The sequence below is a fragment of the Sebastes umbrosus genome, chromosome 13 (genome assembly GCF_015220745.1).
Source record: "Sebastes umbrosus isolate fSebUmb1 chromosome 13, fSebUmb1.pri, whole genome shotgun sequence".
Taxonomy (NCBI): Eukaryota; Metazoa; Chordata; class Actinopteri; order Perciformes; family Sebastidae; genus Sebastes; species Sebastes umbrosus.
Window position 1 is genome coordinate 26,863,649 of NC_051281.1, and position 144,179 is coordinate 27,007,827.

The 144,179-nt window shown below is 41.1% G+C and overlaps 7 protein-coding genes and 1 pseudogene across 13 annotated transcripts; 4 read left to right on the top strand and 4 right to left on the bottom strand.

The window, feature by feature from the left end:
* Window positions 1–29,514: 29,514 nt before the first annotated feature.
* On the bottom strand, window positions 29,515–33,192 carry c1ql2 (complement component 1, q subcomponent-like 2). The gene is made up of 2 exons (XM_037789062.1): window positions 32,276–33,192; window positions 29,515–30,418 (listed from the first exon to the last, which is right to left on the bottom strand). The coding sequence occupies exons 1-2, from the start codon at window positions 32,870–32,872 to the stop codon at window positions 30,239–30,241; spliced, it is 777 nt and encodes a 258-aa protein (XP_037644990.1). The 5' UTR covers window positions 32,873–33,192; the 3' UTR covers window positions 29,515–30,238.
* An 11,135-nt stretch (window positions 33,193–44,327) lies between these two features.
* On the top strand, window positions 44,328–55,420 carry steap3 (STEAP family member 3, metalloreductase). 2 transcript variants are annotated; one of them, XM_037788820.1, is made up of 7 exons: window positions 44,328–44,338; window positions 48,791–48,849; window positions 50,818–51,363; window positions 51,766–52,093; window positions 52,795–52,994; window positions 53,205–53,369; window positions 54,597–55,420. In XM_037788820.1, the coding sequence occupies exons 3-7, from the start codon at window positions 50,827–50,829 to the stop codon at window positions 54,888–54,890; spliced, it is 1,524 nt and encodes a 507-aa protein (XP_037644748.1). In that variant the 5' UTR covers window positions 44,328–44,338; window positions 48,791–48,849; window positions 50,818–50,826; the 3' UTR covers window positions 54,891–55,420. The 2 variants fall into 2 exon arrangements, with proteins under 2 accessions (XP_037644748.1, XP_037644747.1); XM_037788819.1 differs by lacking the exon at window positions 44,328–44,338 and having other exon boundaries at window positions 48,656–48,849.
* A 1,464-nt stretch (window positions 55,421–56,884) lies between these two features.
* On the top strand, window positions 56,885–62,223 carry mmadhcb (metabolism of cobalamin associated Db). 2 transcript variants are annotated; one of them, XM_037790651.1, is made up of 8 exons: window positions 56,885–56,980; window positions 57,564–57,610; window positions 58,573–58,717; window positions 58,997–59,220; window positions 59,325–59,433; window positions 59,697–59,827; window positions 60,777–60,863; window positions 61,784–62,223. In XM_037790651.1, the coding sequence occupies exons 2-8, from the start codon at window positions 57,602–57,604 to the stop codon at window positions 61,976–61,978; spliced, it is 900 nt and encodes a 299-aa protein (XP_037646579.1). In that variant the 5' UTR covers window positions 56,885–56,980; window positions 57,564–57,601; the 3' UTR covers window positions 61,979–62,223. The 2 variants fall into 2 exon arrangements, with proteins under 2 accessions (XP_037646579.1, XP_037646578.1); XM_037790650.1 differs by lacking the exon at window positions 56,885–56,980 and adding an exon at window positions 56,981–57,166.
* A 1,087-nt stretch (window positions 62,224–63,310) lies between these two features.
* nmi (N-myc (and STAT) interactor) lies at window positions 63,311–70,946 on the bottom strand. Of its 2 annotated transcripts, none has more exons than XM_037789630.1 (10): window positions 70,768–70,946; window positions 70,670–70,711; window positions 70,486–70,557; window positions 68,874–69,032; window positions 68,651–68,767; window positions 67,163–67,325; window positions 66,760–66,866; window positions 65,957–66,143; window positions 65,137–65,240; window positions 63,311–64,119 (listed from the first exon to the last, which is right to left on the bottom strand). In XM_037789630.1, exons 2-10 carry the CDS (start codon window positions 70,706–70,708, stop codon window positions 63,919–63,921), a joined length of 1,149 nt encoding a protein of 382 aa, XP_037645558.1. In that variant the 5' UTR covers window positions 70,709–70,711; window positions 70,768–70,946; the 3' UTR covers window positions 63,311–63,918. The 2 variants fall into 2 exon arrangements, with proteins under 2 accessions (XP_037645558.1, XP_037645559.1); XM_037789631.1 differs by having other exon boundaries at window positions 70,787–70,939.
* Window positions 70,947–74,340: 3,394 nt separating this feature from the next.
* Window positions 74,341–91,488, top strand: ubxn4 (UBX domain protein 4). 2 transcript variants are annotated; one of them, XM_037789629.1, is made up of 13 exons: window positions 74,341–74,590; window positions 76,184–76,286; window positions 77,470–77,498; window positions 78,461–78,579; window positions 79,925–80,078; window positions 81,311–81,425; window positions 82,263–82,317; window positions 83,482–83,646; window positions 85,147–85,274; window positions 85,648–85,750; window positions 87,734–87,865; window positions 88,924–89,135; window positions 90,890–91,488. In XM_037789629.1, exons 1-13 carry the CDS (start codon window positions 74,509–74,511, stop codon window positions 91,026–91,028), a joined length of 1,536 nt encoding a protein of 511 aa, XP_037645557.1. In that variant the 5' UTR covers window positions 74,341–74,508; the 3' UTR covers window positions 91,029–91,488. The 2 variants fall into 2 exon arrangements, with proteins under 2 accessions (XP_037645557.1, XP_037645556.1); XM_037789628.1 differs by having other exon boundaries at window positions 74,342–74,590; window positions 88,921–89,135.
* A 3,365-nt stretch (window positions 91,489–94,853) lies between these two features.
* itgb2 (integrin, beta 2) lies at window positions 94,854–117,109 on the bottom strand. Of its 2 annotated transcripts, XM_037790253.1 has the most exons (17): window positions 116,609–117,109; window positions 112,850–112,908; window positions 109,275–109,326; window positions 108,683–108,780; window positions 106,532–106,739; window positions 106,133–106,303; window positions 105,189–105,430; window positions 102,906–103,064; window positions 102,596–102,691; window positions 102,406–102,495; window positions 102,130–102,267; window positions 100,717–100,904; window positions 99,115–99,347; window positions 98,569–98,788; window positions 98,190–98,401; window positions 96,978–97,144; window positions 94,854–95,926 (listed from the first exon to the last, which is right to left on the bottom strand). In XM_037790253.1, the coding sequence occupies exons 3-17, from the start codon at window positions 109,321–109,323 to the stop codon at window positions 95,861–95,863; spliced, it is 2,337 nt and encodes a 778-aa protein (XP_037646181.1). In that variant the 5' UTR covers window positions 109,324–109,326; window positions 112,850–112,908; window positions 116,609–117,109; the 3' UTR covers window positions 94,854–95,860. The 2 variants fall into 2 exon arrangements, with proteins under 2 accessions (XP_037646181.1, XP_037646180.1); XM_037790252.1 differs by lacking the exon at window positions 116,609–117,109 and having other exon boundaries at window positions 112,850–112,927.
* A 5,271-nt stretch (window positions 117,110–122,380) lies between these two features.
* On the bottom strand, window positions 122,381–123,803 carry LOC119499804. 2 transcript variants are annotated; one of them, XM_037788994.1, is made up of 3 exons: window positions 123,660–123,803; window positions 123,238–123,528; window positions 122,381–122,743 (listed from the first exon to the last, which is right to left on the bottom strand). In XM_037788994.1, the coding sequence occupies exons 1-3, from the start codon at window positions 123,712–123,714 to the stop codon at window positions 122,385–122,387; spliced, it is 705 nt and encodes a 234-aa protein (XP_037644922.1). In that variant the 5' UTR covers window positions 123,715–123,803; the 3' UTR covers window positions 122,381–122,384. The 2 variants fall into 2 exon arrangements, with proteins under 2 accessions (XP_037644922.1, XP_037644921.1); XM_037788993.1 differs by having other exon boundaries at window positions 123,169–123,528.
* Window positions 123,804–141,289: 17,486 nt separating this feature from the next.
* Window positions 141,290–144,179, top strand: part of LOC119500445 — a 3,902-nt pseudogene continuing 1,012 nt past the window's right edge.

Below are 144,179 nucleotides of genomic sequence, written 5' to 3' on the forward strand. Positions count from 1 at the left end.
TTGCAGTTGAGAGCATTTTTGTACCTCTGAAATAAAACTCTGACCTGCATCATTTGTGAAATTGAACTGATTACTACAAGCAAGTAGTAATCAGCAATTGGATTAAAAACATTTGATATGCTCCACAAGAGGCTGATTATGGGAAGTGTTGTTGTGCATAATGGACATGCTGCATTGGTTTTCACCACATCTGGCCTTAAGTACCCTCAGTGGTACAGTAGTACAGTTTGATTTGTGGTAAAATTACACATGGGACAAACTTTCTTTTGCTAAGCAAGCTGGTTCATAAATTTCATATATTCATGGCAGACACTGAGGAGTTTCAAGTGAGTCATATTATATAACCTTTCTTCATCACACTTCACATTTTATGGGGTTGTTCACACACACTGGTTTACTGGTCTGCCTGAATCAGTGTCTGAAACAACTAAAGGAAAGCTATCACTGCTGTAGCTGTAAGTAACCTTCAGTGGCAGGCAGCTCTTTGAAGCATCCTCATCATCATTCAGTTCGGCACATTTTTAGTTCTCCTTGTTCTTCTCTTGTTTCCAGAATAGCTGTTTGTTTTATGCCGACTGGATTATGTGTTGTGCATAATTTATTTCACTAAGCAGTGTTCAGAAATCTATTTTTTTTTCACCTTTGAGTTCCTTCTAACCTCAGTAAATAAACTCTTTCCACTCTGATTGTCTCCAGGCTGAAGGCTAGCTTGGCTTTCATTTTCATCTCTCTTGAAAGGCATATCACTCAATGGCTTGACAGGATTCATATCTGTACATTCATTGCTGTTTGGAAAAGATGAGCCTTTTCCTCACTTTTCAGTACAATAGGCTGTCAAACAGCCCTGAGCTGAGGTTTCAGGTAACAGCTCAGCGGTGAGTTCGTGACAAAGCGGTGTCCATGGGAGTGAGGCCAGCTGGATGGTCCTGCCGCGTCGCAGCGTCGTCCCAATGACAAATCATCTATCATCCTCCATCTCCAGCTGAGGGTCCGCTCGTGGAAGACAGGGTCAGGCCCGCGCACAAAGACGGGCTTAGCCAAGACCCATCAAAAGCTGACAGAACCCACCATGCCGTGCATGTCAAAGGACTACCCTGTGTAGCATCAAGGGTAGCCATCCTTTGTTGGTTACCCTCTTCCTTTTTAAAGGGATAGTTTGGGTAAGTGGTGGATAAGTGGTCTTGTATGAGGTACTTATCCGTAGTCGGTGTATTACTTACAGTAGATGACGGTGGCACTCCTTTAACTTGGAGAAACCAACAGGAGTACCAGCATGGGAGAAAAGCAATGTACTGCTGCAACACGTTCTCATCCCAACTGGTCACATACTGCTGCTTTGTCACGGCCCTTGGCGTCACTGCCTTGGCATCACTTCATTTTTGGCATCAAAAACACTATAGTTACGCTTGGCATCACTTTAGTTAGCAGGAACAGTGGAGGGATGCTAACTGTTACTAACAAGAATAAGAGCATTTCGTCAGCTTCCCATGAATACAAACATATCAAATTGAAATAACTACTACTAATGCCCTTCTTTACAACACTCATAACTTACATGGCCAATCCTGCACACATACACAAAGGATTAATAGAATGGAAGAGAGGAATAGGATAGAATAGGAGAGGAGAGACTCCGTACTGCGGTCTCTGGATGATAATGAACCCCGCCGGGCGTGCAGCGCTGCAGCTATATTGCTGTTTTCACCGAAGGACATATTTTAATTTATAAAACAATAAATGATAAAAGCTTGTATACAAGCGGGTGTAGTGTTAGCGTTATTGTGTGTACCTTGCAATAGCGATTCTAATCTTCAGGAGTCGCTGTTAGACACACGATGCACACACAGCGTAGTATGCAAGACCAATATTTGTCAAGATCATAAAAAGGGTGGGGAGGGTTATAACAGACAAATAGAAATATGAATTAATAATACCAGTAATGCAGTAGGCATATATGTATTAATAATACATACACACACACACACACACACACACACACACAGTCCTATACGGGAAATAAAAAAAAATACTGTCAGTGTCAAGATTGCATAACAGCTAATTAACATCATTATGTTTTATCCCCAAATGAATGACTGTGGGCGACAGCAGCAGAGTTGGCATTGGTGACCATTTTATGTCACATACTTTAAATTAACCCCTCAGGGGAGAGAAAACAAGGTTTCATTGGAGCTTGATTTAAGACATTGGATGTTTTTTTCTCAAACCAATGTTCTCTTGTCACTTAGAAAGCCCAAAGAGCAGACACTTGACGGTCAAAATCAATTACTTTGATGAACCTCATGTTATTGTGATGGAATTTAAAAGAAATCAACAAAGATGCCAGACTGTATTTGTATTCATGGTGACAACTGTCACTGTGCGGCAGAGAATTATGTATATATATATATATATATATATATATATATATATAAAAGAATCATGAATCTTTTTAGCCACGTATAACGCATTTTTTTGGTTCAATGGAATTTTATTCCATTTATAATGTTTTGGTTCAGTTTCACCGTTCTCGTCACTCTTTCCAGCCATAAGAAGCCGCTATTTATTTTCAGGTATACTTATATATTGGGTTTCTATAGGGCATGTTTTCTCTACATGCTTTAATGTTCAAAAAATGCTTTACTGTCTCTTATAATTAATTAATTCATTGATTAATTAATTAAAATGAATTGTAAAAGTGTAGAAGGGTTTAGAACATTATCATCGAGGTATATGATGGCCATCCCCATGCTCTATTATGTCTCATAAGATGTTGCAGCAATTGTTGTGTTGATACCATTTGTTACACAGACTGGTGCTAAATTTAACCATTTTTTTTACCACTGAAGAATTTATAAAAATGATCAATAATCCCTCCAAAATACCACATTAAGACACCAAGACCTTGAGGAACACCATACAAAAAGCCATGCTGTGATTTGGGATAAAAAAAACCTTTGACATTTGGAGATTTCTGTAAGAATTTGCATTTTTCTGTGATTAAATGGCGAGCACTTCTGTTGTGTACACTGCTCAGAAACCCCCTTATTGTCAATCTAGCTAGGAAAGCCATCCATCCTCTAAATGCTCTAGGTCTCTAGTTTGTGGCTGTAAAGTTTCATGAGGTTGTGATTATATTAGAGGTCACTACAAGTCATTTTATACAGTGAGGTCAAGTCTCAAAAAATGGTCTCACTGCAATGAAATGGCTACCATGGGGACTAACATCATCACACATTAATACAGCTGGGCTCATTGGATCAACAAGACTCAGCTTTACAGTGATACACAATTTATTTACTGTTTAGGGACCCCAGTATGCAGAAATATAAAAACACAATATTTTTAGAATAGGCGAAAATAACACATTTATACTGCATTCAAAGAACTGCATGTGATTATCATAAAGTGGGCATGTCTGTAAAGGGGAGACTCGTGGGTACCCATAGAACCCATTTTCATCCACATATCTTGAGGTCAGAGGTCAAGGGACCCCTTTGAAAAAGGCTATGCCAGTTCTTCCTCGCCAGAATGTAGCCCAATTTTGGAGTAATATTTAGCCTTCTCATCTCGATCATGCTCATCATGCTAACATGACATGGTAATAGATTCTTTAGGTTTTCTAGTTTCATATGATAGCAGTATCTTCACTATAGCTCCAAAACTGCTCTCGCCTGCGATCCCGTGGTTTTCAGAGGAGCCACACCGTTGCATTGGGTGACATGTTCCTTCATTACCATGAACACACTATTTTGATACCACATACATGCTGAAAATAGTCCCCACAAATGCACAATTTCTTTCTCTTTAGTGACCTTTGCTAAAAAAAACCAAAAAAACTACTGTTGTGTATGTGAGTAAATGTTCACATGTCTACACTGATGTAAGTATTAGTATTAGTTTACTTACTGCAAATAGGTGCATTCAAAAAAAGGCAGCGTCAGCACTTAGCATTAACATGCTGGCCTGTAACTCTCACATTTTTTAGGCCAATTAGAAGAACTCCATGTGTCCAATTTTATCCCAAACTCACTACCTCTTCTAAAGTCAACTGACCTGTGACTCCTGTTGTACGTATCTGCACCCAGGGTAGCACAGACCAAGGGGTCTAATTCAGACAACTAATCAAATAGGTTTCTCTTGCTCATTAGAAGCCCTCATCTGCCATGCGGTGTGCAGCTGCTAACCTTTGAGACTGGCCCTGCGGGAGGGGCACTCTCATTTGTATACAATGCATGGAAATGATGGTGTTAAAGGGCAACCAAACAGCACTTGGGTGGTGGGGAGTGGAGGGGTTAGGAACAAGAAGTGTCATTATCCATAAGTGTTTTCCCTCCCCGGGCAACTCCAAATGTAAATGTCTCAGACGTTTAAGTTCTGTCAAGTGCAGGTTAAGTACTGCAACTTCCCGTTCGGTTCTCTATGGGCCACCAGATGGAAATGAAAAGATTTGAATGCTCTCCATTAATCACTTATATACCTAAAGTTTAGTTTAAAGATACACTGGGCAGACATGTACGTGTACAATATATAATGTCTTTAATCAGACAAATGTGATTGTGTGCAAGCATTTCTCCGTTCTCTCATCCGTGAAAAGGATGTTTCTGTAAATTACTAGATGTTTATATATAACTGTCATTATTGTCAGTGTTGTTTTTTACTTTAATTGTTTGGTCCCCTGTAAAGAAAATATTCATTATTGTAACCTGAAGTGGTAATAAAAATGGACTCACAACGCAAGGAAGTACTGTCATACTTATTGTATGAGTACATATATGTATATCATTGAAATAAATACAGCATGTACATCTGATGATCATCTTTTATTCATTACGTCTTGTACTTTGAATTCAAACTTCAATGGAACAAATAGATAGTATATATATAAATATATAAACAAACAAAATAGTAGTTGTGGTGCAAATGTAGAAATATTTACAAGAACAAGTATAAGCATAAATAAATAGCATTAGTTTTGATGCCTTGGTGATGAGGCAGGTGTGTGAGTAGTGGTACCATGCCAGAGGGCCTGGAAGGAAACTCAGAGGCTAAGTGTGAAAAACCAGTGTACTGTCCTTGAGAAAGAACTGTGTTGCCAATAGATACAATGTCTAAAATCTGCATAATGGTACTCCCGGTTGTCATCTCCAGGCTCCATAAAACCTTCTTCAAGGCAGTACTTGGAAAAGTGTGGTAGTATGCAAACAGTTGGCTCCTGGCCACAGCATTTCCTCTCCTGGTCCATAGGCATGTCCCAACAGTTACCACAAGTACACCATGGTACCCCTGGCACTCCAGCAACAGGTGGGGCACCATGCCTGCACTGATGCATCATCAGGGCATCAGAAAGCAGCCCTGGGTGGTGAGCTCCCTGTGCTCCTCCAGGCTCATCTCTTGAAGAAGTCCCTGAAGATAAAGAAAAACAGGAGAAACACAGATAAGGCTTTATAAGTTGCATGATATTATGTAGGCAATACGGTAACGGCACTGCAGATCAGGCTTTGTATCGTTAGGTTATCCAGCGTTTCCCTACCATGTCTAAAACATACTTACATACTTACTGATACTGAACCTATATACTATATAATCATTCAGTAGCGTTGCTGACATGTTCCGGGCAATGACTCACATTAAGTAAGGGATAATGTACAGAGAGCCGGCCATTGTTGTGAAAGAATCCCTGACAGGGCAATGCTGCCCCCCGATGCGGAGCAGAGGGCTCTCTCATCGCCTTTAAGGGGATTCTTTCACAACAATGACCCGCTAGCTGTACATTATCCCGCTTATGACACGGCTACTTACTGAAGAAATCAATACTTTGACACAAAAACGGTCCGGCAGAGTCCGACATCAGCGCTGCGCCCATAGCAACAGAAATTACAGACCGCAGAACGCCGTGATTGACCAATCAGAATTGAGTATTTAACACAGCCGTGTAATAAACTGCGATAACACATGATCAAACTACAGATTACAGTAACATTGATATATGTAAAGCACAGAGCGACTATGTACATAACACTTTGGACTTGGTAAATGAACTTGCATTTATCTAGTCTTCCGACAACTCAAAGCGCTTTACATTACATGTCAGCATTCACCCATTCACACACACATTCATACACTGATGGCAGAGGCTGCCACGCAAGGAGCCAACCTGCCCATCAGGATCTGATCTAAATGCTCATTCACACACCGATGACTCAGACACTTGGAGCAGGAGGGGTGAGGGTATTCAGTTGGTTGCAATCTGCAACCGCAACACTAGATGCTGCTAATTCCCTCACACTGCTCCTTTAAAGGGTTCAAGCTATCTTTTCTTAAACATTGCCTGTTTAAATCCTGCAGAGTGTCTGTGTTCCCCTACAGTTCATTATAGTTATACTACAGTATATAAGTAACCGTTAACAGAACCAATAGGATACACGTTGCACTCATATGCTCTCATTTGTGACACTTCTTGGTGCTATTACACCGTTTTCTTTCACTTCATATCACAAGCAGAAAACAATAGAGAAAGAAAAACATAAAAGCAAAATCTAAATAAATACATTTCCCAGCAGAAATTTAAAAATCAGCTTACATCCTGAAACTTAACTCTCATTCAGTCTCTAGGTAAGGGTCAAATTCCCCCTGGTTGCACCACACAAAAACCATTAGATCACACATCGCTAGATAAAATTGACAACCTCTTCAGTCCAGCTCCTGGTAAGACAGCAAATAAGCACTCCTCCAGGTTTCTTGGATTTGTAACTGTAATGTAATTACTGAATTCCAAATTGTAATCCCTTACACTACTTGTAACCCAACAAATAATCTCATTACTGTAACACTCAATAATGCATTATGCTACTCCCCAACAATTAGTAGTGATAATGATTAGTAGTGAATGGGCAAAAAAATGCTAAACAATAGTATGATCTTTGACTGAGAGGGCGACATGTCAGAATACATCAGCGCTGTCCTCCATCACCTCTTCTCTCCTGTCTGTCTAAATGTTGAGTGGATAGAGGTATGTCTGCGAGGCTGTGTGGTGACATTAAAGTTGCTCAGTGTCAGGGAGTGACAGCACCTTATAGGAGCCATTTAGCATAGTGATTAGCGTGTGGCAGCGGGCTCGCCGGAAACCACCCACTCCTGGAGAATAATGGTGAACTCCCGATATGAGCAGCGCCATGTCCGCGGTCCACTCCAATCTCTTCCCCTCGGGGCAGCCATACTCCGTGATAGATTCTCAGGTCTTGACTGCTGTCTCATTACGAATTGCTCTCATGAATAGAGATGTGACACATCTGAGAAACAGTGGCCGTGCATTATGGCTGATTCACAGGACTCGGGGTTTAAATCAACCCGAAGGAAGCGGGAAACAGGGACATAACTCAGCCGCAATGTCTCCCTCAGCCTACATATGTGACATCCATTGGGAGGTCAGCAAGGAAGTGAAGAGGATAAAAGAGAAGCTATTGTCTATGGAGCACAGGGAGGAATTGTCTCTTTTATACGCTGGCTAAATCAGAATTCCTTATTTACTCTGGCTACCATACAATTTGAGAGGATGTGTGGGTTGATCATCAACATGAGGGCTTTTGTCTTTTTTGGGGTCCAGGCAAAATTTGATTCAGCTCTTCTGGGCTACTGCAGCTGACATTGATAACCATAAGTGAGCCTTTTATGATCAGGAAACAACCAGCTGTAAAGAGAGAATGCCAACCACACAAATCACTGTCTAAAAATGTCAAATTATCCAATTGTTACAGCAAACAATTGTCTACCTACGTGCCTACATTGAACACACACAAAAGCCCAGTTTCCACTGTAAGAACTTATTGTGATGAAACATGTGGCCATCGTCACTGGTTCTGTTTGTTACCACTGTTCTCCACTCACTTTGTTGTGTTTAAACGCCACACCTCTTTTGTTCCTGTGATGCTGGCGTGCTGTCTAAAATCACACACTGGGACGACATTACACCGCCATTGTTTGGTTCAGTCCTTCATGAGGATGGTTTTCTGCTCGCGGATACTGTTCTGTGTGCTCGTATCACCTGCACACACCTGGTTTTTATGAGACTGATTAAAGCCATATTAAGTAACTGGAATAATTATGTACGAAACAATTATTTCAAATGCTAAGAATCACCCAGTGTATTCAATTCAGCATCATCTCTGTAAAGGTTCTCATTTGTCCAGGTCACTGGATATCTCGTAGTCTCACATCCAAGAAGCTTCATCAATATGGAACTGATTAATGAAAATGTCCTCTTGACCAAACAGACAAAGTCCAGTTGCTGTAAATGAAGGACTCCACTTGTGTCATGTAAAACTAGAGGGGTATTACACGAGGAGTGGCTACAAGCCTTCTATGGGGCCAGTAAACATTTTAAGATCAAACCGTTTCTTACTTGTTGTTGTTGTTTTTTTTGACAGCATTCAATGAAATTGTCTCCAGAAACCATGTAAGTAGCCCTAAGAATTGGATCAATGAGGCAGAAACGCTGTCTGAATAAAAATTGTCACCCTGATTGATGAAATCATCTTGATTGATTAGATTGATTTATGGGTATTATGTTCGTGATAGCATCCTATATGCATAGCAACATCATAAAAAAATAAATGATCAGACCGTATTTTACAAGAGCAGAAACTAATCACCCAAACCAAATATAGTGGTTTAGATAATGGAGCTTATCTGTTGGTTTGTTTACAACCTGTCTGATAGTCCGAACACTCGTTTCTTCCCCCGTTGGATGTCATTATAGCAACGTCACCATGTTTCCAGATCTCAGAAGTTCATTTGACAATGTGAAGCTTTAGGAACCATTGATGTGGCTGCAAAACTAAATTTCACTCGTATTTAAACTAATCACATATTTCACATCCTCAAAGCCAAGTCGTCTGTTTCTAATTACCTGGACAGGCCTGCACCGTTGGGGATTACTGCTTTGACATTTGTCTTAAAAGCAGGGACATCTGGGTCCCACTGAACAACGGCAGGGAGACAGGAGGCTGAATACTGATAACTTACATAGCAGTCCCCTTTTGAAGAGATGACTCGTCTCTTTTGTTGCAGGTCGCTGTTAGAAACTTGGGATGGCTCATCCAGCCCAAAAAAAAAAGAGCTAAAAGGTAGATAGAGAACACCCAAGTGGACTCGGCAACAATAGTTAATAAAACTTACATGAGCTGACTTTGAATAGAAATAAATGTCAGCACTACAAAAGAAAAGCTGGTGACGCCGTCTGTCTGCCCTGAGCACATGTCTCCTGTTGAGAGAGGTGGTTGCTGCAGAGAAGACGGAGATGTGTTAGCACTTGGTAAAAAAAGAAAATGCAGTGTGTTTATGTGCTATGTTTTGTGCTATTGTCTGTTTTTACCAGTTTTCACTGAAATTAACCTCATTTTGTTAAAGGAGATCATTTTAACCAGTTGTTCACCTACATTTTCTATGTTGCCACGTCTCCAAATGTTGTATTTCCTGCTGTAAGATGACACTTTCTTAAAGAGAAAAGTGGAGAAAAAAACACAAATGAGCGCAGAGACTTCAAATGAGAGTTAAACTCGAGTTTGTACTGCGAACGGAAAAATGTTATTTCACTCAATATGTATTCCGTTTCCTACCAAGATATGTGTGACAAGTTAAAAGATAATACACTTAAGACGTTGTAAAAGAGTGACAAGTTCATGGTCAGTAATTATGTTAAAATCTGTCGGTGTTGTCAGTATTGTGCGGCTGATGTGCAGTTGCCTGCAGATTGGATCATACATTAGAGGGTAGCAGGTCTCTGAAGTTCTCCTCAGTGATTTTTTTAATCTGTACCAGCATGGCCTTTATTATGCAATATTTATATTCTTTATAATTACCACTGGCCTATCATTGGTTGTAAAGGAAGTCAAGCTTCCACTAGAAATGGGAATATTTACATAGTTTGTTTTGCATTTCACTGCAACCACACAGTAAGAGACAAGAGAAACAGAGAGACAATGAGGAAGGGGCTCATTAGCATACATGAAAGAAAAAAAATGAAAGGTCAGTTGACCTTTGACCTCAGCGTGTGAGACCCTGGAGTCAAACAGAGAATGCAGAAGCAGCTCAGGCATGAGGGATGACAGAGGAGAAAGATTAGGAACAAGGATGGACTACAGCAGGAAAGACAGCAAAGGCTGAGACAAAAACACTGATATTTGTTCTTATCAACCAGATCTTATCATTTCAAACACATACAGCGAGTCATCTGATAAGTAGGTAATTCCATACTTTACTCATGGTAATGAGACAAACATGCTAAGAGGCTTAAGTCCTCTCTTTGTTTAGACAAAGAGGGGATGATGTCGAGGCTCTTATTCCATGTGAAATGACAGAGCCTGTTAGGAAATATTGACAGTGGGATTCTCTTAAGTAGCTGTATTTATTTTTAGATGATTGAGGCATTTTGTCATCCAGTAAATGATTTTATCCTGAGGAGCAGGAGCACAGGGCCAAGCTAAATATGTATTCAAGATGAGAAGGTCGAGTGGAAAAAGCTCTTTTTTCTCTCCTGTAGTCATCCACTACATTTATCAGAAGGACTTATTTCTTCAGCTGGAGCATCCATCATTAGGCCTACCGAAGCTTGTTTAACAGGACTGTCACTACACTAATAACTACAATATCTTTTCTTTCCTAAAGGCTTATATAACCTTTTGAGCATTGAGAAAGGTTCTCTGTCCCAGAGCTTGCACACAACACAAAATGTCATTTTGCGTATATATAATTGTGTTCATAGTTAAAGAAACCACTTTCAATTACTTGAATGTGAATGTAAGAAGCCACCTACATCAGACAAATGAATCAGGAATCACAAGAGGAGTGCAGCTGCAAAAAAATAATCTGTGAATGAACATGATTCAGTGAGTGCTCCCTGGAGTAGAAGTGATTCCATTATTTGCTGTAGTGGATCTAAAATAAGCTCTAGACTCTGCAAACAGCATTAAATAGAGTTGGCTAAAGACTATTGTTTATTTTATTTTGTGACTATTTTTTTTGGCTGTCATTGCAGTGGTGTTTCTGCACTACACTTCCCAGAGATCACCTGCCAATGTAACAGTGTGGGCAATGTTGTGGCATCATTCAGGTTTGTGTTGATGTTTTTTGAGTTTGAGTTATCTCTGCTCATGCTAACTTCCTACTGAAGAACTGTGTGTTCAGCTTGAGGGTTCATTCTGGACCTTGGAAATAATAGTTTGACAAAAAAAAATCTTAGGTCAACTTCCTACAGTAGATCTCTAGCAGAGTGTTCAGCCACATGAGTATATATGAGTTTATATGGTGAAATGACTTATATACTGTACATCACATCTATAAGCATATACGTGTGAGACATACAGGGACATAGGCTACGCTATAGACCATTTCACAACTTTAAAGGGGAACAACGGCCATTTTTATTTCTATTTTATTTTTTCAAAATACTGCAACTTGCTCATGTAGGCGCATATTGCAAGGGCCCGCGAGGAAACCGCAAGGTAGCAGCGTCATCCCTGTTACTGCCCGTCAGTGGTGATATGAACGGAGTATAGAACTTCAACATCTGCAATATAAATAAACAAGCCGGCACTTTCTGAATCCATTTTATGTTAACAATAAACACAAGACAGGGAAACTTTGCCTGCCGACTTTGTTCGTTTTCCAGTAGTTATAGTTTATGCAGGTGCTGTCCACTGGAACAGAGAGATCCATGACAGGGTTTTGGGCAGCAGCCAGCTTTTAGTTTCCACAGTGAGGAACACCACACCAGTAAGGCATCTCCGACTATTCCATCTTAGTGCATCTTTCTTCTGCCAGGGACGAAATGCGACAATACCACAGGCAGTGGCTCAGACAGGTGCAGAGATACGAAAAACAGGCAGTTAAACAACAGATGAATCTAACATTATGACTGATTTCTTCATAACCACAATTTAAGTTAATAAATTGTGGATGTTTCACTCACCAAGTGTTGTCCCTGCTCAGCTTGCTGTATAGTGCAACATTAGTCCATTGTGTATTCCACAATACTGGACAAAATAATCCCAACAGGTAGAAGAACTAAGATGTAAGAGGAGTAGAGTACCTGATTGTCTTCTGATCGTGATCATGCCTAAAAGAAACCAACATCAGCTCAACAAATAGCTGCCTTGTTGAGCCATCCATCCCAACCTCTTTGCTACAACATTTTGTGCCTCTATAACAAAGTCACATTGTTCCTGACAATCACAAGTCATAATTCACAAAACCACTGGGGGTCCTTGTCAGGTAAAGTTAAACATAGGTTGTATAAGGTATATGTATCAGCCTTGTGATAGTCTGGCGACCTTTCCAGGGTGTAACCCGTCTTCGCCCAATGTCAGCTGGGATCGGCTCCGGCCCCCCCGCGACCCCGAATGGGATAAGCGGTTATGGATAATGAATGAATGAATGTACAGTATAAGGTATTTGAACAAACAGTAAATGCAATTGTTTGTAGCCAAACTAGCGGCATTGCTTTATGAATGGTAAAGTCGGCCTGTCTGTCCACCACTTTGGTCCAGGCTGACATATTGGATGGATTGTCATGAAATACAGGCATCTATGTTCACCAGAAACCTACTGGCTTTGGTGATGCCCTAACTTAGCGCCACCATGAGGTTGACATTTTAGGTTTTGAGTAAAATATCTTAACAACTATTTGATGGATGGATTTGAGTGTTATTCAAGGTTCCTAGAAGATAAATTCCAATGACTTATGACAATGACAAAACTAATTACACTACCATCTGCCTCAGCTGTATTTTAATTTTAGTGCTAAATATTAGCATGGTAACATGCTAAACTAAGATGATAAACTTGGTAAACATTATATTTGCTAAATAACATCATTTTAGCATTGACATTGTGATTATGTTAGTATGTTAAATGATAAACGGACTTGCATTTATATAGCTCCTTTCTAGTCTTCCAACCACTCAAAGCGCTTTACACAACATGTCAGCATTCACTGACGGCAGAGGCTGTCATGCAAGGAGCCGACCTGCCCATCAGGGTCCAATCTAAATACTTATTCACACACCGATGGTACAGCAATTTGGGGTTCAGTATCTTGTTCAAGGACACTTCGGCATGTGGACTGGAGGAGCCGGAGATCGAACTTTCAATCTTCCGATTGGTGGACGACCCGCTCTACGTCTGGGCCACAGCCGCCCCATGTTAGCATTTCTGTAAACACACCTGTGCCTAAATAGCATAGGAGAGGAAGTTCCTCCCTCTGGAATTTGAGAGAAAGCTACGGAGAAAAAGTTGTTGTGACACAGAAGAGTGACTAACTTGAGTTTTACAACCTGCAGCAGACCTATGTGGACCTGTTGAACTCGGTGACATTGTCAATCTCAGGTTTGCCTCTGCACTCATCAAGGCTGCTAACTGATGCTCCTCTGCTTAAGAATGCAGGCCTGGCAGCGGGTGAGATTATCAGCATGCCGACCCCCACCTCAGGATGTGTTGGCATGCAGGACTGGCAGAAAAAAAATGAGTTTAATCGGTCAAATGTGACCAGCAAGCCAAGAGGGAGGGAGACGGCAGCTTACATAGGGACAGGGTGAACATGATTTCTGTTAACTTTAGAGACGACGGTATACATAGGGGAGTGTCAGGACAGTTAGTCTCTCTGTGTCCCGTTTCTGTAAACCACTGTCAGCGTGTTTGAGGGAGAGCTGATGAAAAGCATGGGAAAACAAGTAAGGTCACATACTATCATATCACACATAGCCTGTGAACGTTCATATAGATACTGACAGTAACCATATTACAGAGGTCTGTGTGTATGCAAGCAAAAAATAGCCATAATATTTGGAATTTATAGTCAAGTGAATGCCTAATTCTTAATGTAACCACCACTGAATACTTAATGTTGAAATTTAAATACCAGTATTGAAATATTTTACTTTGAAATCTGAATTGAAGTGGTTTAATTCCCCTTTCCAGTACTTCATTTAAAACTGACTGGTATTCCTAACATGACCCAAGTGTCTAATCTGTCTAAAATACAAGTACTTTGCCTTGGTGTTTGGCGCATGCAATAAACATATTAAGAGGAAATAAAAAATACAGGCAAAGCACTGCAAAAGTCAAGTACATAAAAGAAAATGAAAAATTACAATAAAAACAAAAATAAAAAACTAATATGTATAATATGACAGTTTAGTGCGGGATGTACAAAAGTTCACATTAAAGAGAATATGTGCAGTATACAGGGATGATAGTCCTAGATGTGCATTAATTAAAGAGACAGAAGTCTATGGGGGGGTAAGAGTCTGAGGCAGTGGGGGTCCCGGGCTTTGTCGATGAGGCCGTTGCAGATGGGAAGACACTGTTTTTGTAGCCTGATGGAAGGCCAGAGAGGAGGGAATCATAAAGTTTGTGTCCAGGGTGGGAGGGGTGTGCTACAATCTTTCCTTCTATATCTATATTTATTACACGGCTGTGTTGAATACTCCATTCTGATGGGTCAATCACGGCATCCTGCAGTCTGTAATTTCGGTATAACAGACCGTTGCTATGTATAGCAGACCGTTGCTATGTATAGCAGACCCTCGCAATGGGCGCAGTTCTGATGTCGGACTCTGGCGGACTGTTTTTGTGTTAAAATATTGATTTCTTAAGTAAGTAGCCGTGTCATAAGCGGGATAATGTTGTGAAAGAATAATGATGTGAAAGAATCCCCGTCAGGCCGATGAGAGACCGCTCCACGTCGTAAAGATCCGTCCTGGCGAAGTTCTTGAAGTGGTGACTCCATCCGTGGAGATGTCGCAGTTAGTGGGCAATCACCAATCACTGAAGAAGAAGGAATGTAGACAGCAATGGACGCCTCCTTATATACTGTTGAGACTGTATTCGGTAGGCACATCCTGATTGGCCGGCTACGTTTATGCAAATCTCAGTGTGTGTGTGTGTGTGTGTGATTGGAGGAGAGTCCAGTAGAGGAGCCTGTGTGAGTTAGAACATAATATAAAGATATAAGATGTAACAAATATTCTGTCGTCCTAAAGCAACCATTTATGACATAAAAAACAGAAAATAAGTAATTGCAATGTGATTTAGATTAGGGTAAGAGTGAGGGTGCCAGTGGTGTGGTGTCAGTTGGTATACACTATCAGCAACTGAGGGGTTTAAATATAAACTCACCCTGAAGCCTGCAGACGGCCGTTGTGGGCTCAGCTGCAGCGCTTTGGGGACAAAATGCCTTTATCTGCGTCAGGACACTCTAACAACAACAGACTGGCTGCTGTCACCATCTCTCGCATGAAACATCCACTTGCCAAATTGTCAGGACAGACACAGCAAAGGCCTGAGTCATGGCCTGGCGTTTGTCTTTTACATGCGGCAGGTAAGTGAAATCTGGCATCGTAACCTGAAGTAAAAAGAGATGGCATTTCATGGAGATCACGTTTAATATAGTAATCACTGCTCATGAATTTTAATGTTCCCAGAGATGAGCCTTGGGAAACTCAGACGATGACGCGGCACCGCAGACCTCTCCATGCGGATTCCTCAGATACAGTCAGAGAGGGTCTCTGGCGGTGACCCAGGCTGTGCTCGGTACCCCCCTGACTCCGCTACAGGGCTGGCACGCTGGGCCTCCCACAGACACGCCAATCACACGCAACACTATGCTAATTGAGGGAAGACAAGCTGTGTGTGTTTTACCATCAACCTAATGTGACACATATATGAAGCTGGTCTACTATATCGAACAGACAGAAATAATCTCATAAATCCCTTCTCCTTCTCTGCGTCACACACACACACACAAGTACGTACACACGCAGCTGCACTTTCAATCACTCAGACATTTTTACGTTTAAACTGGGTCTGTTAGATCTATACACCCACCTAAATTCCCCAAAGACCATTCTTACTCTTTCCATTATTTATCAGCTCTTTGACAGGAGTGATGGAGGTGATTTCTGTTCTGTTTTAAGATGACGCACAAATGGAACGGGACAGTTACTTCACAAGATCAGAAAAGGGAATACAAAACTTGACTAAAGGGACTGATGTGCTCTAACCTGCTGGTTCAAATAGGATTCTTCTGTTCATTTTGGGTGTTGAGCCATTAAGGACGTACTGTCGAGGTCTGCTTGAAGCTGCACTAATCAGTTGGAGTTCCTCTCAGTTCTGCTGAGCTTTTTTTAGCATATTTCAGCTCATTGTTTTGGTTTTACAGTCTATACCAAAACAGACTAGTGCTGACTATCTAGACTAGAGAATATGGTGGGACTGTGTGCTGACAATAATCTGGCGATACAATAAGTATCATGATACAGGGGTTGCGATTCTATATATTGCGATACTGTAAGCAAAGCGATATATTGCGATTTTTTAAAATCTAATTTTAGGAAAACTGTCTAAGTATGAAGAACACACCGCCATATGCATAAAATCTGAGTTTTAAAAGTTTACTTTTTTTATGCAATCTGAACAATGGGATCTGCATTCACATTTATCACAGTCGCTGTAACATCCAACATTATAGCACTGAGCCTCTGTCTGCCACAAATCTTTGCATGTAAACTATTAATTAAAAATCAATAGTGTTTTTGAGAATCTTACAAAGCTTAATATTGTGATACTCAAGTGTATCGATATTTTCTTACACCCTTAGAATAGTGGCAGTTAGCAGCTAAAGTGTGATAAACCTACAGACACCTGTATCTGCAGCAGGCTGTACAGAGTTTTAGAGCAAGTTTCAACTCATTGTTCAGCTGTCCGGCCCACAACTTTACTGTTCTGTTTCAATATACAGTATACAGATGTTTCCCTCAGGAGTTGGTAGAGACCAAAAACAAAGCTTTACCATCTTGTGATGGGATCTCACCAGCTGCGACGCCAAATCAGACCAGGGGCCTAAAGTGTGGAGGGTGGAGAGGGGGCAATGGCCCCTTCCCTCCTTCCTACCCCCCTACTTACAGCACCCTTGCTCATCCACACCCATCTTCGCACTCGCCCTTCATTTTGATCGCCTATACATCTGTAAGTTGTAGTTGCATTTCTGTGACTGCGTCTTGCAACGTTGCAACGGTGCGGTGACAAAATCTGTCCATAGACAAATAGAAACACCTGGCAACACACACATAGACTCACAAGGTGAAAACAATACCAGCGACACAGCAGCGACGTGGCTGATAAAGAGATTGATTATTGGACACAACTACAAATGAATGCTGCTCTGTAACTTGTGGATGTGTAAATAAGCAACTGTTTTCCTGCCAATTTCTGTCACGTCATTTCAGATCCTGCCCTGCAATCATCTAGTTTTCCTTGACCACGTCCTCACCTGTAGCTCATTTACTCATCAATCCCAGCTTCTGTGGTTGTCTACACTTTCTGAAACTCATTGCTAGTTTTCTATGTGTGAAACACCACCCTGAAGTGACTTCAAGGCTCGAGGTGAATTTCGATTCTGGTCTGGTCAAGAAAGTGTGTGTGACTTTGACAGAGAACAGCATGGTTGACATCACAGTCTCCTACCAACAACTCAGCTTTGTTTCTTTTAACAATGCAGCCCGTTTTCATTCCCAGGGCGTCAAATACCTGTACGCTTTGTCAAGGGATCCTTTAGCATCGGTATGAGATGCACTGGGTATTACATTAACTACAATGTAAACCCATCCGCGGCAACAGCAGACGCTCATGGAAAGTGCTACATTTATGTGAAATTTAAAGGATGGGGCTTCGACTGTTGAAAACTTTTAGGGGGCCCCGAGCATGAAACCCATATCAGATATCTATTGTGCCAACTTTCATAAGTTTCTGAGTAGCCCAAGCACTTCAAAAATGTGCTCAAGTTCTAAAAAATAAGAATCATAAATAATAATTATCATTACTGTTTCAATAGGTCCTCGCGGACCGACGTTGTCGGTGCTCGAGCCCTAATGAAAAATACAGTGCGACATATGATCAGTGCTCAAATTGGGCTGGTACTCATCGGTTCACAGTACCTGCACTTCTACATTTTACTCTTTGGCATGATTTTTTCTTGCACACAGGCTTGCGCACTTCTCACAAGCTGCCAGTACTCTTTTCTGTCCTCTCTGGGGGATTCATAATGGCGCAGCGCCAGCATTTCTATCACAGTGCCTGATTGCACAGGGGGAGGGGGTGAGAACCAGGCTGCTGTAATTACAATGTTCACGTCCTTTTAGTAAAATAATTAGTGACCTATTCATCATAACTTTGCTTATTTGTGAATGAATATAATGAAACACTCTCTCAATCTGCTCTTTTGATTTAAAGAATATGAATATTTTACAGGGCATGTTCAGATGAAGGCTGTGGTGTGTAAATAAGATAATTATTCAACTATAGCAATATTGCAATTTGTTGATGGGCCTCCATATACAATGATATGATACATCTGCGATAATATAATAATTGTTCCTTATCGAGGGTCTAAGGACAGAGGTTATGCTTTACAGACTGTAGAGCACCTACAGGCATATTTGTGATTTGTGATATTGGGCCATAAAAATAAAATTAAGCGGACTTGACTAGTGTATATGATGTATGAAATGCATGATGTTTGTATAAAATGTAGTTGTAGCTTGTTGGTCATGTTGTCCAATGTGGTATTACAGAAGTAAATCCTAACTAAGTTTAGGAATCCTATCTTATCTTACTTCATCCTACTCAATCTAACATCGCTTATCAACTTTTATGTCTGTTACCTAGCAACTGTTGCTACTTTCATCATCTCACCGAGCTTAACAACTTTCTAACCGTTATTTTTCTCATTGAAACATACTGAAACATACATTGAAATATACAAAAAAAAATGGAGCAAAATTAGCTTGCCAATTTTGTATTGATTAATACATGGACATTTGTGATTATATTCTTTTACTCTATTGGTGATCTATCATCTTGTATCCCCACCCTATATAATTATGCTTAAATACCAATAAAAAGTGTATCACCAAACAAAAATGGGGCAAAATTAACTGCGGGCACTTAACTTCAAGACAGATGAGTTAGAGGTAACTTCTCCATAGAAATTTTTAATTTATAGATAGAGATAAAAGAAAGAGAGTGGGCTGAGATACCAGACAGTCTTTCTTTGCTATAAAAAAGAAAATAAGTACACTGACAAGTGATACGAAGAAGAAAGCAGCTCTTATGTCCAAAGAACACAAGAAAAGTGGTGGAAAAGTGAAAGTTATGACAGCCTAGCGGAAGATTTGGGGATTTTTGGATGCTTGTGAAATACACTTTCCCTAAGTTAGAAAAGGATAACCGATTTAGGAACTGTTCATCTTTAATGGCTTTTTTTTCCTAAATCAGGTCCTAATTACCATGGTTACCAAACAGTTAAGATAGGATCTGCAAGTTAAGAAGTTTCTGTGATACGGCCCCTGGAAGCCGGACGAATAAATGAACTAAAGGGAGTGGTTTGAATGATGACAATAATTGTGTACAGCACTGAATAATGTCAGAGACAACTACATCAATGAAGCATTCATTGATTTTCTTTTTGCCACAACCTGCAAATATATGTGACATGTGATCACTTTATAAAGTTGTTATGGTGAACATGTTGGCAAACAGTTGCAGAAATGCATCCGAAATGTTGAAAATCACTAGTTGCCGTAGAAGTAGACAAGGTGGAGGTAGAAAGGTTAACTACAATGCTTCATCACAAATAAGTGCTCAAACACATTCAACTCAACAGACTGACAACATGTAACAATCTGAGGGAGGAGTTTTCTTAGAGGCCAGGTGACACCAGAACGTGGCAGAGCAAAGTTCATCCATGCTCCTCGCTAAACAGGCGGTGCTAGACACTTGGTGACACAGGGCATACTTGCAGGGCTGTAACATACCAGCACTAGTCAGTCACAACTGTTTAATTTACTACCCCAAGCTTGTGAGCTCGAATGCTAATGGGACAATAAGTTTACACAGCTAATTCACCTTATATTAAAACCTGTCTGCACGCCATCCACCAGGGATGGAAATAGTACTAGAACATCATACTCACGTGTAAGTTGTTACTTTAAGGGAATTTTTGGTGTAAAAATGTACTTAGATAAAAGTATGTGAGATTCACATTCACATCTGAATGTTCAACAAAGTGAAACTTGTCGTGGAAGATTTGTGTGAATGTATCTTGCTTCTGCGAGAGAATCCAGACAGCAGCAATTCTGAGGAAAGGAAATTTATTGATTTTGCCACAAAAGTTTTTCTTTTTATATTCCGGTGTGACCGAGCCTTAAAACAGCTGTTGAAATCCTGGACAATACCTCTTTTTTTCCCCCTTTCTCGTTCATAACATCCATTAATCTCCCTCCAGGCTTTGGTCCTGATGGTTTCACGTCACAGCAGCTCATCAGGCTGCAGAAACTTCTTGTCACAGGAAGTCCCCCACTTCACCCCACCCTTCCTGAAGCAGGCCAATAGGAAGTGACATATGCGTTGCTGCAAAGGGGCAGGAGGGTCATTCCTGGCCAGTAACTCATTGGTTAGTCATCTCAGTGACACTGAGCAAACTCGCTAGGTCTGTGTGCTACTGCCGATTAGCATGGTCCCCTTTTCCTGAAGAAATTCAGAGAGACAAAAATAAAAACAAACTCCACAACATTCCTGTAGTAATGCGCCATCCGAGTCTTTCCCCCTCCTCTCGGAGCATATTGGATTTCTTTGTAGTGAAATGTTTCCCCTAAGTGCTCTTTTCGCCTTATAGTCCCTCTGTTTGCTCTCGGAGAGACAAACCTATTTTAAACCGTTGCCTCTTGTCAGAAAAAGTTAGTATGCGATGCCCAACGCTCGCCAGCAGCGCCGTCCAGCTCCGCCGTTTGTTTCTGGAAGTGACAGAGAGCGTCTTGTTGTTTTATTAGTGCTGGTGCAGAGGGAATCTGTGTCAGACCCCTGGCTCAGGTGTCAATCAGACACATAAAGCATGCACCTGCCTGCCCAGGGCCTCTCTGAAAGCAAGCTAAATGAGAGAGGCAGGAAAGCGACAAATAGAGTATTTTATTCCAGCCACTGCAGAGTCCCACCGTTGGCACATTTTTTGTGTTGTGCCATAAAAAACCTGTTGCATTTAATTTAGCAGAAAGGCTTGTGGGACGGAGAAGGGGTGACAGTAAACGAGCACGTCTGATGAAGTCTGACAGCTGCCGACGGAGATGGAGATTTGTGCCTCAGCGGCTCACAGAGGGTTTACCTTTGATTCAGAGCTCTGATTTGTGTATTCTGCGAAATGTCACCCAGTTAAAAGGCACTTCAGTCACGGAGTGAAGTGCCTTTTAAAGGGGAAACATTTATCACATTAAATCTAGCCTTGTTTGTTTTTCCTAGTCTGGTTTTCTACATATTTACGTCTGTAGCCGGTGCAGTGTTTGCCCCTGTTGTAAAGTTTTTAGTAAGTCAATCAGCAAAGAGAAGGGTGGGCTGAATCTTTGATGATGCATTGTGTCAAAGCTGAAATTCTGACAAATTTGCATCATAAAGAAACAAACACTTTCTGTAGATGTGGAAAAACATGGCAAGGACTCTCCCTGACAAAAGTGAAGCTCTCTATTCACCAGTTAATATACGTCCCAACCCTCAGCTATGGTCACAAGCTCTGGGTAGTGACTGAAAGAATACGGGCAACCAACATGAGTTTACTTACCCATGGTGACCCGAAGGAAAGTGCATGAACACATCATATAAATTCAAAATATAAAGTACACAAGTTAAAAACTTTTTTAAACAATTTGCAAATAGTTTAAATTATAAATAAAAATCTAAAATCCTCAGATTTGATTAACAACCCACCAACTGTCATCAGCCCAACAGGCAACAACAGCTGTCAGTGTGTCAGTGTGCTGACTTGACTATGACTTGTCCCAAACTGCATTTGATTATCATAAAGTGGGCATGTCTGTAAAGGGGAGACTCGTGGGTACCCATAGAACCCATTTTCATTCACATATCTTGAGGTCAGAGGTCAAGCGACCCCTTTGAAAATGGCCGTGCCAGTTTTTTCTCGCCAAAATGTACCCAACTGATAATGAGAAGCTGGAGTTTGGCGCCTGTCAGCCACTCTCTTGTAGCACTCAGGTTCACCAGTGCCATGGCAGACGGCACGGAGACCTCTCCCTCAAGCTCTGGGAACAACGGCAGCTGATAGAAGTAGACACACTGGAAGGGAGACAGACCTGTGGCGGAGACTTGAAGAGAGTTATGGGCATACTCAATCCAAAATAACTGCTGACTCCATCAAGAAGGGCTCTGTGACACCAAACAACGGAGCCTCGTCTCCAGATCCTGATTGTACCGTTGTGTCTGCCCATTAGACTGGGGGTGATAACCAGCGGAGCGGCTGACCATGGTGCCAATTAACCTACAGAACTACTTCCAACGTGAAACAACATGATCTCCTTGGCTCAAGCACTCACTTGAACCTCACTCTCTGTGCCCTAGGTGATCGCACCAACAACGCCGGAGGGGGCAGAACTGTGTTAGGGGTCCTCGGGGTGATGTTCGGCTCAAACTGACGGCACAGAACATCCGGCTTGGTGTTGCTGGAGCCAGGGTGATAAGACAGAGTGAAGATAAAGGGATTAAAAAACAGTGCCCACCTGGATTGGCAAGAGTTTAGCCTCTTGGCGGTCCTGATGTATTCCAGGTTCTTGTGGTCAGTCAATGCCAAGAACGGCTGTTCGGCCCCCTCCAACCAGTGCCTCCACTCCTCCAGCGCCAAGTTAAGGGCCAGCAGCTCTCGGTTGCCTTATCATAATTTCCCTCCACTTGGGAAAGTCTCCTGGAAAAAAACGCACAAGGGTGAAAATTATTATCCTTGGGGGAGCATTGAGAGAGTACTGCCCCAACCCCCACGTCAGAAGCATAGACCTTGATGACAAACTGGAGCTAGTAGGTCCGACAGGGTGAGGACAGGTGCCGATGGCGTTTCAGGTCCCAAAAAGCCTTATCAGCCCAGGGGTTCTACTGGAATCTGGTACTGGGGGAGGTTTGAGCATGGAGAGGTGCAGTCACAGAGCTATAGCTCGCTGATAAACCGTTGATTAAAATTTGCTTTATCTGCTTGCAACTGCAGGGAACAGGGCAGACAAAGACTGCACTTACCTTGGCTGGACCCATCTGAAGGCTCTCGGAGGACACGGCAAAACCCAGGAAGGAGAATGTCTGTTGATGAAACTTGCATTTCTCCCCTCTGCTCATTTTGTCATCCTGATACACAAAAACAAAAAGGTTCAACATGTCTCTCAAAACATCGTTCACCAGGGCCTGATAAACAGCTGGGGCATCAGTAAGACCAAATGGCATCACCAAAAATGGTAACTCACTGCAGCAGTTCAAACGCAGAGGAAATGAGTGGGAGAGGGTAGCTGTTCTTAATGGTGATTAAGTCGTGTAGTCGATGCAGGGGCACAGTCTTATCCTTGTTTTCCACGAAAAAGAATCCATCACCAAGCGGGCGGATGATCCCAGTGGCCAGTACTTGTTCATAGCCTCCCTCTCCGGGGCGGTCAGTGATTAAAAGCGGCCCTGGGAGGAGTAGCCCCAGGGAGGAGGTCAATAACACAGTCATGGGGTCAGTGAGGGGTAGCGATGTAGCACAGCCCTTATTAAACACCTCCTTGAGGTCCAGGTCTAGGGCACTCTAGACAGGTCTGGGAAATCTGAAGGAGAATCAGGAGACTTGGGACAGATATGGAAAGAGGAAGGCAAGAGACAGGATGAGTGACAGAATTTAATCCACCTCATAACCCCCCCAGAGGTCCAGTAAACGTGGGAATTATGTCTCTTAAACTAGACGTAATGATGATGTAACACACAGCCCCACAGCCTCTTGCCTGTTCATGGTCAGCTCTGTACATGTTACACAAACCAACTGGATCCATGGCCAAAAGAAAAGCCCACATTTCTGGTCGGAAGGAGAAACATACCTACTTTTAAACATTCTGAAAGACTTGGATATCAGCGGGTTTTTGGATATGAAGGAATGAAAGAGGGAGGCTATGTTCACACGTCAAACAGGTCCTCCACCGGTTATGTTAATTGCAGCACGTCTGCATGTAAATGGGAATATTAGTGGAATATATTTTTTTATTAGCAATGTATACTAAGCTTAGTAGGACTATCGTCTTTTTTGGAAAAACAGCAAAAACGGAATATTTTGTGCATGTAAACGTAGTGAGTGACAAACTCAATGCTATTCAATCGAAGTATAATATAATGTATATAATATTCAAGGATTCCTGTCCAAAACAGATTAAATGATGTTTTCAATTTATCCATAGAGTACAATTAAATATTAATTACTTATAGGAAATAGTAACAAAGTAGTTATTGTTGAACATAGAAAAAAAGCTAAATAAACATGATTGAAATATTAAAAAGCAACATTTATGTAGCCTATATAGTATTTTGTTATGATAATAATGATATTAGCCCTATTAACTAGAAATATTCTTCTTACTCCTATACTGGATAGTTTTGAAATAGAAGGAATATTTTCTGGATTTGGAGCTCAGCCTATCATGCTGAATCGTATCACAAACATGAAGCAGCTGCTCTGTTGTTTCTACATGTGTGTATAGCTGTGACAAATATCTGCATCAATTTTAAAACTTGTTCTGATGAATTCATTTGAAGGAGACTACAAGCTTTTGCGTAATGGATCTTCTTTACAGCACTATTGCAGAATCTCTGTGTAACAGGGGCTTTAGAAATGCTCCTTCGTGATTATGGTTTTCTGCTCGTGGATATTGTTCTATGCGTTTGTACATGAGCCATATTATAGTAACTGGAATAATGATGTTTGGAACTATTATTTCACGCTAAGAATCACCCAGTATATTAAATTCAGCATCATCTCTGTAAATGTCCTCGAGACCAAATAGACCAGGGGTCTCCAAGTTACTGTTACCTGATCAAACTTTTGTCAGTCGAGAGTAACATAGATATGTAAAAGAGTGAAGCTCAGGAGAGTGAAGAGATTAAAACAGAAAATCAAGAAGGAAGAGAGTAGACAGCAGGTGTGGACCTGTGTCACAGGAAGCTGCTAAAGAGATGCTATAGGCAGTTCCACATTACATGCAAGTTTTCTCTTTGTTATTATTACCCAAGGTGTAAATGGATATGAAACTAAACTGATGAGTGTCACGGGTGTGTGTACATGAAAAGACTTACAGCCAGGCACAAGAAGGTCGTCCAAACAAGCAAACTAGTCCAGAGGGGGGATCGAGGCAGCAGGTCAGAAACACAAATAACAGGTACAGATGGCTGGAACACACACAGTGCACAACATGACAAACTGGCTGGTGAGCTGGTTCTACACACTGAAGAGCTGATGAGATAATGAGAGGCAGGTGTGTCAGCAGGTGGGGATGTGAACAGGTGAGCAGGTGGATGTGGGAGTCAGGAAAGTCTGAGGGTGGCTGGTGGACAGGTGGAGAATGCTTACATAGACCTGGGGGAAGTGAGACGTGGATGGAGGCAGCGACAGAGGGGGGTGACTGAGCAAAAACAACAACAACTGAGGCAGCCGTCATGACAAAGAAAGGGATCAGAGTCAAGAAATATCTACAACTAAATTTCTAATGAATAATTTCTTGGTTAAAACATCAAGACCTGATCAGATCCTCAACGATCCTACCCATCCTCCCCATCAGAAATTGAAAAGGAGTAGCAGATCAAATAGCGGATTCCTGTAGCAAAAAATTTGAACAACGAGGTATAGCAAATCTTTTGTGCGGACGGCAATTAGACTTCTAAACGAGAGGTAAACAGGTTGTAGCCCACCCTATATATTCTGGATAAGGTGTTTGAACTGTGTAGTTTCATGCAATTTGATTGTGTTTGGACGGTGTTTCTCTGTATATTAATACTGTTGGATTGCACTATGCATAGAGTATATATTTTATATATGAATTTCCCCTTGCGGGATAATAAAGTTGACCTTTGACCTTTGAAGATGTAGCAGGATTTCCCCAGTTTTCTCTTTCTTTTATACACCTTATAGACCTATATATACCCACAGTAGATTCTCTAATGTATCAATACAAATTGGACAGCCCATTTGTTTAAATTGTTATGAAATTAAGAATTCACATGTTTTAGGTGACAGAGTCTGTCTTCTGACCTCTGGCTTTCTGTGTAGGAAGGAAAGCATGAATGGATTGTTTCTCCTGTAGGCCAATGAATTAAGTTTATTGGATGAAATGATTTTGGTTCAAATTACAAACCTGAAATCTGTCCTCCCCCTCTGGATGGGAGAATGTGACCACACTCTGTTGACCACACTATGTTATGTAACTCCTGTATAACATCTCGGTGCCCCCTTTTGGCTGGAGGGAGAATGACAGGCTCTGTCCGTGGTGCTGAAGTGTTCACGTGGATGTGACTTCTGGGGCATTCACAGGGGTATATTCATCATCTTTGTCATCATCATCATCATCATCATCATCATCATAATATTAATATCTCAGTTCTTTACTTTTCTTTTTATGTTTAGTTGAATTTCAATTAAAAGAGTATTCCATGGGTCGTCCACCGTCTCGCGTTAGTATCAAAACCGATGCAACAGAACCAGAGATATCGTCTTTGTTATACCACACATTCTTCTTCCTTGTCAAAACCTGGAGCCTACATTACCCATAATGCAACTCGACCACCAACACTTCCCTTGGCGATTCGAGCGTGTTATGCTAGCAGTTGCTAATGTAGCCTGGAGCTTCTATCTTCAAGCAGAGATGAGCAGCGGGCTACAGAAGTCTGGTAAGATCACTTCAAACAGCGCCCCGCAACTGACTAGAGGACATTTATCAGACTTCACACAGCTCCCTCTGGAGACACTAAAGGCTTTATACTACTTCTTTTCACATATGTAGTAGAACTCCTAAAGACCTATAAATAAACTTTAATGTGTAAAATCGCCGGAGTTCCCCTTTAATTATAACAAAAGTAATGTGAATGAAATATAATCTGAAAAAAATGAAATACGGGGTGTGTTTTCTTTGATGCATAAGCACAATGACATTGAGAAGTCTGAGCTTCTGAGGAGCACTTGAAAGCAGCAGGAGTCTCCTCTATCCATGGTCCTGTAGCCTACCACACAGTTATTATTATATTACATTATTATACTATACACAAGTTCCCGATAGTTTCTACATTATTCTCCTCCTTTCATTTTTGATAAGCATTAAAACTTTTGATTCCAACCACAAACAAAATACGATTTTTTTTCCATAATGAGGCTTAATGTTTGTTGAAAACACTAGAATATTTTACTACCATAGTTCTCATTACACACCTGACTTCATCTTGTCACACAGTTTATATTCAAAACACCATCTTCTGAGAATGCCGAGAGGACAATTGGGGATATGAGGACACTATTGAGTGCATATATAAAAACATGTACATTAAATACTGAATAACAGACTCATTATAAACCCTCTTGTCTTGAACAAACCCTGGACAGGAGGAAAACAGCTCTGCATGACCTCTCAGCAGGACACTCTGAGGATCGGTCTTTGACGAGCGAAAAAGGAGGCTGATATCAAAATGGTCACAGCTCTCTGTGAATGGCTGAGGCATGTTAACCTGCAGGATGTCACGCTTTATGCATTAAGGCTCTGAAGTGAGAGCACGCTGTCAGTGTCCCGCAGCCGCCAAGTCCAGGCAGCTTAACGAAGACGTTCGTCCTGAATAGAATGTGACGTGCTGAGCTGTTGACTTAATTTATGGGACACTCATAAAGCACGAGGCGCTGAGACACAACGTCATCTCAACATTTATCAGAGCAGGAATGGATCACTGTCCACCACAATATGCGAGCAGGATGTGGCCGGGACAGGGCCATCTATCTGTGTGTGCACACACACACACACACACACAAACACACACACATCTTGTAACTCGCTCTTGCTCCCACACAGTAAACTCTCCCTCTTTATATCTGTAGTGGTGAAGTACTCAGATTCGTACCAGTACAACAATGTAAACATACTCATGTTAACATGACAACAGTGGACTTTACAAGCAAAGTCCTGCATTCAAACTCTCATTTAAGTAAAAGTACAGAAGTATTATCAGTAAAATGTAGCTATGTAGCTAACCTATAGTCCCCACCAAAGGGTCACACAACATTGTGAAGAGTTGTGAGATAATTAACAGTACAGAAAAGAAGAAAAAACTAAGTTCCACTACAAATTTGTCATCTTTCCAATCTTTGCTTTTTTAAAAAATATCTGATAATTTATTATCTTTGGGCCTCAAACTGATATTTCAATGAAACCATGTGGGAAGTTTAGAGGGGAAATCACTGCTAACGTCTCACAGAATCTGAAACATGACAAGTGGCCCCAGTTGTTTCTGTAAGAGGTCACAAGCCACAGAAGCTGGGAACCACTTTAACCTTAAAAAATGTACTCTATCATGTGTTTTTTTGTATGTAAGATCATCATCTGCAAAGCAACTATAACAAATAAATGAAGTGAAGTAAAAAGTACAATAATTCCCTCTGAATTGTAATGCAGTAGATGTATAAACGCGGAGGGACGTTGAAGCCGAAATGAAACAGAGCGGACACACCTGGCAAGAACTGGCAAGAGCAGCACAAGACGGGAGAAAGTGGCAAGGGGTCGTCAGTGGCCTGTGTTCCTCAGTAGCATATGTTCCACAGGGAATAAAAGGATTAAAGCTTCAGTAGGCAGTATATTTTTGGCATCATTGGGCAAAAATTCCATAATAACCTTTCAGCATATTGTAATTCAAGTGTTCTGAGAGATAACTAGACTTCTGCACCTTCTCATGGCTCTGTTTTCAGGCTTTAGAAAGTCTAGCCAGTGACGGGAGACTTTGACCAATCACAGGTCATTTCATTGAGAGAGCGTACCTATTGGCTGTGCTCCGGCCATGTGACCGGTACTTGGTGTTCCTTCACCAGATTTCACAATGGCAGCGGCGTCACAAACTTTCCCATTTTACAGCTAAACCGTGCACTACGAGATGATTCTGAAAACATTTGAGGAGAGAAATAGGCATTAACGTAACATAATATTGATTCATATTTGATCAGTGCTGCCTAGTTTGACCGTTTGGTCGGAGTTTGCGAGTGATTGACAGCCGGCTCTCATAGACGGCAGATGGACAGCAGATCTCAGGTCAGCTCTTACTGCTTGTTTTTCTCTGGTCTGTAAAATCTTGCAGATGCCATTAGGAGCACCGGAGGACACAGAGGCACATTTCATGTACTACTGTCACGATATAGCAACCGTTTTATAAAAATAACTTTTTTTAATCATATTTGCTCCAATCTCGCCTACTTCAGCTTTAAGGCATGTAAGTCAAGGCGTATAAAGTAGCATAAAATGACAAAATCACATTTCTTCTGATCATCAGAAACATTTGGCCTCAGTTCCACTCAGACTGTACCTCGGTGGTCTTACTGACAGCCAACTCCCACACCAACTTACAAATCATAATCATTTATTGAAATCATTGACCAACGTTTAAAGTGGAATATGAAGACAACACTGGGTGGACAGTTTACCGTAGGCTACAGCTTATATGGGCTCACTGATTTTCATTTATTTTTATATATATATATATATATATATATATATATACGTATATATATATCTTTGTGAGGCACACTTTCAAGCAAAATAGCATGACATCACACAGCAATGTCCTCTGTATAGGGGGGTGGTCAGCGAGGCCTTTTCAGCTCAGTGTCAGTGCACCCCCCACCCCTCTCCAGGGCATCGAACAACCTCAACTCCACAAAATGCACAAAGAGAAAAAAGGCTACAACACCTGCACTGCAAATATAGACTGTGAATCCATTGCGTCAAGGCTGTTCATCTGTAGCAGAGTCTCAGAACAATGAAGGGGGATAACTCTGAGGTTATTATATTTATGGATACTTATCTGAATTTATCATCATAATTTCACTTATTTCCAAAGCAGAACAACCTGTTTCAGAAGGGGTCCTTGAACATGCCACAATGGAGACATCTGCTTTGTGATTTTTTTTTGCTAAAGAAAACCAGCAAAGCATGTGAAGCTATTGTAGAAATAAGTGGAATTATATGATGGATTCGTTATAGGTTTTAAGACTGACTATGAGATGAAGTGCTTGGTTGCACTTCCTCCTGTCGGTCTGATCAACAGTGTTGACTCTGAACTGAGGTTTGTTTCTGTCATGGCAGGATGGAGAGCTGCTTATTATCCCATTTTAGTCCGGGAACAAAAGGAAGCCAGAAAACGTGCTGTATTTGTTGTTGTTCCCGCCGTGCGCTTTGCCACCGTCCAGTTTCACATAAATCTCGTCCCCGGAGTCCAGATGCAGGACGACGCTGTTGCTGGCGTAGTCGTAGTTCTGGTCCGCGTCCTGCGCGATGGCACTGGCGCGCACCTGCACATTAAGAGAGAGAGAGAGAGAGAGAGAGAGAGAGAGTGAGCCTGGTTTGATAGCTCAGGGCTTCTGCCCTTTTCTATAGAATCATTGGAGGGAGGAGAGAGGAGATGGAGGAGGTTTTGATTCTTTTTTTTTTATTATTTATTTATTTTTCTTTCTTTAATTAATTTTTCTCTCCATTTTTTTTTTTTTCATATTTCATTTTATTTTATTTTGTTATGAGGAAAGGTAAGAAAAAGGAAAACAAAAATAAAATGAAATATGAAAAAAAAAAAAAAAAAATGGAGAGAAAAATTAATTAAAGAAAGAAAAATAAATAAATAATAAAAAAAAAAAGAATCAAAACTTTAAAAAAGCCAACATAATTTGGGCAAGATCAATATCATGAGACTGTGTGTGTGCTCTTGAGAGGGGTGGGGTGGCTGGCTGTCAGTCAGGGTGCAAATCAAATTAAGGCCAGATTTCAAAGAATAAGATAAGATCAAATAAAGTAAAATAAATATAAATAGGTAGATAGATAGAAGTAAAAGAATGATGGTTAGGGTGATAGTTATGGTGGTTTGTTTTGGAGTATTATGGAGAGGGGTGTTCTGGTGGCCCACAGAGAGAGAGAGAGAGAGCGAGAGCTTTCTCCCCCCCCCCCCCCCACACACACACACACACTCCCTGCAGGCAGACGCATGACCGACCTAACACAGGTGCGCACTGAGCCTCAAATGACTCCTATCATATACAAACATTATGTCACAGTTCACAAAAGGGGGGAGTCCAGGCACTCTTCTGGCAAAAAATATAAAAAGCCTTTATTCAATTGGCTATTTCATGATGAAATGCTAAAAACAATAGTGGTGCATGTAAGATTGGGTAACAACCCACGCGTATAGCGGCACAAACAGCCTTCTTCAGGGTGTTTTTAAGCATTTCGTCATGAAATAGCCAATGGAATAAAGGCTTTTTATATTTTTTTGCCAGAAGAGTGCCTTGGACTCCCCCCTTTCTTTTAACCTTTGTGTACCCCACCAAAGAGCACCTTCATCACACTGATTTGAACTTCCGAGCACTCTGGACTTTTTCCCTTGTTTATTATGTCACAATTGTTGACAGAGCGCGAGCATTCAGCATGTTAGAGATTTATTGACCAAACATCCACTCAGTCATGGATTTATGGATTTATGGATTTTAGATCAGCCTATTCAGAGTGCGTAAAAGCTCTCCATGGCTCTCCATGGCTCTCCATGGCTCTGCTGCGTAACGGAGAGCTGCGGCTCCACACACGAGACAGGAACCTGAATTACTTTGTTTCATCAGTGCGCACATAGTGGTAGAGCAGGTTGTTCACCAATCGGAAGGTCGGTGGTTCGATCCCCGGCTGCTCCAGTCACATGTCGATGTGTCCTTGAGTAAGATACTTAACCCCAAATTGCTCCCGAAGGCATAGCCATCGGTGTGTGAATGAGTATTTAGATTAGATCCTGATGTGCAAAGTTGGCACCTTAGCAGCCTCTGCCATCAGTGTGTGAATGTGTGTGTGAATGGGTGAATGCTGACATGTAGTGTAAAGCGCTTTGAGTGGTCGGAAGACTAGAGAAGCGCTATATAAAAGCAAGTCCAACCATTACCATTTGTTGACAGAGCGCGAGGATTCAGCATGTTACAGATTTATTGACCAAACAACCACTCAGTCATGGATTTATGGATTTATGGGTTTTAGATCAGCCTATTCAGAGTGCGTAAAAGCTCTCCAGCTCTCCATGGCTCTGCTGCGTAAAGGAGAGCTGCTGCTCCACACACCAGACAGGAACCTTAATTCCTTTGTTTAATTAACACGCGCACGTGTTAAGGTGATATATTTACCTGTCCGTTTTTGCACAAGTCTGCCCACATGCTGGTCCCGTCTCCTCCGCGCATCAGCACGTGGTAGGTGAAGTAGTAAATCCCGGACACCTGGCAGGTGAACTTTCCGGTGGTCGGGTCGTAGTGGTTCCCCAGGTTCGTGACCACGTCGTCGAACCTCAACACCTCGTACCCTTCGTGAGGGTTCTTCAGACCCACATAGAAGGCGATCTTTGCCCCGCTGACGACGGCAGATCCGAGCTCTCCTCCGGTCTCGGTCCGCGCTGTACCCACCACACCCCCTGGATACCCGGTCTTCCCAGAGTCTCCTCGATCCCCCGGAGGCCCCCTCGGACCCGGTTGCCCCGGTTCGCCCGGAGGCCCCCTCGGCCCGGGTTTCCCCGGCCGACCCGGCTCTCCTTTAGTCCCTTGAACAAAGGCTGGAGATGGGACCGCGCTCAGGTCCTTCAGGTCCTGCAGGACCTCCAGAGCCGTGGCGCTGGGTTTGGGGTTGTACGGGTCGCAGATCATCCGACAGGTGCCCATCATCTCGTAGTGCGCCTCGGTCTTGGAGGTCTGGACCAGCAGAGGGATCGCGATGATGAGAGCTAAAACCATGACGATGCAGACCACCGCGGCCACGATCCTCTTCCTCTGGAGAGTCCGAGACGCGAGCGCTAAGAAGTCCGTTTTGCTTTGGGACGTAATGGTGGAAGGTGGTGAGAGCTAAAAGAGAGGCAAAAAAGAGAGTGGACCAAAACGAAGTCACTGAACCCCAGAGACTAAAGAGAAGAGAGAGAGAGAGAGAAAGACTTGTTGTAACCCCAAAGCTGGTTCAGCCTGCAGCGGTCCGCGCGCTGCCAGTCTCACTCCGCGTCACACAGCTGACAGGGGGAATATTGGTTTTGGCGTGATGACTGGACGAGGCGCATCTCCGAGCAGAGAGAGGCTTCCAGCGGTTTATGTTCGTCTGTGACCAGGGAGAGGGGGGGGGCTGGTGACGTAACAAGTTCGGGGCAAAAGCCTGTTGCAATTTGGATTAAGACTGCAACAATAATCATTCAATCTTTATGTATGAATTATAAATCCCTCAGCAGCAGCCTCAAGGGAAGAGGATGAGGAAGCATTACTGACACACTGAGAGACATTTCCTCTTTTATCTCCTTCCGTTAGAGACAAATCATCTTAATGCAGGTTATGTCTTTCATAAGAGGGGCTCTGAATAATGAAGGAATTCATTCTTTTTTGTTTATTTTGTTCATTGGGCTTTGGTAACATGTCAATAAAGCCTATTAACTTGAATTGAATTGAATTGAATTGAATTGAACTGAATTGAATTGAATTGAATTGAATTGAATTGAACTGAATTGAATTGAATTGAATTGAATTGAACTGAATTGAATTGAATTGAATTGAATGGCGCACAAATTCCAGTGCAAATATCACAAACATCACAAAGAAACAAGATAAGAAACTTGCAGAAGTAGATAAATAAAATAAAAACATAACTTAAATCTCAAGTAAAACTGAACCAAAACTAAAAACGTACCTATAACTAAACTGGAAAAACAAAGTTCAGAAACTTGTGTTTGGTGGATTATTTCTCTGTTGTTACAATGCTAATTGGCATTGTATTTTACATCGTTGGAAAGCCTGTTTATTTACCTTCGCAATGATGCCCAACTTGTAAGGATCATGCATTTGTGGGATGAGCAGCACAGCTGATTATGTGGGTAGCGCCCAAGAAAAATTTGCCAAAATGCTCCGTCAATGGTAAACAGTGTATTCTCCTGTTGGTGTTGACTCTTGTTTTGAGTTGTTTGGTGGATTGGATGATTGAACTCTCTATCAGTAACAAGGAACAAACAAGATATATTGGCTATTTTACACTTTATTCATTTAATCCACCGTTAGGAGCCTCAGTAGCGGTGGAAGATCCATATGCAGCCACAACAGCCTGGCACCTCCTCCTCATGCTGGTCAGCAACCTGGTCACACGTTGCTGTGGGATGGCGTTCCATTCCTCAACCAGGATTCGGTGCAGGTCAGCCAGCGAGGTTGTGTTGGTCACTCTAACACGTACAGCACGCCCAAGCTGATCCTACAAGTGTTGAATTGGGTTGAGGTCTGGACTCTTGGCAGGCCGTTCCATTCTCTCTACTCCCACATTGTGGAGGTAGTCTGTGATAACCCTGGCTCTGTGGGGGTGAGCGTTGTCATCTTGGAGGATGAAGTTAGGTCCCAGATTGTGGAGATATGGGATTGCCACTGGCTGCAGAATCTCATACCGATATCTCCCTGCATTGAGATGGCCTTCAATGATGACAAGCCTTGTTTTGCCAGTGAGGGAGATGCCCCCCCCCCCCACACCATGACACTGCCCCCACCAAAAGCTGTTACTCCATCGGTGCAACAATCAGCATAGCGTTCTCCGCGTCGTCTCCATACTTTGACCCTGCCATCCAACTTTCGCAGACAGAACCTGGACTCATCACTGAACATGACATTCCCCCACATGTTCAGGTTCCATTGTCTGTGTTGTCGACACCAGCGCCAACGGGCCTGACGGTGAAGGGCAGTCATTGCAGGCTTCCTGGTAGTCTTATGAGAATACACTGTTTACCATTGGCAGAGCATTTTGTCAAATTTTTCTTGGGCGCTACCCACATAGTCAGCTGTGCTGCTCATCCCTTAAATGCATGATCCTTACAAGTTGGACATTATTGTGAAGGTAAATAAACAGGCTTTCCAACGATGTAAAATACAATGACCATTAGCATTGTAACAACAGAGAAATAATCCACCAAACACAAGTTTCCGAACTTTGTTTTTCCAGTATATATAACCTATAAGTATATAGTGCCTATAATAATAATAATATTCTGTGCATGGTTAGTGTAAGTCTAGTGATCTCTATTGTTTTGTGTTGATATGACTAAATGAGGCCTTTGGCCTTTGAAGGAGGTTATGTTTTTCACCGGCGTTGGTTTGTTTGTCTGTTAGCAGGATTACTCCAAAAGTTCTTGATGGATTTGTAGCGCAATCAACAATCCATTACACTTTGGTGGCAATCCGGATCATGATCCGGATTCAGGAATTTTGCAAAAGAGTGGAAATGCAAAATTACAAGACTGTGTAGATAATTATTTTAAGAGTGAAGGAACTACTCTTCCCATAAACCATTGCGAATGGCAACTCGTCACTTCTGGAAATGTTTAAACTAACCATTGTCATGTAAAATGCTGACAGATTCAGCCACACCATGTCTTATTTCTCACCTCAAATGTTTTCAGAAACACATTTGTGTGAACTGTTTTCATGATATAAGAGAAAGTTTCCAAACGAGCCACCATGTTGGTCCGGTTTGAAATCCTGAAGGCTGATCTGTTGGTGTGTGAATGGGTATTTAGATCAGATCCTGATGGGCAGGTTGGCACCTTGCATGGCAGCCTCGGATATCAGTGTATGAATGTGTGTGTGTGAATGGGTGAATGCTGGCATGTAGTTTAAAGAGATTTGAGTGGTCGGAAGACTAGGAAGACGCTATAGAAATGCAAGTTCATTTACCATTTTCCAAGTCTACCTTGAATGATTATGTCATTATTGATATTCACTGTTGAGCTTTATACAAGGAACACAAACTGCTGAAAAGTTTGCTCTTGTTTAGCCTGCAGCTCCTACGTTCACTTCACCTGTGGCCAAATGAATGCTGGGAGCTGGCCAACACAGAGAGGCAATCCTACATTGACAGGATTCCTGACAGATTTGACATCATTTGGCCTCCGGAGTCAAATGAATTCAAGCTCAAGGGTCCCCTCCCTGTTAAGTTTCTGGGTGAGAAAGAGCCTCTACAGTTAGAGCCATCTAAAAGTTGGCTGGTGCCCATTTTTACTTCTCCTATTCTATCACAGAGGCACGACTTGCCTTCTGTTGTCAGGATCAGCTAATCCTTATCTCCACAGATCCAGGATTTAACTTCTCCTCATATCCCCTTGTCTCAGCAGGCTAAGCTAGCAGCTAACAAAGTGCCCGTGTTGATTCCCAGGAGCTCGCCCACCCTGCTGATGAGTTTCAGACACATGAGAACACACAAGCACAGACACAAGCGCTGCTGCATAACACAAGCAGATTCATGAACACAATCCATGCAGACAAGTGCACTGACACACAAACAGGAAGCCACAGAGCCCCCAGCGTTACCACACTCCCTGATGGGCAAATGAAACCATTCTGTGTTGGTGATTATAAAACAGACTCACTCTCAGCTGGATGTTTAAAAACTGAATAATGCATATTCATTGTGTATGTGTGTGTGTGTGTGTGTGTGTGTGTGTGTGTAGACAGATTCATGGACCATGGCAGGCATCTAAACAGGGGGGGATTTCAAAGCACGCCGAGGGGGTGGGGGGGCATATGCGTTGACACAGACATAGGTCTTTACTATTGAGTAGATGCAGAACACTTTTTAGTACAACACCCCCCCAGGCCAGGCGCCAGGATGAAGTGACTGAGGGGGCTGTTACAAATTGCAAGGGGGCAATTTTTTCATTTAAAAAAAATAATAATCATGCAATACCTTCAGAAAGGCTATAATAACAACATATAACATAAGGCAACTGTTTCAAAATCAAAGAATACAATCATTTCTCTCTCCCTCTCTCTCCCTTCCGTTTCAGTACTACAGACAGCGCTGCACTCTTACACACAGCAGACAGCGCTGTCCATGGTTCTGAAACAACGCTGTTGAAAAAACATTGCATGTGATATGTGAATGTCAAATTGCATATCAGTAGTCAGTGGGAGTGGGTGACGGTGATCACTATCGTTTGGCTTGTCCTCTGAGACCCACAATAGACCCGTTTTTATCTTTTCTGGGGGTAGAGGGGGTCTTTAGGGGGAGTATCAAGTTGTTCTAATCAGAAATCAGAAATGAACGCAAATTAATGAATGAATTAATCAAAATAAATTGTGAAACTGTATAAAGGCTCAGAATATTATGATAGAAGTATATGATGGCCATTTCCATGTTCTTTCAAGTCTCATAAGTTGTTGCAGCAATTTCTTGGTTGATGCTATTTGTTACACAGATTTGGTGCTAAATTTAACCAGTTTTTACCACTTGAGAATTGATAAAAATGATTAATAATCCCTCTATAATACCACATTAAGACACCAAGACCTTGAGGAACCATAGAAAAAGCCATGCTGTGATTTGGGATAAAAAACTTTTGACATTTGGAGATTTCTGCAAGAATTGCATTTTTCGGCGATTAGGTGGCGAGCACTTCTGTTATGTGAACTGCTCAGAAACCCCCTTAAAAAAAAGATAAAAAAAGAAACCCCCTTATTGTCAATATAGCTAGGAAAGCCATCCATCCCCTGAATGCTCTAGGTCTCTAGTTTGTGGCTGGAAAGTTTCATGAGGCTGTGATCCTAGAGGTCACCACAGGTCATTTTATACAGTGAGGTCAATGAAAGGGCTACTATGGGGACTAACATCATCACACATGAACACAGGTGGTCACATTGGCTTCACAAGAGTCTCAGCTTTACAGTGATACCCAATTTATGTAATTCAAAGACTGTTTAGGGACCTCAGTATGCAGAAATATTCAAACACATCATAGGCAGAAAATAACATATTTATACTACATTAAAAAAACTATGTTTTTTTCCCCAAACTGCATGTGATTATCATAAAGTGGGCATGTCTGTAAAGGGGAGACTCGTGGGTACCCATAAAAGGCATTTACATTCACATATCTTGAGATCAGAGGTCAAGGGACCCCTTTGAAAATGGCCATACCAGTTTTTCCTCACCAAAGTTTTGCCTAACTTTGGAGCGTTGACATAGTTGTGCCCATGCTACCATGGTAATATGGATTCTTTAGGTTTTCTAGTTTCATATGATATCTGTATCTTCTATGTAGCTGTGAATCCCCCCCAAGGAAGGTGAAAGATGGCTTTGATTCAGTAACAGCTTGCGCTTCTCCTCTGTAGTCTCAATCTATTTAAGATTCTGAAACCTGGGAACATCACAACCTGAAAACCAAGTTCCTTCATTTGTCACTACATTACATGGTTTTGATTGTAATTACACAAACATATGCAGAGTCTTCTCTGTGTTTCTTTAGCAGCAGGGGAAGGACCCAAACACAGAAAAAGGATGAGGAGGCAAGCAAGAATATTGCTATGCTTTAATGGAAGTGGTTTACAGGCTTAGAGTCTAAATAACAGGCAGGAAACAGCAGGCGAACAGGGAACAGAATTCCAAACAGAAGATGAAGAGAAACCAACAAAGAACAAAGGAACTGGGCTGGTACACGTAGAGACAGACGAAGTAGGGGAGTGAAAACAGGTGAGCAGGAGGTCAGGTGACTGCAGGGAAAATAGGAGACAGGTGAAACTAATAAGGGCAGCCAGACAATCAGAACTGTTGGGAAAAACACACAAAGGCCCAAAGTGAAGTGAACTAGGGTAGATGCCTGTTTGAAGAGATGTTTATAAAATACTTATTATTATTATAATAATATTATTTATAATCTTCAGGACATGACTTGAAACACTGTCGAACACCCACTTATAAATGCTGTAGGTACAGGGTCAGTACATGAGGTGGAGGAGTTGCATTCAGTGACAGTCTTTCAGAGGTCAGTTAGTGTGATACAGGTGGATTTTCCCATGACTGCATCATTTTTACAGGATTTACTGAGATCGTCTGTGTTTACATCAGCAGCAATACTGGCTTTAGGTGAAGTTACTTTGTTATTGAAGAACAATGCAACTTCAGATTTCGATGCAGAGAAATGTGGAGGGGTGGGGGCATTGTTGAGTAGCTGGTCAATAGTGGAGAATAATACTCCAGAGTTCCCAGCATTCTCTGTAATAGTCTTGGAAAAGTAATCCTTTCTTGCCAGACTTGTTGCTTCGTTATAGGCAGTCATGGCTTCTTTGTATATATTTACAGTGAACGATGAGTTTTCCTCCATTTTCTTTCAGCTGCCTGACAGATTATCTTGATCTCATTAACATTATCAGTCAACCTCTTTTTAACCTTTAGTGGAGCAGCAGTATTTAAAGCAGATGACAAGGCATCATTGAACTTTTCAACCACCATTTTGTACCGCCTCTTAGTTTCATGCCTCTTAGTGTCACGCCCCTTGGTGTAACGCCATTTTCAACATCAAAACCACTACAGTCACCCTTGGCTTCACTTAATAATTAGGCAACAAAACCCCTGTAGTCAAGTTTAGGAAATAACTAAACGGTTGGTCTTAAAACTACTACATTCATACAGTGAAAAGGACACTGAACGTTGTGAACACGGGACACGAACAGCGGTCTCCTGGATGAAAGCCTTCCATTTGTTGGACACATCCACCTCCCCTCCCACCCGCCCGGTATGTCTCTTTCACTCTTTAAACTACATCACCACGCTCCCGACGCACTTTCTCTGAGCATTTATTGTTGCCGTGGATGGGTTTACATTATAGTTAATGGAATGCCCCGTGCGTTTCATACTGGCGCTAACGGGTGCCGTGTGTGGCGGTACAGAACGTCGACGGCCGTGTCAAAGCCTCTGTATTTGAGAATGAATTGAGTGCTGCTTATTATGTGAGAATTCTTGTTTGAAGAGTATTGATTTATCATTATTAAAAGTAATAGTAATAAGTGCTGGAATATGTGAAAATTGACAGTGCCGTTAATAGTGTTACACTACATGTCAGCGTTCACACACACTGATGGCAGAGGCTGCCATGCAAGGTGCCAACTTTGCCCATCAAGATCTGATCTAAATACTCATTCACACACCGATGGCTCAGCCTTCAGGAGCAATTTGGGGTGTCTCGCTCAAGGACACATCGACATGTGACTGGAGGAGCCGAGGATCGAAACCACCAACCTTCTGATTGGTGGACGACCTGCTCTAGCCTCTGAGCCACAGCTGCCGAAAGACCATATCTCTGGTTCTGCTGAATTGATTTGGATCATTTTTTAAACTGTCCAGCACAAATCTGACAATGTAAAACGCTGAATAATCTACTTTATGCCTAAACCGAACCAAACCTGAACAGAGGCGTCAGAAGACAGACATGTGATTGGTTTTGCAAGGATCTGATGTCCATTCTGATGGTGAGAATCACCATCAGAATGTCAGATCAGAAAAAAACTAATATGATTCAGGATTATGACAAATGACATATTTTGACATTTAGTTCGGAGGACTTATCTGAAACATTGCTCAGGCACACACACACACTCAGCAGCACATGTCAGTTCAGTGTACCACTGACTCAACTACAGACTACTGACTGCTTCCTCTAAGGGCACTAAAGCAGTTTGGTGGAATTGTAATCACAGGACGCCTTCAGCTGAACATCACCAGCAGCCAAAGCCAAATGTTAACAAACTGTCTCTCACTCAACTTTTGCGTAAATGTCAGTTTGACACATACGGCCACGCAGCGCAGTGTGCTGCGGGCCACGGCTGCATCATGTTAAGACATCAAACACAGACACAGGCCAGAGGCCACCTCTTTGCAGTGTGTCTCTGTGTGTGTCTCTGTGTGTGTCTCTATGTGTCGTGAGAACGTGGACAGAGGGTAAATTGTAAATGCTTTGGCTTGCTCTGTGATTGATATTTTTATGTCACAGCTGACATAAAATATAAGTTAATAGGAAATGTATAATAGTAAAGAACAGAGACTGTATGTGCAGAACCAGTGGTAAAAGCTGCCATGTAAAATGTCCCGATGTCACGGTAACATTATGACTGTGATGTTTTTTGAGCTAAATTCCAACATGTTGACATGCTGATATTTAGCAGGTTAACCATCTTAGTTTAGCATGTTAGCATGCTAACATTAGTAAATTAAAATAATAACTATACGACAGAGCTGTAGATTTGAGACTAAACTTGTCTCAGACTCAAGTTGAAAAGGAGGACTTGTGACTCCACTTGAACTCGTCTGCTGGGAGAGTGGCAAAGATTTTGCCCTTTTGGAAAAACATTAGAAGTTTTGGACACCCTGGACTTCTAACCACCAAAAGGCACAACTAGACCACACTGTCAAACATCACATTGAATTTGAAGTTCTTGAGTTAAATAGTTTCCGAGTTCTACTCCAAGTTTTAAAGTCAGTGGTGTACAAGAAAACCACATGCTTTGCCCCAAAAGAAATAAATCCAAATTTGTATGTAATTCCAAGTTCAACACTATTGTGTAGAAAAACAGTTGTTTATCGATTCAGCAGCCAGAATATGACGCCTCCAGTCGACGTGCGAGATCACACACATTGTGCTGACATATTGTTGGGAGGTGCAAATGAAAATGGACTGAGGTCAGTCTGGCCTGCAGCTGCCTGTCTGCTCAGCTGTGGTCCAGTCCGGAGGCCTGATGTGACACAAACAGACACAGCACTTTCAAACACCCATTTTACTGTGAAGGTCAGGAAGCAATTAATGCTATCTTACATGGGAATAATGATCAGATACATAAGGGAATCACAAAATACTAGTAAATAAAAGAAATAATGATAAATACACAACCCCCCTAAACAATGGATTTTTTTTTTAGCGGTCTTTAAAACAAAGAGAAAATGATAGCCAATTCATATAGTCTCATAGAAATAGTCTCATAAAGTATACCCAACTCTGATTGATAATTAAATTAATAAATATAACCAAAAACCACCACATCAGAAGCCTGATGTTCTTAAGTTCTTGCAGAAGGAGGTTCAGAGTAGAAGTATGCATCTATGTCAAAACCAGGCTACATTTGGTTGAAAGTAAAGGTTATTTGGCTTAGGTTAGCCTTTCAGATGTACTTGGGGGTTTTATTTTAATTGCCTGGATGTTCTTTCATCAGCACATCATTGGCCGTACATAACATTTTCTGATTATAGTTTCCCAGCAGTGAGGCTTTGCCTTCAGTGGAGTTTAACATTGTTTGTGACTTGGAGGAAGGTCGCTGCAGAAGAACATGAATAAAAAGTTGCCCCAGTCAACTTAAGTTTCCTCTCCAATAGTTGAAAGTGCATGTAAATGCATTAAATATATACAGAAAGACAAGTAAGGCCTGGAAGAAAGAACTGTGTGGTTATGGGAATTAATGCAAAAATAAAGACAAAAGTAAAACAGGGTCTGTGTGCCTTAATGTCTGTGTGTATGCCTCAAGAAAAAGTGGAGACCCAGACAGAGAGAGAGAAAGAGAGGCTGATTATTTGTGCGCCTTCAGCTAAACTGACTGAATATCTGCCGGAGACGGAGGGACGGAGGGTTCACTCTAATTTCTCTAATTTGCTACTCTGTTATGACTTTATAGTAAAATGACTTCTCTCTAGGGACAACCTAACCAACAGAGCGGCAGCCAAATGGCATATTCTGCTAGATTTATATTGGGTCTATAAGATAGTTACTTCCCTCCGGGCTTAGTTTGATCCAACGAGCCAAGATCAATGCTGTCACAGGACTGTTAACATCTGTTATTGAATGTGATATAAGTGCAAATGACAGAGTATAATGCAACTGCACAATGGAGCTGCTGTGACTTGGTAAAGGCAGCGTAAAATGCGCAAAAAGCGATGTCTCAACCCTGTGTGACAGTGCTGTCATTCTGTCATTCATTTATAAATGTTCAAGGGTCTGTCGGTGGCTTTATATCATAAATAAATCAATTAGCACATTCATTTTTGAGACACTATGACTATATATTTTCCACCTATTTTTATGGCAGCGCAACAACTATCTCAAGCAGCATTACTTTAACCCGGGCTAAAAGGTCTGGGTTAACAGTGCCTTATCCCCCAGTTGGGCAGATCACACATACTTTACTGTGTGTAACCAATTTGAATTTTAAAATGTGAGGGTGCAGGTCGTATCCACGTGGACCCGCCGCCGTTTTCAACTTTCTCGTCTCGGCTCGCTGCGGTTTGTTTTGGTTGAAGGATACAGAACAGATATGACGTCACGTTACTCAGACTACAACAATAAAAGCGGTAACTTCCTTCTACCTCCACATAAACTCAAATGAAGCAAATATATCGATTCTGGCATTAAAAATCTATTTCAAAATAATAAAAAAAAGAAAAATTGCTACACACAGGTGAATAGATTTTTTTCGCACCCCTATCAAACGTAGCAGTTTTAAGCCCAACCATGTAACTCTTCCCTAAACCTAACTATAGGGGTTTTGTTGCCTGGTCCTAAAGTGACACAAAGGGTAACTATAGTGGTTTTGATGCCAAAAATAAAGTGATGCCAAGCGACGTGACAAAGCGGCGGTATGTGACGAGTTGGGATGAGAATGTGTTGGGAGACCAATGTTCCAGACTGGTGTTTGTGTCCCAAATGGTTGGTGAGGTATTTAGAAGTTACGTTGATGACGTATTTTCCGTACTTACATTGTTTACATATGTATTTTACTTAATTTACGTACTTAGTTCCAACCATGATGTTTTTCCTAAACCTAACTTGTTGCCTAAACGACACTGGGTTAAATGACACGTTAAAAGCCATTTCACAAGCCTGTGGTGTGTAAATGACACGTGCATCTTGATACACAGAAATGACATGCTATTTATACGCCTTCCCATGTGATCGGGTTGTAATATCATACCGTTTGGGATATACTATACTCTGCCGTCAATAAAGACATGTTTTAATAAAAAAGCACGCACACCTGTGTTTCCTTTAAACAGCCTCCCAGCCTCCCCTCGGTCTGGGTCTCATTCATGAGAGAAGGAAGGCAAATAACTCTGGATTCAGCTATTAGTGCATTTTACAGCTTTTAGGACCTAATGATTTAAATAAGGGCTATTAGAGTGTTCATACTGGGAAGTTGATCACCTCAAAAATATTATCTGCTGATTTACAGACATCTCTTTTTGGGCCCAATTGTATCACGTGACGGACCCAGAGGTTGTATTTCCACCATTTGGCCACTATGTAAAATTTGTTTCAAAGCCTGGCGCTCTTCCTGGGGGCTTGGCAGAGCCTCACACACACACACACTCGGTTTGGTCAAACTAGCACACACTGTTTGTGTGACAGACAGGTCTCAGTGACAGGATAAAGTGTGCGCTTCGTCTGCATTCATTCAAAATCCGGCAATGCGGCACCTTCCCGCAGGGCTGTGCTGAGGTGTGGATGTGTTAACGCCGCTCCCTCTCTTCATTCACTTTCTAGTTTGCTCAACCACAGCTGCACTCTCTCTCTCTCTTTCTGTTCTTCATTGTGCTGTGGAGGAGGGGCCAACTTTGAATGTTGTCTATAAACGTCAACCAACAATGCCACATAGTATACCTTTAAACTAGAACATACAGTAGCAGTGGGTCAGTGGACCACTACCTCAGAGCCCAGTTCACCTTGAGAGAGACATTTGCCCACTGGGTCCTGTTTTACAATGCAGATTAGTGTGAGAACATAGCAGTCCTCAGGTCCTGTTCCAGTTCACTGCTCTGGATTCCAAAAGTGTCGCATAAAAAAATAAATAAATAGAGGGAAAAGGTTGGATTATATGAAATGCTTAATGTCCAGTGACCAAAAATATGCTACATAGATCAATCCTGGTTCTACTGTGTTTTCCAGTATCTAACCACTGAAATACTCAAGTCAACTATGCACCTGGCTCATGTTTGTTTTTACTGTATACTTTATCCAAGACTCCGGTGACGAACAATGCATGCATGAGGAGAGTGCACGCGTAGGCAGTTAGGTAGGAATGTAGGTAGACAGGTAGGTAGCCAGTCCAATCATTACCTTTGGGCCAAATGAAATGATTGTACATTTTTTTACACTCCTGCGACAGCCACAGATACCAGATTTTTTTCCAGAGCGTTTGATTTATTGATTAAGAGAATTTCAACAAATATAACAAAAAAAACGTTTTTTGAAAAAGATTACCAGCTCTATCTTTAATATTAGAAGACCTGCAGGATGCCTGACTGCATTTATAACAAATGAAGCTACAGCTGAATATCATTTTCTCATGAGGTTCATTAAACATTTCACCTAATCAATCATTTGGCAGCGGTGCATTGACATCAGTCAGCTGTCGGAGTGTCTCCCTACATGTTTTTATGATGAAATGAATAAACACATCTGTGAAATAAATCAAGCAGTTATTACACAACTATCAATCCAATCAGGTGTGTTTGTTGCCTGAACACAGGGAAGCATTAGTGTAAACATGTTAGAAGTGATGGTGATGGTGTTTGGACTCAGTGAGGCTGCTGCTCTCTATCTGTTGTTCCAATTGAGTCGCTGTCTGAGCCTGAAATGTCAAACACTACCAACCACAGGGTTGCTATGAGAGGGACTGGGTGGAAAGGTCAAAGCATGGTGGCTTAAAATGACGTTATTAATGGGGTTTTATTTTTATTAATAACACTCAAAGGAGCTTGTAAGTCTGATTCAGGTAAAGAAATATTACTTTTTTAGACCCCCAAACATCTTGTGATATGCTATTACTGGGTAGTGCATTGCCATTTATAGTATTATGTTCACATACACACAATAATGTGCCTGAAAGTACCTGAGTTTTAACAGCCATATTAAGACATTTACAAAGACAGCCTACTATCACCTGAGGAATATAGCAAGAATTAAAGGACTGACGTCTCAGCAGGATTTGGAAAAACTAGTCCATACATTTATCTTCAGCCGACTTCACTACTGTAACGGTGTCTTTACTGGTATTCAAAACGCTGCTGCTAGAGTCCTCACTAAGACCAAGAAAGTGGATCACATCAGTCCAGTTCTGAGGTCTCTACACTGGCTCCCTGTCTCTCAAAGAATTGATTTCAAAATACTGCTGCTGGTTTACAAAGCACTAAATGGTTTAGGGCCAAAATACATTTCTGATCTTCTGCTATATAGGAACCATCCAGACCTCTCAGGTCATCTGGATCAGGTCTGCTTAGTGTCCCCAGAGTCAGAACTAAACATGCAGAAGCAGCGTTCAGTTTTTATGCAAATATTTGGAACAAGCTCCCAGAAACCTGCAAGACCAACTCCAACTCTGAGTTCTTTTAAATCAAAGCTTAAAACTTTCCTGTTGGCTGCTCCCTTTTATTAAACCAGATAATGATGCTATACTGCACTAGAGCTTTTACTCTTGTGGGTTATTTTCTATTTTAGCTTCTATCCTAGCTTTTATTTTTAGCCTGTTTATATTTTCTAATCTTTAACGTTTTTATGTTTTTATGTTTTTATGTTTTTATGACTGTTTTAATTATGTCTTAATGTTCTTTTGCACTTTGTCGCAATGTTCTTGAATGCTTGTGTAAAGCACTTTGAATTGCCCTGTTGCAGTGAATGTGCTTTACAAATAAGGCTGCCTTGCCTTGCCTTGCCTTGCCTAAGGTACTGTACCTGAGCCAGTAAAACAAATGGACTTATTGTCTCATGAAAACCAGCTGACTGAAAGAAAGAACAACACCTGGCAGCTACAACTGTGGACTGTAGCCCTGCATACTGTGTATACACATCAACACAACATTCAGTCAGTGGAGGAAGAGTGAGAGGAAGTGCAGTAAAAGGAGAAAAGCCCTATCTGGAGCAAAGTGCAGCTAAACGCTGCAAAATATGTTCACGAGCAGTGGACATGGGGAGTGTTTACAAAGTACAGCACATCATAATATCACAACAGCCCTTCCCAGAAACTAACAAATGACATCAACACTCATGCTGTACAGGAAAGCAGGAGGGCCAAGCATGCTATTCTCTGTTAGGTGTTACCTCCAGCTACTCAGCAGGAGATGTCAGGTGCAAAACAAACACCCCTGAAGTGTGTGTGCACCTATGACAGTGATGGCTGGTGACTCTAAATATTGTTGAGGACAGGAGGAAGACCAATCCATGGTTTCATGTTATTTTATTAAGTTATTTCTCTTATGAACCGACACATTAAAACTATAGAGGGGTCTGAGTGGACTAACTGTGTGTAGCTATACAGTACAAGAGTGACATCCAGTGGAGAGAGATTATTACGTCATGTGCTCTTATATCACTTTTGCTTCCCTGACATATTTTTATATGTTATCAGATTCTGGATGTTCTGTGTTTCCTGTGTGTGTGTGTGTGTGTGTGTGCGTGTCACTGTTTGACTCTTATGAAACCTTTACATTATATCAGCAGACTGAAACACAGGCTGGGTGCAACCTTATCTTCCGCTGTCATATGTGACGCCTTCAGGAAATGTCGGAAATATCATTTACGTTTCTGTAGCAGCTGCATAAATAAATAAATATATATATATATATATATATATATATATATATATATATGTTCTTAATTCTCAATATAAACAACTTCCAATCCCACCTCACTACTAACCCAGGATAAGATTCTAGTGATGTCCAATTATGCCAAAAGGCCCCGGATGGAGTCTATACCTGCTCCATCTGTTGACCCTGTTAATGTGCTGCTGTGGGTTTCTGCTTGCTTCCATTATAACAAGACAATTGGAGTTCCTGTTTTCCTGTATACACACTGTATATACTTTTTTGTTTTGTCCTATAAGGATTATGTATTTTCTGTAGTAGGGGTGAAATCAAATATTCTATATTTAATCTTGTTTTTTCAGTGTCAGTTCTACAGATATAGCCTAATGCACATTTAACAACTGTAGAACCCTCTTTCTGGCATTTGAAAATGAATGAAAGATGTATTTTTGATGAAATGCTAAAGGATTAGGGTTAGTGTAACTTTTGTACCAAGTACCAATAACATGATGTAAAAAAAAAAAGCAAAAAACAAAAATCCGGCATTTAAAATGCAACCTAAGTTAAAAAAATAAAAAAATCAAAGGTCAATCTGATAGGTTGTGAGATGATTAATGGAGTAGGACAGAAAACAAAGAAAGTCATTCTGGTGTATTAATGTATATTCAGACAATTCTCCAACCTTTCTCTGCTTTTTGTGAAATATTGGATAATTTTACCTTTTGAGCCCAAAACAGTTGTTTCAATGGAACCATCTGAGAGTTTAGTAGAGATGAAATGTCCTTTTGGTGGAACTGCTAACAACTCATATAATAATATTAACAATAATAATAATAGACACCTGAGACATGACAAGGAGCCAAACTAGACCTGCCTACATTTTGTTTTCTTTATTTATTTAATATGAAAAGTAACCAGTAATTTAAGCTCTGAAATAAATGTTTTATTCACTCTCAAGTAATATTTGACTCTGAATTGTAGTGGATTAGAAGTGTCAAATAGCATAAAATGGGAATAATCAGGTAAAGTACCTCAAAATGTAACAGAAGTTGAGTAGTTACATCCCATCACTACTGATGCTCAGCTCTGATAAACACGTCCATAAAATGTGTGATATGATCTTTTTAGTTGTAGTTATATTCTTGTCGGAGCTCATGAGGAGTCCCTGAAGGCAGCAGTGGGCGGGGCATCCAGGATATGTAACAGGCTCGAGGCTCGCTCCTCTGTCCTCTAAGGTGCACGTGAAGCTGTGTTGTACCGGTGCTTGTTATGACATCATGACCGGATAGGTAGTGTGAACGTTACGATTGTAGCGATTAGGTGTAACGTTACGTTACTTTAACGGTAGTTATATTCACACTGAGAGAAATCGGTAAGTCATCCTCACTTTCGTTTCAGTATAATAGCAACTCATTGCAGTAATATAATAGTAACTCATTGGAGTTCTGCTCAGCTTTGAGTTCCTCAGTAGTTGAGCGTTTCACTCACAGACATATAGGCTACTGCATGTATATGTCTATAAACCATAGACATATACATACAGTACTTTATTTGCATTTTGACATATTTATAGGCTATACAAATAATGAAACAATAATAACAAAACATAATAAATAAGTAGGACACAATTAAATAATAATGAAAACCTAATAAATGAATACATGAGCACACAAAGAGTAAAATAATATTAATAAATCATAACATTATTACATTAAGTGTAATAGCAGGTAATTGGATACATCATTTCAGTCTAGATACATAATATACAATGTTTCTATTTGAGAAGTTTAACATAATAACATAATAACATAATATGTTAACATTGTTATAATATACAATGTTTCTATTTGAGAAGTTTAACATAATATGTTAAACTTCTCAAATAGAAACATTGTATATTATGTAAAACGGGTTATTAAGTTAACATATTTTAACTTAATAACCCGTTTTTCACATCTTAGTAAGACCTAATTACTGTACACCCTTTGTTCTGTACTTCCTCAAAAACATGGACTTGATTCCTGATTCTCAGTTATTTTTTTTCCATTGCGTATATTTCATTTACCAGATCTTTCCATTGACAATTCATTAAGTCATCAACCTGAAACCAATGCTTTGTTATTTGCTTAACTATGGAAACTCTTATCACTAAGAACAGATGCAAAACTCTTTTTTTTTTAATCTCATCTGGTATTTTCCCTAGTAATAAAATTTCCGGGTTTTTGGTTAAACTTATATTAAAAATGTTTGAGATTTCTCTAAAAGCCTTGTCCCACAAGCCACTGATTATTTTACATGACCAGAATATACAGTATATATATATTTGCATTATTTGCTGAGATTCCTCTGGTAGTATACAACAACCTATTTCATTTTCCCATTTATTTTTAAGATAAGCACTTATTTGAGTGTCATAGTACGCAGATTGCATTATTTTTTACTATTTTAGTCAGGGACTTTGTTTCAACTCCACAGTCATACATCTTTAGTAAACATTTAATCAGTGGGTTTATGTTTTGAATTGATCTCTTTCCACATGTGTTAGAGAGATAGCTTCTCACCTGGAAATATCTAAGTAAATGAGAATTAGGTAGTCCATTCTGTGAGGATAGCTGTTCAAAAGACTTAATTTCTCTCTCCCCAAACATTTGCCCGTATATACGTAAACCTTTAGACGCCCATACTCTGACGATTTGATCAGTATTTGGTGGAAAGTCATTAGTAGTTACGATTTCTTTTAACAACATTAAATCCTCAGTTAATTTTTGTTTCTGACAAATCTCTTTCCATACTCTTAATGTGTTGATCACCCATCTGTTATTTAGTAATATAAGATTTTTTTATATTTAGAGAAGAATTAAGAGGAATATCTCCACTATCTAGTTCTACTTCCCGTTGGCTCTGGTGTTTAATCGTTTTATCACAGTGAACAATAATCAACCACAATATCAGTTTTTCTCCCTGAAAAATATAAAAACGTCCTAAAATTCCTAGAATTCCTAAAACGTATTTCACCAGGTAGCTTTCATTAATGTCACATTATTGCTGAATGTTTTTTTTGGTGACTTTTTTCCCACAGCTGTTCATTATTGTCAATATGCAGATGATGGTGACCTGCTACTGCAGATGAAAATACTTTGTTATTGGCTAGGGTTTAAAACTAATCTCAAACCTTTACATTACACTACATTAGTGAGACCATGGCTGTTTTCTTTTCATAATAATAATAATAATAAGTATATTTATTTAGTCACGTAATCTTTGTATCATTTGTTTGCTGTTTCTACTGTCCAGAGGTATTTTATATCTGTAAGTTTCTAATAAAAGTCCTCACCCGCAGGAGGCCATCATGCAGAGTGACATGAAGACGCCCTTGTTGTCCGGGTGTGCCCCTGAGGCCTCAGATCCCATGAAGACGTCCTTGTTGTCCAGGTGTGCTCCTGGGGCCTCAGAGCCCCCGCCCCGATGCGTGGAAGGCCCCGTGATCGGCATCATTGGCTCCGGAGACTTCTCCCGCTCCCTCGCGCTCCGGCTGGTAGCCGGTGGTTTCAGGGTGGTGGTGGGCAGCCGAGACCCAGACCGGGTTGCCAGGGGTCTGTTTCCTGATGGACTGAAGCTGGGATCACAGAGGGAGGCCGTGGACAGCGCAGAGAGGCTGGTGTTCGCTGCAGTCTACCCAGAGCACTACTGCACCCTGGTGGGGCTGAGCGAGCGACTGGCGGGGAAGGTGCTGGTAGATGTTAGCAACGCCACCAGGCTGAACAGTGGCGAGCGGTCGAACGCAGAGAGGCTGGCTGAGCTTTTCCCAAAGAGCCGCGTGGTAAAGGGGTTCAACGTCATCTCTGCGTGGGCGCTGCAGGCTGGAGCCCACGATGGAAACAGACAGGTGAGGTCAGATATGATGCCAGGAGCATTCAATTAAAACGTCTTCTTGGACTCAAGGATGAGCTGATTAGATTTTGGTGGTCAAAGGTCACTGTGACCTCACAAAACACGTTTTTGGTCATAACTCAAGAATTCATAGTCTAATTATGACAGTTTCACACAAATGTCTAACAGGATGAAATGATGAAGTGATGACATTTTGGACAGACAGGGATGTAAACTGACACCTGACTGGTTGGTGAAGGCAGTAATCACATTTTCACATTGGCAGTAGGACTCCTCAACACCTGTCGACAGACTTTGATGATTTAGTGAAGTTTGCCTTTATTATGAAAGATCTAACAAGAAGAAGTGTTAACGCTCCCTAATGATGCACTGTCTTCCATCATCTACCCCCCTCCAGGTCCCGATCTGCAGCGACTGCTCCGACTCCAAAGACGTGGTGTTCCAGCTGGCCCGTCGCCTGGGCTTCAGCCCCGTGGATAAGGGGGGTCTGTGTGCATCCAGAGACATTGAGGAAGCCCCGCTTGTCCTCTTCAACTCCTGGGGAAGCTCCATCATGGCTACCTTCCTCTTCTTCCTCTTCTTCTATGGATACAACTTCCTGAAGCACATACTGCTGCCCTACCTCGATAAAGGAGAAAACAATTTCTACCAGCTCCCCTTGGTGACGGTGAATGAGACTCTGCCGGCGGTCTCCCTGGTTACACTGGCTCTAGTCTATCTACCAGGTACTGAAAAGAGTATGGAACTAGAAGGCTATTGGACAACACTGAGCAATAGTTATTTAAACTATAATTTGAAAGTACAGTACTTGCACAAACTCTTAAAACATTAAGTAATATCAATCAATCAATATTTGTTTTAATATAATCTATGGATGAAACTGACAACTGAGAATTATCTCTGCAATGATGCCTTGTTTTGTTTCACACCTGTTACGTCTGCTCTCAGCGACCTGGTTTCCAGCAGAAGCAGCCAGCTGTTTTAGTGAAAAAGCTCTGATAAAACTATTTAAACATTTAGAGCTTAAAAGGCAAATAAACAAATAAATCAACAATTTCCAGGATCTCAATAATTTTATAGTGTTTGTCTCCAGAGTTAGAAGAGTCAAGATAACTAAGATGACCAAACTCTTACATTCCAACAGTAGTTAATATAGGGAGGATGTTTAAATTAAAGGATAGGTTCACAATGTTTTTTCAAGTCTGTCTTTGATCAGAAAAATCATTGAAAATTGGGACGACCCAGTGAATCAGATCAAGTTTACGCAATCACAAGTTATCAAGTAATTGTCATCAGGCAGGGCAGCGTGCAACAGGTGTCGTACTTTTACCACTTCCACCTCAGGCAGAAACAAGCAGCTTTATTTCAGTCTAGTTGGATGAAAATGTCTGCTCCAACTATTGCATTAAATCCTGTGTTTCCTCAGGTCTGTTGGCGGCTGTCTTACAGCTGGGAAGGGGAACCAAATATATGAGATTTCCTCTTTGGCTGGACTGCTGGCTGTGCAGTCGGAAGCAGCTGGGCCTGCTGAGCTTCCTCTGCGCTGGACTCCATGCTGTGTACAGTATGTGTCTGACACTGCGGAGGGCTGCAGGGTACACACTACTGAATACAGCTTACCACCAGGTGAGCACTGGACTGCCATGCCGCATCACTGTAATCATTTCATTTGTAATGATAAGTTTCTCTACTGTCCCAGGCTGTATCTTTGTGTCCCAGGTGCTATTTCTGTTACCGGAACCTGTACACATGTTTGGGTCTCTTGACAACCTCAACTCTGATATTTTTTGTGCTGTTGATTTTTTTTTTTATTTAAATGTTTTCAATCATTTCAAGGTGAAAGCTGGTGTTGAAAACTCCTGGGTGGAGCAACAGGTGTGGAGGTCCGACCTTTACCTGTCCTCTGGAATTCTGGGATTTGGAGCCCTCAGTCTGGTGGCTATTACCTCTCTGCCCTCTGTGGGAAATGCCCTCAACTGGAGGGAGTTTACATTTGTTCAGGTCAGGAGATTATTATATGATGAATACTTCTCATTATTAAGTATTGTCATGCTAGTTCAGTAATTGTACTTAAAGGACCAGTGTGTAGGATCTGGCGGTATTTAGTGGTGAGGTGAGGAGATTACAACCAACCGAAGCCTCTCCCGTGTGCCAAGCGTGTTGGAGAGCTACGATGGCCAAAACTAGGGGTGGGAAAAAAAATCAATTCACCTATTTGTCGCAATTTTTCTTTTTTTTACGATTTTGAAATTAATTTTTTAATGCCAGAATCAATATATTTTCTTCATTTGAGTCTATGTGGAGGTAGAAGGAAGTTACCGCTTTTATCGTTGTAGTCTGAGTAATGTGACGCCATATCAGTCCCGTATCCGTCAACCAAAACGAACAGCAGCCGGCCACGGTGAGCCGAAACGACAAAGCAGAAAACGGCGGAGAGTCTGCGTTAGGAGTGTCACGATTCTATTTGACTGGATTTTAAGGTCCCGATTCCATTCCATTCGATTTTTGATTTAAACATGCCATTGTTAGACTATGGAGTCTTGATTGGTAGATCAACAGATCATTGGTTTTATGCCCTGACAACTGTCATTTACACTTTCAAATTCTTCTTTAAAAAGGGAACTGAACTCCCTTTTTATTTAGAAAGTATTTCAAAACCGGAAACGGAACCTTAATATAAAACGCTTCCCTTTATTTATATAATACAACAAATGGAAAACAGCACACAGACACACTTAGAGACCAACTGGTGAACACGGTGGAGAATTTAGCAGCTAAAGAGACAGATATTTTTCTCAGGAGTCAGTAGACACCAAAACAGAGCTAAAGAGAGAGTACATCGACTCAACAAGGAATAACAAACATGACTCCAAATGAATGCTGATGTTGCCCTGTGTGTGTGTAAATACACCATAACAGGTCAAATGTGTTCAGCTTGTTTTGGAGTTCTGTTCTTAAGTGACCAAAAATGATTAATCCAGCTTGCAATCTAATACAATTTAGGGTTATTTACTATGTGTGTAATTGTGAATCTGTGTATGTCTTCTTGTATATACCATCCAATAATTGATCAAATATAATGACTTATCAAAAGCCTCTTAAAAAACGAGATGATACCTCTCAAGAGGCTTATCCAGTGAACAATTCATTTGTTGTAATTATCTAATTTCCCTTTTTGTTTTGTCACCGCAAATACTCTAAATTCTCTGTCTTGTTTTGTGTCTCCAGTCAGGACTTGGGTATGCAGCCTTAACTCTCTCCATCATGCACACTCTCTTCTTCGGCTGGGACTTTGCCTTCTTCCCCGTGGCCTACCAATATTACCTTCCACCGGTGTACCTGCTGGCCCTCATCCTGCCCTGCATAGTCCTGGTCGGACGCATTTTCTTGGTTCTGCCATGCCTGATGTTCAGACTGGAAAAGATCCGCAGGGGCTGGGAGAGCACACGACACCGCCCCCGAAATAATCAGGAGTCAGGGTCAACTGATGTTGATCCTTCTCAAAACTTTGGTGACGTCTAGTGTTCCAAATAATAAGGGAAAGAGATCTGGACAGCCCAGTCTGAACTCTACCAATCTTTCATTTCCTCTGTGCTATGAGAGGCTGGAGTGAAAACAAAGGTTACTATATTGTAACCCTAGTTCTATAAGCACAGGCAGAGCCCTCTACTGGACTCTATGGGTAATACTCTCCTCCAATCACATGCACACATTCGCCCTCTGAGATTTACATAAACGTAGCCGGCCAATCAGGACGTTTACCAAATACGTGCGTCACCACAGTATATAACACCCACTGCTACCATCATTATCAGCCTTTTTATTATTAGTAGTAGTCATATTTATATTATTATTACTGCTATTATAACTGATATTACCACTCTATTACAACCACTGTTATTGGTTATTGTTATTAGTCCTATTTGTATTACTACTTATACCTGTTGTGCTATTGTTGTGGTTGCTGTGCATCTTTCTCTCTCTCTCTCTCTCTCTGCCTCTCTCTCTCTCTCTCTCTCACTCTCTCTCTCTCTCTAAAGTTTTTTTTTTCTAAAATAAATTGAATTGAATTGAATAACACGGCGTCCAGCGCTGCCTGGCATCTCACGCTGTATCGTAACCTTCATTCTAACTCCCACAGGCTCCGCCCTCTACTGGACTCTATGGGTACAGTGGGTGGAGCCCGATAGATGTACGCCCTGCCATTCCACCACATCAACCTTACCACACTGATCCAGACTGGCTAAAGATTAGACACCACAGCCCACCTACTTCTTTATAATCTAGGCTGCCGCAGCGGAGAAGTAAGGGGGCCTAGGCACCTCAGATAGTACACGACTGATCTGGGTAAAGCTATGGTCTAACCAAAATAAATCAGATTGACATCACAGTACCCTTAAGTAAAATGGATGTGAAGACCACAATTAAGCATAAACTGAAAGAAAGGTGGTAAAGGCAGTGGGAAGAAGAGAGAACCGGAAGGAGGTTATATAGTATTCAATGAGAGACACTAATATCTAGGTTATGTTTTGGGCATACTGGATTAAACAGTAGGCTACGTTATTTAAAATAGTAAAAACATAGTACGGGAAGGTGTGAATTTTGTCATCAGGAATAAACATTAGAACACATTTTGCTCTAATGTCCGAAATATGATGCTGAGAGAAGGGAACTGGTGGTGAATCTGGAAGAAAGGGAGCTGGGCTATGATCTAAGTGATCTCTTAACAAAGAAGGTTTGGGAATAAGAGTTATTTATTTTTTGATCCAGTATCTCAGGAGAACAAATTTGATAGAGACAATATGACTCATATACTTTTATATTATTTATTATTTATTTCCATTTTCTTTAGTAGTAGAACTAGTGCAGGGGTCAGCAACCTGCGTCTCCGGAGCCACATGCGGCTCTTTAGCCTCTCTCCAGTGGCTCCCTGTGGATTTTTAAAAATGGAAATGAATAACTGTTTTTTGTTTATTTTCATTTTTATTTATCATTGTTGTAGGTATATGGTACGACGGTAAGACGGAGTATTAGGGCCACGTTGAGGAAAAAAATAAATCTGAGACTTCGAGAATAAAGTCATAATGTTATGAGAATAATGTCATAATATAAACTAGTAATTTTATGTTAATTTATTTTTTCTCGTCAACTTCTGACTTTATTCTCGTAATGTTATGATTTTTTTCTCGTGAAGTTATGACTTTATTCACATAATATTACGACTTTTTTTTCATAAAGTTATGACTTTATTTTGTAAATCTCAGATTTTTTTTATGTGGCTCTACTACTCAGTTGTACATTTGCACTTTGGCCCCCACTGCATTAGACTTATATACTATATACTTAGTCTATAAACTGTGTTACCTTCATCACAATGCTCAAATGTTTTGCGGCTCCAGACAGATTTTTTTTTATTATATTTGCCTAAAATGTCTCTTTTGATAGTAAAGGTTGTTGACCCCTGAGCTAGTGAGTAGTTAGAATCCTGATCCACCATCCAGATCAGCTGATGGCGGTAATGCGCCATAAAGTTGTTTGCCAACCGCTAAAAACACCACCGAAGAAGAAGAAGAGAAAGCACGCAACACATCCATGGTAGCAGTCTACTCAAGGTGAAGCTAGCAGCTAGCATGGAGGCAGTTAGCCAGCTGCTACGTCTGTGCTGATTCTAGCTCTGAATGAGTTCAGTCTTTATTAACATCTGTAAAATACCACATAACACTATCAGAGAGAAGTCTACCGTGTTCCGGTGTTGTGTTTAAATGGCCGGTAATTAACTCTGAACTTTGTGACGACAGGTGAGTTCATGTTGTTGCTACTTTATCAGCCTGAATAACAGATAGCGGGAACTCCACGGTACCTGTTACACTTTACAAGTATACACATACATACATACACATAAATACTATATATGTATATATATGTGACCCGACAGATTCAGTGATGCTAGAGGACAACCTGTAGGACAAAGACTGACCAGGTATTGTAAGGTGTCCCTATCTATCTACATTACTGCACTATATCTGGTAACTACTATCCTGATACTGTGACAGACTGATACTCTCTGTACAGACTGATACAACTCTGGATCACAGAGCTGATTTAGTGGCACCGTCTAACGTTAATGTTCCCTATCCTAGATCTGGAGTTATGTCATCATACTCACGTTACATGTCTCACCTCCCACTCTCACAGAAACAGAAGTGGACATTGAAGGACACAGGCTGACCAGGATGGCCAGTGTAAGTGGCTTCAGAGACAAAACTGTGTGTGTGTTTGAGAAGAAGAATTAGTTCATTAATCATACATTTTGCGTGTCCACTTATTTTGTGCGCAAAGTAAGAACATTTCGACACACATTAGTGAATTAGGCAAGGCAAGGCAGCTTTATTTGTATAGCACATTTCAGCAACAGGGCAATTCAAAGTGCTTTTACATAAACATTCAAGAACATTGCGACAAAGTGCAAAAGAACATTAAGACATAACTAAAACAGTCATAAAAACATTAAAGATTAGAAAATAAAAACAAGCTAAAAAATAAAAGCTAGGATAGAAGCTAAAATAGAGTATAACACACAAGAGTAAAAGCTCTAGTGCAGTATAAGATCATTATCTGGTTTAATAAAAGGCAGCAGCAAACAGAAACGTTTTAAGCTTTGATTTAAAAGAAGTCAGAGTTGGAGCGGTCTTGCAGTTTTTGGTGCATAAAAACTGAACGCTGTTTCTGCATGTTTAGTTCTGACTCTGGGGACACTAAGCAGACCTGATCCAGATGACCTGAGAGGTCTGGATGGTTCCTATATAGCAGAAGATCAGAAATGTATTTTAGCCCTAAACCATTTAGTGCTTTGTAAACCAGCAGCAGTATTTTGAAATCAATTCTCTGAGAGACAGGGAGCCAGTGTAGAGACCTCAGAACTGGACTGATATGATCCACTTTCTTGGTCTTAGTGAGGACTCTAGCAGCAGCGTTCTGAATCAGCTGCAGCTGTCTGATTGATTTTTTAGGAAGACCAGTAAAGACGCCGTTACAGTAGTGAAGTCGGCTGAAGATAAATGTATGGACTAGTTTTTCCAAATCCTGCTGAGACATAAGTCCTCTAATTCTGCTATATGTGTATATATATATGTAAAGAGTATTTTGTACACGTAAATGTTGTCAGTGATCATAAGTTGAATGAACTCCATGTGTTTGTGTTTAGTTGCTGTGCAGCAGAGCCAGGCTGGTCACTTACCTCCCAGGGCTTCATGTGTTGGTGCATCGTGTGGCTGGAGCCAGAGCCTTCTCCGCAGCTGGATCCTCGGGCTCTGATGAGCCCCACGTAGCCATCCCTCCCTCTGACATGGGTATGACATTGTAACATTAATTAGCTGGAGCTGAGTATAAAATGTAAAATGAGAAGCCTGTTATATACAATATATCATAATGTGTGTCTTGTTATGCTATATAAAGCCAGTTATTTTGAGCGGGAACACAAAGGTTTCAAACGTGCATCAAAAGCTCTTCCTCTGATCCATTTATTCTGGTGTAGATCAAGCCTGAAAGAAAATCATTTTGTTTATTTATATTATCTGTGAAACCTGCGTTTTCATGCATCATGTATTTTTCCCCAACGTGCCTCCCAGGTTATGGACTACGGACAGTGTGGCCCGATGAGAGCATGGGGCCTTTTGGACCCCAGGACCAGCGCTTCCAGCTGCCCGGTAATGTGGGTTTTGACTGCCACCTGGAGGGAGTAGCAGAGCAGAAGAGGAGCCTGGCACACAAGATGGTCCCTGATGTGCTGTCTTCCCCGTCCAGCAGTGAGAGACATGAGTTCATTCTGGCCCAGTTCATCGGAGAGTGCTTTGTAAGTGTAATAAAGTCAACACTAGTTCTTCTTCCAATAGCTGGCTCTATTCCTCATACATACTTGCTTTTCTGACAGCTGATTTGTGTGTATGTGTGTGTCAGGAGAAAGATGACCCAGCCTTGTCTCAGAAGGTCAATGGAGCTGAAGAGTACTTTGAGAATTCCAGTCTGGAGTGTGCCATACAGTCCTGCCCTGAACTACTAAAGAAAGGTACAGCTCTGATACTACACTCCTCACACACTGCTCAATAAAATCCATGTTAATTATCTTTATTTGAACTGGTTGTTAAGAAACAGGTTTTCCATGTGGTCCTTAGTTAAGTTAAGTTTTGTGAATGTGTCTTTGCTGGTACAGTGACTTTGTAATTTAAATGTTTGTAATTGTCTTTCTGTGTGACTAAGTGTTGCTCTTACTGCTGATGAGAAGCAATGTTTCTGTCTGACGTGTATGTTTCCTGATAATGTGATGAACAGATTTCCAGTCCATGTTTCCTGAGGCTCCATCCTCTGGTATGATGGTGGTCACAGTGACCCAAAAGACCCAGAACGATATGACTTCATGGTGTGCTGAGGTGGAACAGGAGAGAGAGCAGATGCTTGACAAGGTGAGCTGCTGTGTGGAGTTTGTTGGAACTGCGGGAGAGAAACTCTCCTAAAACATAAAAATGTTAAGTTCTTTCCCCCTTTGATTTGTTATTCACCGTAGAAAGCTTCTCTTGAACCAACAACAGCATGATGTATGAGTATATATATTATCTGTACTCTACAGTACATGATATTACTGTATGTGCAGAAGGACACATGATTATGAAATAATATGACCAGGAATTACAAAAAAGTCATGAGTGAAATGCATTTAATCAAATGAAGACAATTTAATTTAAGGATTGGGTACCAATTTCTGAATGAAGTAGAAGACAATAGAAAGAATGTTGTGGTCAGTCTGATGAAGTACTGTAGTTGGTTTGCCAGGTATAAGTTAATAAAGGACATTTCTGTGCTTCTTATCAGCCTTGAGATTTGCTTGGTTGCAGTGTGGAGCATTTGATTTTTGTTTCTTTGTTTTTTAATAAAAGCGGGTAATTAAAGAATCAATCTGTTGGTTTGATGGGTAACATTGAGAAGTAGTAGTAGTAGTAGTAGTAACAGTAGTAGTAGTAGTGATAGGGGGAGGTTATCAACTTCAACCTTTTTGAGTAATGGTGTGTAGTTAAGGTTGAATAAGTCTGACAGCCAATATCCAGGTCCCTCATCGGCACAGTCAGGTTCATTTATGGACACTTTGTGTCTTTGGTGTATTTTGCACCAAATGTGACTGAGGCTGAATATAAAGTCATGTATAAATTGCTTTTCCTTATCGCATCAGAAGTGCATCAAATGAAGTTGACAAAATCAAATTAGGTGTCTTTGGAGTTTTGGGGAGAAAAATACTTTTGATAAATGATTTGTTCACTCAGCTTATTATGCACATGTATCACACATGGGTAGCTGAAGACAGTAAACCATCATCATTGAAGCCACTAAGTGAGACTAAGTCGTTCCTCTACTTTGCAGTTTGTTGATGGAGCGAAGGAGATCTGCTTGGCTCTGCAGCGAGAAGGATTCTGGGCGGACTTTATCGACCCATCTTCAGGCCTGGCGGTAAGATACCACTGTCACTCAGTGTTGTAAGAGTAACACTTATTTAGGAATGGGCTTCCATATAGTGGATGGTTATAATCTCACAATTAATAAGTTAATTTACATATTGTGTAAATAGCAAAAATAGACCCGAGCACATGAGTAAGTGTGTGCCTGCTGCATCTGTATCTGTCTCCTTCACAATGACCGACAGTGTCCCTACCCCCGATAGTGTGGGACACTAGTGTGTGGCAAACATTTTATACATCTATTCTATTTAAATATTTAACTGCACAGGCTGCAATTTGGTACTTTTGACTGTGGTGCCCCAGGACCCCAATACATTGGTTTTGTGAAAATCATTTTTCCTCCAAAGGTCACTTAAATGAGAATAGCTGGTCCACCTTAAAGGTCAGCCCACCTTAAGGGAGCCTGAGCTGGAGTTGTTGCTCACTTTGGGGCTAACCCCTGGATGTTGGAGGAGGGCTCCCGTTCATTCCTATGAGAGTGTCTCAGTGGAGCATGAAGCCAAAATGACTCGACTGCCGAGTGATAAAGAACCCAGATCATCCGGCGATCTTCCTCATCCACTGTCAAATAAACTGCACTGCTACGTTCAATTATAACGTTACGTCATCATCATCATCAATCTCTCTCTCTCTCTCTCTCTCTCTCTATGGGTGGCTTGTTGCGTACTTCAACCACAGCAGCGCTGCTTGCCATGCACTAATCTTGTCGATTAACGGTTAATGATCGGTTAACGAAGCTCAGCTATCGGTCATGAAAACAAATGTAAATTAGCATCCCTAGTCAACATTCAAAGCTGCTGATGCGTTGGAAATGTATTGAAGAGAATTGCATAACTTTATTTGATCTGTTTTTCTGGAGATGGATGTGATGGATCAGACATCTATGTGATAAATGTGTATGTTCCTCCTCAGTTCTTTGGCTCGTACACCAACAACACACTGTTTGAGACAGATGACCGGTACCGTCACCTGGGTTTCCAGATCGAGGACCTGGGCTGCTGCAGAGTGATCCGACACTCTCTGTGGGGGACACATGCTTTTGTGGGGTCAATATTCACCAGCGCACCACCCAGCAGCCTTATTATGAAGAAGCTGCAGGGCAGCTGAACAGAAGCTCATGGACACTGGGTTGCCATTAAAACTGTAAAACCATATATGGACTGGTGATGGTGTTTTTGACCGCAGCTTCATAATTTTAACGAAATTCTTTAAGAACATCGTAAACTGACTTCTTTGTGTTTTTACCTTTGCAATATGTTTGTATAAATATGAGTTGATTTTGATTTGTATTTATAGACTACAATCCCAAAGCTGCTGTCATCACATTAAAGTGGTTCTTGACTAAACTGAAAGTGTTTCTGGACCTTTTACATACAAATCCCTCTCAGCAACACTCTCCCTCTTTCTCACTGCGTATCTGATTGTGTTGTCTGAATCATCATGAGATAATTTCATGGAAGATATAGACTCTTCTTTCTCTACGACTGCCCAACAATTTAGTACTAATAGATGCAGCGGAAGACTGAAAATGCATTGCATCTACACTCTAGAAACAGAAACAGTTGCTGGTTCCTACTGGCATTAAATGTATGAAAACAAGACTAGAGAACAAGGGAGGAAAAATTTAGCATTTTAGAGGAAAGGAGAAATAAATTATACTCTAAATACGTTTTGTTAACACTGGGTACAGTGCTGGAAAACAAAACGGAAATTTGGGGGAAATGGTTTCCTCAACACTATTATTGTGCAGATCTTATGCAGAAGTAATTATGGTAAAACGTATTTGACATTTACAATATGCCACCAAAACTGTGGGGGTACAATAGCGTAACAAAAGGAAGTCCCATGCAGTTTCTGAGAAAGGGGGTTTCAAGAATTAAGGAATATCTTCATTATTTTCTTCTTTCGATCTTCACGCTACAAATAAATGCAGTGAAGTAAAAGTACTCATTATGCAGAATAATCTATATTATTGTATTATAATTATCGATGCATTATGTTTTACTCACTTTAATGTTGCAGCTGGTAAAGGTTTATATACTGCTGATAGTTTAATCTATGTACATTATAATGTTTTTGTAGATTATTTGCAGTAGAATAAAAAATACAATATTTCCCTCTGAGATGTAGTCGAGTAGAAGTAGAAAGTAGCAGAAAGTGGAAATACTTAAGTGAAGTACAAGTTCCTCAAATGTACTTAAGTAAGTACTTGAGTAAATGCACTTACTCCACCACTGACAGTAACTTGTTGTTTATTGGAGGAACAGCTTTAAAGGACAGATGGCATGATGGTTTTATATGATGTAATAACAGTTCCCTCTACACTAGGTTACTGTGTAAATGATCACTCAAACTATATTTTAGTCATGTTTACTGGACCGTTGTATGGGTGCATCCACAGATCCACAGTCAGTCGGTAAAAAAACACAATTACTGGAATTGATTCGACATTCCGATCTTTTAATGAGCCCAATGTACTAGAAGAGAAATATAGGCTGACAGCTCAGCACAAGCTTAAACCATGTAGAGAATTGTAGAGGTGAGACATTAAAACAGGATACAGGAAGTCCAGTGTCAGAGACAGAGTTTTAAGGCTGAATTTTAAGGCTTCTCAGATGACAAAACACAACAGCTCATAATACAGACAATCGCTGAGGCAACTGATTTATCTTTCGGTGTGTTTGTGCACTTCCGAGCACTGAATGGAGGATAATCAACAAGTTTCTAAGGGACTGTGTAACACTGCGTTAACATAGGACCAGGCATCTACATACAACGAGGCAGAGAATCCTCTCCAGGTGTTGACATACACATATACAGTTCACTATAGTATATGTCGGGACTCTCGTACGGATCATTGTTGAGTGCCTTGCTGATGGCCACAGAGATGAGATGATCACTAAATCTTCTCATGTAATTCTCAGCAAGACAGCAAATAAGTGAAATTCCCATAATATATTAACATACTATCATATTACAGATATGATTATAAAAATTCAAACAATCATAGGAGGCAGACTCGGCGATCAGAGCTCACGTTGCAGCTTTTAGGAGGTTTGAAGGGAGTCGTCACAGAAGAAGGCCTGCAGAGTCTTCCCACCGGAGATGTACTTGATGCTCTCTATCTCACCGCCGTAGTTGCTGGGCTTCTGGAAGTGGATCTCCAGGTGGTCCTGCAGGTCCTCCTCGTCCTCCTTGTCCTCGATGTCATCCAGGAGGATGGTACGCTTCGGAGAGCCGCAGAAGGTCTGAAATGAAACACCAACATCAGTTTGTCACATGAGCAGATGGATCCTGATGTTACCACCGATATGAACTCAAAGCTCACCACAGCTGTTGATACTAAAAGGACTCAGTTTTTTAGGCTCACATTGATCAATATTACAGATGAGAGTGTATTTTATAACATTTAATGACCTACAAGTTAACATGGAATAATAGAATTAGAATATAATCACTCATTGTAAGTAAACTAGGGATGTAACGGTTACCGGTTTCACCATAAACCACAGTAACGGTTAGTATTACCGTTTAAAATTTGATTTATCATTAAAAGCCCGGCGGCTCGTAACATTAGCGAGTGTGTGGTTGAGAGAGCGAGTGCAGTGAATAAATGCTTCAACTCCTCAGACCTAAGCGAAGTTCCCGTGTCTCCTCCTGCTACTCCAATACAAAACTTCTCTGTAATTATTTCAATTGTTAGGCTCATTGCAATAACTCAAATGCAACACAGAAGATAAACTGTGTGTGTGTGTGTGTGTGTGTGTGTGTGTGTGTGTGTGTGTGTGTGTGTGTGTGTGAGAATAATAATAATAATAATAATAATAATAATAGTAATAATAACAATAATAATAATAATAATAACAATAATAAAACTGTGTATATCAGCACTTTTTGAACATTTTAACAATACCGCGATAACACTGATAACCGTGATAATTTTGGTCACTATAATCGTGATATGAAATTTTCATTCTGTTTCATCTCTATAGTATACATTATAAAAAGTCAAATATTTGACTCACTATGTCATATATTTGTGATATAAAATCTTAATGTAAAAGTCACTAGTAACTCAAGCTGTACAGTATTACCTCAGACCAAAATATCAATCAGTGGACTGAAAAGATGAGAACAAGTTCAGCTGGATACTCAGAAATGCCGTCAACTAGCCAGGGGAGGAATGCAGACCATAATACTGTATTCTGGGTGGGTAGAGAGCGCATACAACCAGTACCAGTACCAGTACCAGTACTTTATCTCACCTGAAACTGGTGCAGCTGGTATTTGTAAATGGATCCAACCGGCACGATCACTTCAGAGTCCAGATTCACACGGCAACTGCCTCTCAGAGCCAGGCTCTCAGCAACTACACACACACACACACACACACACACACACACACACACACACACACACACACACACACACACACACTTTAGAATTAGTACATCATTAACACACTGATGCTAAGGCTGGGTTTCATTTAGAGGGAGACACTGCAGGTTAATAGGGTAAAAACACATGAACTAATAGATATCACCATGAAACGTCCCCAGTTAATTATTTTCTGTATTAAAACAGGCTGGAGTTGCAGTTTGCGTATCATTGTAGTGAATGTTTCCATATATGCATAATAAGGGAGGATAACTAACAGGTGGAGACATGTTAACAGAGGTTGGTTATGAATTCTGCCTCAGACGTCAACATGGTGCTGATGGGATTTACTCTGACCACAAGGAAGACTGTGGTGGGAAAAGACACATGACTGTACCTCTACTGTACTCTTACAGGAATCTGAACCATCCATGAACAGCAGGTGGGTTGCACTGGTTGCAAATTGAATGAACTTGCTGATCAGTGAAGTGTGAAATGGCTATAGGCTGCTGCTGCACTCCTTCCTTCATTTACAGAGTTGGTTTGGCTGCATTCCTACAGCAAGCCTTCTGAGCTCTTCTCTCTCTTGCACAATGTGTCTGGAGTTGCAGTCCAGCAGCCGTCTGTCTAATGAGCTTCTGTCTTAATAAAACAGGTGCTAACTACACTAATTCACTGAGAACTACAGGACACATTAGAGAGTTGTACCTCCAGGGTGGAGGAAGGTGACCTGTCCTGTCCCAGTGTTCTTGTCGTACTCCACACTCTCCACCTCTCCTCCTCCTCTGCTGGGTCTGGAGAAACTCATCTCCAGCCGGTCCTTTATTCTCTCCTCGGGCATGGAAGGGGGGATGTTGTACACCTTGACCTCCTTTCTGGAAACATTGAGGTGGACCTACATGGGTGAAGGCATGAACCGATTACAGTAATGGTCAGTGCAATGAATACTATAGAGCATATGTACAGTATGTAACTGGATAACAGGGTAACACATAAAGCACCATTGTTCTGTGAGTCAGTATTGATGCTAGGAAATTAGTTGAGGTACACTTTTAATTTATATATTTAACTTCCTATTATTTAACTATTATTTCTTCAAATGTAGCTTTAATTTAGCAGTCGAGCTGCTCATCTGCTAAATTAAACACTCAGATGTCAGTGCAACAAAAAGATCAGTGGTTGAATTTAAATTTGTCAATTATTTTGATTACTGAATTATTGATAACAAAATGGACTGAACACACTAGACTGGATCTGCTGTGAGCCATTACGAGGCATGAAAAATACTAACGATTTTCATATTACAGACTTATTATACGGTTTCAATTGTTGTCAACTTCTACAATGAAGTCATTTGCCCATGACTCTGTGATTTCTGACTGAATAACACCTTTTCAATGATCAATTATGTTTCTTTTTAGTTGAATTCTGTCGCTTTAATGTGTTGATGTGCAGCGTGGTGCGGTGGTGGTCTGAAAGTGGAAAACCACCATTAGTGTGTCAAAATGTACCTCAAACTTAACAGTAGGATCCATGGTTATTCTTCTTGGTTTCACATCCAAATTGATGTTGTCACAGGATACAGAGCACTTGGCAAGCTTCAGTATCTGATAGGCCACTGGAGGACAGAACAACAGATATATATCAGTTATCATTTCTATCTTTTGATACATGTCATACATGTTCCAGCAGCAGCACCCTCTGCTGGCTGTAGAGCTACACTGACTGACATCCAATTACTTCAGTTACAAGTGATTCAGGAATCATATTTTAGAAAGACCAGTATCACTTTCTAACATAAAGTGTATTTCCTATATAATGTATTTTGGGGTTTATTAATATTAAAATACAAGTGAAAGTAGATGAATAACTCAGCTACAGTCTACCACACTGAGTGGATAAAGTCATGTGTACCTTTCTCTTCCTCGAAGGTGATGAGGGCCTGTCCTCCCTGCAGGAGCACAGTGGGTCTCTGGCTGATGGCAAACTTCCCTCTGATTGGCTGACTGTCGTCATCCATGTCCTCTTTACTCTGAGACTTGAACTCCACCTCTGTGTCTGGAATCTGGGCGTAGATCTGGACAGGGGGAGGAATACAGAACAATAATTATACCTGTGACATTATAAATACTATTATTGTTATGGTGTCATTGTTGGATATGCTAATGTATTATTATTATTAATAATTATTATTTATAATTATTATTATTATTTATAATAATAATAGGGCTGGGACATTACACCTATCTCCAGATTCGATAGTATCACAATTCTCAATCACAACGATTTATTTACGATTTTTGTTAACTTTTTTTGACACTAGGCTATGTGAAAAAGTTGAATCATACACTTCTAGGGACTTAACTTTGGAAAATATCTAAATTAATCCAGTAAGAATGTTTGATTTTCAGCATGTATGTAGTCAGAGATGTCCTGAAGTCAAATATATCAGTTATTGTCAGGAATCATTAATTACATTTTTTTCCAGCAACCCAAAAATCAAAGAATAAAGACAATTCCCTCACAAATTATTTTTTTTTCTTTTTAATTTATAAGGGACATGTAATGTTTTATACTTCTGGTGAATATAATCCAATCAATCTTATTTCCATATATGTATTTTGTATATACAGTTCCCTTTGTTAACACCTTATTTTGAAAATCGGACATAGTCACACGTTTATACTTCCTCTAATTTCTCCAAGGTGGTCTCTAGCTCTCCTGTCAGCTCCATTCTCTTTATCCATCCATGGTCAGCTCCATCGGGGCCGTTTGAATGCATTTAACATAAATGTCAGTATATGGGTGCTCTACAGTTGTAGCGTTGGCCCATTTGACCACATAGATGGCAGCGACGGCCAGCTCAACCGCACGATACCGCAATGCGATAACGCCTCCTGTCCGTGACAGAATTAGCATGCAGCCTTAGCTGTGATGTCTAGCTCTGCTTTTCCTGTCAATGTGTGAAACCAAAAGTGTTTCCATACTTTACTGGATGTGTAGTGTTCACCACTTTGAATTTAACATGTGAGGGTGCAGGTCGTATCCACGCGGACCCTCCGCCGTTTTATACTTTCTCGTTTCGTCTCGCTGCGGTTTGTTTTGGTTGATGGATACAGAACGGATGTGACGTCACGTTACTCAGACTACAACAATAAAAGCGGTAACTTCCTTCTACCTCCACATAGACTCAAATGAAGCAAATATATCGATTCTGGCATAAAAAACATCTATATCAAAATTGTAAAAAAATAAATTGCACGACATAGGTGAATCGATTTTTTTCCCCACCACTAATTGTTAAGATATATTGTATTGTTAATAATCAATACGGTGAAATGTATGCAGTGACAGGTTGGTGTAGTTAGGGAAGACGGTCCTGAGGACTTTCTTCATTCCCACCTTGAATTTCTGCTGCATTCTTGTGCACTCGGCCCTCTTTGCCTCCAGTTCAGCTTGACAGCGCTTCAGTTCGTCCATCAAATCCTGTTTGCCTTTTCCAAGCTTCTGGATTTCATCCTATTTGAAAGAATCAAGTGAAAACATGTAGTGATTTCCTTGTTATTCTCTTCTCATTTCTTCCCAGCAGCCTGTATAGATGTGACAGAGATGACAGTAACCGTACCTGCACTGCATTCATGCTTTGGGAGAATTGCTTGTGACACTCCTCCTGCTTTTTAACACAAGCCATCATCTCCTGCTGAGCCTTCGCCTTGGCTTCATCTTCTTCCAGTTTTTCCAAGATCAGCCGGGCTTTCACATCATCAGCTTTCTCTGCTTTAGTCTAAAAGACACAGCCGGAAAAGTTCAGAGAGACTATGGCAGACCTTTGATCAGTTTACACAGAGGGTGTTGCTAACAGGAGAAAGTATTTCCAGCTCCAGATGATGATGGTGGATTATCACGTTAACACGGACACTATTTCTTGAAAATTTAAATGGCCTTCTTTAATTCTATGAACACCACAAACTAAATTCCATTCACCTCAACTGTATTGTGGAGGCAGTAATCTGAAACAGTAATCTCTACATGGACAAAATAAAACTATTTTGCTCTCTATTTTTAGCCTACTAGGCCTAATATAATAATAATATATAACCCGGTCCTGATCAGAAATGTACAATATTACACATCATCACCTCACCTCAGTGCATCTTACCAGATTATAGTTGGAGAATTCTGCGTTGAGCGACTCACGTTTATCAGACTGAACTCACTTCAGAGCTGAAATAAACCAGTTCTAATGTAGGCTAGTTCTAATGTAGACTAGTTCTAATGTAGGCTAGTTCTAATGTAGACTAGTTCTAATGTAGGCTAGTTCTAATGTAGGCTAGTTCTAATGTAGACTAGTTCTAATGTAGGTTAGTTCTAATGTAGGCTAGTTCTAATGTAGACTAGTTCTAATGTAGGTTTGTTCTAATGTAGGTTAGTTCTAATGTAGGTTAGTTCTAATGTAGGTTAGTTCTAATGTAGGCTAGTTCTAATGTAGGCTAGATCTAATGTAGACTAGTTCTAATGTAGACTAGTTCTAATGTAGACTAGTTCTAATGTAGGCTAGTTGTAATGTAGACTAGTTATAATGTAGGCTAGTTCTAATGTATACTAGTTCTAATGTAGTTATAATGTAGACTAGTTCTAATGTAGTTCTAATGTAGTCTAGTTCTAATGTAGACTAGTAGACTAGTTCTAATGTAGACTAGTTCTAATGTAGGCTAGTTCTAATGTAGGCTAGTTGTAATGTAGACTAGTTCTAATGTAGACTAGTTCTAATGTAGGTTTGTTCTAATGTAGGTTAGTTCTAATGTAGGTTAGTTCTAATGTAGGTTAGTTCTAATGTAGGTTAGTTCTAATGTAGGTTAGTTCTAATGTGGACTAGTTCTAATGTAGACTAGTAGACTAGTTCGAATGTAGGCTAGTTCTAATGTAGACTAGTTCTAATGTAGGTTAGTTCTGATGTAGACTTGTTCTAATGTAGGCTAGTTATAATGTAGACTAGTTCTAATGTAGGCTAGTTCTAATGTAGACTAGTTCTAATGTAGACTAATTCTAATGTAGATTAGTTCTAATGTAGACTAGTTCTAATGTAGGCTAGTTCTAATGTAGACTAATTCTAATGTAGACTAATTCTAATGTAGGCTAGTTCTAATGTAGACTAGTTCTAATGTAGACTAGTTCTAATGTAGGCTAGTAATAATGTAGACTAGCCTACTGTCCATCTGTCAGGGGTTTACTCTCACCTTCCATGTCTCCAGCTCCTTCTTGGCTTCCTGGAAGTTATCACTGCCTTCATCCTTCAGACCTCCGTCCTCCTGACAAGAAGGAACAACAATAATAATAATAATAATAATAATAATAATAATAATCAGCCTCCTGTTAACAATTACTTCCCTTCACACCCTTCAGATGCTTCAGTTATCTTACCGGATCATTTATCGGGCAGTTCTTGTAGATGTCAGCCATGGCCTGACGGACGAAAACGAAAGTAACGTCAGGAAAAATAAAAGCAGTCAAATAGAGGCTGTCCTCGTGTCCTCCTACCGTCCTGTTCTCCTGTCCTCCTGTCTGACCGACCTGTTCTGTCGTAAAGTGAGAAAAGAGACTAGCAGAGAACACACAGTTCGGCTGTACTCTCTACTGACTGAAGGCGAAACTAAAGTGAAAGTTAGACTGATGTGTACGCAGCAGTCTTTTAGTCCCTCCCACCTGAGATGATGCGAGGAGAGAGAATCCGGTCTCTCCGCCCGCCCACTGCGTGGTGGAGTCACACTCACAGCTCAATGAAGCTCCTTCTTTAAAGGTCCCACATCGAGCTCATTTTCAGGTTCATACTTGTATTATGTGTTTCTACTAGAACATGTTTACATGCTTTAATGTTCAAAAAAACTTTATTTTCCTCATACTGTCAGCCTGAATATACCTGTATTTACCCTCTGTCTGGAATGCTCCGTTTTAGTGCATTTCAACGGAATTGTGTTGCTAGGCAACAGTTTGAGTCCATGTTTACTTCCTGTCAGCTGATGTTATTCGCATACACTGCAACAGGAAATAAACTGGGACACATTTAGAATGTTTATGTTTAAAACCGTGTAATGGTCTAAATATTGTATATTTGTGACAACACAAATGGACAGAAATCCTAACGGCTTGTTTCAAACACACAATTTCTGAATACAGGCTATGTGGATTTCTCTGTATATTGAGCGTTTTGATAGTTTAACAGTATTTATATAGTATTTAAACCTGCTTTATAATGTAAAAGACATGATAATCTCACTTTTTACAATATGGGACCTTTGAGGTGGAGGGTATAAAATATAAATGTAACATTTGCTCTCAATCTAGAATATATACAGTATATAAACATATAATATGGTGAAGTCAGGTAACATGGGCCGATAAGGTTGGAGCATCATAGCTCTTTAAAATTGTATAGCCAATAATCAATCAATAACTGATCTTACATTGTTGCTACAACACTGGTTGACATGTAAGAACATTTTTTATTGATCTGAGGTATGGGCATCGTGTCAGAGAAAGTGTATGGTAAAGTGAGCCTGACATAGCAAATGTCACTCATCACTATTAAGGATAATAAAGCAATTATGAGCAGTTATTTTGTAACCGTAACAGCATTATTCAATTAACTATTTGTTCAGCTTTGTATTGTATGCATTTTGCATATTTATGATGTTGTTAGTATGACACACCAAAGACAATGGTTAGTGTTAATTTACTGTTAAAGCTGTAATGAATGTGTTACCCTCTTCTTATGTTGGCCCATTTTACCTGAACATTGTGTCATAGCTCAAGAGGAAAACCTGCTGATACTCTAACTCACATACTTCCAAAATAATTATACTTTTTCACATTTTTTTAAACAAATAAATATTTAGGAGACCCATGCCAATTTATAAAAAATATCATTAGCTCTCCTGCATTGCTTATTTGATGGTCTTATAAATCATTTACCAAAAAGTGTCCCATTTTACCTGACTCTACCGTAGAGAAATCATAAGAAAATATAATTAAGAAATATGTATGAGTGCAAATAATAATGCTGAAAAATAGGATACATCAATAAGTGGGCAAAAATGAAAGAATAGTTTAAATAAATAAGAATATTATTTTAAATGTACTATATAAATAAATGCAGTGTTTATGCCAGAATAAACCAGATTATTGCACTAAACTGTTAAATACAGTTGAAGATATAATAAATTATGGGGTTATAACTGCTGACAGGGGTAAAAAAATAATGAATATATGTTGTATATATACGGTATGTATAAATATACAATACTTTACGATCAAATGAATATGACTACCGTTTTCTAGACAAGACAAGAGTATATTTGATCCTAAATACAATCTATTTACTTGAAGTTGATGACGACTGTATGACAATTAAAGTAGTCTATCTTAGTTTGAGATATACAGTCTAGTTTGAGTAGTTTACGAGTAAGTTTTTACCGGTAGTCCCACGGAACTGACATTGGAGCTTGTACAATGACATTCACACCTACTATGAACCTAACCTGCATGTCTTTGGACTGTGGGAGGAAGCCGGAGAACCCGGAGAAAACCCACGCTAACAAAGGGAGAGCATACTAACTCCACACAGAGGGGCCCTAAGCTGGGTTTTGAACCTACGACCCTCTTGCTGTGAGGCGACAGTAAACACTGCACCATTTGAAATACTAATTGTATTGTAATTAGTATTCCAAATTTGCCACATCATAACCAGCTGCAATATTAATGTAATACAGTAATGCATAAATCACTATTATCCAATGATATAATAGGTCTACATTTTATTCTGAAATGGGCCCTTCTCAAAGCGGATTGACCAGGTAGTGTAACTGGAGCTGCCAGATCAGATTTTACTGCGCATGTGTCAAACCCCCGAGATATGACGCGTTGATGACGCGGCGTATGTCCTATTTTCACCCTCCGTGGAGTGTCTCACTTAGTGATGGGAATTTGGTCTCTTTTTAGTGATCCAGATTATTTGGCTCAGCTCACCAAGAATAGTCGGCTCTTTCGGCTCCTAAACGGTTCTTCGTTTTACCACTTCTGCGTTTTATAATTCAGCCAAATTTAGCGCATTTCTGACCTATGATTATTATGTGTGCACATATATCATTTAAATTATTCAATATAATTATACTAAACCTTGTAATTTCCAGAATACCGTCATTTTAAGTGCTGCTTCGTTTCCGATTGTCACTCATCTTGTCTGCTATTTGCGCATCACACTCCTCTCTCTCTTTCTCGCCTCCTCTCCCTCCTGCTCTCTACCTGTAGACCGTCAGCGCGCCGGGCACCCCCGCCCCTCACTGCTTGATGGTATGATCCTTGTCTGTCATCACCTGATTGGTTGCACGGACATCATTAACACAAAATTCAGTCACAGTCGTGGTATCTGTCCACAGGGGCGTTTTTTATCACGAAGGGACGTGACGCTTCCCAACATTGGACGCTTGGTGGGCTGTCACTAGACACAGGCTGTCCCCACCTGATTGGACGAACGCTTTCCCTCCGTTGGCTGCTGCTCCCAGCTTTCAAACCGCAAACAGTATAGAGGCTCGTTTGGAAACTTTCTTCTCTTATTTCACAAAAATAGTTCACCGAAATGTGTTTCTGAAAACATTTGAGGCGAGAAATAAGCCATGCAGCTGCTGAATCCATCTTTATTTTAGATTGACAACGTTTATTTTAAAAGATTCTCAGGAGTTTCAAGAGGCGGCGAGTCGCGTTGGACGTCCATGATTTGCATAAAGTATACTAGCCCTCCACTTTATGCAAATGAGGAGCGGGCGTTGTGATGCTCCATTTCTCGGATCGCGACGCCACAATACCAGAATGCATTGCGCGGCTGCTTACATAGACAATGAATGGGGAGCGTGGAAAGCACGGAGCCTGTGGACACGTACCATCACTGCATGGAGTGCCCGTGGCACGGAGAAGATCGTCTTATCATTCTGCCTTGAATTAAGTAAAGAAAAAAGAAGAAAAAAGGCTCTCGGACGGGAGTCGGCTCTTATCGTTCACTTAAAAGAGCCGGCTCTTTGAACCGGCTCGTTCGTGAGCGACACATTACTACTGCGCAGTGCTCGATGTCCAGGCTCGGAAGTAGAAAGTGACAGTGTGACTGCGCTTCATGAATCTATGTAGTTTTATATAGATATATAATATATAACAGCGTCACCAGACCAGAGACAGACAGCTCAGCTCAGCTCAGCTCAGCTCAGCTCGTAAACATGATTTGGTTTGACGGCTCGATCCCTGACGCCATTAACGAGGCCAAACAGCGGAGCTCCGTGTTTGTCGTTGTCATCACAGGTATGTTTGTGTGTTTGTGTCTGTTAGCCAGCTAGCGAGCTAACGCTAGCCTGCATAGGGAACAAGTGATTAAGAAGGGATAGAGCTAGCCTGCTAGCTAGCTAGCTAGCCGTGGCAGTCGTCGTAACGTTGCTAAGCCATTAGCCAGCTAGCATAGCTACTAGCATAGCCAACCAGCTGTCAGAGACAGACGGAGTGTCGTCACGCATGTTTGATGACAATGTCCCCGAGAAGACAGAGACATTGTCCCCCACATATGATGGACAATGTTGTGCTAACGTGTCATGCTAGCTAGTGGTGTTGGTGACTGGCCTGTGTAACGCTATATGGTCATGTCTGTCTGGTGTCTCTGACAGCCTCACGTCGGACAGATTAGGTCCATTTAACGACAGATAGAGGACAGGACAGTTGATTCTGGTGCACCAGCTAAATGCTTTCACAACTCTGTCATTGATGTGACATTAGTCCGGTTATGATGGGAGAGATCCGGGCGGTGGGTTCCCTGCTGACAGGATGGGTACTGTTGTTTCTAATTCACGTGATAGCTAATCAACGTTACCTTAGTCAGGTGAGGTAAAACGTCATCAGTTGGTTCAGTATTGCATCGTAGGGACCATTAGTAGCAGGATGGGTTAATGCAGGGATTCTCAGCCTTTTGTAACTCAAGGCCCACTTCCCATTGTTAAAAAATTTCAGAGGACCACCTTTCCAAATAAATGACAAACTGGGCTATAAAATAATGTGTGATGCCACTGTCAGGTGTACTGACCCACATAGATATTCAGCTTACTCTCACCCATCACTGCCTGCCATTATGAATCCAAAGTACTCAGGGTCATATTTCCTCACTAAACACTTTTACTTGATTTTGTGTCACTGCATCTGTGACATATATGTCTATAAAGAGGAGACTCCTGGGTACCCATAGAAACTAATTGCATTCACATATCTTGAGGTCAGAGGTCAAGGGACACCTTTGAAAATGGCCATGGCAGTTTTTCCTCACCAAAATTTAGCATAATTTTGGAGTGTTGTTTAACCTCCTTCCCGACAAGCTAGTATGACATGGTTGGTACCAATGGATTCCTTAGGTTTTTCTAGTTTCATATGATGCCAGTACCTTCACTCTAGCTTTAAAAGTGAGCCGCTACAAACTCTGAAATACAGAATAGCGGTTAATCTAACTAACTAACTATTTGGCAGCACCTTCGCGGCCCACCAGGTGGCTCTCTGAGGCCCACCAGTGGGCCCCAGCCCAGTGGTTGAGAATAGCTGAGATAGAGGACAGGCCAGTTGATTTTGGTGGACCAGCTAAATGATTTCACAACTCGGTCATTGATGTGACATTAGTCCGATTATGATTGGAGAGATCTGTGCAGCGGGTTTTCCTGCTGACAGGATGGGTACCGTTGTTTCTAATTCAAATGATAGCTAATCAACGTTACCTTAGCCAGGTGAGTTAAAACGTCATCAGGTTGAGTTGGTTCAGTGTATTGCATCGTAGGGACCAGTATTATTAGCAGGATGGGTTAATGTGTTGACAGTGAGATGTGACTAAATGACTCATCTCTCTGTCACTTCTTCTCATCTCAGGGGAAGATGACCAGTCAGCACAGCTGATGTCCAGCTGGGAGGATGACAGAGTCTCAGAGGCAGCACACAACTGTTGTGTGGCCATCAAAGTCGATGCCAAGAGGTACTGACGTGTTCAAGTTTAATGCACACTGCATGGTACTAAATTTTAGAATCAGTTTTACCTCTAGATATTCCATAAGTGAGCACTCATCGCTGTCTCCCGTAAGCAAAATATGATGTCCCGCAGCTTTAGTGCTTACCACCGCAACTATCCAATTTCCTGGGGAAACTGGTGTCTAAATAGTTTTGCAGGGCATGTTGGCTTAAGAGTGTTCGGCGTACACATATCAGGCTACTTGCATGGCCTGTTTTGAAATTCAACTTAAAGTTGTTGTAGTCTCAAAAGTCATTCGATGAACTTAAATTTAAAATCTTAAGGTTTCCTCCCACAGACCAAAAACATGCAGGTTGTTATCAGTTCCAGCCCCACCGCGACCCTGAAAAGGATAAGCGGTTACGGATAATGAATGAATAATTTGTCTTTAAAATAATAAGAAAATGTTATGTTAGGGACCTTATTGTCCACGCTGTGAAAAAATAGTTTTGGCTGCACAAATAAACTGATAAAAACAATACAGGACAATACAAATTGACCATACAGGACAAGGATTGTCCTCTATGTTTTATAGGAATGATAAGTAGCCTTTTCCTAAAAAACAACGTATAGACTCGTTAAAAAATAATCCCTCTCAATCATCACTATGCCCCACTAGAAATGTGTGTTATTTTGCCTTACTCTGTATGCTTCTGGGCATCTGCAAACAGCCTTTCAGCCCCACATGGGGATGTAACCCCCAGCTAATAACAGCGCACAGGGTGTGCAGCCCGTTCTAATACCCAGGTCATCAAATACTGCTGCTTTGTCATGCCCCTCGGCGTCTGATACAGAGGATCAGGGCATCCTTAGAGGCGGTATTTGATGACCAACGGATTGTTCTTTTATCTGGCAGACCTCAACTATCTTGACAAAATGGAGAATTGCTTCTACATTACTGCCTGATTTGTTAAAATTCTTTGAAATATAAGGAGTCTGTGCACCCTAGAAAGCCTCTCTGTTGTACAGAACAGAACAGTCTGCTCTCAATCCCAGCAAAAGCAGCAACTTGCATCTACATCTTGATCACACCAGTAACTTATTTATTGCAAATTATTAGACTGGTGTTTGATGTAATACAGTTAAAGAATAGATGTGTTGATGTGTATAGAGATTCAACTTATGATGCTTCAACATTTTTTTTCCACAGCGAGCCATGTGTGCAGTTCTCTCAGATCTGTATCCTTTTTGTTGTCCTAAATATTTACAATTTCTTCTTGGGTTGAATGAATGTGGAGCTACTTCAGAAGGAAGTTATTGATGAGTGGCTAATCTCTGAGGAAAGCTAATAGTATTACTGTATTCACAGGGCCAATAGATACCTCTTGACCTTAACGTACTCTCCCGTTTCTTTACTGTACTCTCCTGTGTTTCTTTACCATACTCTACTCTATTTGTATTACTGTACTCTCACTGGTTGCAGGGAGCACACAAACCTGACAACAGTTCAAGTTCAGTTTCGTTCTTGAAGTTACACAGAAGGAATGTTAACTAGCGACAGCTATTATGACCTTTCTGTCGTAGATGTTTGACATTTTAACCGGTGAAAGTGACGTCAGCACCGGCTAAAAATGAGAATCTGCCACCTGAAGGTTTTCTACACTGCTTAGATAAGTAATGTCGGATTTTTGCTAATCTGTGTACTTTACTGACCTCACTGTCAGAACTCTGAGTCAATCACCGTTGCAACCAAGTCATTTTTCGGTTTCACACATTCTAATTTTCTCTTTGATATGCAGTGAAATGCTGTAAAAACACTGTGAAGCCCAGCTGAGATAAAGGAGAGCAGCACTGCTACACTAGCAGGCCGAGGGGGACGGGGTCACGTACAGAAAAGAAACGCAGTAGAGTCATTAAGTACGACTTTCTTTGTGTCAGTACCAGTCCATTAAAATATACCCGGATCAACTCGGGCCATCTCTATATTTTAATTAATTTTATAACTTTTAGTCAGACTTTTGACAGGGCATCTCAAAATATCATTCCTTACCTTTCAGTTTTTTCAGACTTTCAGACTATGGTGTAAATTTTCCTCCGTATGTGATCAGTGAAGAGTGCTATTTGTACTGTGTATTATGTAAACAATACAAAATGTCAGTTGCTGGGAGCTTGTTCCTTAACCCCCCCACCCCGGTGTGAAGATCCAGTGGTGTGCATACCCTCAAGCTTCTTTATCGGGGAGAATGGGATCCCTCTGGAGGTCATCGCTGGCAGTGTGTCTGCTGAAGATCTGACGACAAGAATCATCAGAGTTAAGCAGGTACGGTCACGAAGATTAGATTGTAAAGAGTGTGATTTGGCAGGGAGCTCACTACTGGTTTTATCTAGCTATCCACAGCACCCCATGATGAAGTATCACATGCATGTTTTCAGCCATGCTAGCGGCTCTTGGGATGGCAATGTCAGGTGTACGGCTGCAACTAACGATTCTTGTCATTGTTGATTAATCTGTCAATTATTTTCTTGATTAATCGATTAGTTGTTAGGTCTATAAAGGGTGTAAAATGAAAATGGTCTAATCGTGAAAAATGTTGATCAGTGTTTCCCAAAGCCCAAGATGACGTCTTAAGATGTCTCGTTTCTTCCACAACTCAAAGACATTCAGTTTACGGTCATAGCCCCCCTTTACACCTGGCATTAAAATGCTTTTGGGGTGTTCGGATTGCAATTGGGTAGTGCTTGACCACATGATAGTACAGGTGTAAATGCACCCGAAACACACTGAGGACAGATTGTGATCCGATCAGCCAAACCACCTCCGGAGGTGGTCAGGGACACATTGTGACTAAATCGAACACGAGTGTAAATGCGTATGCATTTTCAATCCAAACTACATGGGCGGAAATAGTAATGCTTGGTCTGTCCTGAATACCATTTTTTGGCTCCGGAGCTTCGGTATTAATCAACAGATGTTAGATGTGTGTGTGTGTCTGGGGGAGGGCTTAACCTGCAGCACGCTCCCGGTGCTCCTCTGGTCACTGGACTGCCATGACCAGAGAGGTCACCGCCACCGCTGTCGGCGCTCAGCATCTCTCCTCATCCCTCTGAGTGAGTGTAGATGTACCTCAAAGTCACGTTTGCGGGCCCTCTCCCCCTTTAAACGGTGGCATTTTGAGGCTTAAGTGTCCGCATTACACGCCGCCTCTCTGGCAGTGCCCGGCTGGAAGCCTGTGCTTAATGCAGCCTTCCGCTCAGCCCAGAGCGATTGGATCTCAATGTGGACACTGGAGACGCATATTAATACCAGGTGTAAATGGGGTCATAGAGGAGTAAAGAAACCAGAAAATAGTCATACCAATTATGAAAATAGTTAGCAATCAATAAATAGTTGACAACTAATCGGTCAATCATTGCAGCTCTAGTCAGGTGGTCAGTCCAGCACTTTGGTCCTGACTGAAATATCTCAACAATTATTGTTTTTTAATAGTTATTTGACATTCATGGTGCCCAGACGATGTCTCCTAAAGACTTTACCATAGTTGAATGCAAGTATATCACGACCATAGACATGAAGATGACCCTCTAACACCTGAGCGACACTGTACTGCTATTCATTCACATGATGTTCTTTTCTGGTAAAGATCTTTCTCTCTGTTTTCTGACAGATGCATGCTCAGCAGATTGGAGGTGGGACAGTGTTACCAGACGCCAGTGGTCCTGTGGAGACCAGCCCACTTGATAGCACAGCTCCAGCCTCAGCTCCAGCAGGGCCCGTCACGTCAGCAGCAGCCACAGAACTAGCAGCAGTACCAGGAACAGGTGAGTGAGCCTGGATCACACAGTCATCCAGTAAGCTAAAAGCTAAATCTATATTATTATAATTGTAATTCTAATTATTTTTTAGATTTTTTTTTTTTATCAGTTTTTGTTCTCAGCATGGGGGAGTAAACTGCACAGATATTTTGGCTATGCCTACCTCAGTGTCCAGTAGTCTTTCAGCCTTATGCTGGAAAAGTTGCTACGACGTGTCACGACCAGCCTGTGGACCTACAATCGAAGCCAGCCGTATTAGCCATGCAACATGCTAACGACAACAGGCAAACCGTCTGCTAAATAAACAGAAAATAAAACAACATGAACATGACAAACTTACAGCTTCCAAATTTGAAGCTGGGTCCCAGACAGCCTGTTCAGATCCATCCTGAGCTTCAGTTTGAAGTGAATCCTGCTGTGTACTGACCCTTGTGTTTTCCTGTTGCTGTGAGGACATTTCAGTCAAAAAACACCTAAAACACCTAAAAAATAAAGTGAATCCACTGGATCTTCACGTCCTCAGATGATGGGAGTCGAGAAGACTTCTCTGTTGGTTCTTGCAGCCAACAACAGAACTACTAGCGTGCTTTGCTCGTTCTGTGTTAGCAGGTCCGTGATAGCGAGGAAGTGGCTAGATGGAAGTTCCACCTGGAAACCCATATAGGGCATACTAAAAGTGTTGATGTCAACAAGGGAGACAAATCTGATCCGCTCGTTTTCAGACACAGTTTCTGATAGATGTAGCAGAAAAAAAAGAGAGAGGATGGTCTTTTCTAAAACTTTGGGGGTCTGTAGACACATCGGGACACATATCTGTGTTTAAAAGACATAAAAAAGTGCATTTTGCATAACAGGTGACCTTTATAATACATCTACAGCATGTGCAGTGGAGCGAGAGATGAAACCTTGTTTCAGCAAACTATTTAAAGATGAATTGAAACTCCTTTGCCAACGGCTGCATAATTTCAATGAGCAGCCATTGAAACGAACAACACGGATTTAGGCCTAGTTGCAAAACACACAGCAGCGCTGTATGGCATAAAATGAAGTGAAAAAAATATATTGTCAATGCAATTATTTTCATGACAATTAATCGTCAACTAAAATGTCATGATTGTGACAGCCCTATGAATGTGTAAATCAATCGAGGGTGGATAGATTTTGTTTGCTTTGTGCTGATAAGGTGTCAATAAGTGAGTTAACTCAGTGCTTTCTGCTTGTGTTTCTATTCTGCGTAGCGTCCCTCTCGAGCACAGTACATGATAGCAGCCTTCCAGCCACAGAGACTCTCGCAGAGAGTGCATCTTCAGATGCAACTCAGAGTGAAGAAAACCTGGATGCCAAGGTGGAAAGGTAGGAGCCTACATACTTGTCAAGCTCTGTATGTTCTAGACAGAAATGTGCTTTGTGTTGAGGTGCTGGTACTAAAGACCTCATCTGTGTGTGTAAGTCAGATGGCAAAACAACAGTTAAAAAAAGTCATTTAAGGCTACCAAACACACACTATTCATCAGTATAAGAACTAAACTAAAAGATGTTTCTGATATCAAGTCCCAAACATTAGAAAGGCCTCTCACTAGAATGGAGTCTAATATAAATCCACCTCTGTTACAGCCAAAGCCCAGAGTTTACTCACCTTGTGAGCCAGTACCAGTCACCAGTGTCAATCTGACTTAACATTATCAGCTTCACAATCCTGACTTTTATCACAGGGATGTTAGATTAGATTGGTACCTCAGTGTACCTGTAAATTACTCCTTTATATAGATGTTTTTGGTACAGTCTGAACAAAAATGTAACATATACAACACAATATTTTCCCTGGATACTGAATTTCATTACAGTTACTAAGGCCGGACAATGATCACATTTTCTTGAATTACCGACATTATACTATTACTCTCATACTGACCTCATGTCACTCATTTTTCATTTTCAATAAATTGTCAGAATCCCATCTCATTAAACTCTGAATAGCTACATCAACCAATGACATCTAACCTGAAATGCAACCAACCAATCAGTCCAGTTCAGAATCGTTTAACTGATGAGATTGTAATGAATTAAAACAGAAGTGACTCAACATGATGAAGGAAATAGCATGCACTTTTGTATTAAAAAAGCCTGTAATTGTTACATTTATCATTCTCAAGTTAAATGTGATATTTCATCGGTATATTGTCCTGTCAGGTTAACAAAGAAACTGGAGGAGAGACGAGAGCAAAAGAAGAAAGGAGAAGAAGAGGTAAGGAGACTAGTCGGTTTTGGGCACCATATTTACTCCGTATTTTCATGGGTCACATTCCCCCAATATATCAAATATGGAAATATTTATAATATTTGTTATTGGCTAAGACACATGATTAGATTCCTCCAAAAGCTGACAGAAAACTAATTTGTTACCCTCGATATTCAGTGTTAAGCTGACTCCAGAATGGATGGATGGATGGATGTGTGAACTCCTCATGCTTCATGTTGGTGTCAACCAGCAACAGAGAACAGCTCAGCAGCTGCTCTGTATCCTCCACACTCCATGCACACATCTCTGATCGACACAAGCTAATCACTCACATGTTAAATATACTGTACATCAGAGCTTCACTGCTCTTGTTCATCAACATGGACAGATGTTTTTCAGTATAACAGTCACTCAATCTCTAAAGTCTCTAAACTGTGTTGTTGTTGTGAACCGACCGGGTAAAACGCACACAGTACTTACATCCAACTGCTGTATGTAACTTTTAAATGTACAAAATGCACATTACTTTCCCCTCACTTGAAGACACTTGATGTTTTCATTTCCTGGGAGTCCCAGTCTTGTGTCGAAGTCTGTTCCCCTTAAAAATATAGTAATAAGTCTCTCCCTCCCGTTAGAATAGTGCAGTACCTTCAAAGCTTACGTATCAACACCATCCTGTAATCACCACTGGTGGCAACAGAGGCAGCTGTAGCTCTAGCTTTAAAACTGAGCCCGCTAAAATTGATTTTATTTTATTTTATTCCTTTTATTTATTTTTTAATTTTTTTAATTTTTTTTACTTGTGTGTATTCTTTTTATTTATTTATTATTTTTTTGTGTTTGTATGTTTTTCCTGTATATATACTGGCTTATTTTATATTAATATTATATTTGTTAAGTTTCTTTTTACTGAGAATGTTGTTATTGGGGACGTTTGTGAATATTTGTTCCATTGTTTCAAAATGAAAAAAAAACAATAAATATATTATTGGAAAAAAAATAAAACTGAGCTCGCTACGACCTCCGAGGGACTGATCGCGTTAACGAGTTGCTAAAGAAATACATAGTGCTAAGTTTTTTTTACAAAAGCAGCTAGTCCACAGATGTTGTGCCAGGTGTTTGCATGTTTGGTTACAGACAAGACATCTGACCTATCTGTCTTTCTGTCAGACTGAGATCAAGAAGGAAATGGACCGGCGGAAGATTGGGAAGGATGTGGGGGACTTAAAGAGGAAACAGGAAGATGACAAGACCAAGCGACTCATGGAGGAAAGGAACAGGGAGAAGGCTGAAGAGAAGGCTGCCAGGGACCGGGTCAAAGCGCAGATTGCCTTGGTAAGCTCATCTTTCTCTCTCCTCTCTTGCCCTACCTAAAGATGACGTCACAGTTTGCAGGAAGTGAAAAACAGTTGTCAAGCTACTCTATGACATGTAAGAAATAACATTTAGAATAGCCCTTTTTTGCCAGTGTTTGAAAGCCACGGTTGATAATGCTGGAAGCATTCACAACCTATGTTCTTCTAAATCTTATTTAGTGTTTTGCCTGATGTGCAAAGCACAAGGCAACACTACTTGTTATGTGTTGGGCATATACTTATTCTTCATCTTCCGTATAGATTTTTGCTGTACTACTCATCTCACACCACATTACAAACACATGCGTCAAAAATACATAAAAATACGCGGAATGATTGGGAATGGTGATGCAATGACTTCTCTCAGAGATTCGCTGAACCGTTTTTGCAAAAATCGCAAAAAACTGTGATAAATTTCCACGTAAGCTGAAATTCCACCAGCTATGAGTAAGGAAAAGTAACTAACTAACTAGAGTCCGCTAGCCGTTAGGCTAATTCATGTAGTATAAAATGCCATTGACATGCAGGAAGTGCTCTGAGTATCGTAGCGACAGGTACGGCCCACATTTCCCCATCATGCCTCCCTGGTCCCGAGTGCTGGACTGAGTAGTTTCAGTTTGCTGTCTTATGTTCCAAAATGCAAATGTTACTTTCGTTAATGTTTGTAATGTAATGTGTCTGTTCAGAACATGGTGGCTGATGTTGGTAATAGTGATTTGTATGCTGGTGTATAGTTTTAATTGTGAGTGAGGTGGCTGTTACATTTCTTGAGTCCAGCTGTATTTTCCTTCCAATACACGAAAGTGGGCGACAGCGCAGAAAAACAAAATAATCGTTATCCTGCTTTTGATTTTGATGACCAAAATCGAAAGTTGATTTCAATGGATTTCTGATTTAGAATTGAAATTCTGTTTATCTGTCTGGGTGTGACTAAATAGTTCACTAGAGCAGAAAAGTCCTTCACAGATCTAGCCTCGTGATGTTGCTCTCAGAGTCCACCACATTGATCCATTTAACTGTAAAATGTAGGCTATAAAACAGTTCTTTCTAAATGCATGATGTTTCCAAAGTCGATGAGTAATCATGATTCAATAATAACCCAAATAATTGTGATTATGATTTTTTCCATAGTGGTGAGTATGACATGACTGTGTTGTACTGATGGAATTAGTGCTGTGGAGACATGTGAGCTATTACAGCTAGAGAGTTACCAGGGTTCACTCTTTATTTCTTTGTGTCTGAAAACATTCGAATTTGACAATTGATGGTATTCTCAGCAGTGTAAGGTATCAAAGATATATAGTTTGGTGTCAGTTTCAAAATTCAGGTACTATTAGATAATATTGGAATATTGATACACAGCTCAACACAAAGTATGCCTATGATATGAATAGATGAACATGAGATTACCACCTTTTTAATTTGAACTGTTTGAAACAATGCAGACATATTTAAGCCTTTTCTCCGCTCTGTCTTGCAGGACCGAGCTGACAGAGCAGCTCGCTATGCCAAAAACCAGGAGGACGATAAGACTGCCAAGCAGGCCCTACTGCAGGCCAGACAGGCAGAGCAGGACGCCAGGAAGGAGGCGTTGGTCAGGGAGAGGAGGTAAAGGCTTCATGGAGGCAAATCATTGATATAAATATACACAAACTGCCAGCACTGCAGGATAAAATGTACATTCAAAACAATTATCATCCTTAAGTGTGCATATTAACATAACACTATTACAACCGGCACTGTGTTATACACCACACACAGTTTGACATATAAGAGGCTATATTTTCTGAAGAAAATTTCCATGTGCTCGTTGCTGAAATTTATTTAGCAGATGAAACATTTCAAACAGATGAAGTATTGAAAGAAGCTCACAGAGCAGTCGAAATGGAAGTGAAATGTGCATACATAAATACATACATACATACATGCTATCCATCCCTGATAAACCGTGTGTGTGCGTGTTGTGCGTGTGATTTATCAGCACCATAGCGAGGATACAGTTCCGCCTCCCAGACGGCTCCTCCTTCACCAACCAGTTCCCCTCACAGAGCAGACTGCAGGAGGCTCGCCAATTTGCTGTTCAGGTCTGTCTGCGCTTCTACTTATTGGTCTGTTTTGATTTTCAAATGATTTCCACGAGGGAATAAATCACTCTTTTACCTAGAAAGCCTTGATTCACCACCACCATAAAAGAAGTGAGACTTTAAACACAGAACTGGGGGGAAATGAATCATAATCTCATCATGAAATTCTGTCATACTTGTGGTAATATTTTTAGGGAGAATGCAATTCCTCTTAGAAGTACACAATCTTTGAGATGATTGAGGTAGCATGTGCTGATAGCACTGAGCTGAGGTTACCCACTCAGCCATGTTGTGTTGGGTGCATTGCTCAGTTGTACCATCCATACCGTCCTGCATTCATACTGGGCCACAGATCTGGGCTGTAAGCTGACACACTAGCATGAAAAGTAACAGAAGGAAAAGTACAAATATATCCCTGTAACAACAGCACATTAGTGTTAGACTTAGTATTTGTCCATGACCGTTGCATGGGAGTTTTAGAATATGTACACATAGACACAGATACGCGACCACACATTTAGTTTCCCAGGTTCCTGCAGGTATTTTTCCTGAGTAAATGGAGCAGATTTTGGAGAGAAAATGTGGGAAAATACCGCATTCTCAACTCTAGTGACAGGTTAACAATAATACGACATGAGACAAGAGGCAGAGTTGTTGTTAATTACAAGTGACATCATCAGAACCATGAATGAAGTACTTGTGTGGAATGAGATGAAACAGTGATAGCAACAGCAGAAAGTGATATTTTATGAGGTGAAATGTATACAATATAATCACATAATCAAATATTAAAGTAAGGCAATAAATAAATGTCTTTGTCTGATGACAAACAAACTCTTATGACCATGTGATGCAGATGAAAATGAGTCATGTCAGACAGAGGAGAAGGGAAGTAGTTCATGTGTGATGAGGACTATCTGACTCATGGCATCATGAATCATGGCAGCTCATTTACAGTGCGGTGATCATGTTTCTAATAAAAGACAACGGAGGTTATTCTGAACTTTGCACAATGAAAAAGCAGCATGTATTTAGTGTGATAAAGAGTGACACATGGAAAGTCTTTCTACTGATCTATACAATATCTGCTGCTGCTTTACTTTACTGTACTTCACTTTATTGTTGTGTCAGCACTTCTGTCCCTGTCAGGATCCTGTAGGAATGCTGACTGTGTATTTTAGTGATGGGATTATTGGTCCGTAGTCAGGCTGTGGACAGCGTTCTGTCTGATCCTGTGAGAGCTGTGCAGTATAGATGATGTACCCAGATTAAAACCTGAATCAGTCCCAAACATAGCTGCATGACCCATTCATCTGGCTCCGTGATACAGGCCTCTGGTGTTGTAGAATCTCAGAGAGAGTCTCTGGACCCAACTGTGACTTCCCTATGGCTTCTTTTCATTGTGCTAACTCGCATCCTATCTCCTCGCTTGACCCGTAAATCGTTCCCCTTCCACCGTCATGGAGGATCTTCCAATCCCTTAAATGCACCTCGAGGAGAGAGGAGGCTTCTGGAGGAGCTGAGAGCGAGGAAACCAAGGCCTATTGAAAGAGTCTGGGACACGGGTCTTGAGCTCTGGGGTATGACACATGCGCAGTGTAACTGGAGCTGCGGTCGTGCGTTGCTATTGGCTCAATTTCGGCGAGTGCAGATCAGATTTTACTGCGCGTGTGTCGTACCCCAAAGATATGACGCGTTGATGACGCGTGACCTCTCCTCTTTCCACTCTCCTTGGAGGAAACACCGATGGGTGTATCCCCGCCGTCATAAACAAAAACAGACGTCGCTTCAGAGGAAAGGACGTCTAATGTCTCTAAAGACGTATTTCCTCTCTCCTTGCATGGTTTCCTTGCGTCTCTCCATGCATCCCCGGTAGGAGGGACTAAGACGCAAGGAAAGGAATTGAGGAGACACGTTAGCATGTTGAAAAGGACCCACTGTTTCCACATCTTGTAATAATGTTCCATGCTGGTTCTGTCTCAGGAAGTGGGAAACCGCTATGGTAACTTCTCCCTGGCGACCATGTTCCCTCGACGGGAGTTCACCAGTGAAGACATGGACAAGACTCTGCTGGAGCTGGAACTGGTTCCGAGTGCCTCCATCGTGCTTCTGCCGGTGAGTAGACCAGAGTCGCCCCTGAATGATCCAAATAGATACCTATAGATAAGAGATACCTGATCATTTTCAAGTGATCTAAAGAAACACGTTCGAGTATGACCTTATGCCACTGTGTTTTAGTTTGGACTATGTCAAGTAAAGTATGCACTTTCTTGCACAGAATGTTGGCATTTTATAAAGTTGCCCTTTTATATTGATCAGTCATAAAGCCATTTGGTATCCCAAGTAGCATGCATATTGGATTACTTTCTAGATTTTATTAATTGCCTGCCCTATAATATGCCAAAACCTCTGAATTTTCCAGCAAGACCAGAGGCAATGAGTGAGACTACCCGTCTCTATTTTGCACTTGAGACATAGACGAGAGAAGTTAGCATCAAACTTAATGGCATTGGGAAGGGGGGATGAGTTGAGCTTTTATTCTATTACAGATGCTTAAGGTTGTCACACTATCCCAGGCATCATCCCATTCATTGTCATTTCTATGTTAAGTTTCCTTTAAGTGAAGGGTGCCTGTAGTAACGTACTGTTTGAGCAGACTGTGGTTTATAGAACTGTCCACCTGTAATAAGAAAAGCTGCCTCTCTTTGCATGAAGAGCTTTGATTGGAGATAGTGTAGAGTCCCTCCAAACATCATCTCTTATCTGTAAGGAGCAGGGAAATCCCTGTTTTTTAATATTTTGTCTTTTGTTTAATTGACTAAAAGACATTAAAGTGGGTTCATCAAATAAATCACACAGATTAGAAATGCCTTTAGTTGCCCAAATCCGGAAGCTAGAGTCTGTTGCACCTGGCAAGAAATCAAGATCATCACGTATTGGAGTGAAACCTGCCCTCTAATCCTCCTCTAGCCCGCCATGATGATTTACTGTGACATTTTAAACTGCCATATTCAGTCGCACTGGTGTTAAAGGAATGATTCAACATTTTGGGAAATGATCTGATATCAGTCTCATGTCTGTGTTAAGAGCTTAGCTTAGTTTAGCATATGTTGAAACTTACCTTAAACGTGCCTCTTGTATCAACATTATTTCGATGCTCTCCCTTCCAGCAGTCCAGCAGGCCCGCTAACTCAGTGGTCCAGTCCTCTGAAGGTGGGATCTGGGCAGTTCTGGGCACAATCCTCTACCCTCTGCTGGCTGTGTGGAGATTCCTCAGCTCCTTCCTGTTTGTAACCCCGCCCCCTCCCGGAGCAGCATCCAGAGGCCCCGGCCACCAGCCCAACTCTTACACAAACTCAGCATCAGCCTCCGACAAAACAAAGAGGTAGATTTCAGATAGAAATGCATGTAGTATTCAGTATACAGCTGTCTGTCTGAATTTCCTTCACATATCTCGCCAACCGCTCATCCGATCGACTTCACACTTGGTGGGTGTTTTGCTGGGGACCCAGGGGAGTGCTTTGGTGCAATTTGGAAACGTGACACCGTCAGTATTAATAAACTTTGAATAAACAAGAACACAGCGCTCTGTGCAGCAGCGGGGGAGGGGCTACAGGGCTCTGCAGACTGAGTCCAGCATGTTGTCTACAGCGACAGTGAGTAAGCTGCTGGTGTGTTTTTCCTCCGGGAGTAAGACTGTAGTTCCCTGGTGTCAGGGATAGTAACTTATTGTGTCATAAGTTACTTGATAGTAACTTATGACACAAACAACGTTACCACCAGCAAAATACCTCCGCTAATTATATATCTATGCCCTACTTTATAACCGCAGTGGTTATGTCAAAACCATCGACTAATGCGCCTTTTTGAAAATGACCTCCGCTACGTGTACTTCACAGATGTTTCTGACTGCGAGTAACTTACCTGGAAGTGGGTTTTTTTCTGTGTGTGAACCAGAATGTATTTCACCAGTGTTTCTGACCGTGAGTGGCCAGTGTGACACAACTATGTCGCAGCTGTATTGCTCAGGACCAAAGGAAGCACAGTGTGAAGTTGTTTGTATGAGCAGCTCTCAAGAAAGCTGGAAGCAGCAACACCACAGGCCAAGATCGGCCTAACATCATTCCTCTAAAATGTATTAAGCCGTCAAATGTGATCAGAAATCTACACAACATAAGCTGATAAAACTGGCATAGTTAGGATTGAATTCAGGAACTAGCAATATGACAAAGAAAGTGAAGAAAATTATTAATTTGACCAGACATGGCAAAAGAGCATTGAGGTTCGATATCTAACCTTAACAGACCATAAAAAAAACAAAACAATATCAGAAATGTGAACATGAGCAGTCTGTAAACCACACAGTGGATTCCTAAAATCTGCTGCTGGAAGCACAAGCTGAGCTGTGTTATTCACAAGGACGTGCGTTCATGTAGTGTTGTTGAAAAAAACACATTTAGATGGAAGACTCTGACCTGGGAACTCGCATAAAAACACAAATACAAATCTGAATCAAACGGAATCAGCCGTTTATCACATGGTTACGAGTGGCTCTGTACGTTTGTGGGATAGAAAACAACTAAACCCTCACACACCAGACAACATTGCAGCTTCGGTGGCAGAGACAGTTTCTGTGCTTATTTCATTTTTGTTTCCATGATCCATCAGGAAAAAAAATGGCTTAGCTTTAATAGAAGGAATGCTCCTCTGTTTGTGTCTTTATTGGTCAACACTGTTTCCAGAACAGCCCAGGAGTCACATGGACTTGACAGCAGTGTTAGCAGCACTTTCTCAGGGTATAACAAACACAATCCCACACAGCATTTAGTGCGTGCGTGTGTGCGTGCGTGCGTGCGTGCGTGCGTGCGTGCGTGCGTGTGTGTGTGTGTGATGAGAGCTTAAAACATTATTTAACTTATAAAAGAACTAATGGAACACTCATTCTCTACAAATAAAAAGCAATACAACAGTGAATCAGGGCTCTGCTGCTATGTCTTATTTATTTGTATTTATTCACTAGTGCTGTGACCAGTAGCAAACTTCACATAGACATTGTTGTGTAACTGTCTGATATTATTGAGTCAGTACTGTGTATGTGGTGATTCACTCCCTGTGTGCCCTGCCTTTTTTTCCACTCAGAGAAAGTCTCACCAAGCACACTCTGGAGAAGAGAACCAAGGACTTCAAGAAGGACGGGAAAATCTGCCGGCTCAGGACTCAGGAAGACAGCGAGGACGACAACAACACCTGGAACGGGAACTCCACCCAGCAGATGTAGCGCAGTGACGGCAGCTCTCCCCCGTCCTCTCGCTCTCCTGGTGTGATTAGTTCAGTCTGACCGGTTGAAGTTTTCTGCTGCACTTACTGTAGGGCTGAATCCTTTTTGTTCTCTTCTTCTCTTACTGTGCTCCAGGCCTGCGCCCCTGCACCTCGCCTGCATGGGTACATCAATAATAATCAACAGAACCTCCTTTGGGCTTAAGCTGAGTGTTTTTTGTGTTGATTATGACACGATTCTGTCTCCAACCCCAGGCTCAGGCTACACCAGCAATCCTCTCATGTTTCATCATTGTCAGATCCAGCAGTCAGGTTTAAACTGACCTGCTGCCACCAAATATATAACAATAAACCGCTGATCTGACCTGAGGCCTGTACTACCAAGCCAGTTCAACATACCCAGGGTATCTTCTCGTTATCTGGCTTCACTAACCCTAACAAACGAAATCACGCTAAGCGGTCCTACGAAGGTGGTTATCAACTCTGTAAATCAACCCAGTGTTTCTCAGTCTGGCTAGGAGCGCGATCACAAACATGGACAAGTCTACAGACTTGCGGACAGACAGGCAGAGCGGCACTTTTTACAAAGGAAGAGCAAACTATATTAGACAAATACGAAGAAGTTAAACACTTAATCCAGACTAAAAGTGACACAGTTGAAGCTGCCAAATGCAGGAAGGACAGCTGGCAAAAGAAAAAACTCCAGATGTGTGAGTGCGTAAATTAACAGACTTATTAATTTAACGGAACACTCAAAAGTCAGATATAGTCGTCTGGATAAAATAGCTTTTAGAAGAATAATGGATGAACAGATTACACTTCATTATGCCCTTTATCAAGACGTGGAGTTTGAGACTATTTCAGCCTCCCTTCAGCTGCATCTTCATCTCCGGCAGTGTGAAACGGACTCGAGAGGAAGTAAAAAAAATAAATTATATAAACATAATTCAAAGCAGTAAACACCCACATCATCCAGCCAGCTGTCCTTCCTGCATCTGTCAGTTTAAACTGTGCTGTTTTTAGTCTGGATTATGACTTAAACTTCTTCATATGTGTGTAATATTATAATACGATCTGCGCACCGAGCTCTGATTGGTCAGTAGGCGGTGCTTTTACACAAGTTGATTTCTTATCTGGAGCAGGTTAGGTGTTCAGCATCAGTTAACATGGTGATCTACCCCAATAACAAGTGAACCACCTTCGCAGGACGGAAAAACCCCTGAAGGGTTAACCCTGAAGTTACCTCGTTAACGCTAAATCCTGCTTCGTAGTACAGGCCTCTGAAGATGTTGTAATCTGAGCCTGGCTTCACATTATTTTATGGAGTCGCTGTGTTTTGGAAATGTTTAACTTTGAAAGGTGATTGGCTGATTGCCAGGGACTCATGCAGATTAATAGCTAACAATGAAGAATGAAGACATTTTTGTTTTAGATGTATAAAATATTTCATCAAACAGCTTGCAGCTGCTGGCTGAGGACTATGTGTCTGTAGCTGTTGGAGTTCTACCGTGGTGGTGGTGGCACATACAAACACACACACACACACACACACACACACACACACACACACATACACACATTGACACAGTACGTTTCTCTATTAGTAGACAATGGGTGACTACTGTAGTTCTCCTCATCCAACAATAAAAATTGAAGCAGCCTGTTTTTCAAACATCCTTTGAATTGTGTCTTGGTTGTTTGTTAACAAGGAACGAGTCTTACCTGACCAGCGTATCTTAACCAGGCCAACATGATGTCATCATGATCTGGATAAGTTGGCTCTTATTAATTATCTTAAATAATTGTTTTCTTATTTTAAAATAAAGACATGATCAGAGTGAAACCATCATCAGCAGTCATATGATGCAACCTCATCTTTATATGTCTCATATCTAGTATTATCTAAATAATACTATCGTTTATTAAAACGAGTCAAATGTAACTAAATTGTTTGCATCCCACTCTATCCAATTTGTATTTGTAATTCAGCTGAATATATTTATTTTGTTCATAACGTCCCAAACTAGGTTTACTGATTAAAATGTATAATCTAGTTTATCATGTAAAGATACTTGATCTTTATTGTGATGATCTCTCAATAATTTGCATGTTTTCATTGAAAATCTGAAAAATCTACTGTAACTCATCCTTTTTCTATTGGTGCCATTTAGGGAAAGGTGTCATTAGCATCTGTTAATTACTTCATGTTCAGGTTCAGGAGGTTTGGGCTGAAGGACAACTAGATCAACTTTAAAGTAGCTTTGAAGGACTAACCAATCCAGCAACAATCTATCTACTTATAGATGAATTCAATGACATTTTTTACGCTTCCATTCAGTATTTCATATTCATCTGACAACTTTTAATCAGTCCTGTCTGAGTTCAATGTGAAGCAAATATCGAATAAAATAAAGTAGACTATTAGGCAACATTTGAGTGAACAATCAGTGAGGCGCATCTTGATTTAACTATTAATCTTAAACATTAGTTTCATGGAAAGAGTGTGTGTGTGTGCGCGTGCATGGGTGCACATGGGAGAAGTTTGCTTTTTCTCACAAATTTCCTTCAGTTCAGGCAACAAACCCACTTACTTGAACACTGTGGAAATACTGCTACTTCTTACAGCTACTTCCTACCTGCTCTGAGTTCGATTGCTAAGACTGAAGCATGACACAACATGAAAGCAACGCCCCCTCATTTGCACAATGAAGCAGAAATACACAAAGAAATGTAAAAACAAAGGAATAAATGTATAAAGAAAGGAAAACAGAGCTAAATAAGTTTAGGGAAATAAATAAGGGGTAAAATGCTAAGAGAGAATCATGCCGAAATAAATGAATAAAAAAAAAAAAATGCTTAAAACACATAAATAAATACATAGATTTAAAAATAAATATGAAATACATTTTAAAAAATGCATAAATAAATATATCAATTTAACATTTCTTAAAAATGAATACATAAATAAATAAAAGTGGAAAAATAAACGAGTACGAAAATTAGGGAATTAATACAAAGGTAAATAAAAAATAAAAAAGCAAATTAATGAGAAATATCAATTTCTGTCACATTTTATCAATTACTTAATGATTACATTTATTTTTAATATGTTTGCTACTTTTAAAGGCATATTTGTTTAATTATCGAGTCATTTATTTATTCCTTTATTTTTGATTTTGGCAGGTTGCATCCTCCATACACAGTAAGTAGTATACCGTTGAGTTGCATATTCTTAAGAGCTTTGGGGGCCTTTTGTAAGTTACTTTGGGGTACAAAGAGTTACATCAATCCATTATCTGTAACCACTTATCCTATTAAGGGACAATGAGTTACAATAGTAACATTATTCAATACTTTTCATATGTAAACATCATAATATATCTATAGATGTTTGGGGCCCTTAATGACAGCAACGGGTGGTTACAGTTGTACTAAGTGAGTGTATAGAGTTAATACTCAGTGTGGAAGATGTAAAGGAGTCAGATGACTGAATACTGTCTAATATATGGACCGGTGGGACTGATGTTCATTTCACCATGCAGACATCCAAAAAGTGATTCTTCTTTAACAGCTGGGTGGAATATGAAGATGACTTTCCAGTCTGTGTAGAAATGAACGTAACGTCAGTGTGAGTTTGTCCATATGAACACTGAACCATGAACAATTTCTCTGAACTGTATGGTCCACCATTCTAAATGAAACCCAGTTGTGTTGTCACTCACAGCAGGCCTGAGAAGAAAGGAGACACTAGATGGATAGTTAGCCACTCACTGGTGAACATAGTGGAGCATTTAGGAGCTGGTAGAGACCAAACCAAAGCTAAAAGGAGACTGAATATTGCATTTATTGTTGTGTGTTGGACAGAAACAGCTTTAAATCGTACCTAGTATATACAGTATGACATTTAAAATAACAAAATTGTGAAAATGTTTCATTTTCTGATATTTGTTCATTCATTTTGCTTCAACTTCAAATTGTATTTCACAAACATTTTGAAGCAATCATTTTAGAAATCACTACAAGCATCAACAGAGAAACTGTGTTGAACCAAAAAATGAATATCAATATTCTAATGTATGTATGTTACACTTCATCAAATCCTGCCCTTCTTCTGCCCTACTCTCCTACTGTATATATTATGAGCGACATGTATTACAATATATCACATGTAAATATTACAAGCAATAAGCAACAATATGCATATTTTTTGGAATAATACGTAAAGAAATACAAATGCAACTGCAATCGCAGTAAATGACAAGCAAGTCACCATTAATGCCAGTAAATAAATGTGAATGTGGACAGTTGCAAATAGCATTACAAATAATACTCTCCTAACATACAACTCTCGCCACAGCTGTGTTTGGTCACAGCGGTCGTCCTCATTCTCCAGTGAAGGTCGGGTTGGTCGCAGCGGTCGTCGTCATTCTCCAGTGAAGGTCGGGTTGGTCGCAGCGGTCATCGTCATTCTCCAGTGAAGGTCGGGTTGGTCGCAGTGGTCGTCGTCAATCACCAGTGAAGGTCGGGTTGGTCACAGTGGTCATCCTCATTCACCAGTGAAAGTCGGGTTGGTCACAGTGGTCATCCTCATTCACCAGTGAAGGTCGGGTTGGTCACAGCGGTCATCCTCATTCACCAGTGAAGGTCGGGTTGGTCACAGTGGTCATCCTCATTCACCAGTGAAGGTCGGGTTGGTCACAGCGGTCATCCTCATTCACCAGTGAAGGTCGGGTTGGTCACAGCGGTCATCCTCATTCACCAGTGAAGGTCGGGTTGGTCACAGCGGTCATCCTCATTCACCAGTGAAGGTCGGGTTGGTCACAGCGGTCATCCTCATTCACCAGTGAAGGTCGGGTTGGCAACAGTGGTGGTGGCAGTCTGGAACAGGGGGTTCTCAGCCTGGCAACAGAGATTAATCCAAATAATTAGTTTCTTTTCATCTATGTTGTTTTAAAATATTGTTTTCAAGTCACTGAAATTCAAGATTTCACATGATATGGAACAAGCACTTTACAAAAAAGGCTGGTGTCTCATAATGTTGTATTGATGTTTCTTCTTTCCTTCGATAATAACTGGGGCTGTCAATCGATTAAAATATTTAATCGCGATTAATCGCAAATCAATCACACATTTTTTATCTGTTCAAAATGTACCTTAAAGGGAGATTTAAGATTAAAAAATTCAATTCAGACGGATAACTCAACCCAATAATGGTTTCTATCCGACTACGTTATAGTGAAAAAAACACATGTATAATTTCATGTTGTATAGTTCTGTGTTTGCCGTTAAAATCACAACCGCTGCTGCTTCTATGCCCCGCCATTTTCACAAGTTTGAAATAGGTCGGTGGCCCCTCCTCCTTCCGCTGCGTAGCAAAGATGGCGACCGTTGAGGGTGAGAAGTGTCCAGCGTTCCACACCCAATGTTTTGACAGTTATGAGTACAACATCCGGGTGCTTAGGGTGCACTGCATTTTGCCATACTTTTGAGTGTGAACATACTTGTGTAAGTACGGTAGTAGTAGTAGTTTAATAATATGTAACGTGAGCACAACATCAACTGGAATAATAAAGCACAACAAGATTAATGTATGAATATTTAATAACTGTTTCTCCTCCAGGATCATTCTTTCCAACTCTTTTCCAATTAAACCTTCAAGTCAAGTTGTGGCAGTTGTAGAAACACAATGAAAGGTCATGGTGTGACGCTACTTCTGGCAGTAGCACATCTTTACATTATTGTACTGCAGAATGCTCCAAACTGAATATTTTTCTACAGATTGGATCATGTATCGTGCCATTCAAACCGTAAAGGAGGCTTGCTTTCAATACACAACACTGGATAATGTGGCAAAAAGACACCAAAATGAAAGTTCTTGCTCTTAAAATGTTTTTATTTCTAGTTTTTTATTTTTGTTAGCAGTGATAATAAAAGAAATACATGTTCTCACCTCTGCCCACTTGGATTTCTTCTTTTCATTTTCAAATTTCTTGAACTCTTTCAGGTCCTTCAGGTGGAGAAGTCCCTTGATGAGCATCAGCAGCAGGATGCCAATGATAGCCACCGCCGCAATGGAGCCTCCGATGATAGCTATGACGCTGGGTGGTTCCGGACATTCTGGAGGAAGAGGGATAAATTACAGACATTTTTCACATATCCAAATGCAAGAATGAATATATGTATGTCTGCTGAATTTTCTAGCGGTGGCAATTTAGGTCTGCCTGTTGGTCCGTTCCTGGTCCGTCGGTCTACCACTTGTCCTCAACAAAAGGAGTTTGGTTCAAACATCCGTGTTCACCTCAGGATTGTAACAGCTTTGATGATCCTCTGACTTTTTCATCTAACACCATCATCAAGTCAGCATTTTAATTAGTCCAATAGGCCTGGTTTATGACCACATACCTGCTAAACTTCCCATCAGCCTCAGTACTAATCAAGCCTCCAGGAAGAGCGCCGGGCTTTAAAGTAAATTGTACATAGTGGCCAAACGGCGGTACTACAACGTCCGTGTCCGTCACGTGATGCCATTAGGCCGAAAAATACTTTTTCCCCATCGACACACATTGGTAAAGAGACGTCTGTAACTCGGCGTAGCTTTTTTTTTTTAGGTGAATCAACTTCCCAGTATGAACACCTGAATAGCCCTTATTTAAATCATTAGGTCCTAAAAGTTGTAAAATGCGCCGATAGCTGAATGCAGAGTTATTTTCCTTCATTCAGTCATTTCATGTGAATGAGACCCAGACCGAGGCTGGAGGGAGGGCTGGGAGGTGGGGTTAAAGGAAACGCTACAGCGCCTGCTCTATGGGCCCAATGGATGCGGAAGATCCGGGTTCTTTATCACTCGGCAGTCGAGTCATTCCGGCTCTCATAGGTGTGAACTGGAGCCTCCAATGCTGAATCCAGTTCTCTTCATACATCCATGGTGCCAATTAGCAAATGTTAGCATGCATGAACATGATAAACATCACACCAGCTTAACATCAGCATGTTAGAATTATCATATGATTGTGACCATATCACAGCTACTCCTAAGTAGCCTAACAGCCTAGTCTGGCAGTCTCAGTCCTGTTTAATGTTTCCAATTAGCAGAACCAATGAAAACTTACATTTAAGAGTTTGACAGCTCTGAAACGTTTTCTGTATTTCATCAGCAGCTTACCTCTCTCTTTCTTAATTTCAGCGTAGTAGTTGTCCACTCCGAGCAACTGTTCCAGATTAAAGTCGATCCAGCAGCCATTCGAGTCCTTCTGATGGCACTTCTTGCTTTGTATGTTGAACTGATCTACCATCATGTAAGTAATCTGGCTGCAAGCCTCACTGCAGTTTTTTTCAAAGGGACCTGATTGAAAGCCGCGGCATTCAATGCAGTTCCTGAAAACAAGATTAATAGCAATAGTTAATAATAAGGTCAGTAGTGGAGCTACTTTGTTGATATATGACCTAATAGTCGGAAGTCTTTTTTTTTTTGTAATTTTGGTGAATCAAACCTTCAATAATAATTTGAAAGTAAAGGTTAAGTAGAAGTTTGGACTCCTTACAGTTTGGTCTGGCAAGGGTCAGAGCAGCCGAGGCATGTCTTGCATCGTGGATGCTGGTATCCCTCGTTACATTCACAGCGGTTACACCTGCAGGTCCCTCTACCATGGCACACGGTGTTCTCAGGGGTACGACAGCCTTCCACAGACGACTTACACTGACAGGCTGAGCCCTCGAAGCCTAAATCGCATTCACATGTGCCACAGTTGCACTTGCCGTTTCCTACAAGTTGAGAGAAATGGAGAGAACCGTTAGAAAGCTGCACTTTGCAACCTCACGTCTCCTGCATTACAACTGAGGGGTGGTTTGTGAACAAACTCGGGAATTAATGCCAAGTATCTGCAAGGTGCACCTAAGCCCATAAATAGTTGGGGCCAGTAGATCTGGTCAGCACTAGAGTCTGAAAAAATCACAACAATGGCAAAAACCTTGGAAGAGGAGCTAAAGAGGGATGACAAATACTTCTGCATATCTGTTAAACCATAAAGGAAAATGTTTGGCTGTAAAACTTTAAAATCCAGATAATTTGGAAATGACTGAAACTCTACCTCCACATAGTTTATTCTGGAACCTCTCGCAGTGTTCATCGTCACACTCGCAGTAGACACCATGGTAACTGCTTCCGGTGACTGTGGTGTGGCACAGGCACCTGCCACACACGCAGTCTCCTTGACCCTCGCACTCTGTGCCATTCTGCCTCTGACAGGATGCACGCAGGGTTCGCTCGTCTTTGTTGCCAATGGAGCACTCACAGAACTGACCGATGAAGCCTTCGTTGCAGCTGAATGAGGACATGTTAGAAAGAGTGTTAAAACCTCAAATCAGCAAAGAAAAATACAAACCGTAACAAAAACACAAAAAAGAGCTTGTCACAGCTTTCTTCGCTCTATGATGCATTTTATTATAAAAACTGATCCGTTTTTGTTTTTCTTATCTCAGATTTCAGATTTAACGATGACATCGTACTATTTTGAGAGGGGACACAAGGGAAAATTATGGACTTTGTATCATATCTTAATAACAGCTCAAGTTTCCTGAAATTCACCTGTGAATTTGCCCTATTTATTTTTTCCGCCCCTGCCCCTCAGACAGCCTGACGGTATGTGTCCACAGGGGCGTTTTTTATCTCGAGGGGACGCGACGCTTCCCAACATTGGACGCTTGGTGTGCTGTCCCTAGAAACAAGGCACTCGGCTCCTGATTGGACGAACGCTTTCCCACCGTTGGCTGCTGCTCCCAGCTTTCAAACCGGAACCAGTATGGAGGCTCGTTTGGAAACTTTCTTCTCTTATTTCACGTAAATAGTTCACTGAAATGTGTTTCTGAAAACATTTGAGGCGAGAAATAATCCATGCAGTTGATGAATCTGACTTTAATTTGGATCAACAACGTTTATTTTAAAAGATCCTCGGGAGTTTCGAGAGGCGGCGAGTCGCGTCGGACGCCCGTGATTTACATAAAGTAGACGAGCCCTCAACTTTATGCAAATAAGGAGCGGGCATCGTGACGCCTAGTCTCTCAAATCGCGACGCCACGCTTCCAGAATGCATTGCGCGGCTGCTTACGTAGACAATGAATGGGGAGCGTGGAAATGACGGAGCCTGTGGACACGTACCATCATACAGAGACGCGTCGCTACAGGCGCAGCACAAAAAACGCTTTCTAAAAAATGTTAGACAGCCACAGCGCGAGAGAGGAGTGCACAACAGGCATGCTGTACCGTAGGAAAACTATGTTTTTTAGCGACATGTCTCTGTCTGATGGAGGCCTGAGTCCACCACTGGAATAGAGTAACCATTGATCGCTACGATCGGCATTTCCCCCATTCATTGAAGTGCTGCTTACATAGTTGAGCTGGAGTAGAAAACAGCTGTGGCACCATGTTCCCTGAGAGTGGGATTGGTTGTCTCTGGACTGTCGCGCCCGTGCATCAGAATATAGTTTGCACAAAGCTACGACATCAAGCTATGCTACGCATTTTTTTGCTCCTGACAGAGGACAGTCGGTCATTATTCGCAAAAGAGTTTGTTTGTCAGGAAAACAGGTCATTTTACATGTTTGAACAAATGACTGATGCTCGCAATTTTTTGGCGAAGACCAAATACTCTACTTTTTTTATGAAATCATTGTGTAGGAGGTATAAAGCTTACCTGCAAATACCACAGCTGACTCTTCCCTTGTCCTTGCAGTGTGTGCTTGTGCCCAGTGGGTCCTTACATTGACACTCACAATTTGTAGATACGGTCACCGTCAATGTGTCTTTAATGCCCAGTGGTCTGATAGTGAAAGACTTCTCCTCCATACATGAGAGGGCTGTCACTGTGACATCAAAAGAAATCTGGAGAGGGCAGTAAGGATTGTAAAGTCAGAAGTGTAATACATTTGTTACAACATTTTAAACATGGGTATTAATATTCAGTGTATTCAGCTCTCCTTCTCAGCTCTTCCTGAATCTGAGGTTCTACAATCAGCTGGATCCTCTTTTCCACCATTGTGGCATTATCTTTGGCTGGGAGCCTCTGGTCCCTTTAAAAATCCTGGCCCTGGCCACCCTGGCCTGCACAGGCCCAACAATGTCTAGAGACTTCAGCATCTCAATGCCTGATGCCTTGCCTCTGAATTGTTTGACTTCCTCAGAGACCTCTACCAATTGTCGAACCTCAGATTCAGGAGAGGCAATGCAGATTCCTTCCTGGTTGTGGAACAGTGGACATGCTCTTTGCAATTGCAAGGATACTGAGGAGGGGAATGTGGGGGTATGAAGTGCCAGTGCCATTACTATGGCTCATTTGGTTATGGTATATCTGAAGTGAGAGCTGTGTTTACTTTCTTGGCAGGAAGTCGAGTTCATTCTCAGTTTGTGTTGGGCTCTGCCAGATTTGTGCCCTATTCTGCCAAGGTGAAGAGCGTACATCTCTGCTTGTTGCAGATGATGTTGTTCTGCTAGCTTCATCAGGCTGTGACCTCCAACACGCACTGGCATCCAGTGGCATCAGTACCTCCAAGTCCGAGGCCATAGTCTGAGGCCTGAGGTCTTGAATTACTGGTCGATCTAAGTCCCAGCCATCACTCATGATCATGAATTTTGGGCAAAGACTAAAACAATTTGCAAATTCAAGTGTCTGAGATGAGTTTCCTTCACAGCGTTGCTGGGCTCAACCTTAGAGTTAGGGGGAAGAGCTCAGATATCTGGAGGGAGCTTGGTGGAGAACCACTACTCTGGGCATGCCCAACTGGGAGGAGACTCTGGGGGGGGAAAGACCCTGAATATGGTGAAGGAGGGACTATGTATCCCATCTGATCTGGAGAGGCCTTGGGATATCCCCGGAAGAACTGGAGGAGGGGGGCCAGGGGGAAGGATGTCTGGGCTACCTACTTAGTCTGGGGGGCCACCAGGATTGATGACTGATCACTGATTGATGGATGACTTTTGAATGAGAATCACAATGTGGACATGTGGAGCTTCCAATACAATGTTTAAACCAAGAACTACAGTATGTGTATTTGATACACGAACATCACCATGAAAAGTAAAAAAAAAAAAAAACACAAAAAGAACTGACCGCCGTTGCCACTGGTACATTGTCACAAATCCCTTCACTCTCGCTTTCTGGTCCTGGATCTTTGCATTTAGGGGTGTAGACAACTCTCACGCCATCAGGCAGATTGTCGTGGGTCAAGGTTACTTTGGAGGACAGCCTCTGTCATGGTACACATTTTAGAGGGTTGTGAGATGTAGACAAAAAATAGCAGAAAATCATGTGGAAAATAATGCATTGGTCACAAAGGACTGTTACACATGCATACGAAAGGAGAAAGGTAGCAAAGTGACAACTTACGCTGTAGGCCCTCTCAATCAATTCAACAACGTTTTTAGAATCCCCTGACAGAACTCCCACCTCTGATTTTGGAATCATCCCGGAGAGTTCCTGAAATAACAAGGTCAAATGAAAAATCCATCGTAGTAACAATATAATGTGTACTGTATAAATAAATAAAATTAGGTACAGAAATAAAAGGTAGATTTACTTTGTACACACTCTTCACATTTTCTGTCACCGCAAATATCGGCTGGATATTGTTTTTTTTCAGCTGTCTAGCCAGTTGTCCAACAGATGGGTAGTCCTGCACACAACAGTCATAGAAATCAGTGACAGTTTGTAAACCTAATGTCCATGTTTCACCTTTTTGGAATCAGTGTGGCGATAGAAATGAAAATGGATACTTGCAATTTATTACAACCTGGGTGTTATTTTTTTTATAGTTTTGCCCATCAATTATGATAACATGGCACTCAACCCTTTTGATTGTTGAGTCCTTTACGTGATCCCATACATACCATCTCAGTGCTCTGGGTATAAAGGTTGTTTTCCATGTGGCACCGTTCATCATTGGGTTCCAGTATGCCAGCTAGTTTTCCATCCCCGGCCATGTGGAATCCATCATCAGTGGTCAGCACAATCAGTCGAGTGCTGCTGTTCCTCCAACCTATTTTGTCCTAAACAACAATATGTTTTAGGAACTTTTAACTTTTAATGGCTTAAAAAAAATGTGATTGCCCTTCTCTGCCTCCTACAAAATACCTTTATACCCCAGTACTTTGCTTTGCTGCCTGGGGTATGTTGTAAAACTTTTGCATCCCACCTCTTAAGTCTAGGCTTTCAGAAGAAAGTGGCAGTATGCAGTATATTTTTGGCATCATTGGGCAAAAATTCCACAATAACCTTTCAGCATATTGTAATCCAAGTGTTCTGAGAGAAAACTAGACTTCTGCACCTCCTCATGGCTCTGTTTTCAGGCTTTAAAAAATCTAGCCCGTGACGGGAGACTTTGACCAATCACAGGTCATTTCATTGAGAGAGCGTTCCTATTGGCCGTGCCCCGGTCATGGGGCCGGAACTTGGCGTTCCTTCACCAGATTTCACAATGGCGGCGGCATCACAAACTTTCTCATTTTACAGCTAAACCGTGCACTACAAGATGATTCTGAAAACATTTGAGGAGAGAAATAGGCATTAACGTAACAAAATATTGATTCATATTTGATCAGCGCTGACTAGTTTGACCGTTTGGTCGGAGTTCGCGAGTGATTGACAGCCGGCTCTCATAGACAGCAGCTGGACAGCAGACCTCAGATCAGCTCTTACTGCTCGTTTTCCTCCTCCTTTTTCTATAGCCTTGACTACTGTTCATATAGGGTGATTGTTCGCCGGCCAGCCAACACTACAAAAGGCTTTCACATCCAGACAATAATGGTGTACTTTCATTCCCGTAGTTTGGTTCAATTGGACAGTTTTGGTGATCGTCATCCTGCATCATTTGTGCTTCAAGGACCCATTAAGGACAAATGTATTAACAGCAGGTCATGCAGCACTTTCCTGAACTTTATGAACTTATTTATTTTCTCTGGTGTGATAAGGAGCTCACAAATAATGAAATGATTATGAGAATGTCTGTAAATGGACCTCTATCATAAATAGTGGCTTAAAGCTGAAGCCGGTAACTTTGAGCAAATATGATAAAAAATCGTATTTTATAAAACTGTAACTATGTCCTGACAGTAGTGAATGAGACCGATAATCTGTGAAAAAAGTCATGTTCCTCTGTGTCCTCTGGTGCTCCTAATGGCATTTGTAAGATTTCACAGCGCCAAAAAATCTGAGCCGAGGAGTCTCTACAGCAGCGCTGATCAATTATGAATCAATATTCTGTTACTGTAATGCCTATTTCTCTCCTCAAATGTTTTCAGAATCATCTTTTAGTGTACTGTTCAGATGTAAAATGAGAACGTTTACTTGCTTGGTTTTGGTTTTAGTTTGCACTGTCGCCTCACAGCAAGAGGGTCGCAGGTTCAAACCCGGCTTGGGGCCCTTCTGTGTCGAGTTTGCATGTTCTCCCCATTTCTCGAGTCCAATAGTTGACTCTAAATGTCTCGTAGGTGTGAATGTGAGTGTGAATGGTTGTCTGTCTCTATGTGTCAGCCCTGTGATAGTCTGGTGACCTGTCCAGGGTGTACCCCGCCTTCACCCAATGTCAGCTGGGATAGGCTCCAGCCCCCTCCCCTCCGCAACCTTGAATAGGATAAACGGTTACAGATAATGGATGGATGGATGGACGTTTTCAACATGGTGACTTTCTCATTTCACAGCTAAACAGTACAGTAAAATATGTTTCTGAAGACATTTGAGGATTGAAATAGGCATTACAGTACCAGAATTTGTATTTATATTTGATCAGCGTTGCCTAGTTTGACCGTTTGATTGGAGTTTGTGAGTTTTCGTGAGCGGTGAATGACAGCTGCTTAGAGACTGGTCCAGCTCGGCTCTGATTGGTTCTGGTTGAGGCGCGGTGAAAACTTGCAAAAGTCATCAGGAGCACCGGAGGATGCAGAGGAACATGATTACTTGTCTCATGCACTACTGTTAGATACAGTGGTCGTGTTATTAAAATAAAATTACAGTTCACGTTAGAATGAGTGTTATACATGGTACTGCTACTTGAATGGGTTAGGGTTAGGAAACAGAAGGTTTTCTAGTTTAAGTCTCTTCTAATAATAAACCCATGCTTGCTTTTCTATTGTGTTACTCACAGTACATAGTTATCTCTTTGGTTGAGTCCTTACCCCGCATACAGCAGCCTGCATCATGGCATCAAGACTCCCTTCTGGAGAGTCCAAGTTCCCAGAAATGAACTGCTGGGTCACTTTTTTGTTGAACTCATCTTTCCTTGGTGTCATACTAAGCACGTGTCTGTAGCCAAAGGCAGCCTGGCACTGCTGGTCACTCTCATCACACGGCTTCAACAGTTTCTCCTTGTTGGTGTTCGTGTAAGGGAGGACGGTCTTATCAACAAAGGCACCAAACCCTGTAGTTATAGAAACAGTTATTGATTCCCTATGCTTTTTTTTTTTTTCCTTATTGGAAAGGTTTAACAAACATTTGAGACCATTGAGATGCATTAACAAATAACAAACTTAAATAAAAGGCATCGCATTAGATTACAGCCCGTACTTTTTGTGTTAATAGTTTGTGCACATGAGATACCAACAAAATACATACCGGTAAGTACAAGGGAGGGAGTACAGTGAGGCTATACTATACTATACTACACACAAGATCTTTGTGGCTACTGGAGACGATATGCTGCTGTTCTAGCCAGAGTGTGTGTTTGCATCTGGTCTATTTTTGCTGGAGCATCTCCAGAGAGCATTATCTTAGTATATGCCCTAAATTCAAGACACTGACTACCTTGCAAATTGTGGAGTGTACCAAAGTAGAAGACCATTCTCATTCTCATACCGGGGCTTAGTCACAGCCATCGGCGTTCGATATACTTTCAGTTTAAAAAATACTTAAAATGTAATCTATTAAATCCCTCCTAAAAACAAACCTCTTGACTTCTTTCCTTGTACCGACTTACAGTATGTGTCCCAATATGTATTTATTGATACGTGATATGTACAAGATAATTACACTTTAAGTCGTGGCTGTATTCTAAAGTGTTATCAAATAATAAATATTAGTATTTTGGACAAATTCAAGTTGCCTTATTAAGATTGATTATTACCTATTTGAGCATGTTCAGTGATTTTATTCAGTGCTGCAAAAAGACTTTGTCCCAGCTCTTTGACAAATTCCAAGTCATCTTTCATGGAGTAAGACAGGTCCATCAGGTAGTAGAGATCAACTGGATAACCCTGAACTCTTTTAAAAGAAACAGAGAATGTGGTAGGAAGCCCTGTAAAAAAATGAAAGAAAGATACGAAAATAAAATGCTACCATGCTCATGTGTGAATATTTAAAGTTCAGTGACATTAAGTTTATACAATGTGATGGTAGATGATATTGAAACACATGAAAACATAGTAAGGTTATTAGAATTTCTCACTGCCCAGCCCAATCCTGTACACATCCAGATAAACTGCTTTAGTTTTACTCTGATCTGGAATTAACTGATTCCACTAACCAGGTCGCAGTTTCAGACTAATCCTCTGTGGACTCAGCTGGACGGGCTGTTGCTGCTGTTGGTTGAATGACTCGGACAGAGGATCTTTCTTTACAATCGTTACATTGTTTTCAGGGGAGATCATTTCTTCCATCTTGCAGCCTCTCTCCATCAACTTAGCTTTGGTTTCACAGCGTACTGCTTCCTGCTCCCCTGCTTTGGTGAAATTCTGCACAAAGGGAAGGCAAAAAAACAGAACAAAATATAAGAATTGTCTTTTATACAAAAGATATACAAAGTTCATTCTCATCTGTGTCTGCATATAATGTTGTTACTATTACTCCCTTTCATTTTGTCTTAGCAAACTACAGTATACTATAAAACTCAAGTAAAAGTCAGTTTTCAAATGTCTCAACGAATATCTGTACTATAATATCTGTATAATGTTCACCAAACCACTCCTGCTGACTTTTTAACACTAATACTGTTTTTATTCCCTAACTATTTCCAGTCTGCGTCACTTTTTCCATTTTTTTCAATCATAGTTAAGTTTCAGGTTATCATTCCTCATTGTTGGTGTGCTACATACGAATGCGAAGAGCAACTTTTGTTGAGACTGTGATGGGCAATGAATGCTGTGACCCTCATCCCGAAGGTATTTTGATTTATGTCTGTATCTGTTTGCTAACCTAAATGAACTGAAACCAACACTGAGCTGCACAGTTGGCGACACAAGGAGGGAAGAGGACGCCAGGCCAGGCTCTAAAGACCAGGACAGACCGGCGCGGGAGCAGCGCATGACGGCTGCGCTATCTGTTGTGTTTTTATTTCGGTGTCCGTGTTAACAGGTTTGAGCAGCCACAGAGCCCACATGAGACGCGCGGCTCGGCTGCGTGTCAGCTGCGTCTCTTCTAGAGATTCGAGGTCTCGCCTATTTTTGACTCGAGCCGCGCGGTTCACAGCAGCAACAGACAGTGAGGGTGATCTATTGACTGTATATTGACATCATACCAGCAACGTTACTACAATTTCAATGTCTATATCTGTAGAATATGTTACAGACATGAAAAAAAGTAAAGATTTATTTTTAAATCAACACTTCCTGCTTTCATTTCAGAATAAAAGCCCTCCAGCGTTTTTTTTTTCTGTGAACAGAATTCCTTATTCTGAAATATGTGCAGGACAGTGTTGAAGAACATGCAGTGACTTGCAGAGCTCCATGAATGAATATAGTACTGGGTTTTAATTGTGGATTATTATTATTATTTACAAATAACCACATGTTTCTTAACCTTTCTCCTGCTAAAATAAATTAAAATGAAATTTATAATGAAATGAAATGACCATTAGGAAAGGCAAACTTTATGTAGAAAGAAAGGGCTGGCAGCAGCCCAGTAGCAGAAACGCAGCTGGTCTGACCACCCAACGCATGAATCACACAGCCGCCACGCGAGGCAGCCGCCACGCACTCCTGACGTGCCCCGTCTGTCCCGGGCGTCAAACTCACAGACAGTGATGGGATCAGGCTGTCTGAGGGGCATCAACAAACATAAAAAGGGCCCCAGCTGCATGCGGTGGGAGAAGCGTGCAGAAGGTTTTCTAGCATGTAGGGCAGCCTATATGGCATTGCATCACGTTTTCTCCACTGAAGGGCCCCCTAGAGGGCACTTCTGAGCTCTGCAGGCTTCTGCAAGTTGCCGCAATGTTTTCGATGGTAGGGTAGACTATATCGAGGAGTTGCTATAGTGTTTCTATAGTAAAGTACTTTTAGGAAAAACTTAGATTCTTTTGATTGTGGTGTTTCAGGGCAGAGTTATAAAGATTTTGTCTGTGTTTATGTCACACTGTGGGAAAGAAAAAGAGAGAGATAGAGGGGCTTTGAGTTTAAACATGTCTTCAGATTGTCTTTGTCACCGAAGCCATGATCTGTTCATAAGAAGCTTTCACCAGGATGTGGTGTTTGCCATAGCATTAGTTGCATTAGGTAATTAAACTAGGGGTGTGCCCTGGGGATGATTGGCTATGTCGTTGGAATGTAAGAAACTGTAAAATACTGTAATGTTAGTAATTAAAATAGATATGAGTAGTGGAGGCCGCCCCAGTCAAAAGAAGTCTGGTGTAAACTCCTGAGTAGAGACAGTATGTAGGTTACAGAGGTTAACTGTTTCTCACCAGCTGGTGACACCACACACAGTATGGCCCAGATCTGATACAGTCACCACAGGAGTTGATCAACGACTTCGTGCAAACTTCCTCTTGTTGACACAGTCCTGCAAAAGAAAAACACTAACTCGGTCAACAACACAACAAAGTATCAAGAGACGCAACTCAAACTCTAACATTGAAATAATGTGCTGTGGACACAGATACTTAAAAAAATATTTTTTTATGTTTATTTTGCATTGAAATTAAATATATTTTGTAGGGGTGGGCAGATCGATACCTGTAGAATCTTTAACATAGATATGAAATCATTACAATCAATGCGTGTGACATAGTAAGTAATAACAAAGATGAAAAAGAGTAAAAGGAAAAAGAAATGCATTCTCTGCATTCATGTTTTAAACTAGGATCACTTGGTCTGAACATCCTTTATTATTGACATTGACTGTTTATAGTGTGCCTCTCACAATAACGGAGGATAAAAAGCTCTGAAGAACTGCAGGGCCTGTATGTTTGCTAGTACGACTGACCCGTTTGGCATTACACAGTTAATTGATTTATTTTCAAATAAATTATGTAATGTTAACTTTTTAAAACTTACCATCTCTGCCCATCAGCAGGAGCAGAGCAAACAGCCAACACATATCCATCTCCTGATGACAAAAACAAAAAGACTTATTTTTCTCTTAGTAACCAATAAGAATGAGAATCGTTTGGTATTTCAACATTTTTACGCTCATTTACTTAATGACTTACTTAATTTTTCAATTAAGGTGTAAATTGCCTTGGCCTTGTTACTTGATAAATATCAACCCCAGATTTGGGGTTAATTAATGATTAATTAATTGGTTCTAATATGGTAGTGTTTTTATAGGTTTTCTGCATGGATTAAGGCATTTACTGTTGTTATTACTGATATTACTACTATCACCCACTGCTATTGATTATTGTTATTAGTCCTATTTGTATTCCTCCTTATAGCTGTTGTGCTATTATTGTGGTTGCTGTGCATCTCTCTCTTCCTCTCTCTCTCTCTCTCTCTCTCTTTCTCTCTCAACCCAACCGGTCGAGCAACATGACCGCCCACCCAGAGCCTGGCTCTGTTTCTGGTTCTGCCCAAGGTTTCTACACATTAAAGGGGAGTTTTTTCTTGCTACTGTCGTACCTAGTGCATGCTCATGGGGATCTATTGTTGGGTCTCGGTCTAGACCTGCTCCATATGAAAAGCGTCTTGTAGAAAAATACCATCCTTGAAATTTCACCATAATTTACCTTTTCCCACAAAATATAGCTAATGATACGGTGTTCATAGGCCTGCTCACAACCAAACGCTAAAACGCAAGAGGACCACAAATCAAACAAACACACTTAAGTCATCAGAGAAAATAATAATAATAGACTCAGGTAGACATTACTCCTCTATATCTTTACATAGACAATAGTTGATGATAATATATCACAGTAATGCTCTGAATATCATATAGAGCACCTTTAATCTATCAAAGGAGGTCCTTGTAGCATCATGCAATCAGGGGACGACATACGAAAGTGACCGACATTTTGTTGATATGTGTGAAACATCCAGCCGCTGTCAGAGCTGAGGCTAACAACTGTAATACAGACATGGTTTCCTGAACACTCAGGACTGAGTTGCGCTCTGTGTCAACGCTGTCAACGCCATAAAAGGGAACAATGAAGTGTTGTGTCATCAGAACATTTCCACTTTGTGACTGAGGCTGAAGAAGTTGAGATAAGAAAGCAGAATGTATCTACAGTATCTTGTGTATTGATATGTGTTTCTTTGTTTATTCTACTGCTGCTGCTTCTTTTAGCTAAACACTTCACTGAGTACACAACTCTATCCCAAATGACACATTTTCTAATGTGATTTCAGATGGATGGATGTTGAGGTAGCAGCTGGTGGATTAGTGTTGTACTTAAACCCTTACAGTACATAATGTAGTCCAATATGACACTGCTAACTATGGCCTCAGAAATGACCATCAACACATCTGTGACTCAGTCTCTCTACAGTGTAGATCTAGTTCAGTTTCTGTGTCCAGCCATGAACACATACACTTTTCATACCACTCACAAGAAATAATCTGAACTGAACTGAATTAAAAGACACATTAAAGGGTTAAACTATGTAACTTTTAAATGTACAAAACATACATTGTTTCCCAAAACAAAAGTTACATTTCTAAGTAATAGAAGTAATGTACCACACCCACCCTAACTTCAGTTTCGGTCACTACTGCCTACTGTTCTCATGTATTAGGGTATGACCCAAACCTCCAGATGTGAAAGTACTGGTGTAACTTCCTTTTTGAAGGTGTAAACAAAGGTTCTGTGGGGAAAGCAAAGGGACCATCAAAGACACAGTCCGTAGTAGTGGCTGGCAGTAGAGCGTCACTACAAGGAAATGCTGAAATATTTTTAGTACGGCAGCACTGTGAGAAATCCTGTCATGTTATGTAGATAAGCGAGATAGACTCACCATAGGATAAATAGAATAAATTCACATTCTTGCTTTCTTGGCAGCAAACTCAGCAGTAGGATCTGTGTAACTCATCTTGGATGCATGAGACACTGATGTACACAAATATTGGGAGGAACAGAGGGTTTGTTCTGTAGTTGTATCCTGTCTCTGAGTATCCTCAGAACAGGTCCTGGGAGTTTAACTCCTGAGATTCAGACATGTTCAAACGTTCAAAGTGGAGTTTGAGAGGATTTGAAGATTCTTTCCATTGTAAAACAAATTTTTTTTGGAAAAAGTTTAATATTTTAAAAAGCATAAATGGTATAAAATATATATATATATATATATAAATATATATATAAATACATATATAAATATATATACATATATATAAATATATATATATAAAAATATAAATATATATATATATATGATTTTGTGCTTCAGTGCATTTTCAAAAACAAATGTTCAACGAAATGATCACAAACCAGTTGAGACAAAGCAAACCTGGAGTGTAGGCAGTTACCAGCTTTGCCTGGTCATGATGATCTTAAATTTATGAAAAAAAAAATATATAAAGAAACTTTTTGATCTAAATTAACTGTCTTGTGCCTTAATTGATTCCTGTATTGCACTTTATTTACTTTAATAAATAATTACTGCACTGTAACTGTGTTTCTTGTTGTCTTCTTTTTTGCAGACCCGTCTCTAGAAATTACAATTTTACCAAATACTATAATTTTATTTTACAATAAGTTATTGCTGGTTTTATTTAAATAAGATATCTTAACACCTCAACCACTGCTTGTATATATTGTACTCAGTGAAGACAACCGCTAGTTGTACTAAATGAGGAAGCAGCAGCAGGGTTAGCAAAGAATATATTTAGATACATTGCTGCTTAATCATGAAAGTGGAAGTGGTTTATTGGTGTTAACTGCAGTGGAGCAGAGTAAAGTGCCAATTCTCTTTTTGAATATGAAAGTGGTGATGTGTTAAGTCTGGTTCTCATGAAAAGGTGGAACACCCACAGTCAAAATATATTGTTTTATTAACTTAAATTCAAAGCATTGATAAACTGCATCATGTTTTGCTCACTTAACAAAAACAGGTGACTCTATGAGTGTTAACATACCAGACAGTTGAGATTTTTATTTTCTTGATATGCCAACAGAAGTGAGAGCCTAAAGATAGATATTTCTGCCTGTCAGCAGCACATTTGTATGGGTAATATGATATGATGTAGACGACGTGAATTAAAAACTAAATTCACATCATATAATTAAAGTGTTCTGGATTCAGAAATCCAATTAAAAATACATTTCTTGGAACTTGTCGAATGTGTCTGTCAGTAGTTAATTCAGTCAACTTCCTCTCAGAAAACAAGAAGCTAGTCTTCCTCGTGTTAATATGAATTCATTCCAAACAGCGGTGTTGCTACAGTATATAGACTTTTTTTTTCATATTAAAGTATAGTCTGACTTCTCTGACTTGATACGACACTAGACAGAAATAAAATATAGTTCTTCACAAAATCCTTTGATGATGAAGTTTTTTTGTCCTTCATCAGACTTCCTTTGAAACACAATATCACCAGTTTTTCATGTTAGAAGAAAATTGACGAGGGTTATAAGAGTAAAAAAAAAACTATTTCTTTAATAAAACAAACAATTTTGTAATAAAAGCAAACTTACCAGTAACAGGAAGACGTGTGTGGTTGACAGCTGTGTTGAACGCTATGTGGATGGAGAGACTACACCCACATGACAGGAAGTGTGTTCGAGAGAACAGGGAGGGTTGTGTCACAGAGATGTGAAATCTTGATGTAAAAATAAATTGCACATTAAACTGCCAGTAAGAGGCTTAGTCACATTTCAATCACTAAAATAAGAACTTTAGACTTGACCTGTGCCGGACTTCCTTGTCAAAGTTTTACCAGATCTGAGATGGGGCGGGGGGTGGGGAAGGGAGAGAAAAAATACAGGCAGACTAGCATATACATACATACTGTATACACACACACACATATATATATATATAAATTATTATATATATATACATACATATATACATATATACATATATGTATGTATATACATATATGTATGTATGTATGTATATATATATAATAATATTATATAATATATAATATATATATATTTTTGAAAATGCACTGAAGCACAAAATCATATATATATATATATTTATATTTTTATATATATATTTATATATATGTATACATATATATATATGTTTATATATACATATATGTATATATATATACATGTATATATATATACATGTATATATATGTATATATATATATATATATATATATATACATAAATATGTATATATATATATGTATAATATATACATATATATGTATATATATATATACATATATATGTATATGTATGTATATATATATAATATTCTGTATATATATATATATATATGTGTGTGTGTGTATATATGTATGTATATGCTAGTCTGCCTGTAGTTTTTCATATTTGTACTGTATATATATATATATATATACACACACACACACAAAGTGCTTCAAAATGCATAATACAATACAATTTATAAAAAGGAAGCAGATCCTCAACAATAAAAGCAATATAACAAACACAAAACAATGGATAGATAAATAAAACAAAAGGATTTTCGAGCAACAGAACGACAGCCTATATACTGTAGGTGGGTTTTTACACATTTTTTAAAATGTGGTTCAAACTCAGCTGATCTGACATTGAAGGGAAGCAATTCCATAGTGTTGGAGCTAAAACGGTAAAAGCACAGTCTCCCTATATGTTTTGAGCCTGGACCGTGGGATATTTAAGAGCAATTTGGTCAGAAGATCTGAGAAATCCTGGTGCAGAGTATTGGGTTATAAATACAGAAATACATGTATAAGAGGGTGCTATGGAGGGCTTTGAATGTGATCAGGATTGGGAAAGAGACGCCTGTAACTCAGCGGATAATTGTTTTTTTAGGTGAATCAACTCCCCAGTATGAACACTCTAATAGCCCTTATTTAAATCAGTAGGTCCTAAAAGTTGTAAAATGCACTAATAGCTGAATCCAGAGTTATTTCCCTTCCTCCGTTCATGTGAATGAGACCCAGACCGAGGCTGGAGCGAGGGCTGGGAGGCGAAGTTAGCAAGCCTTGACGACAGCGGCAGATAACATTTGTGTTTCTTCCATACAGTCCCACCCGTTTGGGTAAATAACTAATTTAACCGATCTTGACATCTTCTGAGCAGTAACAAAGAGCATTGCATTTGGGCACTGCCTTGGCTCATTTACAGCATCAAGTGCATCCCTTCCTGCAGCCACAGTGGATGCATCTGGAGGTGTGGTCGCCACTCTATTCCCTCCTTCACCTAACCCCAAGTCAGAAGAGCGTGGCAGCACAGGGTTAGGAATATATACAGTAAATTGGCCTGGTAGGCTGTGCACTTTACAAGTTGTTCTCCAGACGCCTAGATTTCTGATTAAAAAAAGCTGTTCCCTTGCTTCAACCACTTCCACGATGTCGCTGGTTCTGTCGTACATCAGAACCACAAAAAGCTCCAGCAGCAACATGGAGGGCTCATATCTCTAACAGCTCTTCAAATGCCTTGGTCACCTCAGGAAACTCTCTCATCCAGAGAGTCCCAAACCGGGGTTCTGTGTCTGTCAGACGGTGTGAAGGGGATACTACCATATCAGCGTAGCAGTAACGTAATGCAAAGCAAACTATAGAGCAGGTAGAGTTTTTCTTCAAATATTACGACTTTATTCTCCACTTCTCAGAGAACACAGATATCTGGGAAAAGTTTTCAATGTGCATGTGTCATTTTTTAAACATGAGCAGGAATCTTTCTGAAACACATATGAGCTATTAAAGTCCTGGGGTTTAGCCTTGCTGCATTAAATTCCATTATATTTTATTTTGAATTGTCACCTGCCGCCTGCATTTTGTGTTTTTGCTTTACATACATACATACATTTCTTGAGGGAGGACCCCCCCACCCCCCCGGTTATCATGTGTGTGTGTGTCAAATTTATATATATAATTTATATTCACATGGCATTTTTTCTCGCTGGGAAACTAATGATAATGATATTCACACGGTCCAGTTTAATCAAAATCTGTTATTGATCATTCGGTGATATGCTTTTTTAATGATATAACACATAATAATTGTAGCCCGTCTACCCTCTTATGTATGTAGGTGCAGGCCCTGAGTTCTTTCCCCCCTATTAACTTCTGTAGGGTAACTCAGATTTACACAATGTTATTTATCTTGGGTCACTACAGAAATAATTGAGTGTACCATTTAGCACAAGGCTATATACACCCTTTAACCTCTGAAATAATAAACACACCCAGAAACCGTTTTAAAATAGAAATAAGTAATTTCTTACTTTAAATGTAAGGAAAAAATAAATAAAACAATATTAACTTAAACTTGTGTTTTCTACTTTTGTTTCTTAAACAAGTGTTTCCACTTAACAGCAAACATACTGTGTATTCAAACCATAGCAACAGCATATTTTCCCGTAACTTATCTTATTGACCAAACACACACTAATATTTACATACTAAGCCAGCAAAATATCAAATCAAATCGTTGAAGGCAGCTGGTTCGCTGCTTGTGATCGTAGGGGCCAAAAACTTAGCGGTCACTTCAATCCAACAGGATCAGTGTATTTTCTGGTCATTCGATTTTCCTTTCACAAACGGATGTTAAAAAACTAAAAATAAGTTGTTATTTGATTTTCGTTTTAAAGTACAAAAAAATAAATTGAAATACAAGGCGTTTTTCTTTATCAGGGTCAAAAAGGGATGAACTAAACTTTAAAAACAGGTTGATTTTCATTTTCGATTTCTAAAAACAAAAAATAAAATCACAAAACGCCCGTTTTTTCATATTCTGCGACCGGAAGTTGCGTGTATGAGGACGGTGATGTGTATGAGAGGGGGAAAAGACATGACTGCAGTCATGTCTTCTTACCTGAGACAAACCCTTTTATTGTTTCAAAAAAACTACGTACTGCGTAAAACGATGGACATGGATCAATCCATGTCCATCACCTTCTGTTACACAGCAGCACCGTCCTCATACATGCTCTTACTTTGTAAATGGCAACTTCCGGTCACAGAAGATGAAAAAAACGGGACGTTTCTTTGTTTCTGTCTTCTAGTGATTTTATTTTTTGTTTTTAGAAATAGAACATGAAAATCAACCTGCTTTTTTAAGTTTAGTTCATCCCCTTTTTAACCCTGATAAAGAAAAACGTCTTGTATTTCAATTTTAATTTTTGTATTTTAAAACGAAAATCACCACAATAACCACTTATTTTTTGTTCTTTAATATCCGCTTGTGAAAGGAAAATTTAATAACCAAAAGATACACTGACTCAACAGGAGCATAAACTAAATAAAGCAGTGTGGTTGGTACCTTTGAGGTAGTTCTGATGTCCTCTGGGCATCACCACCAAGTCTGGTGGTTAACCAGCGTTGCCAGAGGAACTCTGTCCATTCACCGGACGACTCAGAGAGCTACCTGGGTGCAAGGCCTACAGAAAGGAGGTTGAAACGCGGGCAGACAAGGGGTATAACGCATGCGCAGTGTAACTCAAGCTGCGGTCGTGCGTTGCGATTGGCTGAATTTCGGCGAGCGCAGACCAGATTCTACTGCGCATGTGTTAAACCCCCCTAGATATGAGGCGTGACCCAGCCTCCTTTCCATAGGCCTTGCCTGGGTGTTGTCTCTTGCTTCCACTTCGGAAAAAGTCCAGACGTAGATACTGTGTTAGCTATAGCAGCAGACGACACATCTGTGCTAATTCACCACTCACTTAGTTAACGAGCGGCCTCAAAGGTTACAGGTTACAACGGAGCAAACTTCAGGTAGAAATGTTCTGTAACTCCGTCACTGTGAAAAGCATGTCCTCTTGGAGGTTCTCTAGTTGACAGACTCGGACATGTTTAATACAAACTTTTCCTCTCTCTCTCTCTCTCTCTCTCTCTCTCTCTGTGCATGCACACGCACGTCAGCCAAAAGCCAAAAGCACGTGATTAGATACACAGAAGGATGCCACTCTGTCAAATGAAAAGCTTCATCAAAATAAAATAAAAAAAATACACGCATGAAAAATATGTATTTTTACCATTCTTTTTTTTTTTTAACAAACCCTATTTATTTGTTTATTTATCACAGACAACTATTTATGTATGCATCATTTTAACTGGGCTACATAATAATCAATATTCATCACAAAAAGCCCCAAAAAATAATCTATAAACAAAAACTAAAAGACTAAAAAATGAAATGTAAGATGAGGATCTGGGAATAAAAGTTCAGGAAGAGTGAGAAACAGGCCATGAAGGGCCTTAAAGTAATCAATAAGATCTAAAAAAAATCCATTCTAAATCATAATTGTGAGCCAGTTGAAATACTGAACTTTCACAAACTGCAGGCCACCTCTGTGTCCACACGGGGGTAGTCTCCCGCTGTCACAGCACTGAATCCACATCACAGTGTCCTTTTACACATGAGCAGAGGGTGGTGATATTGCTGCTGGTAGATGCCTCTATTTTGACAGAGCATTTTAAAAGTGCACATTTTTAATGCCTCAAGAGAGAGAGAGTGTCTTTATCTTTTCCAGAAGACTCCTCAGAGCTTTGAGGGAGGAAGTAGCATCAGATCTCCTGTCAGGACTGTTTTACACTCAGCCATCAGTCAGCAGAAACACCAAAGTCTGCTGATTGAACATTGCAATATGTTTTGTTCATTCAAACATAACCTCAATCATTAGATTTTGGTGACAACTGCATTGCAAAAAGCTTTCTGAGGCAGGTGAAAGGGGAAGGAAATATCTTGAACTTTTAATGTTTTACTTTCCTGTTAAATTTTCAGTTTTACAAGTTAGTAGGCAGTATATTTTTGGCATCATTGGGCAAAAATTCCATAATAACCTTTCAGCATATTATAATCCAAGTGTTCTGAGAGATAACTAGACTTCTGCTCCTCCTCATGGCTCTGTTTTCAGGCTTTAGAAAATCTAGCCTGTGACAGGAGACTTCGACCAATCACAGGTCATTTCAGAGAGACAGCGTTCCTATTGACTGTGCTCCGGTCATGTGACCAGAATTTAGCATTCTTTCACCAGATTTCACAAACTCTCTAATTTTACAGCTAAACCGTGCACTACAAGATGATTCTGAAAACATTTGAGGAGAGACATAGTCATTAACATAACATAATATTGATTCATATTTGATCAGCGCGGCCTAGTTGATCGTTTGGTCGGAGTTCTTGAGTGATTGACAGCCGGCTCTCATAGACAGCAGAACTCAGATCAGCTCTTACTGCTTGTTTTCCTCCTGTCTGTGAAATCTTGCAGATGCCGTTAGGAGCACCGGAGGACACCGGAGGACACAGAGGAACATGATTTTTTTCAGGTTACCTCTTTCATGTACTACTGTCACGATATAGCGACTGTTTTATAAAAATAACTTTTCTTAATCATATTTGCTCTAATCTCGCCTACTTCAGCTTTAAGTGTGTGCTTATTGACAAACTGACAGTTTGTCAATTCTTTAAAACACATATTAATTAGCAAAGCAGGAATTGTGCATGGTCTGCCCTATTATGACCATTATTTATATAGAAAGAAAGAAAGAAAGAAAGAAAGAAGGCTGGATGTAGCCTACATGTCAGTCTAGTGGAAATACTTATTTAGTCCATAATGGATAAGAAGTCAGTGATGTGGTGCTCATGGAAAACATCATTTTTAAGAGGACCCAGATACTGTACAGCCTGAGAGCAGCCTGGCATCGTAGTGAGTAGGACATCCACACCATGCAGAGTTAACAACTGATATTTACAGAATTCACAAACTGTCAGATGTCTGTACAGCACACACTTGAAAAAACATACTGAGAGGATTAGACAGAGAAGTAAGTGATCATTTCAATGTACACTGTAAGTATTCACAGTAACAAGATGTGTTAATCATTGCTGTGTGTTTCTCTCCCAGCAGACCAGTGATCCAAGAAAAATAAAAGGTCAAAGCATGGTGGTGTCCTCTCCCTGTTGTTTCATGAATATACAGAACACTATATAGTTACTGGTCCAGTGAACTTCATCAGCCATTTCTAATCAATAATATATTCATCAAACCTATAACAACAAAATGAACAGCAGTCTTCATAAACACAATATAACGTAATAATGATTATCACATGAATGATTATAAAAATACAAATTAATGATGATCACAATGTTTAAATAACAGTACTGAACTGAATGGTGGTATGTATTTAGTTAAGTACTTGTTTTTATTAAAATATGGTATTTTAATGCAGGCTAATAAAAATAAGGCAAAATACATCCATAAGATAGACTAACTGTAAAAACACACTGATTTCTGATTGAAGTGACTGCTGACTGAACAGATGAGACACCAGGATAAATTAAGACCATAGTCTGGAGCAGGCTAACTGCACAGATTAGATCTCCATAATAACTAATGTGCCACTGCTTGACATAAAACCGGGTCAAGTCTAATCTCAAGGCCGCTTTACCAGGTGAGCTACCTGGAGGAGGAAATATGATCTGCTTCAGATCAAAAGTGCAGTAACAAAGACATCGGGGAGGTGGTTTTACAGCTGCAATAAACCCTGCTCACCAAACAACCCATGACAAAATCGTCAATAAAATGTGTGATAAAATGTTATCAGACCAATTATACTCGGTCTCCAGTAGTTCTTCAACCTCCATGTTGCATGTTTCTGTAGTCAGAGTAGGGGATTAGAGAGAAACACTATTTCACCAACTAGATTTCTCCTCGATGGTTAATACAGTTTCTGGTCAGCTTTTTATTTTACGCACGAACAAAACATACTAGAGGAGCGACACTAAAGGACGAGGACACTACGAGGAAACCGCTAGCACACCACTAAGACACCACTAGGACACTACGAGGACACCAGGAAGCGTTTTTATATTCAAAATAGTTAGAAAAACTAGACAGAGAGTAGTCGGCCATAGATAACATTCACATGACTAGTGAGTTAAAATAAGAAATACTTCCAAAGTAAAGTCGGAGAAAGGAGAAAAAGACGGAGAGACAACTGTAGGACCTATAAACTAAACTCCAGAGGAACCTGGATCTTTAGTCTCTCTATTCGTTCCTGGGCAGCAACAAATACGAAAACAGTCCAAATCATTCTCACCACATTTCTTCACGAAAAAAAGCAAACAAAATAAACAGGATTAATATAATATATCAACTATCTGTATTTCCACATTACCTTGTGTCTCTTCTGTTGTACAGGACCAAAGTACGAGACTATGCGCGCCAATGGAGCGTGGAGCGGTCCCCTCCTGCTGCTCACTGCTGCTGCTCTCTGCTGCTGCTCTCTGCTGCTGCTGCTCTCTGCTGCTCCTCTCTGCTGCTGCTGCTGCTGCTCTCTGCTGCTGCTCTCTACTCCTCTCTGCTGCTGCTGCTCTCTGCTGCTCCTCTCTGCTGCTGCTGCTGCTCTCTGCTGCTCCTCTCTGCTGCTGCTGCTCTCTGCTGCTGCTCTCTACTCCTCTCTGCTGCTGCTGCTGCTCTCTGCTGCTCCTCTCTGCTGCTCTCTGCTGCTGCTCTCTACTCCTCTCTGCTGCTGCTGCTGCTCTCTGCTGCTCCTCTCTGCTGCTGCTGCTGCTGCTCTCTGCTGCTGCTCTCTACTCCTCTCTGCTGCTGCTGCTGCTCTCTGCTGCTCCTCTCTGCTGCTCTCTGCTGCTGCTGCTCTCTGCTGCTCCTCTCTGCTGCTGCTGCTGCTCTCTGCTGCTCCTCTCTGCTGCTGCTGCTGCTGCTCTCTACTCCTCTCTGCTGCTCTCTACTCCTCTCTGCTGCTCTCTGCTCCTCTCTGCTGCTGCTGCTCCTCTCTACTGCTGCTGCTCTCTGCTGCTCCTCTCTGCTGCTCTCTGCTGCTGCTCCTCCTCTCTGCTGCTGCTGCTGCTCGTCATCCACCCATGGATGTAAGAAAACTGGACGGCGGAGCCCCGTTCATTCCTCTGCAAGGTGCGCATGTATACAGAGAACTGGAGCCCCGTTCATTCCCATGACAGGTGCTCTCCTCTTCCTCCTCTGTTCAGGTTGACTTCGACTTTCCCTTTTTAGTTCCACAGCAAACTGTTGGGCTGATGCAACCTGGTCCCTACCTAAGCACCCAAGGTCTACAAGGTGGTAGGGCTGCACGATTATGAACAAAATGCTAATCACGATTATTTTGATCAATATTGAGATCTAACATCTGCCACCGTCGCATCATCATTACGGAGCTTCTATAGTGAAAGAGCAGTGGGATTCTCTGAACACCACGGTTGTCTTTTCCTGAGTCCTTCTGAATCCTCCTTCTCATCTTTTCTTGACCTCACGACGTTTTCCAGGAGAAGTGGTTACGTAACGTTACAGCAACCCACTTGCAACTTAATTAAAAATAAAAAATGTAAAAATGAACATTACTGTAATGTTGCAGTCAGGACATTTAGTATAAGAATAAGTGATGAAAACCATAAAAAAGAAACATGTTACAGATTAAAATCTGAAAAACTCTAAAGGAATCACTACATTTACAGTATGAACACATTATAAAGTTAAGGTAACAGTGCAAGGTAACACTTGATTGATAACAGCTGGAGGGAAAACTGAACCAACTTCCTGCCAAATCTTAATGATGAACTCTTCATACAGTGATGATGACTGAAACAAATATAACAGTTTACAGATTTTAGAGGATCTTCATGGAGTCACATCAACCAGACTTGACTGTTTAGACGTCTTGTCTCAGCACAACTTCTGAGGTGATGGTATCTGTCATTTACCAAAACCATCACATTATATACTGTTTGACATCAAACATCTGGGAGGATGGAAGGATCATTTACCCTGACATTAGTTATTTCTGCTGTAAATAACACGAAGCGGAGGGGTCTCTCATCGCCCTGAAGGGGATTCTTTTACACCAGTGACCCGCTAGCTGTACATTATCCTTCTTATTACACGGCTACTTAATGAAGAAATCAATAATTTGACACAAAAACGATCCTGCAAAGTCCGACATCCGAACTACGCCCATAGCAACGGTCTGTTACACATAGCAACGGTCTGTTATAAAGAAATTATAAAGAAATTGACCTCTTGGTTGAGGTTAGGCACTGACGTTGGATGGTTGAGGTTAGGTTAGGTTGTCGGGCAGCGAGTGCCGCAAGAGTTTTCATACATTTTCGCAGCTTGGGGGTTACCTTCTAGACACGACCTTATCTTAGCACCGGAGGTTGTTGCTTGGTTAGCCATGATGGGTTGTTTCTCTAAAAAACTCAACGTCTGTACGGCTGTATCGATGTTTCCTCTATTATCAGTAGATTTAGTAAAAGAAAGACAGAAGGCAAAGCAGAGTCCAGCACAGAGAACCAGTAGAGCTGCTGTCAGTCCAACGTAGAGGCCGATCCTTCCCCGACTCTCTGGTTGTGGTCTCATTGTTGGTCTCTCTGGTTGTGGTCTCATTGTTGGTCTCAGAGGTTTGGGCTCATCAGCAGCTGCTGTAAAGGACAGAAAATAAAATGTGGCTCATTGTCTGAAGTTTCACACTAAACTAAAATGATACGACGACAAACTGAGACTTTCTGGACTTCAAACATTATGTTTTAAATTGACAAACATCATGTGTGTGATTCATGGTACGATTCAAACAGGATCAAAAAATGATTGATCTCTCTCCGTTGACTAGCGTTCATATTTTTTCAGAAATAAGGTCCCATGGTGGTCCACTAGAAGAGGAGGGACTTCACCTCTCTATGGAGTTCCCAGTGTTAGCCGCCATGTTGGAACAGTGTTTTGCCCTCCAGGCTCTGTGCCAGTCGTGACTGCAGCATGCTAACATGCTAAACTAAGATGTGTTTAGCACTAGCAGGGCTGTAGACTCTTAGTCTGGTTTTACTTACTGAGTTCTACTGAATCAACTCACCTGTGACATTGAGTTGACATATCTTAGAGCTCCCACCATAAGCTGTGTGCACGTCACACGTGTACCGACCAGAGTCATTAATCCTGAGTCTGGACATGTGAAGTCTGATTCGTCCGTCTCTGAGGACGTCTTTGTCACACCGGACTCGTCCTGTAAACTGTTCATCCTGAGACTCTGGGAGCTCAACACCTTCATAGAGATGAAACAGGACTAAGGGTTTGAGATCAGCTAACAGTTCACAGTAGATATAAAGTGAGTTGGGGGAACTGTGGGTTCTGGTTGTGAACATCCACTCCAGTGTGATGTTGTGGTTCTCCTCTGCCTGATAGGAGGTCTGTGTCACATTCACTACAAATGATCCTGTAGAGGAGACAGAGAGGGAAAGTGAGCAGCAGACAAACTGACAACTTTAACATGTCAAACTCCATCTAGAGATGTTTGTCTGAATGTGTATTTAGTGTTTGTGGATAATAAAGTGAAGGTAAACTAACCAGAGACACAGGAGGTCAGACTGAGGAGCAGCAGGATGCTGCAGATCATCTTCATCCTGTGAGAGGAGACAGAAACACATCAGATACAAGTTCAGTTGTTACAGGTAGAACAGAGACAATCTACAGCGGGGGTCTCCAACACGTCGCTCACGAGCGACCAGTAGCTCGCGACTCGTTTCTGAGTCGCGAGCACAAGGTTAAAAAAAAGCGATACGGCCCAGCTGGCTGTCTTGAATGTCATGAAATCTTCAAAGTTCAGAACCAGACTGACAGATGAACATTTAAATGAGTCCATAAGAGTGAACCTAAGTGGATCCACTCCAGCAGACACCTCTCTTGTTGACTCCATGCAGTGCCAGTCATCTCACTAACTGTTAAAGGGACTGAATGCATGTAATACATGCATGTGAACTACAGATGATGAAGGGAATGTGAAGGGAAGTGATGTGATACAGTGATATGTGGACAGACAGAAAACAAGTAACAACATTGTTTTGTTTTCTATGACATTAATCTGATGTGGATTTATGAGTGTGAGCTTGACACATTGAAAATGTAAAGAAATGCAAACAGAAAAAAAACATGCACATGCTGCTGAATTTAAGATGTTGATGTCAAAATGTGAGTGTTTGACATCAACATTTTCTAAATGTTCACACAAAAGAAGCTTATTCAGCTGGTTTGGGTGGAGCTGAGCAATGTGAATAAATGTTACTAATAATATAAAATATGAGGAGCTCTCGGCCACTTTCATTTTGTCAAAGTAGCTCTCTGAGGAAACAAGGTTGGAGACCCCTGATGTACAGTCTGTCTTTAGTCCTCACAGTACTTCTTCCTCTGTGCTACTGATTACACATGACTGACCAGGAGACTGACACCAACACAGGTACACTAATGTACTTCTGACACAAGATGGCGCCAGTTTAGTAGATTACAATTTTACAACTGAGGAAAAAGAAGTTCTGCTTTGAGATGTACAGTGACTCAGACTAACAGGTGGTTTCATGTGCACATGAAGTCCAGATGAAGCCTCGTGAGATGATCCTTTTTGCGAACCAATTTGCTGGAGAGCTTCAGTGCTTCATGAAGCTTCATCTTGCTATATACTTCAAGGACACTACGGAGCTGTTTTATATATTATATATTCGAAATAGTTAGAAAAACTAGACAGATAAACTAATTTAGGCTGCTTCAGAGTTGTTGCACATTCTTGGGACACAAAACACAACAAAAAAACAGGAGACGAGTAGTAGATGACATTCACATGACTAGTTAAAATAAATAATTCATCCAGAGTAAAGTCGGGATCAGGAGAAAAAGACGGAGAGACAACGAGCCTATAAACTAAACTCCAGAGGAACCTGAGGCCTGGACTACGAAACAGGATTTGGGGTTATCGAGGTAACTTCAGGGTTAACCCTTCAGGGTTTTCCGTCCTACGAAGCTGGATCACTTCTTACCGGGTAGATCACCATGGTAACTGATGCTGAACACCTAACCTGTTCCGGAGCAGGTTATGTTCCAGATAAGAGATCAACTCATATAAAAGCAACACCTACTGACCAATCAGAGCTCAGTGCGGTGATTGTATGATAATATTACACACATATGAAGAAGTTACAGTCATAATCCAGACTAAAAGCAACACAGTTTAAAGTGACAAATGCAGGAAGGACAGCTGGATTTATGCTGTGGGTGTTGACCGCTTTGAATTATGTTTTTATATTTACTTATTTATTTTTGGACTTGCTCTTGAGTCCGTTTCACACCTCTGGAGAGAGGGGGACGCAGCTGAAAGAAGGTTGAAATAATCATAGATGCCAATTTTTAATCACAAGATAAAAAAAGGTGCAATCTATTCATCTATTACACTACTAGAGGCTATTAATATCTAGACGAATCTGACATTTGAGTGTTCCGTTAAATTAATAAGTCTGTTAATTTATGCATTCACACATCTGGAGTTTTTTCTTTTACCAGCTGTTCTTGTCACAGGGTCAAAAATGACTTGTGCATGATTTATGTTTTATGGTTGTTTTTATTCTATTTTGCATGTTTTATGTTTGTTTTAATTTTATTTTGTGTGTTTTATCCTGCATGTTGGTTGTTTGGGTTGCTTTTAATATGTAGATTGAAGTGTTTTTAAGATGTCATGAACTGGAACTAGATCCGTCCCAATCAAAGAGACTAATTACGGGAGGAGCGACAGGTGTGGCGGAGCGCCTGCAATTAGGGAGATGCAGCACAGGTGGAGAGGACAAAAGGAGAGAGCGGCTCGCAGCAGGCGGGGGATCTTCAGTCAGAGACAGTCCAGGGACAGTGGTGCAGCAGAACAGCTCTCCTGACTACTACCTACCAGCCCAGTGACCTGAGAGTTCCTGTGAGACTACATGCAGCTGACCGTGTCCGCCAACGCAGATTCACTCAGAAAACCTAAGTACCCTTTGGTACATTTACGTTGCGGACACACTGAAATAGGCCAGGATAGCTTTTAGCTGGAGTTGTGATAGCCAAGTAGTGGAGAACACACTACGGACGAGCTGGCAAGACGGCCGAGACGGGCAGACGTCTGGTAGGGGTACAAAGCCGGCGGGTGAGCTTCTCCAGCCCCCCGCCCCCAACTCCAAGAGTCGGCATGACTCCCAGCCGAGCCGGTCGGCACCGCTCCGGAACCGAACACACTTCAAACTACAGTTATAAATCTAACAACTAACTAACAAACAAACAAAAGATAGAAATCACACTCACGCTCAGACGCGCTCTCACCGTCTTCCACTCCAGCATGCACTCAGAGAGAGAGAGAGAGAGGGGTGTGTGCTGGAAATGGGGAAGCTGTGGTTATTCTGGATAAAAAGCACTATAACGTTTATATTTCTCAAATCATTTAAATATTTACAGCTATTGATTAATAAATATGATTAATATAATATATCAAACTATCTGTATTTCCACATTACCTTGTGTCTCTTCTATCGTACTACTGGACCAAACTACAAGACTCTGCTGAGCAAGAAGCAACAGTGGAAGCTGCTGCAGGATGCGACTGTAACAGATCCCTCCCTCCTTCCATTTCCTCTCACAAGAAACAGTGGTCAGAACGCACCTTTTTTTTTTTTTTTTAAAAGTGAAGTGAGTGAAGTGAGTGAAGTGAGTGCACACACACACAATGGAAAATCTTTCCAGATCATTCTGTAATAGTTAAAATCTATTTTTAAACGAGCTTTCACCATTTTTACAAACACAAAAACAGCATCATCATCCACCGCTTTCTCTATTCGGTTTCTCCTGCTCAGATACACGGCCATCTTTGCACTCCCCATAATGAAATTAAAAAGCTGGCATTTGTCTTTACTCTTCTGAGAGTACCTATAGCCCAGAATGAAACTACGTTTGGAGAAAACTTCCCCAAACAGTCCAAACAACTGTCCCAACATTGTAAACAGTAGCAGCAGTCGATAACACTCCATGAAACAATGAAAAACAGTCTCACGATGAGTGCAAAATGGACAGTCATGACTGACATCAGAATTAATGACAGAGACAAATGCATTCACGGCCACGATACCATGTATAACCCTCCACTGCAGGTCCGCAGTTCTTTTGACCAATGGTGGTTTATACAGCGCTCTCCATTCAGGTCCAACACTATCACTGAGACCTAAGTGAGCTCTCCATGGAGTGTCAGTTTTACCATTTAATTTGTCCCTGTGCAAAACTTTGACAAACGTTTTATACATTAATTTTCTATTTGCATCTTGGAAAGAAAACTCAGAGGAACTCCCACTCTTTAAAAACAATCCTGTACAGTCCTTAAAATCTGGGGAAATGCTCACCGAAGGGAAGACATCATTATCATCAGGTTTAACAGAACCGTCACAATACTGCTGTAACAGAGTCCGCTCACTAACTGTGAGAGCTTCTCTCCATCTATTGAGCAGAAGAGAGATAGCTCGAGTCGATTTCACCTCTAGGCGGCAGGCAAGAGGGGCCGCATTGTCCAAGTTTGCACCTGCGAGCTGAACTACATGTCCCAGAGTCACCACATTAGACACACAGAACCGCCGGAGCAGAGTCGGCCCCACCTGACAGACTGCACTGAAACGGGTCCCATAAAGAACTGGTTCCTGGAGCAGCCAGTACATTGAGCTGTGATGTCCCAGCCTTTTTTTATTAAGGAGGCTCCACACCTTAAACAGTCCACGATAGAAATCTGGTAATTCCTTGATGTCAGTCTGTTTTAAGTCCATCAGAAATAAAGATCTGTTCAGTCCCACTCCACCTAGCTGACTCAAAATGGTGCAAGCCAGCGGCCTCCACACTAAATCAGCAGGACCACACAGGAACCTTTGTAGGAACTGGAACCGGAAGGTAGCCCCCCTGCTGCTCAGATGGATCAGGCCCTGTCCTCCGTCATCCTTCGGCAGATACAGCACACTCTGAGGCACCCAATGCAGTCCGTCCCAGAAGAAGTTCACAAGAAGAGCCTGGATCTTTGACAGCAGATCAGGTGAGGGATCGACACATGACAGGCGATGCCATAAAGTGGACGATACCAAATTATTAATGATGAGGACTTAACCTCTGTATGACATTTTTGTTATAATCCACTTCCACTTTGCTAAACGACCTCTGACCTTCTCAAGAACATTTTCCCAGTTTTTAAGAACAAATGATTGATCACCCAAAAACACTCCTAAATATTTCAGCCCCTCCGTCTTCCAAATCAACCCCCCAGGCAAACTGAGCTTCTTCTCTAGTCCACCAACACTGAGAGCTTCACTTTTGTCCCAGTTAACTTTAGCTGAAGATATTGAGCCAAACTGGACACATTTTTTTCCAACGTGTCAATATCCTGTTGTCTGTCCACCAGGATGACCACATCATCTGCATAGGCTGACAATTTAAAGGTGCATTACAACCGCGAATAGTCAGCCCCTTAAGATCAGATCTAAGTTTGTTCAACAACCGCTCGATGGCTAGAGAATATAACATGCCAGAGAGGGCGCAGCCTTGTCTAACTCCCCTTTGAACATGAAACGGAGCGCTCAAACCACCATTGATTTTCAGGATGCTCTGAATGTCACAATGCAAAACCTTAAGTGTATTAATAAAACCAGGACCAAAACCAAAGGCACTCAACGTGAGCCATAGATATTTATGCTCGACACGATCAAAAGCTTTTTCTTGATCATTGATATGAATCCAGCTTTGAGGCCAAACAGCTTACATACCTCTAAAAGGTCTCGAACCAAAATAATATTATCGGAAATCAGCCTGCCTGGTACACAGTAGGTCTGATCACACTGAATCACCTGCTCCATCACTCTGCTCAGCCGCGTTGCCAACACCTTAGAGAGGAGCTTATAGTCAGAGCAGAGCAGAGACACGGGCCTCCAGTTTTTAATGAACTGCAGGTCACCTTTCTTCGGCAGTAATGTAAGGACCGCTCTCCTGCAGCTCAAGCAGGCAGATGTCCCTCCAGCAAGACTGTCACTCAGTACTGCCAGCAGATCCCCCCCCCACCACCGACCACAAAGACTTATAGAAGTCAACAGGTATACCATCGATTCCAGGAGCTTTCCCACTTTGCATGCTCTGCAGAGCAGCATAAAGTTCATCAGATGAGAGAGCTGCTTCCAACTCCATGTTACTCTGCTGCTCAACCTGAGGAAGACCGGCACAGAAGCTCTGAAACACTGCCTGCTCCTCTCTGTGCTCACATTTGAACAGGTTACTGTAAAAGCTGACAGCATGTTTTCGGATTGCAGTGTGATCAGTCAGAACCTGCCCCGTGTCAGACCTTAAACTGTGAATGAACTTTTTCTGTCCATTCTTACGCTCGAGACCAAAGAAAAAATGTGACGGGACATCCATTTGGGCTACATTTTGAAAACGGGACCTAACCAGAGCCCCCTGAGCTGAGACACCCAGCAGGTTGGCTAACACACACTTTTTGATTTCAAGTGTCTCAGTATGTCGTTGGTCTCTTGTGGTCTCAAGTCTCTGAGTTCCTCCACTTCAGACTCCAGAGCTTTCACTGAACTCGTCAAGGTTTTTGTGACATTCTGAGTGTACTGTTGACAAAACTGTTTGATTTGGACCTTTCCAAAATCCCACCACTGTTGTAAAGACACAAAATCATGCTTCATATTTTGGTGATTTTTCCAAAAAAAGATAAAAGTTTCTCTGAAGTTCTTATTCTCCAGTAAAGCCGTGTTAAAATGACAATAAGCACTACTGGATTTTACACATTTTATAAAAACAGATGCTGTTACAAGCGAGTGATCACAAAAACCAACAGGGCTGATCAAACAACTTTTAAAAACATTAAAATGATGTTTAAAACAATAAAAACGATCAAGCCTGGCCATAGACAGTAAGTTCTCCTTAACATGTGTCCAAGTGTATTGTCTCTGTTTGTTATGAAAGCCTCTCCACACATCACACAACTCCTGAGCCTCCATGAGATGAATGAGACGAGTGCTAGAGGCAGCATGAGGCTCTGCATGGTTCCTGTCTAACCTGCTGTCCTCAGTGCAGTTAAAGTCTCCACCGATGAAGACATATTCTTCACTGTTACATTTCTCAATCACCTCATTTAAAACATCTAGAAACACGACTCTCTCTGCTCCCACAACTGGAGCATAAATATGAATGAACACCATCTTTACATTTTCATACACTGCTCTTATTTTTAACAGACGACCTTTAAGAACTTCTTCACATTCTACCGACTGAGGAATAAAGTTTTTGGAAAAAAGAATTCCAACACCACAACTGTTACTGGTTTTATGAGTTAAAAAAGTTTCACCAGTCCATTCTTTCCTCCAGTCAGCCTCGTTATCAGAGGTACTGTGTGTCTCTTGTATCAAAATGATGTCCAACTTTTTAATAGAACACAGCTTGAAAAGAGAAGCCCTTTTCCCATCATCCCTTGCTCCATTTAAGTTCAGGCTTCCTATTCTTATGTCCCCCATGGCATAGAAAAAAAATTGTAAAACAAAACAAGAAAAACAAGGAATATCTATCAGACTTATTCATCATCTTTTAACTGTTTTTTTGACCTTTTGAACTAGTTTCTTTATACGGTAAGTCTCCTGGTCAGTGAAAGCTTTCTCCCCAAAAATTCTAGGACTTCTTAGAGAAACCCTCACTGAATCAACAAAGAGCTGTAAATCAGGGAACACGCTTTCAACTTTAACATTCCTGGCTCCCTTAGTGTCCTGCAGGAACTTCTTAATACTGGTTAAAGAGTAGACACTCCTCTTGTGAGCCCACGTCTGTGAGGAAGCTAGAGACTCCACATCACTCTCCTCATCACCTTCACTCTCACCTGACTGCAGACTGAGCTCACTCTGAGGAGAGATCTTCTTCACTTCACCAGACGACTGACACTCGTCACTAGTCACATTCCTCTTCTTCTCTTTAGAAGAGTCTTCATCCACCAACATCTCACTTTCCTCCTCCAGAGAACATTGTGCCTCCTTCGTTTCAGTCTGTGTGTCGACTGTGTCACTATTAATACTGTCAGTGTGTGGCTGATCAGTAACCTCCACAACAGCACCTGAACCAGCAGAGACTTGACCAGCCGCACCTGAACCAGCAGAGACCGGACCAGCCGCACCTGAACCAGCAGAGACTGGACCAGCAGAGACTGGACCAGCCGCACCCGAACCAACAGAACTTGATCCAGCAGCCTGTGAACCAGCAGAGACTGGACCAACCACACCTGAACCAGCAAAGACTGGACCAGCCGCACCCGAACCATCAGAACTTGTACCAGCAGCCTCTGAACCATCAGCCCCTTGATGCTCAGCTTCAGTCTGCTGTGTACTGTGTGTACTCTGAGTATTTTCCTGCTGTGTGTACTCTGAGTATTTTTTTGTTCTGGACTTGGTGCTGCAGACTCACCATTATGTGTCCCAGCGTTTTGTTTCTGTGGACAGGTATGAGGTGACCCTCCATTCCACAGCCAAAACATTTCATTCTCTCTGAAGACACATGAACAATGTAGTCAAAACCCTCCACCCTGAACTTCAACATCAAGTTTAACTCCTCAGTGTTGTTCTTTAGAATCATGAAGACCTGCCTTCTGAAGGAAACAACGTGCTTCAGGTGTGGAGATTTACAGCCCAGAGGAATCAGTTTAAATGGAGACATTAAATGTCCATGTCTCACCAGTTCCCTCTGCAACATTTCATTACTAATGAATGGAGGGACTTTTGACAGAATGATCTTTTTGGCCGGATTAACCAGCGGCACTACCTGAACAAAGGTGTCTTTAATGACCACACCTCGTTCAACAACCACGTTCACTTTATCAACACTGTCCAGAAAAATCACGACTCCATTATTCATTCTGGATGCGGACTTAACACTGCCATAACCGGCGGGTGAGCTTCTCCAACCCCCGCCTCCGACTCCAAGAGTCGGCATGACTCTCAGCCGAGCCGGTCGGCACCGCTCCGGAACCGAACACACTTCAAACTACAGTTATAAATCTAACAACTAACAAACAAACAAACAAAAGATAGAAATCACACTCACGATCAGAATCAGAATGGTGTTTATTGCCAGGTGTAAGAGGTATACAGTGTTGCTGCAAGTCAGACAGTATAATAACAAAAGACGCTCATAGACGCTCAGACGCACTCTCACCGTCTTCCACTCCGAGAGAGAGAGAGAGAGAGAGCGAGAGAGAGAGAGGAACCCCCTTACCCAGCTGAGGCTGAGTTCATCAACCCTCTCCACTAACATTATTAACTTTATTCTGGATAAAAAGCACTATAACGTTTATATTTCTCAAATGATTTAAATAGTTACAGCTATTGATTAATAAATATGATTAATATAATATATCAACTATCTGTATTTCCACATTACCTTGTGTCTCTTCTGTCGTACTCCAGGACCAAACTACGAGACTCTGCTGAGCAACAAGCAACAGTGAAAGCTACTGCAGGACGCGACTTTAACAGATCCAATGGCGTCTTAATGGGGACCCAGAAGTGGGCGGTACTGACCATATATGGTATATATGGGAGGTGTGTGGAGCAGTATCACCTGAGTCAGTGTGAGACTTTCAGATATGCTAATGAGTCAAACTTCACAGGCACCTTCAGAACGACTCCGGGCTGGAGGAGAGGCTGCCATACAACTAATGCTCATTCACACACACACTGATTGCACAGTCTTCGGGAGCAATTTGGGGTTCAGTATCTTGCCCAATGACACTCGAGATCGGGCATCTCCTGAGCCACAGCCGCTACCATGCATAGACTCAGACCAACCCATAATGGCAGGTATATTTAGTTTTGAAGAAAAGTGTGTGTGTGTGTGTGTGTGTGTGTGTGTGTGTGTGTGTGTGTGTGTGTGTGTGTGTGTGTGTGTGTGTGTGTGTGTGTGTGTGTGTGCGTGTGCGTGTGCGTGTTGCTGGCGTGTTGCTGGTGTGGCTGGTGTGCGGACGTGTTGCTGGTGTGGCTGTTGTTCTGGGCTTGTGGTGTGTGCTGCGCTGTTGTGCTGGGCTTGTGGTGTGTGCTGCGCCGGTGCTTTGGGGAAACGAATCTAGGAGTCATTCTGAAGGTGCCTGTGAAGTTTTAAGGCAGTGATATTGTGTATATCACAGGTGGTACTGCTCCCCATTAAGTTTTTCAGAAGCAAAGTGGCATTCGATGAAGTAACCAAGTAAGACGTTCATATGCAGGAGATATGCGCTAAGAAGCTAAGAACTTGTGCAGAGGAGCAAACTAACACACAAGGTAAGCACATGACATTTGTATTATAGCTGGTAGATAACCAGTGTTCTAGTAGGTTAAATAAGTTTAGTTAGTCAGCAGAATTTAGATTCCTGCTGTAAATACATAATCCTAATTGATTAGTCTTGGAGGGGATGTGAGAGTGCTTGAAGTGGAAAAAAATAAGTGGCAGTATTCTCTTATTCACATTGTGTTGTGTGTATCGGCAGGTATCTGCAATCTCTTGCAACTTATTCCTATTTATTCATTATTTCTTTAAGCATGTTAAACTGTGTCAGTCATAATCAGTTGTGATTTTATTGTTATATTATTATACTTGGACTATGCATCTTCTATAGTATAATACTCCAATAATATTAGATCTGGAACATTACAGGGTTGAGGTGATTTGTTTGTATATAGTGTTAATAAACTGGGAAAAAAGAGTTCGGAAACTTGTGTTTGGTCGAAGGAGGGATGGATCTGTTAAAGTCACGTCCTGCAGCAGCTTTCACTGTTGCTTGTTGCTCAGCAGAGTCTCGTAGTTTGGTCCTGGAGTACGACAGAAGAGACACAAGGTAATGTGGAAATACAGATAGTTGATATATTATATTAATCATGTTTTCTTTGTGAAGAAATATGGTTTAAATGATTTGGACTGTTTTATATTTTGTGGCTGACTAGGAAGAGAATAGACACGTGAAGTGAAATAAATAGAGTCCTGCACTACGAAGCGAGTTCAACATATCCAGAGTATCTTCTCTTCTCTTATCTCGTTATCTGGCTTCACTAACCGTAACAACCGAGATCACACTACAGTTTTTCTCAATTGTTTACACACAAATACTGGTACTTGACACACAATGACCACAACATGTAACTCATGCACCAACCCCCTGAACCAATTCTGCTAAACTACAAGCACAATTCCTGCTTTACACTCAAATTGCAGTTCTAAAACACACTTTTTTCAAAACACTACACACAATTCTCTGCATTTGGCACAATTTTCATGAAGAAAATCTCGTTTTCACAAGAAACACACTGTCATTCAAAATTATAAAGTCAATTGCCCTACTATGCACACTGACTCATCACATGGGCAAACACCTGTCACACAGTGTTACAATTAGCAATCAGTTGATGCTTTTCATGGCTGGATTTGACATGCTAAGCGATATTTCCCCCGCTGCTTGGCCAGGGAAAACATTGCTTGTGATGTGGTTGAGGTGCTGTGGCCAGACCGAAACAGAAGAGAGGATGCAGCATAGTTTTTTTTTTTTTTCCACTGTATGTGCAACTTTGTGTTGGTTGGGATGTACACTGTGTACATTGGTTTTGTGGGGAAAATAAAATATATTTGTTACCGTGTATATGTGTGTTCTGAGTATAAAAACAATATTCTAAAATATTTTACAACACACTTATGTATGTACTGTCTGTAGTAAGTGTAACACTGAACAAAAAAAAGGCCTAAGTCATCATGATGAATGGAGAAGAAGTGTTTTCCATTCATCATAGTGTTTTACATTGAGCACATCAGTGTTCAACTGGTTCTTATAAATGTCTATTCATATGATGGTTTGTGTGTGTCATTTGAAAACAAAATACCATTTTGAGAAGAAATAACATTGTTTTGAATGTAAAGTTTCATTTTGCAGGAGAATTGAGGGGTTTTGCCCATTGTGTGTGTGTTTTTTGATTTGTGTGTAGAGTTCTGAGAGTATGAGGCATGCTTTCAGAAAATGTGTGTAAACAATCGAGAAAAACTGTAACAAAGAGTAAACTAGATTAGACAAATACGAAGAAGTTAAACACTTAATCCAGACTAGAAGTAACACAGTTGAAGCTGCCAAATGCAGGAAGAACAGCTGGCAAAAGAAACAACTCCAGATGTGTGAATGTATAAATTAACAGACTTATTGATTTAACGGAACACTCAAAAGTCAGATATACTGTCTAGATATAAATAGCCTCTAGTAGTGTAATAGATGAATAGATTGCACCTCTTTTTATCCTGTGAATAAAAACGAAGTGTGAAACGGACTCAAGAGCAAGTCAAAAAATAAACAAGTAAATATAAAAACATAATTCAAAGCGGTCAACACCCACAGCATAAATCCAGCTGTCCTTCCTGCATTTGTCAGTTTAAACTGTGTTGCTTTTAGTCTGGATTATGACTGTAACTTCTTCATATGTGTGTAATATTATCATACATTCTGTGCACTGAGCTCTGATTGGTCAGTAGGAGGTGCTGAGTTATAGTGACAGTCTGAGTCACTGTAGATCTCAAAGCAGAACTTCTTTTTCCTCAGTTGTAAAATTGTAATCTACTAAACTGGCGCCATCTTGTGTCAGAAGTACATTAGTGTACCTGTGTTGGTGTCAGTCTCCTGGTCAGTCATGTGTAATCAGTAGCACAGAGGAAGAAGTACTGTGAGGACTAAAGACAGACTGTACATCAGGGGTCTCCAACCTTGTTTCCTCAGAGAGCTACTTTGACAAAATGAAAGTGGCTGAGAGCTCCTCATATTTTATATTATTAGTAACATTTATTCACATTGCTCAGCTCCACCCAAACCAGCTGAATAAGCTTCTTTTGTGTGAACATTTAGAAAATGTTGATGTCAAACACTCACATTTTGACATCAACATCTTAAATTCAGCAGCATGTGCATGTTTTTTTTCTGTTTGCATTTCTTTACATTTTCAACGTGTCAAGCTCACACTCATAAATCCACATCAGATTAAAGTCATAGAAAACAAAACAATGTTGTTACTTGTTTTCTGTCTGTCCACATATCACTGTATCACATCACTTCCCTTCACATTCCCTTCATCATCTGTAGTTCACATGCATGTATTACATGCATTCAGTCCCTTTAACAGTTAGTGAGATGACTGGCACTGCATGGAGTCAACAAGAGAGGTGTCTGCTGGAGTGGATCCACTTAGGTTCACTCTTATGGACTCATTTAAATGTTCATCTGTCAGTCTGGTCCTGAACTTTGAAGATTTCATGACATTCAAGACAGCCAGCTGGGCCGTATCGCTTTCTTTGAACCTTTAGCGAGCGACTCAGAAACGAGTCGTGAGCTACTGGTCCCTCATGAGCGACGTGTTGGAGACCCCCGCTGTAGATTGTCTCTGTTCTACCTGTAACAACTGAACTTCTATCTGATGTGTTTCTGTCTCCTCTCACAGGATGAAGATGATCTGCAGCATCCTGCTGCTCCTCAGTCTGACCTCCTGTGTCTCTGGTTAGTTTACCTTCACTTTATTATCCACAAACACTAAATACACATTCAGACAACCATCTCTAGATGGAGTTTGACATGTTAAAGTTGTCAGTTTGTCTGCTGCTCACTTTCCCTCTCTGTCTCCTCTACAGGATCATTTGTAGTGAATGTGACACAGACCTCCTATCAGGCAGAGGAGAACCACAACATCACACTGGAGTGGATGTTCACAACCAGAACCCACAGTTCCCCAAACTCACTTTATATCTACTGTGAACTGTTAGCTGAGCCCAGACCCTTAGTCCTGTTTCATCTCTATAAAGGTGTTGAAGACCAAGGGTCTCAGGATAAACAGTTTACAGGACGAGTCCGGTGTGACAAAGACGTCCTCAGAGACGGACGAATCAGACTTCACATGTCCAGACTCAGGATTAATGACTCTGGTCGGTACACGTGTGACGTGTACACAGGTTATGGTGAGAGCTACAAGATATGTCAACTCAATGTCACAGGTGAGTTGATTCAGTAGAACTCAGTAAGTAAAACCAGACTAAGAGTCTACAGCCCTGCTAGTGCTAAACACATCTTAGTTTAGCATGTTAGCATGCTGCAGTCACGACTGGCACAGAGCCTGGAGGGCAAAACACTGTTCCAACATGGCGGCTAACACTGGGAACTCCATAGAGAGGTGAAGTCCCTCCTCTTCTAGTGGATCACCATGGGACCTGATTTCTGAAAAAATATGAACGCTAGTCAACGGAGAGAGATCAATCATTTTTGATCCTGTTTGAATCGTACCATGAATCACACACATGATGTTTGTCAATTTAAAACATAATGTTTGAAGTCCAGAAAGTCTCAGTTTGTCGTCGTATCATTTTAGTTTAGTGTGAAACTTCAGACAATGAGCCACATTTTATTTTCTGTGCTTTACAGCAGCTGCTGATGAGCCCAAACCTCTGAGACCAACAATGAGACCACAACCAGAGAGACCAACAATGAGACCACAACCAGAGAGTCGGGGAAGGATCGGCCTCTATGTTGGACTGACAGCAGCTCTGGTTCTCTGTGCTGGACTCTGCTTTGCCTTCTGTACAGAGCCGTACAGACGTTGAGTTTCTTAAAGAAACAACCCATCACGACTGACCAAGCGACAACCTCCGGTGCTAAGATAAGGTCGTGTCTAGAAGGTAACCCCCAAGCTGCGAAAATGTGCAAAAACTCTTGCGAGTCTCGCTGCCCGACGACCTATCCTAACCTCAACCCTTCAAGGTCAATCCCTAACCTTAACTCATCATCACTGTATGAAGAGTTCATCATTAAGATTTAGCTGTAAATTGGTTCAGTTTTCCCTCCAGCTGTTATCAATCAAGTGTTTTATGTCCTTTGTTTACTGAGGGATATTGTTACCTTGCACTGTTACCTTAACTTTGTAATGTGTTCATACTGTAAATGTATTTATTCCTTCATATGGCCCTTTAGAGTTTTTCAGATTTTAATTCTCAACATTGAGACCACAGTTGTGGGACATGAAGAAAAAGTGGTGTTTGGACCCATAAAATGCTCCATAAATTGAATTTATTATTTTTTTATGTCAACATGGGGAATAAAACTGTGTATATATTTTTGAACAAAAATAAAAATAAAATGTTTTTAGTTTTTCTTAAGATGTTCTGTTGCATATTTCTTTGAGCTAAGTCTATCTTAAGATGTTCTAAAGAATGTTTGTTTCAGCTCAGTCTATTTTAAGTTGTTCTAATGATTATTTGAGGACACTAGATTTTAAAAATGATCCACCCTAAAAACCCAGCCCTTCTCCAGTGAAAGCAGCTGGCAGCGCTAGCTCCAAAAGTCCTTACATCTAAACAGTTACAAACATCTTTACAGGCCGATATGGAAAGACATAGATAAGAGACCTATTTGTAGTTTTTAGGGCTGTCAAAGTTAACACGATGATAAGTATACACTTATATGGTCCTTCTCCATAACTCAAGCAAGTAACTCAATATTTATCATACATTACTTTTTTTAGTTTCAATTCCTACCTTGGTAATGAAGTGATATTTTGTTCAATGGTTATCCACATTTAAGGTAAGATAATCCTTTATTATATGTTGATGTAAAGTGTTACAGCAGCAGGACGTGCGGTATATATTTCTCTTTCACACACCTGTGCCTTTTGTAGTCCATCTTCAGACCAGAGGTTCACAGACAGCATGCTAACGATCAGGTAAATAATTCCCAGATAGTTACTATTTGCTGATAAAGCTGTTGTTAGAAAGATGAGTTGCTCACTTCCAACAGTCTGTAAAAACCTAAATGTGCCTTGTTATCAAAGTGAATGAACATCATAGAGCACATCACAATAATATCTGTTTAGAATTTTAAAAAGGAAAGAGAAGAGACAATCAGATTTGGATAATAATGCAGGTAAAGTAGTTATTAAACACAATCCACCAGGTCAATTTCTAGAAGAGGCCTAGTTATTATTGAAGATTCATTTAATTATTATTCAGATTATACACAGGCTAAATGCACAGCAGAATAACATTACATTGCATCTGGCCCGTGATATCAAAATGCTAAAAAACTGACTAAAGTTTTAAAAAAGGGAATTATATAAACATACTGTAAACAACAGGGAGTATATTGCACACAATAAATAGAATTGCACATTAAGGAGTGTGATGACTTTATTTTTGGACTAGGACCTCCATTTCCTCTCTGTGTGAGGACAGTGAACCTGACCAGCAGCACCAGAACCATGAAGCGACGAAGGATCACTTTAATGCTCTGGCCATGCTCTCCATAGAGAAGAAACTGGTCAGAGACATTCCTGACTTTAAGAAGAAGGTCATTGAGAGGTTTGCCACTCAGAAGGAGAGAAGAGCCAAAGTCTTCTACAAATAGGCTGTCAAAAACATGCAGGCTTTCTCACCACATTGACTTTTCTTGTACATAGTTGTCCTCAGTCTCATTTGCTTAAATTGGTCATGGAGGCATCACAATTTAATTGAGACCGGTAAGACCATCATAAATGTTTCAATGACATGTTACATTAGTATTGTATTACATATTTATTATTGTATTATAGTACATGCAGTAGTGGAAGTACTCAGATCTTGTACTTCAGTAAAAGAAACAATACTACCACGTAGAAATACTCTGTTACAAGTAAGGGTTCAAAATCCTTCTTAAGTAAAAGTGCAAAAATATTAGCATATGAATATACTTAAAGTACCAAACATAAAAGTGTGAATTATGCAGAATAATGTATATTATTGGATTATACTTATTGATGCATTAATGTGTTCATCACTTAATGTTACAGCTGGTTACGGTGGAGCTCATTTTAATGACTTTATATACTGCTGGGTAGTTTAATCTATAATAATACATCATTTATTATTATATATTGCTGGGTAGTTTAATCTATAATAATACATCATTTATTATTATATACTGCTGGGTAGTTTAATCTATAATAATACATCATTTATTAGTTGATTATATTTTGTATTAATAATCTGAATCTGTAAAGTAACTAAAGTTATTAAATCAATGTAGTGGAGTAAAAAGTACAATATTTCCCTCTGAGATGTAGTGGAGTATCAGAACATGGAAACACTCAAGTAAAGTACAAGTACCTCAAAATTATACTTAAGTACAGTACTTGAGTAAATGTACTTAGTTACTTTCCACCACTGAGTACATGTTCTACTGTTGTGTTTTTCTAACCATTCTTTACTGCTCCTGTTGGAATAAAATAATTGTTGATTATTTAACTGCAAAGTAGTAGAGGAGGGAGATCTATTTCGACCTCACTCTGACCGTCACCACGGTCTTCACCTTGAATGAAGCCATTCTTCTTCCTATCTGCGAGACCATAATATCAACAAAGTCATGTGACTGACCTTAAGAGGCTGGCCGTAGGTTATAAAGCAACCGGAAAACCATGCCTCTTCCTCTTTGCCTTTCTCGCCTCATCGGAGACCGGTAAGTATGTCGGGAAGCCAATAATCCGTCACTTTAGTGTGCAGGTGCCTTGTGTCCCTGAGGATTTCTGTGGTTTTTCCCGTGAGTTCTGTATGTAACTCTCTGTTTGTTGCAGGTAAGATAAATGATATCACCTGCGGCTGATTACCCCATAGCCTGTTTGGCGTTTTTGCGTAAGTTGGCGTTTGGGTGAGTAGCTTTGCTTATTCTCCCCTTGGAAGCAGTTGCAGAGTTACTGCTTTCAGCTGTTTCGCAAATTAAGTTTTCTGTTTCACCCTTCATACACGTGCGTACACGAGTGGTGTTCTTTATTTAAATAGTGGCGCGCTGATAAATGGCCCACTGAGTGTTATAGCTCACCCGGTAGAGCGGGCGCTCTTACCGGGGTAGGCCGGGGTTCGAATCCCCCTTCGGCATATTTTATTTAGCCAAGGATTTTGCCTTGTATTCCCCTTGTGTTTTAAAGGGCGTTTTCATTTTTCCCTTAAACCTCTGTGCGCAGTAGGTGGGTTTGGTTATTTGTTCCCCCTTGTACGTCCGCGTACAGGAAAGGGGTGATTTTTAGTTCTTATGAGCAGTATTTTTGTTTATACCTTTGAGCCAGTGAGCATATATCCCCATTGACTACTGTTCGCAGCAGGAGGGGTTAATTGGTACAATTATGGCTCCCCAGACTTGTCGGTTCTGTGGGGCAGCCATGGACATTCGCGACGGTCACCGTGAGTGTCCGTCTTGTTTGGGCATGGCGCATTTAATGGATGACGTTGATTGCCCATGTCCAGCAGCCATTGATCTGCCTCTGGAGGAAAGGGCCCGAAGGGCTAGGCTTGAGGGGCATTCCCAACACACTTGGGCAGCTGCTCCCCCTAGTAGGGAACGAGAGCGTCGCACGGAAAACCGCTCCCGCAAGCGTAAACAGGGGCAGTCCCAGGGGCATGGAAAAAAACGTGCCACAGAGACTAACTCTCCGCCACTGCAGAGTCCAGCCCCACCTGTAGATGGGGTAGAGGGGCAGGAGGATACTCAGTGTCAAATCCTGGCCGCCATTCGTGGTCTGGCAGACAGGGTGAGTAGAATGGAAGCTCAGAGAGCAGCTCCACTGACTGCGGCTTGTTCGGAGGGGATCTCCCCTAGGGACTTGCCGGCATATGAAGAACATCAGACAGATCACCCTGATGCTATATCACTTTATGCTCAGGGTTCTCTCTTGGAGGACGAGGGTCACCCAGAGATTGCTGAAGAGTCACATTGCCTTAGCCTATCTCACACAGATGAGTCTGCGTCCGTAGACGATGGTACTGGCGATTCTGTTCCCAGTGATGTGTTTTCAAAGGTTTTGAGTGCGGCTAAGATTATGGGCCTTTCAATTCCAATTGAAACCCCTAGCTCATCGGAGGGAGTCTGGGCTGGCATCTCGCAGTCTCGTCCCTCAGTGACTATTCCTGCAGCCGAGGATTATTGTCAGATGTTAAGGAGGTCATGGAATAATCCTGGTAGCGCCCCTCAGTTTAATTCGGGGTGCAGGAGGCTAGCCAAGGCACAATACCCCCATGAGTCTGGTTTGGGCGATATGCCGCCTGTAGAGAGGGAAATGGCAGCTTTAACCCCTCTAGGCCCAGATAGGGTGACCACTAATCCACACTGTCCTTGTAAGGAGTGCAAGAAGACAGACCACTTGGTTTGTAGGACCTATAATGCAGCCGCCCGCGCGGCGCGTGCAGGAAATGCACTCGCTCTCTTGTTAGCAGCGCTCAGAAGGACCGCTAGTGCGGGTGATCAGGACACCAGAAACCTGATAGATGCGGCCCTGTCCACACACTCTCAGCTTACTCGTGACATCGGTTCCGCTATGTCGTCAGCCATGATGGCCCGCAGACAGATCTGGCTAGCTCAGACAACCCTCCCCGAGAACATCAGGAAGGAGCTTACCAACATGCCGGTGGTACCGGGTAGAGTCTTTCACTCTGACTCCCAGAGTGTCTTGGAGAAAGCTGAACAGTCTCTGCGTACTCGAGAGAGCGTGCAGCGCACATTCAGTCGGCCTGCAGCGACGAGGCAGAGACCAACGGGCCAGCAGCACCAATTCCAGGCTGCCTGGGGTCATCCAGAGCCCTGGATGCGTGGCAGGCGCCAGGGCTCAGGTGCACAAGGTTCGGGTGATGCTGCAGGAAGACTGCGACTGCAGCATCAAGGGTTTCAGCCCCGGCCTACAGCAAGAGGGGCTCCTCAAAGGAGACGCCCCCCCAAGGGTCCAGGGACCCAGGGGACCTCTGCATAGGAGTGGTGGGCCAGCCGCCAAGGTTCACTCCCAGCTACGTCTGGACAGCTGGGAGAAGGAAGTCTCAGACCCCTGGGTAGTGGCTACTGATGCAAGGGGTTACAGAATTCAATTTCGGCGGCGGCCCCCACCTTTTTCCAGGGTCCAGATGACGTTGGTCAAGGACCCAGTCCAGGCAAAAGTTCTGTCCGAGGAGATTGCAATCCTCCTTCAGAAGAAAGTAATTGCGAAGGTAAGGCCCAGCGAACAGCAAGCTGGCTTTTATGCAACATATTTCCTTGTTCCCAAAAAGGATGGTGGGATACGTCCCATCCTGGACCTCCGGTGCCTAAATACTTACATAAAGGTTCTGCCGTTCAGAATGCTGCACACACGGCACATTCTAGAGTCGATAGAGCAAGGGGAATGGTTCACCACTATCGATCTAAAAGACGCGTACTTCCACGTCCCCATTTGTCGGGCACATTGGCAGTTTCTACGGTTCGCATTTCAAGGGCAAGCTTACGAGTTCAAGGTCCTTCCGTTTGGTCTCTCCCTTTCTCCGAGAGTTTTCACTTGAGTGGTAGCAGCCGCTCTGTCACCACTCCAGAGGGCAGGCTTAAAGATCCTGCCATACCTGGACGACTGGCTGGTCTGCGCTTCATCTCGTGAACAGGTCATGCAGCATACCGGGAGGGTCTTAGCTCATGTCCAATCCCTTGGTTTCAGGGTGAACTTAAAGAAAAGCAACCTCGAACCGAGGCAGGAAACAGTATTCTTGGGACTTTGCCTGAACTCACTTATGATGAAGGCGTCCCTTACCCCTCAGAGGGTTGCGAGAATCCTAACGGTCTTGCGTATCTTCCGACTGGGCAAACGCCTACAGTTGGTTCACTTTCAGAGACTGCTGGGGTTGATATCAGCAGCAGTGTTGGTGATTCCGCTGGGCCTGCTCAGGGCTCGGCCCCTACAGCGGTGGCTGAATGCGTTCAACCTCCATCCACGGAGGGACAGGCATGTGAAGCTCAGAGTGACTCAGTCATGTCAGAGAGCTCTGAGCCCATGGAGGGACCACAAGTTGCTCACACAAGGTGTACCCTTGGGCAATCTGCCTTCAAGGAGGACTTTGGTGTCCACAGATGCCTCCATGACAGGCTGGGGAGCAGTCTAGGAAGGCAGAATGGCGAGAGGTGTTTGGAAACCTCCATGGGACACCGAACACATCAATGTGCTCGAGCTGAGGGCTGTGCATCTGGCTCTCAGGGCCTTTCTCCCATTCATACGCGGCAGGCAT

Bases quoted from the DNA above. Each gene is read 5' to 3' on its own strand.
- mmadhcb (XM_037790651.1), top strand. The intron at 59,434-59,696 runs GTACAGCTCTGA...TGTGATGAACAG, and splicing joins CCCTGAACTACTAAAGAAAG to ATTTCCAGTCCATGTTTCCT. The intron at 59,828-60,776 runs GTGAGCTGCTGT...TCTACTTTGCAG, and splicing joins GAGAGCAGATGCTTGACAAG to TTTGTTGATGGAGCGAAGGA.
- ubxn4 (XM_037789628.1), top strand. From the start codon at position 74,509: ATGATTTGGTTTGACGGCTCGATCCCTGACGCCATTAACGAGGCCAAA. The intron at 81,426-82,262 runs GTAGGAGCCTAC...TTGTCCTGTCAG, and splicing joins CTGGATGCCAAGGTGGAAAG to GTTAACAAAGAAACTGGAGG. The intron at 82,318-83,481 runs GTAAGGAGACTA...TCTTTCTGTCAG, and splicing joins AGAAGAAAGGAGAAGAAGAG to ACTGAGATCAAGAAGGAAAT.
- steap3 (XM_037788820.1), top strand. From the start codon at position 50,827: ATGCAGAGTGACATGAAGACGCCCTTGTTGTCCGGGTGTGCCCCTGAG. The intron at 51,364-51,765 runs GTGAGGTCAGAT...ACCCCCCTCCAG, and splicing joins CCCACGATGGAAACAGACAG to GTCCCGATCTGCAGCGACTG. The intron at 53,370-54,596 runs GTCAGGAGATTA...TTGTGTCTCCAG, and splicing joins GGGAGTTTACATTTGTTCAG to TCAGGACTTGGGTATGCAGC.
- c1ql2 (XM_037789062.1), bottom strand. From the start codon at position 32,872: ATGGTTTTAGCTCTCATCATCGCGATCCCTCTGCTGGTCCAGACCTCC. The intron at 30,419-32,275 runs GTAAATATATCA...CTTAATGTGCAG, and splicing joins ACTTGTGCAAAAACGGACAG to GTGCGCGCCAGTGCCATCGC.
- itgb2 (XM_037790253.1), bottom strand. From the start codon at position 109,323: ATGGATATGTGTTGGCTGTTTGCTCTGCTCCTGCTGATGGGCAGAGAT. The intron at 103,065-105,188 runs GTAAGGACTCAA...ATTGTTGTTTAG, and splicing joins TGCAGGCTGCTGTATGCGGG to GACAAAATAGGTTGGAGGAA. The intron at 99,348-100,716 runs GTAAGCTTTATA...GTCCTCATTCAG, and splicing joins GTCAGCTGTGGTATTTGCAG to CTGCAACGAAGGCTTCATCG.
- nmi (XM_037789630.1), bottom strand. From the start codon at position 70,708: ATGGCTGACATCTACAAGAACTGCCCGATAAATGATCCG. The intron at 67,326-68,650 runs GTGGGAATGAAG...CCCCCTGTCCAG, and splicing joins GAATGCAGCAGAAATTCAAG to ATCTACGCCCAGATTCCAGA. The intron at 66,867-67,162 runs GTACACATGACT...TCTGTCCTCCAG, and splicing joins CACCTTCGAGGAAGAGAAAG to TGGCCTATCAGATACTGAAG.
- LOC119499804 (XM_037788993.1), bottom strand. From the start codon at position 123,714: ATGAAGATGATCTGCAGCATCCTGCTGCTCCTCAGTCTGACCTCCTGT. The intron at 123,529-123,659 runs GTTAGTTTACCT...TCTCCTCTACAG, and splicing joins TCTGACCTCCTGTGTCTCTG to GATCATTTGTAGTGAATGTG. The intron at 122,744-123,168 runs GTGAGTTGATTC...TGTCCTTTACAG, and splicing joins ATGTCAACTCAATGTCACAG to CAGCTGCTGATGAGCCCAAA.